A 144,179-nucleotide genomic window follows, 5' to 3' on the forward strand; every position below is an offset into this window, starting at 1 on the left:
ACACTATGCCATGGTGGTCCAGATATTTCTGCCCCCAAGCAATGACTTCTGTACAGTAACTCTTTCACCAGTGGCTTTTCAGATTGGAAGCACACAAGACTTCTCCTATATTTATGTCAAAATTTATCACAGGTTCACTTTAAAGCATCACTGTTGATGGCCTAACTCTTCAGTGCCACTCCATGCTGTAAAACTAGCAGTGGTGGAAAGCACCCTGCTGGAATTTACGTTTGAGGCAATGCTGAACCTGGTGACAGACTCTGTGAGTGTGAGGGACGTTCTTTCTCATCAGGGGATGACTTGAATGTATCCCTGTGTTCTCCAAGGATGTCTGCTTCACACTGCCATTTTGGATAATCTTCACAACCTGCTGACTTAATTTAATTGCTTCAACATGCTTGTAGATGGTTGTATGATAAAAATAGGTGCCTTTTTATGAGATTTTGTTACAAACTCAAGAAAACCAGATACTCACATCACATTTTAATTGGAAGACAGATGATTATCAGTCAGCCTCCTCTGAAAGAGTCCATTCTAAATATGCCTTACTGGTGATAAGATATTAGATTTTTTCCTGTAAGGAGAACAGATTGCCTGCCTCTTTATGGGAAATTACTGTACTATTGTACTCAGAACATCACTTAATGCTGGTATAACCTAGTCAGCTGTGCTATATTATCTAAAGTTTCATTTGGGGGGTAAATCTATTGAGTAATTGAACTGCTGTAGGTTAGAGTTTCTGCCTACTTTGTGTCTACTTACTATATTATAGAGGCTTCCCCTTAATCTTTCAAGTCTGTTTTTCTGGAGCTGGCAGTGTTCTGACAAAGTTGTAGTTAATATTCTAACAGTGCAGTTTGTGCTAGTTGAACGTTACTACCCTGAGCAGCCGACATTTTCAATGAAAAATGTAATTCTGCACATCCAAGCAGATGTTTCCCAGGGCACTCAATGCTGCCAGTAGGGATGTGTAAAGGTGTTTTTCTAAAGGATGGTTTCTGTTCCAAGTACTGGAGTTAAAGGAGAAATGTACAGAAGAAAATCTGCAATGCCTCATGCTGGAGTTGGTTTCTAGATGCTTACAGTACTTTCTCCTTAAAAATAAATTTTGTGAAAATTCCTGTTCAGTGTTCAAATATATATATTTCCTTTCAAAAGTGGTGAAACAGTGTCATAGCTGTGAAGTTTTATTTGCAACTTCCAAAGCAGAAACAAAATCTCTTTTTTTCAAGACAAACCCAAATTTTTTTTTCAAATCAGAATTACATCAAAATGGAAAGAATATTTCAGCCTCAGTGCAGCAGCACTTCCCAACAGAGATGTTTCAGCTGAACTCCCCTGACTGTCCCTGCCCTTATGGGGGTGGTGCTGGTCCCATCCAGGCAGGGCATTGGGAGGCACAGGGATGGGAAGGTGCCTTTGCTCCTCACCATGGTGTTAGCATAGCCTCTGCAACATTAATGAAATGCTCTCTCCCTTATTTCCATGGCCAGCTTTTCTTAACTTGCTGCTCCCACGCTTCTTTAACACGTAATTGCTTTGCGTCCAAGGAACTGAGGCAGGCAGCCCTTTCCAAGGCTGCTTTCCATGATAAACAAAATAACAGCATGTAAAGACTGCTAATAAACTGCACCTCCCTCTGGAGGGAAAACTGTACCTCGGTATCATCCCATTTTCTGTTTATTCCAGGAGTGACAGTCTAAAGGCCAGCCAAGCCGAGGCCCCCTGGAGGTGATGCTGATGCCAGCCTGGCCATACACACCAGGTTGCTGGCCCAGGGGCTGCGCATCGCAGGCTGTGAGTGCCTGTGCTCTTAGGTTGCTATTTTCCTCTTTACTTACCATTCTCCTGCACTGCATCACTTTGATATCAGACTTTTTAAAAGCCCTTTCTTCTCCTCCTACGTGCAAATTCCCAAATAGCAGGGGTCTTTTAGGAGGTGAAGAAGCAAGCTATGTATACATGGGTGTATATGTTATGCACAAAAACTGGGCTGAAAGAAAAATCTCATGAGAGTAAAGCACTCGAGCACTCAAGAATTGAGAAGGGCTATCTGTGCAGTTTTAAATTATGCTCTTTCCATCCTTATATAAAACTGAAGTGACTGAAGTTTTTGTATCTCATAAGACCTGTAGCTTTTCTCCTTTGTCCTGTTTTAAGCTCTGGCTGAACCACATTTCTGCTGACCTGTCAGAGAGCACAGAGAGCAGCAGCCCGTGCTGCAGTGCTCCCCACCAGGACAGGGTTCAGTGATAGGCTGCAACTGTTACACAGGGAAAGAAGTTACTAAAAAAGCCAAAGAACGTGCTTTTTTTTTTTTTTTTTTTTTTTTTAAGAGGAATTTGAAAAACAAATTTTCTAGTGAAATATGGTCTTAGAGGAAATCTGTCATCCAGGCTGCTATGCAAAAATCGAACAAAAGCAAATTCAGGTTGGCAGTTCCATCCAAAACTTCACTTTTAATTTTTAATCTATTATGTGAAGAGAGACCTGTGAATGTATTTGCATTACGAAAAACATCTTCAGAGGCTGCAAACTACCTCTGTTTGCTTGAAGAGAAATGATATATGGGAACGAGAGGAGTTGGGATTATTTTTCCCCCTTATTCCTCCATTCTGCTATTGTTGAAAGAAGTGTAGAATTTTTGCAGCAGTGCAATCAGGCTCCCTTGCAGGGCTGTGCCACTGGAAGTGGCTCTGATGGTGAGGGAAATCAATTTCTAGGGTGTCCACACAACCAAGCTGAGAATTCAGATCAAGCATGTATCATTTCCTGCCTTGATGCAGTCCAGAAAGGCCTCCATCCCAGTTCACAATACAAATTTGAATTCCATAGAAAATGTTGGCAGGAGAAAGGACTTGACCAGTATTCTGCCTTTGTGAGAGAGAGCAAAAATCAAACTAATTGGATTTTAATATCTTAAATGTTATAACTCACCTAGGAGCTGGTGTCTCTAGCAGCTTGCAGTCTCAGGTTGAGACTTCTCTTCTGCACAAGAAAGTAAGGAGGGCACTGTGTGCATCTCTCTTGCACACATTTCCACCAATCCCTAGTGTATCCAGGCTTCATTTTAAATAAATATGTAAAAGGAGATCTATTCTGGGAAAGGCTATTCTCTGTACAAGGGCATTGGGAGTTTTGCCAAGGAGAAGGACCTTTAGGACAATGCTTCCATCTTGCCACAGAAGAGAAACACTGGCATCAAACTTATGTCAGTTATTGGAAAAGTTTCACTCCCAAGGCTGGTGCAAACACTTTGTCTGCTGTGCCAGAGGTAGAATTATAAATTAGAAAATCTCTTGCTGGCCTAGCATCCTTGAATAAGTATTCACATATCTGCAGATTTCAGCTCAATTGCCCTTGTATTCTTCATTCTGCCTCCACTCCAACAGGGTGTAGTCTGGTAACAAGATCAGATCAAGTCACAAAGCTGATTTTTCAGCCAGTAACAAGTTTACTCAGACTATTTAACATCCAAAGCCTGAATAGTGGATTTAGTTTTAATTCTCTGAGCAAATTTGGCATACTGCAGAAGTCTGTGTTTGTGTCAGAAATATTTACCAATCTGTACATAAGGGGAACCTGTACCACCAAGAAGGTTACAACTGCTTTCAAACATCAGAAAGATCCTTCCTTGGTCATCTTAAACACCCACAGTAGAATTTGCCCAATTCTTCTTTTCTGAAAGCTGAACACCGTGGAAAATTCAAGGAAAATGTTAAGACATACACAGAATATCCACTATAGTTCATTATGATTTCCTAAAGCAAAATTTGAGAATTAGATTTGCTAAAGCAGATTAGTTAGAATTCAGGGCTTTATCCTTTCTGCTAATTTTGGATGAGAATCAGCTATTTCTGTAATCATATTTTGTAGTGACACTTCAAATATTATTTAATTATCGCTCACAATAACCTTAAAAGTAAGGGAATAGAGGATAAAATAAAGCAGTAGGTTAAAAAAAAAAAAAAAAAAAAAAAAAAAACAATAACACTTTATCACATAAAGTGACTGTTTGCTCAGATCCTAGTCATCAAAAAATAATAATTAAGAGTACGGTGATGAGACAGCACATTGCATGCTATCCAATAAAGCAGACTGAAAAGCCAATTCTGCAGATACCGATCTCCTCGGGACTCAGACAGGCAGTTAAACACTGTTTTTTGCAAAGGGTACATGGATGGAAGGTCAGCCATGCCACTGGATTACGGTTGGCAATGTGACCTTAGTACAAAATGGAGATATTCCTAAATCCAATGCACAGACCGAGGCTCAGGGGAGATCTTATTGCTCTCTACAACTACCTGAAAGGAAGATGTGGGGAGCTGGGGGTTGGCCTCTTCTCACAGGTAACCAGTGATAGGACTAGCGGGAATGGCCTCAAGTTGTGCCAGGGGAGGTTCAGGTTGGAAATGAGGAGACATTTCTGCTCAGAAAGAGCAGTCAGGCATTGGAAGGGGTTACTTAATCCAGTGAGGATGAGTGACGTGAAAGGCAACAAGAAGGTCTTCTAAAGCTGCAAAGTCAGTAAAAGGAAAACTAAGGGAAACATGGGCCAGCTGCTGAGATCATGGAAAAGGCTGATGTATTCAATGAGTTCTTCACCTCGGACTTACCTGGCAAGATATATCATCAGAAAACCCAGATCACTGTGATTCATGGGAAAGCCTGGAACAAGGAAGGTTTCTACTCACTAGTGAAAAGTCCATTAAGGAACTTTTAAACAAACTGGACAACACAAGTCTATGGATCTGATAGAATGCACCCACAAGGGTTGATGAAGCTGGTCAACACCACTCAAGGACAGTCTTGATTATCTCTGAGGAACTGTGGTGACTGGATGAGATTCATGAGGACTTGGGGAGAGTAAATGTCTCTCTTCTCTTCAAGAAAGGCAAGAAGAGTCTGGGGAACTACAGGCTGGTCAGCCTCATCTTAATCTCTGGGAATGTGATGGAGCAAATCACCCTGAAAACCATATCAAACCCTCCTGAAACACACAAAAAGATGGTGATAGCAAGTAGTCAGCATGGATTTACAAAGAGGAAATCCTGTCTGACCAACTTTAAAGTCTTCTGAAACAAAAAGATGGAGTTAGTGGGCGAAGAGAGAGCAGAGGATTTTGTTTATTTCAAGTTCAGCAAGGCTTTCAGCACTGTCTCCCATAACATCCTCATACACAAATGGCTAAAGTTGGACTAGATAAATGTACAGTGATGTGGATTATGAAAACAGTCTGCACAGCCAGGTTCAAAGGGTTGTGATCAGCATCATAAAGTCTAGACAGACACAATCACTGGTGGTGTGTCCCAGGAGACGATACTGTGGTGAATACTGTTTATTGTCTTTGTTAATGACCTGGCTGACGGGATTCTGCATGCTTATCAAGTTCACAGATGATACAAAGCCAGGAGGAGTGGCAGCTAGACCAGCCACTAACACACCATGGGTTTGCTGCCATTCAGAGGGACCTGGTCAGCCTGAAGAAGTGGGCCAACAAGAACTCCATGTGGTTCATCAAATGAAAATGTCAGTTCCTCTGATAAAGAGAATATTTAAGTGATATATCAACCCATATGTAATTACCTGGTAGAATAATGAGGAGAGGAGAGGAGAGGAGAGGAGAGGAGAGGAGAGGAGAGGAGAGGAGAGGAGAGGAGAGGAGAGGAGAGGAGAGGAGAGGAGAGGAGAGGAGAGGAGAGGAGAGGAGAGGAGAGGAGAGGAGAGGAGAGGAGAGGAGAGGAGAGGAGAGGAGAGGAGAGGAGAGGAGAGGAGAGGAGAGGAGAGGAGAGGAGAGGAGAGGAGAGGAGAGGAGAGGAGAGGAGAGGAGAGGAGAGGAGAGGAGAGGAGAGGAGAGGAGAGGAGAGGAGAGGAGAGGAGAGGAGAGGAGAGGAGAGGAGAGGAGAGGAAAAATGCCACTATTTCTCTCAAATAAACAGAATTCCTCTCTTTTATAGCAATGATAATCTCATTCAGTGTCATTAGTCATTTGAGTTCCACCCAGGTTGGTAAATACCACATCAGCATGCTATTTCAGAGAATGGGCAGATGTGTGGCTGCTGCTATGGGAATTAACTGAGATGTCAGCTTTCATTCACTTTCAGGGCTATAACCTGACCATTTCATGTTTATCTTTAAATGGACTATCTCAGAGTTTATGGGAAATCATGAATGTTTTACTATACATAATGCAATATAGCCATTAAACCAATGAAAAACAAATCCCCGGCATTTCTGTAAAAATAAAATAAAATAAGACATATAAATAAATAAATAAATAAATAACAGCAAAAACTACTAAGATAATTATGTTATTTGCACTCATTTCAACAGCAGAGTCCTGCAGGCCTTCTGAGGTTCAATTTCTTCTGTTTTTCACAGATCCATTCATATCAGAGAAAGAGAAAAGTATATAGTCAAGTACAACTTGCTGCGAGGAGTCAATCAGGAATTCACAGGACTGCTGAAGGATTAGCTTTTGGATTTCTTGAGCAATACAGGTATCCAACCTCCTGTGGAAGCTGAAGGGTTTTTTCCTACCATAATCTGAAAAAGGTTGTGTGCATCTCTGTTGTGCTAACAGCACACAGGTTTGGGACAGCCACAGCACATGTGCAACAGAGATATATGATCTGTCTGGGCTGTGCTTCTACAAAACTGATCCTGCCACGGAGGGCTCAGTTCACTGGTTGTTTTTCCTCTGAGAGCATCCTGATGAGCAGGAGAAGGGGAGGCAGCAAAATGAAATGGAGAAGGACATCGCAGTTATTGATAGTGAAAGTTACAAAGAAGTCCTATCCCCTTTCTCTCCTCTGTGTAACTATATTCTGGGCAGGGAAAGGAGTGAAAATGAATTTGTGTCAGGATTAATGACAGAGAAAGTGAACAGGAGTATAATGAAATGAAAATTTTCATTTTCATTCTCTACTCTTTTCCACTTCCTGTCTCTTGCTTGATACTTGGCTCCTTCAGAGAGGTGGTCTTTTCCTTCTACATGTGTATGGCATTTAATTACTTGATATTAATGAGTACAAGCAACTTTTTCATGAAAAGTTGTAAAAAATTACTACTAAAGTGAGAAAGTCTTGGCTGATGCACATCACATCTTCATTTTCAGGTTGTCACTGAACAAACAGCTGCAAGACTGCTTCCTCTGGCTTGTCTTTTAGGCACCATCTCCCTGCTCACAGACATTCTTCAGATGGCAAAATTCATTGGTGCACAGCTTTTCATCCCAAGGATTTTTTTCTGGATATGCCATTGCATTTTCTTCTACAGTTTTGAAAGGGCACAGAGGGCTCACCCTCAGACTGCCCAACTTAAGATCTGGCAAAAAGTGCTACAGAATTTCCAGGCAGAATTCTGCGGAACAGCCTTTCCTTCATCATGTTGAAAGCTGAAGTAGATGTTTATAACTCAGCAAATTCACTTGGTTTCCATCTCGGATGTTATTTTCCATAAGGTGTCACAACTTATTTTAATCGCTTTTACTTCTCTTGTTATTTCTCATACACTTTGCTTGCTCAGTAGCAGGAAAGCAATTGTTTGTGAGCAACACATAAACCTCTGGATGCCGCGATACTTCTTTTTGACTTCAATTGATGGCACTCTCAAATGTTAATTTATTTTTTCTACAGATTGTTAAAGTGTTCAGTAAAGTTCAAGAAATTGAATACATACAGCACCTTTCACATTTCTGGATGGCTGAGGTTGTAACTAACTCTATCCAAACAATCACCAAGAATCAATTTTATTACAAGCTTTATCGTAACAGTCCATATTAACTTCTGTAATTTGCTCTAAAAATTCAAGAAGCTGAACTAGAGTGGTTATCTAAACAAATCCTCCAGTTTTATCAGAAATAATTAATCACCCTTATCTACATTGTACATTTATAGATGTTTTTCATCCAATAGGTTTAACTCCATAAGGATTGAACTGTGAGAAGCAATGAGCTTCTGAGCTATCTCTGGAGATTGGGCCTGGGAAATTGAAGTAATTACATATGTTGGTTTTAAAGTGAATGGAAAGCAGCTAAATAAAATTTTTATGAAGAAGTATCTCCATGGCAATACATGGTCATTGGGTTTAATAGGTACTTGCAGTACTTTCAGCTATTCAGACAAGCAGTTTTTCAGGCTATGTTAGTAATTATTAGTCTTCCTATTCCCCTGCTCCTGACAAGCGTTAGTCTAAGACAAATCAAATTACTGTTCTGCTTTTCTCCAGTTTTTAGGTAGACTTCTGAAATACTCTTAGGTTACGGAAATAAAGAAGAAATGTGCTGTAATCTTTCTGAGAATACATGGCGCCTGCCCTAGGGATTGACTCAGATCCAACACTCACACCCTGTGCCAGCACCAGTGCACATCCATACTTAGCTGGATGTGGCTGGCATTCCTCCTGAGGTCAGTGCATGCTTTTCCTAAGCATTTGCCCTTGAAATCAATGGAATTACTCACATCAGGAAGTAATTCTCAGTGCTACCTCTCCCAGTTCCCTCATGTGGATACTCTGACTGTGGCATTGTGCAAAGCACAAGGAATATATTGCCTCTTAAAACAGTAATGAGAATATAGCAAGCTTACATACATCATCCAAAATGTTTTTGAGTTTTTTCATAATGTATAATATTGTGTGATAAATTTGAATGTATTACAAGCCACATAAACACTTTGACTTTAAATGAATTTTTAAACAATATTCTTCCCATTTTTATGCTGATGTTGACATGTTCAAAGTGCTGCACAAGCTTTCATTCATCCATTTCTCAAAGGAGGAACCGCTGCCGTGTGAGAGACCCTTCACAGGGCAGAACATCACCACTGCCTCCTTCAAGAGTTCTGACACCTCACACCTCTCTGATATTTGGTCTGGGGTGGGCTGCAGAGCAACAGCTTTCAGAGGTAGCATCTCATTTTACTCCTGTTTATTTTTGGTTCATTTTGAACATAACCTCTTGCTTGCAAAATTTCATTACTAAAAAGCAGATAACAGCTTGAGTGCATGAATCATGGGTATATCAAAGAAGGCAAAAAGAAAGAAATTTGACAAACATTTATTGGTGCAGTTTTATTTACTATTTCATGATCTATCAAAATAGTGGGCCTGTTCAAAGCATCTAATACAGACAACATTTACTGAAAACTTGAGAAGAGTTTTTGAACAAATATTTTTCATGCAAAAGCTCTCATCTGTTTCTCACACTGATCAAAGTTTTATTTTAGAAAGTTGTAAGTATCTTATCAGAAAGTTCACCAAGGCTTTTCCCTGATCAAATTTCTGAAACAAAATGACAAGCAGATGTATGAACAGCAACGTTCTCATTTACATTTAGATAAATATTATGAACACAGCTTAAATAGCAGAGGTTCTTGCTTTGCTTGAATCATTGTTTTCTATGCACTGCTAGATTTGCAATACACATCATGTACTTCTATGCTCAAATCAGCCTTGACAATGTCAGGCAGGGTGTGGATTTTGAATGGGATCATTATTTCAAGAAAGCTGGGCAAGACTATATGCTGGTTTTAGTATGCAAAGTTTCTTTGACTTCAGTAGAATTAAACTGATTCAGGCTTGCTAGCTTTCTGGCTCATGGCTTTAAAAAAAATAAAAATAAAAGGTTTACATTGATCCTCAGATCGGGGGGTACACCCCTAAAGTACGAAGCAGAATTTATGCTCCACAAAGCATTGAACGTTACATGTTATTTGATGGCAAGGAGAGAATGAAAATACAAAGCATTTAAATTGGTGCTCTGACAGGGTTTTAGCTGTTATTTAACTAAAAACATCAGAACCCAGGGCAGATCCCAGTCCTCCCACTAGCAGACCAACCATTGATGCAGAGGGCTGCTCATGTCGCTGTCTTTGCTGGGCTGGGGTAGAGCAGTCCTCATTTACATCCAGCACAATCTGCAGTCTTCCTGGCAATAGCACCACAAATGTGTTCTCTGGCTACAATTTAAATAAGATCTACATCACAGAACTAATTCAAGAGTGAATTTGTATTGGCATTTAGGATCGTTTTAAAGGCTGTCCAGCCCAGTTTAAGCTGTATGAACTGTTCTTCCTACGTCTTTAGCATATCCTGTAATTCATTTCAAAATCAAGAGTAAAAGACATTGCAGTAGTGAAAATTGGTCTGCTCAAACTTAAATGATGACTTTTTAAATTAAGAATCATGAATGGAAAGTAAATTAGAAAGTAAAAAACCTAGCATACAGAATGAAGAAGAGAAATTGGGAATTACTTTTCTCCAGCAAGCATTCTTGAACAGTATATAACCTTCTCGACCATTTTTGAGGTTATAGCTGACATCAGGGAGAGGAAGAGCCCATGTAAGTCTAAAGCAAAATTTAGAGCAAAAGTCTAGGTTCAGTTTTATAACCACGATTCTCCTTTGTTGTTGTTATTGTTTTTGTTTTTGTAGCTGAAAAATCACAAAGAAAGTAGAAAAAGAAGTGGAACAGCAAGCTCTGGTTTCTGAGTCTTTGTTGGAGCTTTTCTGCCCCTGGAATCAAGCAGCAGAAAGCTTGGGCCGCGGCCACATGCTGGTGTCTCCAGCCACCACCAGGACTTATCCAACTCAGCCCAAATCCAGTCACTGCTCGCATCCTCTCCTCAAACAGAGGGAGAAGGTCTGAAGGCAGTGAGGTTGCTGCATATTAAACATATAGCAGAATAAAGGGAGGGAAGAAGAGGGTAAACGGGTTCCCTTCATCTCACCTTCCCCAGCTGGCAGTGCAGTGCTTTCCAGCAGAGCCAGTGCATTCCAATTATTTTGTTTTCATCTTCTTTGTGGCAAAATTCAATTGTGCCTCCATCACTGGAGGGGCCCTGAGCCAGTGCGGGGAGCCAGATCTGTTTCTTGCTGGTTACCACTGCACAACATTGGTCTCTGCATAACGTTGGCCAGCTGTTACCAGAGCCAAGTAAAGGCAGAGTTGATTACATCTTCCTTCCTCAGTCAAGCATAACATTAACAATTACAAAAACTAGCATAAAACAAAATTAAAATAATACAGAGTTTCAAAACCATATCAACATCCCATTAACTAAAACAGTTAATGAGATTCATTGGGTGCCCAGGCTGCCTTGAGATTTTCTGTCTTGCCTGTACTGCTCCTATTTGTCAAGTGGGTGCAGACATATGAGCTCTGGTCATACTGTACTGGAGGGTCTACGCCTGCAGGGCCTTGCCACATGAGATGTCTTTTGGATTGCAGCTGATACGTCCCCCTGTTCTCCATCCTGTAAGGACCAAAAGATACTGCTGCTTCTTTCTTTCACAGTCTGTCTCCGTCTGGGCCCAGAACATCTGATATTGAGAACATTAATTAAAACACACAGCTCTTACCATTTAACATAAAGGTGACTGAGGCACCTGCTTCTGATTGTGGATTCCCTTCACAGGTCCATGCATCCAGCTTTTGGGCATGGCAGCTCTGAGGAAAATAGCACCTGAGATCTTTCTGAAGCTGCCCCAAGAAATGAAGACCCATCAACACTGGTGGTAATAAAATGAATCAAAGGTATTTTTCTAGATTGCTTCATGCCCAATCCCATCAGGATGAAACTTTTCACTCCTTGTGGCCCCCATGAAGATTCTACACACCTAGTGAAAGAAAAGTAGCAAAGTGGCTATGTGTCAAGACACAGAAACACTCAAAAGATTGGTAAGAGTGGGGCTTTTGAAGTTAGAAATAGCCTTTTAAATTCTGCTTTGATGGCAATCTGTTCATTGTCCAATGCAAGTCGGCTGCCAGAATGTCAATATCCAGATTACAAACTCCCCTGCCACAGATGGCATGTCTAACATAATTCTGTCAGACAAATAAGGAAGTAAGAGAAGCAATAGTTCAGTTATATTCATTGGAAAGAAATACTCTCATGGGAAAATTATAGAAAACTTATAGTTTATTCAAAAAAAAAAAAAAAAAGACACTTTCCTCTTTATGCCCAATTAAGTTAGTCACTGTTTTCATTTCTGTGGTGTATAACATAAATCATTGATAAGAAATAATACAAGACAATCTTTCAAAAGCATTAAGATAGCATGAAACTATTAATTTCTCACATTAAACAAACATTTATCCAAGCATTTCAGCTTAGCAGTTGTGGCCTCTAGCCAGCTCCTACATTTTTATACCTCTGAGATATTATTATGTCCTGACAAATCTTAAATTACATTAATAATAAATATCACATTTTATGTACCATTTGCATGAAACGATCTCATCAAAAGCTTCAGTTGCAATTAGACTTTTCACACATACCTTGAAAAACAGCTCTATTTTTTGACTTACCACATTGTTGCAGTACCTAGCTTTTGAAGTCTTTTGGTTAGCATGAAATGATTTGAACTTTTTTTGTTTGAATTGACTCAGTGTAAGACCAGCTTCAGTGATATCCAGTGACAGAAGGTGCAGTCATAAAAATTAATCAAACTCAGAAGCTGCCTTGTTCACTCACAGATTATTTTAAGAACTGGACATGGGCAGACCTGTCTGCATTGGAAGGTCCAGAGAAGGGGAAGAGCAGAAATGCTTCGCAGAGGGCTTACAGACGCAAGCTGACTCCTTGCCTCTACCTGGGCTGCTAGATGTAAAGAACAAGGTAGATTAGCATCTAAACTGCACCCAGAGGATTATGCTGATTTCTTCTTGTCCATTAAAGATAATAAAGCCTCCAAAAACCATTAATGCCTTTCAAAAACAAAACAAACAAACAAAAAACACATGGACCCAATTGGAGCAATATTTTTCCAGTCTTTTTCACCTGTTTAAAAGCTTGAATACAAGCACTTTGAGGCACTAAACAAAACAAACCACCAGGTAGTAGAAATCATAGATGTATCATCACAATTCACAAGTGAGAAAATAAATGCACTGATGACTTGCTGAAGGTCCCATGTAAAGGTTTCAGTTCCACATCAAGGCCAGTGAGACCTGTGTGGCACAACACCAAATGCCTTGTTTGATTATAATGCCTGCTCCTGCCTCATAAGGATATAGTGGAGATCTTTAATGAACCAAACCCTACCGTGACACTGCTGTTCAAGGAGGGGGCACCATCTGTGCAAGGACCTGGAGTTGTGTACTCCTGCCTGCAAACAGTGCCATAGGGTGGCTTGGGCCAGTCTAACCACAGCTGTCTTCCCCACCTCTGCAGCTAGCACAGGGCAGCCTTCTCTGAGATTGATGAGGACGAAGGGACTGATGAGGTAAAATGCAGTCTTGGGAAAAAGAAATGAAAAATAGCCACAGAAAGAGCATATAGCTTGAAGAGAGATTTAAGGGTTGTGTAGGAGAAAGGAAGAGGATGAGGGAGAAACTTGGGAAGTAAAATGTGAATTTATTTTATCAGGAAAATAAGTGGTGTTATATTGGGGAAGAGGAAAGTGCATCAGGAGAAAAACAGAGCTCAGAAGGACAAAAGGGAAATCAGAGAAGCTTTTAAAAAATGTCCATATACTCGCATTGCAGGTATTCACTTATACTTCTGCAAAATGGGAGCCAAGTGCACTGAGCACCTTTGCAGACAAGGGAAGGACAATCTCCATCAAAAGAGCACTCAGACTCAGTCCCCCATAGAGGGAAATTAAACTGCAAGGGGTAAAAGAACATGAACCAGAGGAGAGTGCTGGGAGAGTGCACTGTGATTATCCAGTATTTGTGAACTGGCCTGGGATGTAATCAGCATCATAAAAGAGACCTTGGCTGGCAGAAGATAAAAATATTCTGGCCAAGAAGTTGTAGGCTAAGCAGGAAAGCATGGCAAGCAGAGGCCATATACCCTAAGCACAACCAAATTATCTTTCAGTTCATACATACACTCACATTTAATTAAGTTATGATATTGTCAAGCCTTTGGCATGCTGCCTGCTGCATAAACATTTCTGGCGTGGATGTTCTGTAATTCTATTACAGACTTAGTAATTCAAATGGAGGAGTAGGTAGGCATGAAACTACTTAGAAATTTCATCTGAAAGCCACCTATAGGTTACACAGAACGCCACAACTTGCCAAGGTGGAAGAATCTGAGAGCAATGTCTCCACTCACAGGAGCCACTGAGGCCTGTGCCTATCTCTTCAGTGCATCAGCAGTCCAACAGCAAAGTCTGTCTTGTATCAGCACAGCCACCCGTGAGCATCCCCCATGTACAAGAACAGCATCATCCGAGTTTGTAGAAGCTGCTGTTGGATTATTAGGTTTGTCACTGGTGGGATTCAATTATTTCTGTATTATTTGTGTAAGAGTAATGCAGAGAGGCTCCAGCTGAGACCAGGCCTCTGTTTTACTAAGTACTGGGAGACAGTTTCTTTCTCAAAGGGTGCATGCAGTTTCAGCTGACAAGATGCAGACAGGGGGAAAAAGAGGCATTTTGTTATGGTTGCACAGGCAGACTAATTCTCATTGGCACTTTTGCATTAGCAGGTGTCCAGTTAAAACATAACCATGTGGTATTTCTTGAATAAAATAGAAGCAAAGCCATCTTAGAACTGTACCATATCAAAAATAATACAAAATTACAGTAAAATTTATGTTAGAGGTACAGAAATGTTACATTTTAGAAGCTGGAGGAAAGGAGAAAAATATTTTACCACCAGAGTCTTGAGACTCCCTGATTCCTCCCTCCCAGCTACACCTTTGCCCTGTACTGTTTCTCACAGAAATACACATTTTGCTTTCCACTAAGGAAAAAATTTGGTGGCAGCAGATGGACAGACTGGAGTCTGATTTTAGCTTCTACAGTTCTTGGAACAACGGTTTTCACTGTGAAAGCTAACACCATAAACCACTCTCTGTGCAATCAGGTTTTAGCTGCCCTTATACTCAAGAAGTGAAGTTTCCTCCTCCGAAGACTTGTTTGATGCCAGCTCAGGTGCTGGATGGGCTTGCAGTCTTTGACCTGCCTTACTCCTCTTATCAATTTTCCCTGGCTACTCGGGCTGCCTTCTGAAATCAGAAGGAAGACCCTGCATACTGCCATGGCCCAACGTCTGTGTCCTGCACTAGATGTGAGATTCCTTAGGGTTGAGGAATCTTCCTGAGCAGCCACAGAAAAAGCCTTCCATCCACTGTGCCCTGGAATGGCAGAGTTCAGAAGAATTTAGAGCCAGATTGTGGTTAAAACTTGTGCTTGATCATTCTTTTACAAATAATGTTCTACAAACAGCAAAGGTAAGTTTGGGTATGTCTTATGGGATCTGTACTGCTAAGTGGTGGTGAAGTTGTAGGCAGCATTTCTGATATTGTGTCTTATAATAATAATGGAATTACCTTTTTAAAGCAGGACACAATAGTTATTTGGCTATGATATACTCACCAGATTTTCTAATTAATAGGTGTTTTGCTACCTGCCAACCTAAAAAGTCGTGATTCCTTTTCAGAAGCATTTGGTTTGAGAAACAGTTGCATTTAAATTAATCTTCTCTAGTCCTCTTGGAAACTTAAATATATTTTAAGCATGCACTGTAGTGATACCACAGATTCTCCTCCACCACACTGGATATCAACTAGGAAAGCATTTAAGATCTCTGGGATAAAGTAAAGTAAGTTCAATGCAATCTTGTTTCTTCGGTTTCTGTTGTTAATTTGTCTTGTATGATTCACCAATCATAAAATGACACAGAACTGGGTATTTTACCGTATTTACTTTTTTTTTACCTTTTTTTGAATTCATTTATTTTTGATAAAAGATACCAACAAACACATTTTTATGCCTTAATCTGTCCCTTTTTCTATTTGTTCAAGGTACTGTTTTTAATTTTCCCCAACTGTCAGGCCTTAAATTGTGTTTTTCTTCAGCCAAACATATTTGTACCATTTTTAGTACCTGCTCTTGAAGCCGTTTTCTTACCTGTCCAGGCTACAGAGCTAATAAAGATAGAGTTAATTTCTAGGTCTTTTAAAGATGATCAAATGTGTACTTTATATGTGTATGTATATATATATATGCACATATATGTATATATGTATGTTTCTGTGCATATATATATCACATATCCATAGCAGCTACGATACTTGTCAGTGATGAACTTACTGTAGTCTGAGAACAAAAGAGTTAAAATCCATTGTGTGGCTGAAATGGATATATTTGCATAAACACACTAAAAATTTAATGTAGCTGCATTTTTTATTTTGTTTTTAAAAGCTGTTTGTACAAAGTTAACAGTTCAGTCAACTCTGTTGTCATGCCAAGAAACTAAACCAAACCCCATAACCATTCTATTAATCACATTGTTTCAGAAGTCCCAGAGAATTTACTTTTATAAATAAATTAGATATATTTTAAAATTTCCAGCGTTTACAATGTTTCTTCATTATTGCAGCAGCTTTCACCTGGCATTATTTTGTCCCCTCTCTTCATTGAAGACTTATCTCAGAAGATAAACTTATTCTCCGATTACTTAGATGCATTTACATGACTGAAACTGTATAGCTCTATAGCCAGCGTATCTGACTTAAGCCAAATGAAAGCTATGTGCTTCAACTGCAATGAGCAGTTTGCTCTTGTCTCTTTTTATCCCGAACGGTGACTGAGAAACAGCGATCATTTCTGCAAGTAGGAGTTACCTGACTGCATAATTTAAATGCAAATAAATATCCTACTGTACTTTAGGGAAAACACCTTCAATTAACAAGGCCAGTCATTTAAAGATCCTAACAAGCAATTAGACTGAAACAATGATATCAGAAATATCTGCCTCTTTGTAATACATTATTTTTGCTCGCATGAGAATTTTGATTATGGTATAACCAAGCACATAGCTGAAGTACAACCTTTACCCACACAGAATTTCACCAAACAGAATTAATTCAATACATTTTCCTCGTGTTCTACAGGTAGCTAATGAACTGTAGATGACATAACTGTCAAGAGATTAACAAAATGCTTTTATGTAGGTAGTAAACACTGCATACTGGAAATCCTACTGTATTCAGTATGTGGTGTTGGAGCTGAATACGTGCAGGAAAATTCCATTTTGCCTACAAAGAGGCCGGTGACCCCACTGAACAAGCTGCTCTCTGTGCCTCACAAATGCTCTCAGAGAGGATGAGGTGTACATTGCATGAACCACTGATACATGGGCTGAGAACCCACTCACCTGATGGCAGCCATGATAAATGACACGAAACAATGCTGCTGAAGCTGACAAAATGCATGATATTCACTTAAGCAGAAAATATTTTCAAGTTACTATGTTTCAGATTTTTGCCTGTGTACTGTTTCAAATGCAAACTCAAAGTAATTCTAATAGGTGGTCATTTAAATATATCAATCACTATGATGATAAATAATAATACTTTTCAAACTACATATAGTTACTTATGCCTACCCAAACTGCAGAGAAAAACACGGGCATAACCTTAATTGAGAAATATCCTTACGTGTAAGATACTCTAATATGGTACATATATATGTACATATATATATACATATATGGTATATATATATATATATATACATATATATATATATAAAACTCTACATGTAAATATATGTAATAAATTTATAAAACTCTTACATAACATTATAGATAATGTATTACATAATGTCTTACATACACAGCATCCTTTATGCATAACACAAAGATATATAAAACCTATAACTGTACTTATAAAGATCTTTTATATTTTTTGTCTTTTTATACTTCCTCCTTCCACTACAGTCCCTTCTGCACTGGTTATTAGGGTGCCCACCTACTATGCCTTAAAATCAAACCCAGCAGTTCATTAGCCATAAGCAGAAATTGCAAACACTGATGAAAGCATCCATTAGCATATTCATGGCACAGAAGCAGTGGAAGGACTTAAGAGATTTAATTAGCTATGGATGGTCAACTCAGGATGTCTGGTGACAGCCATAATTTGGTGAAATGCCACTTAAAACACATTTTTTTTCTGCTGTGAATTTCAACATCATAATGCTAACACAAGTTTAACACTCTCCATTAATATTTCTTTGGAGCAAGTCTAAACAGGGAAGATGTTTCCTTTGAATTCTGTAATCTTGAAAACAGTTTAAAATATTTTAGAAACTCATAATGGCTTTGAAAAACTTCAGTACCTCCTGTGAAATTGATCTAAAGCTATAGGAAACTGCCTACCAATTTCTGTTGTAGTCATAGTGATTAAAGTAATTCCAAGGTGCTTCTCCCATGTGAGTTTAAATACATTCCTGTGGCAGTTTTCCAAAACATGCCAATCCCATGAAGTTTATGAAAGAGATCAGTACTCAGATCAATTTTCCATTGCCCAAGATACAGTTTTCTCAATAAGAAAGCCATCATTAATGGTTATGATTCAAATCCCACTCTCAATTTAGTATATCAGGTCTAACCCTTAGCCATTGTAAATCTGTGTAGGTGCAACCCCCCAGAAAATAAATTGGTGCTATGCTAATTTACTCTGAGTGACAGATAGTTAAAAAATGGAAAGAAAACAAATGGAGAAAAAAAAAAAAAAAAAAGTTATTTTCTGTACCTTTCCAAAAGGCGAAGAAAGATGCATTATGATGGTATGAATGCCAGGATACAAGACTATAAGGAGTGATGCACATCTGAGTAGCTTAACAATGAGGCCATGGGCACAGCCGGGCACCCAGGAGGCTCCCTCTGAGCACCAGGCAGCACTGCTGTGCTGGGCGGGTGATGGAGCCCTGGCACAGGCTGCCCAGAGAGGCTGTGGGGTCTCCTCCTTGGGGATCTCCCAAGGCTACCTGGATGTGGCCTGCTCTGGGTGTTCCTGCTTGAGCAGGGGTTGGACCAGATGGCCTTCAGAGGGCCCCTCCCACCTCAGCTGTTGTGTGATTCTGTACGATTCTGTTGCAAAAGCTTCCCCAAACTTGATGCTTCTAGCTAACATCACTAGATGTAGTGAAAAAAAATTAAAATTAATTATTCGTCACGCAACTGGGAGTTTAATATTCAGTGACATTAAGTAAGTTCAATGCAGTTCAAGAAACAATGAGGCAACTTAAAAGCCTTTACAACAGAAACATGCACTCTCCACCTCTGACCGAAACGGGACCAGGTTGAACAACTACATAACAGCTGCAGCAGGCTGCAGGAAGTGCTGCGCTGTCAGAATCATGCTGCTGCTGCTCTATTTGTGTGAGAATATCTGAGAAGCACTGTGTGACCCCAGCCTTTGCCATCCCTTGGCACTGCTGTACCAATGGAAAGAGCATAAGTGTGCCCTACCTGGGCAGCGAACAGAATCCTGACACACAGGATCGGGCAGAGGTATGGGAAAGCGGCCAGCCTGTATGAGAATTTGAGGGCAGTCCAGGTTCCTGCATTCTGTCTGTTATCAGATTCCCTTGGATAAATTGGATGTGAATGGTCACTTGAGTGAAATTCAGACTGTTTCAAGATTAAAGGAAAGCAATTTTTTAGAACACTGAACCAAGGCTGGAAACCTTAAACTACTGTGACAACAGAAATTCACTAGTTTGAGAATCTAAGCAGGAACTTCAGAAGTGTGTAAGATGAATACTACTATTTAACCTTGAGGGGAAGGGAAGAAAAAAAAAAAAAAGGAAACAAATATTTAAATTATTGACTGAAAAAATGATTGAAATAACTTCAGATGCTTTGAGACCTTAGAACAAAGTAGAACTAAAAACTTCTCTTTGTGAGTTAAAAGCTAGCATGAATACACTTTCATCTTGTTTTTCATATTTATTTTCCCTCTTCATTTACAGTCTTAATGTATAATTCATTTAACCATCTTTTCTATTATCTTGCTAGGGGGATATTGCACCAAAGCACGCATAATGATACCACAATATATCAGCTCAGGGTCAACCCGCTGTCAGCAGGAATTTTCAGCGTGCTGAGAGCGGCCGATTGAAAACTGCTGCAGCAAAGGTCCCTTGGCAGATGTTGGAGGGGCTGCGGGACCGAGGGCACAGCGTCAGCCAAGCCAACAGATGAGGAAACAGGATGGAGCTGATACATCAGCTTATTCATGAGCTTTACAAACAAGGGTAAATCTAACCTCAGTGTGGTTGCTGTTGGTAAGACCTCAAAACCCAACTCAATCAAAACCTCAGTGCTGTTATGGTGGCTACTGGGCAGGTTCTCGTAACACCTTGCCATATGGCAGCACTCCTTTGCTGCTTTGAAAAGAATAAATAAAGGTATCTGGGTACCTCTAAATGTTCGAGGATCAAAGATGCATTTCAACTAAAATATGCATTATTTACTGTTTACATCACTTATAAATCCAAAGTGTTTTGTGTGTGTGTGTGAGAGAGAGAGAGAGAGAGAGAACGAGGTTCTGCTACAAGAACCTTTGTGTTCCACAACACAGCTTCAAACAAAATTCTTCAGAAATTTTCTTACAGGTGTGCCACTTTTCTTACATAAGTGCCACTATGCAACATTGTGGCCTGTTTTCTTTGAAAATAAGTATCTTCCTACATGTCTTAAATATCACATTATTTTTGCAATTTAGACCGAATGACTCTCTCTAATGTAGAATACAATAATGTTACGTTATAGTTTATGTCAAGAAACTAGGTTGAACTTCATTAAATTAAAATTGCAGGGGAAAAAAAAACAAAAACAAACAAACAACAAAAAAAATAAAAAACAGGGAGTATCTTTGTCCTAGAAAAGACTTGAACACACCCAGTATTACAAGAATGCCACAGCAGGGACAATTAGTCCAGATGCAAGCAGTTTTGTGTTCCCACAAATTGTTTCAGAAATAACAAGGGTATTAGACAAGTGTTTCAGTAATCCCACATGTCTGGATCTAAAAAACAGCAAGAGAAAAAAAAATAACTCAGAAATGTAGAGCCATAAATAGACAACACAAGATCAGAACACAACCATAAAATGCATTTTTTAATTCCATGAATAAATTAAACTCCATCTTAGCAGAAACAGGAATTATACTGTGTATCTTGCAGTAATAAAATTAAAAAAAATGTAGAGACAGCACAAGAAGATACCACAACACATTACAAAAAATGATTTAACAAAATAATTGTTAGCTCTTTTGAGAATAATTCAGAATAGATTTTCATACCGACATTTTTGATACAGTGTACAACAATCTAAAATATCTGTACATGGAAGGAACATGCCCAGAAGCACACATACAGGACACTACCATGTCCAGTAACAGGTAGATTTAGGCAGCAGTTAAGGAAGAAAAGTCTGAAACACTGTTTTAGGCTTATTTGTACCAATTTTGTCCAAACACTGCTCATCTTCTTTGTCAACTGTAGAGCTATGGTCATGTAATGCTCCGCAGAAGGTAAGTTATACTCTCTTGAGGACCTGCCTATTCCTTCCTATCTTGCTATCTTGCTTTTCTTTGTAGACCATGGTTTTATTGCAATGTTTTGGGTAAAGATGATAGTTTGAATGCAAATTGTTGCCTGTGCATTTTCGGGAACATAAATTACAATCATACATAAATTACAATCATATTTATACTACTACTGCTGATATGTCTACCATTTCTTGTTTGAGTAAGACCAGAGCAGCATTTGATTAGCATCAGTGCAACTGATTCCATAATATAGTAACAAGATATGTTTTGCATAGGTTTACAGGTTTTGCGAACACCTGAGTGAATTATATATAATCTACTATTCAAAGCTGCATATTTTCACATCAAACCAGTCTCTTGTCATGTAACTGCAAAATTGTCTTGAAAACAGTTTTGACACTTCAAGTTCCTAAACCACTTGCAAGACAAGGGAGGCTGGACCCTCAACTCTGCTCGGAGCAGAGTGAGGAATCTCCCCCTTGCTCCTGAATTGACCCTACACAACAGATAGGATGCTCTGGGGCTGAAAAAAGGAGAGGGTGTCAATAACAACAGCAGTAATGGGCAAGACCCTGGAAAGGGCAACTGCAAAAAGGTGGACCAGCAAAGCACTTGTGTAAGAACCAGTGCCACAAAAAAGCAAGGAGGGTGCTGGTAATTGGATATCCCTCTCTGACAGGCACTGAGGTGCCCATTTGCCACCCAGACAATCTCTCGTGAGGTTTGCTGCCTGCCTGGGGCCTGCATTTGTGACATCGCAAGGAAGCTACTGAGCTTGGGCAAGCCAGAGGACTATCAACTGTTCTTGTTCTTTCACCTAAGCAATTGTGCGCCATGGGGAATCGTACAGCCTTAGAAACAAAGAATATCCTGGGAACCTTCTGGCTTATTCTCAAAGAACAGGGAAAAACTGTGCCCTCTGCAGCCTTGCAGCAAATGCTTGTGTGGGCTACCATGAATGACCCCTCTATTACAAATCAGACAGTTTATGATCCTGAAACATGGGACCAAATTGGGGTCAAGCTTTTGGACTCTGCTACTAAAACAACAAGGTTGCAGCTGGATAGCTTGGCCTCTGGCCAGCAGTCTCTGAGGCCTTAAAGAGCCATGTGGGACCACAGTCAGAGAGAAACGTGGTTTGCCAGATAGTGAGGGAGCTGTGGGCTTGTCCACTGATCCACCTGCTACACCATCGGCCCACCCACCGCTACTGCCATTGCAGGCCTTTGCTGTTACACCCCCTGATGACCTGGGTAATCAAGAAAAGGAATGGGAAGTGGTGACTGTTACATGATTTGAGAAAAAAATAATGAAGTCATGGAAGATATGGGAGCAGTTCAATCAGGATTGCCGTCTCCAGCTGTGCTCCCCCAGTCATGGATATTAATAGTAACAGACTTAAAGGACTGTTTGTTAAACATTTGCCAGAATTCAGAAAACTTAGCTATGTTTCAATTGATACCTTTTCTGCCTGTATTTTTGCATCTGTCCATGCAGGAGAAAAGAAAAAAGTCTGATGGTTGTGTGTGCGTGTTGGTAGAGCGTAGGCTCCCCACACACCCAGCACTGTTTACTTGCCTTTTATAAATATTACTAAATTCAGATTGAGTTGTATCTTCATTTTTTTACAAATTGGTGACTCCGACATGATCTTCTTGGATTTTGGATCTGCGACCGGTTAAGGTAGGCGCCCCACCTAGCGGCCCTTGCCGATAGCAGCGCTACAGTCCAATAAGATTTCGAACATAAAAGGCAAGTAAAGTACCAAGAGCTCTTCCTCCATGACCCCTAACTCTGCATGTGAAGACCCAAACGAAGAGGATTTGTGAGTATACCATTTGGTTGGGGCCGGATTTGGTTGTGTGACTGTGTGTAAGGGTGTGACTGAGATGGAACTTAGTTCCGAAGCGAGTGTGGAGGTCTTCTAACTGCGGTTCTCATCTCCCACAAGGGCTGGTGAAGGACTGAAGCGATTGCTCTAGGAATTCATGGGTGGGTTAACCACTTGCAAGACACCTCTAGACACAGGGACAGCCAGGGATTCGGAACCTCTTTAAGGGTTCCAGGGATTCAGAATTTTCCAGGCTGGGTCAGGAGAAAAGTAGACTCTCAGACCCGAGAGGCTCAAAGACCCTGGACATTCCACCAGAAAGCCTATTAGGGATAATGTTAAAATATTGGGATGATTGGGAATCAAGGAAATGAAAAGATAAAGAGAAAATGGCTGAATTTTGTATGATAAAATGGCCAAAGGAACCTTTAAGACCACATGTTTTTTGGCCAGTTTTCAGATCCTTTGAGGGTTGGGTATGTCAGGCATTGAACCTCTATGTTAACTCTAAGGAGCCTTTTAACCAAGAAGAAAGCGATTACGGGGCTCTATGGATAGAAGCCTCAAACGCATTTCCCCCAACCCAAATATTTGCTTTAAATACTAGAACTGACAGGGGAAAGGAAAAAATGGGAGTCTCTGGGTAATATACCCCCTCCCTATTCACAGCAACTGGAACCACCACCTGTTGAAAGTTGATTGCCCCTGTTCCCTCTCCCTCTCCTCCTGCATGGACTAGAAATACATGTAAGATAAGAGCCACAGAAAGGGAGGAAAGTGAAACACGAGGTCGGACTGACAATTTAGGTCTTTACCCTTTGAGGGAGGTACCCCTTGGGGGGAGTCAGAGGGGGATAGGGTTTGTAGTGGTTCCTTTGAACACGTTAGATGTAAGAAATTTTAAGAAGGAAATGGGATCAGGCAAGCAGGAATGAGACTGTGGGAAAGACAAAATCAGGAAGGTCCTCCAAGGGATGTGAAGTGGCCAAATACCAACCCTAATTAGGATCATCAGGCTGCTCAGGGGAGGCAAAACATGAGGGATCTTAGGACCATAATGATACTGAGAGAGGGAGTTAGGAGAATACAGTAATTCACTAACTTTTTAGAAAAGAACTAACTTTTTAGAAAAGGGGGACTGAGAGAGGGAGTTAGGGGAATCTTATCAAGTAGAGATAGAGTGTTGACGGCATGAAACTAGGATGCTACTTAGTGTGTTTGCTAACTGCGGTGCTTGTGCAAATTAATTAAAGCAAGAAGCCTTGGGCCCCTTACCAAGGTCAGTCTCCTGATAAGAATGTGAGCCTATCTTAAGAAACTGGTAGAAACTGGTCCTGCAGATGGACAAGAGCCAAGGAGCAACTGAGGCTATGCAAAGACAAGAGGTCTACTTAGTAGTGACAAGGAAGAGTTATCAATCTTCATCCCCACAACCCCTGTCAACCACCACCAGAATACACTGTGCAAGCACAGGTGGGAGGAATTTATGGAAATGACTCCTTGGAGCTAATTTTAATACAAAGTGGAGACAGGTTATGAATATGTATAAGTGTATTGTGAAACTTCATGCATATGTAACTCTTTACTGCATATAACCAAGGCAAGTTGCCGCGTCAGGTGCACACGACTTTGGTGGGACTACCCCCCATGCTGCCCAGCGCTGAATAAACGTACTGTAGTGGGTTTACGTGGCAAGGTTTTGGTAGCAGGGGGCCATAGGGGTGGTTTCTGTGAGAAGGATCTAGAAGCTGCCCCATGTTTGATAAGGGCCCCATTGTTTTCCAGAGCTGAGCCAATAAGAGATGTTGTTTTGCACCTCTGTGAGAGCGTATTTAAGACAGGAAAAAAATGCCAGAGATGATACAAACAAGTTTTGTTTGTTTTAAGTGATATATTCTTGTGGTATGAATGAGAAGTGCAAGGGGCCTCTTTGTGTGATTGCGTGATTGTGCTGTGAGTGAGATGGCAGCATTGCTGCGAAGCGAATGTGGAGTTCCGATCCGCAGTTCCATATTCTCCATGAGGGGAGTGCCCGGAGACGAACAAAGCACATGACAGACTGAAAAGAAGTTCTGTTTTATCCAAGTGATGATTGGTGGTGCCCAATATATGGGCCCAGCGGTGCATCTTGTAATCCTATTTTTTGTTCTATCAGTTGTTCTCTGGATACCCAGCTCCCTGAGCTGGTGGAAGGGGGTGGGGAGCAGACTGTGGCCCTCACAATCCATGAGGAAATGGTTGGTGACCTGCTACAGCACTTAGATGTATGCAAGTCAATGGGCCTGGATGGGATCCACCCGTGGGTACTAAGAGAACTGTCAGAAGAGCTGGCCAAGCCACTTTCCATTATTTATTGGCAGACCTGGCTATCGGGGGAGGTCCCAGTTGACTGGCGGCTAGCAAATGTGACGCCCATCTACAAGAAGGGATCAAGGGTAGACCTGGGGAACTATAGGCCTGTTAGTTTGACCTCAGTGTCATGGAAGCTCATGGAGCAGATTATCTCCATATCTGTCTGCATATCTGTCTGCATATCTCCATATCTGTCTCCATATCTGTCTCCATTATCTCCATATCTGTCTGCAGGGCAACCAGGCGATCAGACCAAGACAGCATGTGTTTATGAAAGGCAGATCCTGCTTGACAAACCTGATCTCCGTCTATGACAAAGTGACGTGCTGGGTGGAGGAGGGAAAGGCTGTGGATGTGGTCTACCTTGACTACCTTTGACACTGTTCCCCAAAACATTCTCCTCAAGAAACTGGCTGCTCACGGCTTGCACTGGCATACACTTTGTTGGGTTAGAAACTGGCTGAATACTTGGGCCCAAAGAGTCATGGTGAATGGAGTCAAATCCAGTTGGAGGCTTGTCACTAGTGGCGTTCCCCAGGGCTCGGTGCTGGGGCCAGTCCTCATTAATATCTTTATCGATGATCTGGATGAGGGGATCGACTGCACCCTCAGTAAGTTTGCAGATGACACCAAGTTAGGTGCGTGTGTCGATCTGCTCGAGGGTAGGAAGAGATAAGATAGTGTATGTCATACCTGAAACATCTTGAATTACCCTCCTCCTGAAAATTTAAAATAATAGGTGGGAAATATACCTAGAGGATTGATTATCTACTTTGAATCGAGCCCCCACTAACTCGTGGAAAAGTTGAATGCAGGTAGGAGAGCCATAGGGTGTGTAAGCCTGGACCATTTCCTAAGAAGCATCAGGGAGAGGGAAGATCGGAGAAGGGACCAGTACTGGGACTCAAGAAGGTTTACCAAGGGCTGCAACCCCTTAGGGTAAAAGCCGCCAGGTAACATGGCCTTTACTGGACCTCTCCTAATTACATGCATAATTCTATTGGTCCAGGGGCATTCTCAGAATTGTAGTAAATGTATTGTTAACACCCGGAGAGGAAGACTTCAGGAACAAACACTAGTATATCATACTATCTATGCCTGTAAAGAGGAAGAATTAAACCTATGCTATGTAAGCTAGAGTATGCTTGATGTAATGAAAGTAATAAGATAACCTGTTATGATCCCAAAGAGGTCCCCAATCGATGGTGGATAGAGGTAAGAACTAATAATGAAAGAGGAAGGTTAATTGGGAAAAGTCGCATCACCACAAATCTTAGTAAGCCCTTATCAATCAAATTTGATGTCTGTGATGCTGCTAGTGACGATTATTACACACCCTGTGGAACAATGAGTTGGGTGAAATATTATAGTGAACGAGAAAAATATATATATGCCCCAAAAAAATAGAACGAGGTTGATACGGTGTTTTCCAGGTATCAGTAGTGGCAGAGAAGTCAACAAAATTATTTCCGTGGGCATGCGCCCGGGGACTTGGGTCTGTCTGAACTAGAGTCACCTTTTCCCTGCAGCAGCCCACACAGTGCTGTGCTCTGCACTTGTAGCTGGAACAGCACTGGTATCACTCCAGTGTTGTGTCTGTTGCTGCGTAGTGCTGGCACAGCATCAGGACTCCTTCCAAGCCCCCAGGAGCCAGCAGGCTGGGGGTGGGCAAGTGATGGGGAAGGGACATTGCTGGGGCAGCTGACCTAAACCAACCAAAGGGATATTCCATAACACCTGATGTCACACTCAGCAATAAAAAGGGAGGCTCTTGTGGGGGAGGGGGCAATTCCTTCTGAACAACCGCTACACGTTTTGAGGCCCTGCTTCCCAGGACGTGGCCGAACATCGCTCATTGATGGGAAGTAGAGAATAATTTTTTTTTCCTTTTCTCTGTGCTTCCATGCGGACTTACTGTTTCTTTTTTTCTCCCCATTCCCTTTCCCTTTAATTAAACTTTTCTCATCTCAAAGCTCGAGTTCTCTGTGTTGTATTTTCTCCCCCTTCCTCTTTGAGGAGAGGGGGAGTGAGAGAGCGGTTGTGGTGGAGCTCGGCTGCCCACCTGAGTAAAACCACCACAGTCCTTTTTGGCGCCCAACATGGGGCTCGAGGGTTGAGATAACAATAGCATTGGTTGAAGTATTTACAACTAACATACTGGTAGTCATAACGTTCGTTTTTCTGGTAATATTTTTCTGTGTGGCTATGTTGTATGTAGTCCACTCCCTGTTTTCTTTTTTCCTTCACATCCGATCGGAGAAAGTGTTGAAGTCTGTGCTTGGATTTTTTATCATGTTGTGCTGTAACATACCAGCCTTCAGTTTTGTTTGGTATTCAGGCCCTGCATTGTTATCTTCCTGGTCTCATGGAGGTTATCTTTTTGAAAATATTAAGAATTACAGCGCCTTCTTTTTTGCCCCTAGCAGTCAATCAGTGAATAATATCGGGGGTGGTGCCTTCTACTTTTCTCCCTGTGGGCTAATTACAGCAGCCTTTCAGTATCTTGGATACCCTTGGTCAGATATTATCTTCCTATTACTAGGTCTAGTGTTTGTCTTCTTCCCCAAGGTAAAGCAATTTATTAAGAATATTATCCAAGGACCTGTCCCCAGACAAAGTAGTTGTGGGTAGCAAGGTGTGTGTGGGGATTTAGGCAGGTACCTATCACGGTTTTCTCCTCCAATGGTTCTTAATTTCATCCCTGAACAAGTGCAAAATCCAAGAAAATGGGAAGAATGTTTGAAAGATGTATGCCCTGACCCTGGCAATACTAGAGAACTCCACCAGCTTGCTGCACTCCGCTGGGGTCTGGCTTATGCTTATCAAATATCAATTAACACTGCCCAGCACCCTCAAGGGGATAGGGAGGTTCCTGAATTTGATGATGAGACAGCACACACTGTGACCACCCCAGAGGACCAACCATCTATGGTATCAGTTGCCCCTATAGTAAAGACAAAACAGTGGAAACAGAGATCCTTAGTAAGGGAAGAAGCTCCTCCTAAGGGTAAGGGAGAAGAGGAAAAGGCAAGCAGCTCTAAAGCATCATCATCACGGCAACATCAGGGAGAAGAGACTGAAATCATAGATGAATCAGAAACTACTTGGTCTCTATCCTTGAGTGAGCTGTGAGAAATACGAAAAGATTTCAGTCATCATCCAGGTGAGCACATCCTCACCTGGCTGCTTCGATGCTGGGATACTGGGGCCAATACCCAACTGCTAGAAGGCAATGAAGCCAAGCAGCTGGGATCCCTCTCTACAGAAAGGCTCATTGATAGAGTAATTGGGAGAGAGGCACAAGTTCTCAGCCTCTGGAGGTGAATCCTAACAGCTGTGAAAGAAAGGCATCCCCACAAAGAAGATATTGTATACCAAGTAAGCAAATGGACCGCTATGGATAAGGGCCTCCAGCAGCTGCGGGAATTAGCTGTGCTGGAGATGCTTTATAGAGATTTAAACAATGCCCAGACACCTAAAGACTCTGATGAAGTCCAGTGTATAACGTCCATATGGCGCAAGTTTGTACGGGTTGCACCCTCATCACATACCAGCGCACTGGCAGCAATGGATTGGGAGGAGGGGATGGGGCCAACTGTGGACAATGTGTCCAATCAGCTTCATAAATATGACGAAAATCTTTCTGCCCCAGTACGGGCCTGCATTTCAGCTGTGGAGAGACTGTCCCAACAGTTAGATGAACACATAGCTTCCTCCTCACCTAGACAGGAGAATCTTTCGGCCATCAAGCGCCAGCAGTCTCTGGCTCAAACAAGGGAGAATCCGGGACGCACACCGCGGGGTACCTTGTGGTTTTATTTACGTGACCATGGGGAAGGTATGAGGAAGTGGGACGGTGAACCAACCTTGGCTCTAGCTGCTCAGGTACGTGAGCTACGGAAAGATACAGCAGCAACAAAGGGGTCCCCTAGGAGGATTGCTGCCCCAGTTTCTGTTGGGCAGTCCCCCAGAGGCAGTAGAAGGGCTAGTATTACTCCTGACCCTGACGAAGAGACTTCTGCTTCACATTTGGAAGAATTAATTGATAGATACTCCATCCAGGACTAGTGGGGCCCTGCCTCTGGCCAGGTAGAGGAGAGGGATAACCGGATTTACTGGACTGTGTGGATTTGATGGCCTGGCACACCGGAACCGCAGAAATATAAAGCTTTAGTGGACACAGGCACACAGCATACCCTAATGCCGTATAGTATACTATAGTATATAGTATACTTCAGTATACTTCAAGTATACTTGGAATTGACTGCCCCAGGGGTGGAAACACAGCCCTACCATTTGCCATGGACTGATCCAGACAACACTGGAACAGAGGAACGCTCCCGAACACCTGCAGTACATCGATATCATCGTATGGGGTAACACAGCAGAAGAAGTTTTTGAGAAAGGGAAGAAAATAATTCAAATTCTCCTGAAAGCTGGCTTTGCTATTAAACAGAATAAGGTCAAGATCAAAAGGTCTCCTCTTTGAGGAGAGGGGGAGTGAGAGAGCGGTTGTGGTGGAGCTCGGCTGACTACCTGAGTAAAACCACCACAGGACTGTAGCTGTGTATGTTGGGGTACATGGCAGAAGGAACCCACTTTGTGTACTGGATTAAAGGCATATCTTAAAAAGGGAGAAATAAAGAATGTGGAGGAATGGTTAAGTGAGGTAGGACATGTGGATGTTGGGCAGTTGGGAGACAATGGGCTGGTGAAGTACGGTACTCGGTTCACATGAGCCTTGGCACGTACGCAGCTGGCTGAGAGCCAATCAGGCTCAAGGACACGATGCCCTTGGGCGATCGGGAAAGTCCCTAAGGCGGGACAGGTAGCTAAAAGAAGGAGGACCAGACTGAAAAGCCCGGGAAGTGTTAGCCAATCCTGAGCTTAGTTTCTGCAATATGTATGAGTTGATTATGTTCAAACTAGATAAAAGGCGACTGAGCTATCCATTAAAGTTGAAGTTCACTGTTCACTCATATTGAGCATCTGGGTCTTCCTTCCGTCGGCAACAAATTGGCGCCCGAACAGGGACCGGTCTGAACGGGATTTGGACACTGCTGGCAGTGATCCTGGGCCATGGTTGGACGGAATAAGGGAAGCCGGTCCTGCAACGCAGCCCAGGAGGTGGAAGGGACAAGAATCCCCGCACCCGCGCCGGGAAGGTGAAAGGGACGTGGAGTCCCCGCACCCGGGAGAGGATCCCACCGGTCGCGCGTCGCCGAGGTCTGCAGCTCGGAAGGTGGAAGGGAGTCCCCGCACCCGGGATGAGCCTATATAGGGTCCCGCCGGAAAAGCGCCGCCGAGGTCTTTGCAAAGGCTGCAACCGATGTATATAAAGGTATGAAAAGACAAGCGGCGTATTATTTGCTCAAATGCTTTTTAGAAAAGTGGAGCATTTTAGATATAGATTGTATTTGCCAGAAATGCTTTTTAGAAAAGCGGAGCATTTTAGTTATAGATTGTAAACTGTCCTACTGGCCGAGGGTCTTCACCGCGACCGCGTTGTTTTCGCTGTGGGATCACGGGACATAGGAAACGAGAGTGCAAAATGAAATCAGTGTGGTGTCAGAACTGCCAATCCAATACGCATAACACAGCGACCTGTCGGTATGGTGCGTCGGGAAACGGCCGGAGCAGCGGGAAGGACCGCCCCGCGACGACACAAAAAGCGGCATTTACCACAGCGGCCGGAACGACACCGTTTACCTCCGACCGGCCACCGGAGGGAGTCTCAGCTTGGACTTGGCAACAGCAGTAGATGTAACACTATTGGACTCTAAACCCACCAGGGTAAGGACAGGAGTTATGGGACCAGTTATTGTCAATGGTGATCCTGTGGAAGCTTTATTGATCGGAAGACCGTCTGCTACCTTGAATGGATTACAAATATTGCTTGGACTTATAGATAAAGACTATTTTGGGGAAATACAGATTATGGTTTCACAGTATGTTTAAAGGATGAGAAACTGCAAATTGAGGCATTGTTGGACACTGGCGCAGATGTGACAATAATCAGTGCGCAAACTTGGCCACCGCATTGGCCTACATTCGAATCCAGTACCACTGTAGCAGGAGTAGGAGGTATGACTATTGCTCGTCTATCACCAGTACTGCAATGGACAATAGGTAACAAAGTTGTAAAATGCAGTGTATCTGTCTTACCGTTGCCAGATGGAGTACAAGCACTGATAGGGAGAGACATTCTTGCTCTTACGTCAGACCACCATTTATAGGTATGACCATTGCTTGGACTTTCCCAATCCCACTAAAATGGAAAACTGATGAACCTGTGTGGGTTGAGCAGTGGCCGCTAAAACGGGAAAGTCTAATACATGCTCACGGACTAGTCCATGGGAGCACTGCAACCTGGTCTACCTAATCCTGCTATGATACCAGAGGGTTGGCATTTATTGATTGTGGATCTGAAAGACTGTTTTTTCGCCGCAACAGCTACTGAAGCACCACTGTCACCCTTTTGCAGAGCTCGGGAGGCTCATGCTATTTTTCACCAGAACGCTAAGGGACTTGCGCAGGCGATAGTAAAAGCTTGCCCAACGTGTAGTCATTACAATTCGGACGCGGGAAACAGAATCGCGGTGGGACGCGGAAAAAGGAATCGCGGTGGGACGCAGAATTGCGGTGGGATGCGGATGAGAGTACTGTACCGAGATATGAAAACGGGACAATGGCTTGGGCCTGCTGACGTGATTTATATGGGGCGAGGTTATGTGTGTATCTCTTCCCCTACAGGGCCAACCTGGGTGCCTAGTCGGTGCGTTAAACCAGCCATTGAAGAAAAGTCATCAAGTACGAATAACAGCAACCATGGCTGATCTAACGGCACAAGGGATTTTGGTTGCATTATCTTTGACAATGACGGTTGGACGTAATAGTGCCATCCTAAGCAAAATCGATCCTCAAACCAATATGTGGGTCACTTGGGCAAATCAAACCGGACAAAGTTCATTTTGCCTATTCCTCGCTTCTGCATCTGATCCTTTCGTTGAAATGGTTAAGGGATCATACGCAAAAAGTTGTAGTACAAGATAGTTGGTTTGAAGGTTGGTTTAAATCTGTTTTTGGGAACATGGGTGGATGGTTTTTTCTTCGTCAAAGAGGAACTTCATTTTCTACTTACAGTTGTATTGATTATAGTTGCTGCAAAATAAAAACGGGGGAATTGTGGAGGAATGGTTAAGTGAGGTAGGACATGTGGATGTTGGGCAGTTGGGAGACAATGGGCTGGTGAAGTACCGTACTTGGCTCACATGAGCCTGGGCATGTACGCAGCTGCCTGAGAGCCAATCAAGCTCAAGGACACGATGCCCTTCTCGAACTTATTGAGGCGCACCCGGGGGACAAAGCAGTCATTGGTCCCAGCTAGCATGGGTTTGTGAAGGGTAGGTCCTGCCTAACTAACCTGATTTCCTTTTATGATAAGATCACCCGTATGGTGGACCAAGGGAAACCAGCTGATGTGATTTTTTTGGACTTCAGCAAGGCTTTTGACATGGTTTCCCATAGGATCCTACTGGACAAAATGTCCACCATACAGCTAAATAAAAACATCATGCGATGGGTGAGCAATTGGCTAACGGGCAGGGCCCAAAGGGTTATGGTGAATGGGGCTGCGTCAGGCTGGCGGGCGGTCACCAGTGGGGTCCCTCAAGGCTCCATTTTAGGGCCGGTACTTTTCAATATTTTTATAAACGATCTGGATGTAGGAATAGAAGGTATTTTGAGCAAGTTTGCCGATGACACCAAACTTGGAGGAGTTGTGGACTCTGTTGAGGGTGGAAAGGCCTTGCAGAGGGATCTGGATAGGTTGGAGAGATGGGCAATCACCAACCGCATGAAGTTCAATAAGAGCAAGTGCCGGGTCCTGCACCTGGGACGGGGAAACCCCGGCTGCACATACAGACTGAGCGATGAGACACTGGAGAGCAGCCTAGAAGAGAGGGATCTGGGGGTCGTGGTAGACAGCAAGTTGAATATGAGCCAGCAGTGTGCCCTGGCAGCCAGGAGGGCCAACCGTGTCCTGGGGTGCATCAAGCACGGCATCGCTAGTAGGTCGAGGGAGGTGATTGTCCCGCTCTACTCTGCGCTGGTGCGGCCTCACCTCGAGTACTGTGTGCAGTTCTGGGCACCACAGTATAAAAAGGACATGAAACTGTTGGAGAGTGTCCAGAGGAGGGCTACGAAGATGGTGAAAGGCCTGGAGGGGAAGACGTACGAGGAACGGCTGACGGCACTGGGCCTGTTCAGCCTGGAGAAGAGGAGGCTGAGGGGAGATCTCATCGCAGTCTACAACTTCCTCGTAAGGGGGTGTCGAGAGGCAGGAGACCTTTTCTCCATTAACACCAGTGACAGGACCCGCGGGAACGGGGTTAAGCTGAGGCAGGGGAAATTTAGGCTTGACATCAGGAGGAAGTTCTTCACAGAGAGGGTGGTTGCACACTGGAATAGGCTGCCCAGGGAAGTGGTCACTGCACCAAGCCTGTCTGAATTTAAGAAGAGATTGGACTGTGCACTTAGTCACATGGTCTGAACTTTTGGGTAGACCTGTGCGGTGTCAAGAGTTGGATTTGATGATCCTTAAGGGTCCCTTCCAACTCAGGATATTCTATGATTCGGAAAGTCCCTAAGGCGGGACAGGTAGCTAAAAGAAGGAGGACCAGACTGAAAAGCCCGGGAAGTGTTAGCCAATCCTGAGCTTAGTTTCTGCAATATGTATGAGTTGATTATGTTCAAACTAGATAAAAGGCGACTGAGCTATCCATTAAAGTTGAAGTTCACTGTTCACTCATATTGTGCGTCTGGGTCTTCCTTCCGTCAGCAACAAAAGAAAGAATATAGTTCAAGGGACTGTAATCCAGTGAACCATACTATTCATAATCCGAGTGAGTTAAAGCAGAGGAAAGCAACCCAATATGGAATTGCAATTGGAAGAAAGGGGGATCCTGGGGCTATCATACCTATAAGGGTTATCAAAAGAGCTAGGGAATCTGCCACAAAGTGATTATGATTCCATTAAATTGAAATGGGAGCTAAATATCAGATTCCAACCACTGCTAAAAACTTGCTTATAAATCTTAAAGAGAATATTGCAAAGGCATTAAATGTAACAAACTGTTTTGTCTGTGGAGGAACAAATCAAAGGGAACGCTGGCCTTGGGAGTCAATGGAAGCAAACACTTCAGACCCAGAAATTTGGAAACCGGCAAAGGGTAATAGAATGACACAATGGGTATTACAAACAAGCATAATTGGGTGAACCTGCTGGCAAAACCAGAATGGGAAACAATTGGTAGGGGATTTAGTCTTTGAAGGAGGATATGAATGGAGTAAGACAATATTAAATTGAACCTCCTGGGGAAGTTCTCAAGACATGCCGGGAAACCTGAAAAATTGGACAGACAGTAACCAAATACCAAATGGGTGGCCAGCACCTGATGGGTATGTTATATATGGAGTGGTAATTCATGTTGAGAAAATGGTTGATATTAATAAAGAAGGGGGAGATTTGGGAGGGTGGCCATCAGGTGGGCGAGCCCCGTGGTTGATGATTACATCAGACTCTTAATGATGAGGCCATCAGGAATGTAAAAGAGTTTAGAGGGAACAAAGAAGGGTGATTCAGGAGACTCCATGCAGTCTCCGGTTTCTTGTTCTCCAGCCATTAAGGCATGGAAGTGTCTGGGTGCTTGCTGTTATATTCAAAGCTGTTTGACAATGAAAAGTTGTTTTGAAAAGAACTGCTGTGGAAAGAAGGGTATAAGAGGGGAGCCTACCCTCAAGCTAAAAAAAGGCAACACAATGAAGTTACGATGAAGTTACATCATCAATAAAGAAGCAGGAAAAAGGACTGAAGAGGAACAGGCTAGCAGAATGGAGACCAGGAATCTGGCTGGCGCACGCAGGCGGGAGGCAGAGGAGAACGAGAAAGAGAGGAGTTGTGGGGGCAACTGGGAAGGAGGTAGAAGCGTGAGCAAGGGGCGGAGAGCCAGTCAGAACGTCCATCTGAAAAAATGCCTTTGTAGGGCAAAAACCTTGCCGAGCAGAAGGCGGGGCGAGCCACGAGGGAGAGAACGGCCCGCCTGCAAGGGTGGTGGGCAGGGCCAGAACTGGACAAAAAGGTACCGGAACCCGAAGTAACTAGTCAGTTGAGTTCCGACTCCGGATCAGATACTGATTCAAATTCGGAGGAGGAGGAGGAAATGGGGACAGACAGAATCAAAAGCAAAAATATCCCCATCTGAAATAAAGCAGAACCATGAGGGGGAGAAATTCCTCTCACGGATTGGAGGAAAATTAAGATTGCGTGCGCCGACTGGGCCCCATCAGCCATGTTAGCGTTCCCGGTCCAGGTGATGGACGGGGGACGGAGGGTCCACTCGCCAATAAACCCTAAGAATGTACAAGCAATTGTTAAAGCCACTGCAGATGAAGGGCTTAATTCTGCAATGGTCTCCACCCTCATAGATGGTGTTTTTGGGGGAGACAACATGCTCCCGTTTGATATAAAACAAACTTGGAGACTGATCTTTGACGGGGCAGGGATGATCGTTTTTAAACAAGAATGGGGGGACAACTGTACAAGACAACTGGCCCAAGTAGCTGGGGCGGATCACCCCCTACATGGCTGTAGCCTGCAGCGGCTAATGGGTACGGACCCAACAATGATCACACCCCAGGCGCGAGCCCAGGGCCTGCGGGCCCATGAAGTTATGGCAACTACTCGTGCGGCCAGAGAAGCTATTTGTACAGCCTCTAGAGTCATTGCCAAACCATCGCCATGGTCAACAATAAAACAAAGTGAAAGTGAGAGCTTTACGCAATTTGTAGATCGTCTCCAGGCAGCGGTCGACTCTTCGCCACTGCCTGTGGAGGCAAAAGGCCCAGTTGTAGCAGAATGCCTACGCCAGCAGTGTAATTCGGCAACCAAAGAAATGTTGCAATCACTGCCGGCAGGGTCTAGCATCGCGGACATGATTAAACATGTTGCTAAAGAAGAGCACCTAACCCTGATCCAGGTAGCTGTTCGCACCACAATAGCTAACGTGATGGCATATTTTAGATGTGGCCAGGCAGGCCATGTCACGGCAAATTGCCCTCAGTTGGGGGATCTGCCAACAGTGCTCCCTCCAGACCAAAACTGACCTAGAGGACTGTGTTGGGCCTGTGGAAAGAAAGGGCACTTCATCAAGGAATGCAGATCTAAAACCCAGAGAAATGGGAGGGAGAGAGGGCAATTGGGCCGCGCACAGCCCTCTCCCACTTGGGACATGAGGTGGCCCAACTATGCCAACCCCGGATGGGGCACGGTGCTCCTGAACCCATTACAGGAAAGCAGGTTTTTTTTTTTTTTTTTTTTTTTTTTTTTACAGAACCCAGTGCCCCCGAATCCACTGCCCCCTCAAGAGGCGACCAATTTTATGGTTCAACCGACGGTCCAGCCGAACCTGTCCTTATCTCAGGGACAGCAAGGACCACCCTCTGGGGGCAAGACCCCAGGGTGGCCCTGGCAGTAAAGTGTGATAACCCGCCAGTGGTGTGGAGGATCTGTTCCCTTTATGATACCTTAAATGACACCACCGTTAGTGTCCCCTTTTTGATTGATACTGGAGCAGACATTACAGTTATCCCTGAGACGAACTGGCCTCTGAGTTGGAAATTGGAAGACGCCCCTATGGTGGGTGGAGCTGGGGGATTAACCCAAGCTCGGAAGAGCGCCCAATTGGTTGCAATCACACTCCATACTGAAAAGGAACCAGAGAAAACCATTACTCTCTTCCTATATGTCATGTCAGGAGTCCCTCCCCTGTTGGGAAGGGACACTTTAGCCCTATTAAAAAAAGCCAGGGTGAGAAATCTACCGTAAGGGCCACTACTGCATACCCACTTCCACCGATTAGACTGACATGGAAATCGTCCGACCCAGTGTGGGTCGAGCAGTGGCCCCTGTCGAAGCCTCGAATGGATGCTCTTCTAGAGCTAGTCGACCGCAAACTACAACGAGGTCATATTGAGCCTTCTGCTAGCCCATGGAACACCCCAGTTTTTGTAATACCTAAGCGAACCAGTGAAGGGTTTCGCCTCCTCCATGACCTGTGTGAAGTAAACAAGATAATTCAACCAATGGGTCCTGTCCAAACGTTGTTGCCTATGAACTCTATGATACCGGAAGGGCAACCTTGTGCCGTCCTTGATATTAAGGACTGTTTTTTCTCGATACCTCTACATGAAGAAAACAAGGAGCGGTTTGCTTTCTCTGTTGTGTTTCCAAACAGCCAATGCCCCAACTTATGCTTCCAGTGGAAAGTGCTGCCTCAAGGAATGATCAACTCACCTACTATCTGCCAGATCATGGTAGATCGGGCGCTGGCGCCAGTTCGGCGCAGTGACCCGACTGCGACTATCATCCAATACATGGACGATACCCTGATCGCTGCGCCATCAGGAAGTCAAGTGGACCAGCTAGTGTCAACAGTCTCAGAAACTCTAAAAACAAACAGGTTTGAAATTGCGAGCGCGAAAATTAAAAAAGGGCCATGTGTAAGTTTTTTGGGAGTGGGGATCACAAGTTCTTACATAACCCCCCCCACCCCAGATAAAAATCCGTCGGGACATCAAAATGCTCCATGATATGCAACTGTTGCAGGAAGTACAGCTGAAAGCATGACAGACACCAGTAGAGTTTTTTTTGCAATTGGCAATTGCCAATGCCGCTCTAGCTGCAACACCAAACAATTCAACATTATCATTGCAATCCGGTACAAGCAATGCCCATTTACGTCCGGCGATCTCACGGAACTGTGACAAGCTAGGAGCAAATATAATGAGTTTATCTAAGTAACATGGACATCCGATAGCATTTGCAGGGATGCCTTGCCAGGCCCTATCCCCACAAATCAGAAAAACATCAGGAGGTAAGGCCAAAGCTGTACAATTGTTCCAAACACTATAGTTGTTACCTCTTGTCTCCATGCCATAAACCCCTAAACCCTGCTTAGCAGTGTCATTGTAATCACAGGTGTTATTTGTATTTCTGTACCCGTATGGCCCTTTCCAGGTTCCTGTAGCAGGATCCATCTGATAGCCACGGCTACATTTACATTTGTAGCCACCTTTCAGGTTGATACAGATTTGACTAGACACCAGGGTTTTGGCATTCATCAATATCTCCACAGGTTCTCTTCTCTACAAGCTCAAACCCAGCTGGACAGTCACATTCATAGCCAATAATGAAATCTCTGCAGATGCGGGAGCATCCACCGTTGTTCACCAAACATTCATTTATGTTGCATTCCTTCAGGGGCTCATCACTCCAGTCCTTGCAGTCTCTCTGCTGGTTACACACTTTATTGATATCTATGCATTCTCCACTTCTGCACTTGAATTTGCCAGGTCCAGAGCACTGAATAACATTGTTACAGTTTGCTTCATCAGTGCCATCCAGACAGTCTCTCACACCATTGCACTGCCTACTCCCTTGGACACAGTTCCCATCTTCACATCTGAACTGGTCTGGCCTGCAGGTCTGAGAAGGGCAGTTAATTTCATCACTTCCATCCTTGCAATAAGGATCTCTGTCACATCACCACTTCTTGTAGATACATTCACCTGAGCCACACTGCACCTCACTCACAGAACACTTCACCGGAGGTACAGGCTGGCAGCCACACTGCTCCAAAGATTCATCCGAGTGGTCGGAGCAGTCACCTTGACCATTGCAGACAAAGCTTTTGGAAATACATTGCCCACTATTGCATGTGAATTCTGCTGCACTACAAGTCACAATGCCACAATTCTCTTCATCTTCTCCACTGTCACAGTCTTTTTCACCATCACATTTCCAGGACACTGGGTTACACTGGGTTGACTGAAGACCACAGCTGATTTCATTTACCTGGCATGTTCTCATGACACAGCTCAGCACTCTCGTCAGACCCATTTTCACAGTCCGGATCCCCATCACACTGCCATCTGTTTGGCACACACTGACCACTGTTGCACACAAAGTCAGATTCAGCACACGTCTTCTTCACACAAGTACTCTCATCACTGCCATCTGAGCAGTCTTCATCACTATTACATTTCCAGAGTAAACGAATACAGCGTCCATTACTACACGGGAACTGGGATTCTTCACATTTTGCTCTAGCACCGTCGGCAGCAGTGCACAGGCAGGCGAGGGCGAGCAGCAGGCAGAGCGCCCTGCAGCGCGTCAATTATGTCAATTTCCTGCGTCCCTCTGCGGCTCCCGCATTTTCCGCGGCTCCCGCATTTCCCGCGGTTTCCTTTCCCTGTGTCCCCCTACAGTTTCTTTTCCCCGTGTCTCACCGTGGGTCCTTTGTCCGGGTCGGTGCTTGGAGTTTCTCAATGTCTCTCAGGTGTTCCGGCTTCTGCCAGGTCTCTCCATGTCTCTCAGAGTCGTCCGTGGCTCTGCAGCATCTCTCAGGGCTCTCTCCATGCGGTGGTAGTCCCTCCGTGTGCCTCGGGTCTCCTGGTGCCACTCCGGTCTCTCGGCACCGCTCCGGGCTCCTGGCCTGTTCGGGTCTCAGTGAGTCTGGGTCTCTGCCTGTTCATGCACCGTATATTGCAGGAAGCACAGCCGAAAGCACGACAGACACCAGTAGAGTCAGATCATGCTCTGTTTTATTGCCCAAATAGCCTAACTTTTATAGTGAACTTAACAGGGGCGGATAGTGTTTCACACAAGATTATTGGTCAAAAGCACTCAGACAAACAACTACAAGAAAACAACCCCACCTGCAAGAAAACAACCCCCTTGTGATTAGCAGTCATGTAGACCTTGTCCTTGAAGCCAGCTACTGGTAACGATATTTTTCTGAATTCCTCAATTGGGCGATGTGGGAACACCATCATGGGAACTTCTCATAGTTGCCCTGGTAGCTTGGTTTGCTCAGCTACAGCAAGCCATAGGATTTTTGCTGTTTCAAAAAATCCCTCAACATGCAACAATTAGTGGGATCCTTACAATGGCTCCACAATATTGTCCTGATTCCTCCTGAAACCATGGCTCCCCTGTACAATCTTTTAAAAGGAAAAAAAAAACATGGGAGGAAAAGACTCTGATGACAGAAGCAATGAACTCTCTCGATTTTATTGAGTGACAAGTATCATCAAGCACGCTCGCCAGGTGGAACCCGAATGAACCACTTGATCTGTATGTATACTTCATGGAAAGGGGGGGATTAGGGGCACTAGCCCAGGCCCCCCCTCAAAAAGTTCAACCAATACAGTCGATAGTCCTAGGAAAACCATCACACGCATCTCTCCAGGAGTCGAGTGCCTTGGTAACCTCATCATGAAAAGCCGAAAACTCGCCCTAAGACACCTAGGTATCGAACCCGCCATGATATATCTACCCTTTCGTGAACAGCTGCTACTGCAATCAGTAGCGATGTCAGAATCTCTAGCCATAGCCCTTGCCGGATTTTGCAGAGAAGTCCAATATGCTATTAAGCTCCCTTGGGCTCAAATGCTGAAAATTGTCTACATCGACCTCCCATGGAAGATCATGGACCGGCCCCAACGGGGACCAACGGTCTTCACAGATGCATCCTCAGCAACCTCAACCGCGGCGGCAGTATGGCAATCCGGAGGAGAATGGCACTGCATTAAAATGACCGATCGTGCGCTTTCAGTCCAGCAATTAGAAGCAATGGCCGTAGTACTAGCCTGTGGACTGTTCCCAATGGAACACCTCAACATAGTGACCAATTCAATGTTCGTAGCCAAACTTTGCTTGGCCATGTCGGGGCCCAGCGTGTCAACATCCATGGTCGCTCTAATGCTAGAAGAAGCACTTTTCTCCCGAGAAGGCACCATATCGGTCATCCACGTCAACAGCCACAACCCAATCAAAGGGTTTTACCAAATCAGTAACGACAAAGCAGATGCCACTGCAAAAGGATTATGGACACTAAGAGATGCCCGCCAGCTACATGAGTCCCTCCACATTGGAGTTAAGGCGCTAGTTAAGAGATGTGGGATTTTGACCACCGACGTGAAACACATAGTAGCTACGTGTCCCCACTGTCAAAAAGCACCATTATGGTCCAGTGGAGTCAACCCCAGAGGTCTCAAAGCCTCTGAGGTGTGGCAGACGGATTTTACGCTCTGTCAGTTGCTGAGACCTCAAGCGTGGCTAGCGGTAACCGTAGACACATACAGTGGGGTGGTCGTAGCCACACAACACCTTAAGGCTGACTCCAAAGCAACCATCCAACATTGGCTGACAGCCATGGCGTGGCTGTCAGATCAAAACGGACAATGGTTCGAATTTTGTGTCCAAATCAGCCCAGGCATTCGCTCAGAAATGGGGTATTACTCTAATATACAGCATCCCGTATAATAGTACAGGACAAGCCATAGTCAAACGAGCGAATCAAACTCTGAAATCTAAGTTAGAGGTATTAGCAAAAACAGAAGGTTTTACCACCACTGTTCCCTCAGGAGACCAAGCACGCTTGCTAGCGACTGCTTTGTTAGCATTAAATCAATTCCCCAGGGGAGAGGAGGTGAATAGCCCCGTCCAAAAACATTGGGCCACTTGAGCGCTAGAAGAAGGCCCGTCAGTTATAGTTAGAAACGAGCTGGGAGAATGGGAACAAGGGTGGAAATTAGTTCTGACAGGGCGAGGGTATGCTGCAGTCAAAAAAGATGGCAGAGTCAAATGGTGTCCACTTAAGTCCATCAAACTGGACCTTCAGAATAAAACTAATGAAAATTGTGAGTTTCTGTTCACAGGACCGGATCATCGGACGCCCCCGTAATCCGTATACCCCGGTGACAAGAGAAGCCAACAAGTCGGCAAGTGTCCTGTCTAAGCCTGAGAGTTCCGCACTGGCAGAATCCAGACAACAGCGAAGCGGCCTCCGTGGGGGGGGGGGCTGCGATGCCTTTGTGTGATCTTGATTCTGGGGCTTGTTACTACAGGTAAGACAGAATCAGATTACAATCACCATCAGCCATTCAAGCGGCTCCTGCGGGACACTGCAAGCGATCGAGTGATAAAGGAAAACATAACAGCGGGTGCTCTGACTTTTACAATTACAATTGGTGATTTATTCCCCATAGTTGGAGGATCTAAATCTAAATCATTATGGGGAACATATTGGTGCCCTAGTTCAAACCCAGGAAAGGGTTATTGTAACTATCCAGGATATTGGTTTTGTGGATATTGGGGGTGTGAGACCATTGTAACAAGTGATAGATGGAAACCAGGAAAAGAAGACGAATTCTTGCGAGAATGTGGGATTGGTTGTCACCTGGTGAGCAGTCTCTGAGGCCTTAAAGAGCCATGTGGGACCACAGTCAGAAACGTGGTTTGCAAGACAGTGAGGGAGCTGTGGGCTCCTTTACTGATCTGACTGCTACGGCATCTGCCCTTCTGCTGCTACAGCCATTGAAGGCTTTTGCTGTTATGCCCCCTGCTGACCTGGACATGCCTTTTGACCCAGGCCCTATTGGACTTGAAGAGGAGATGGATGTTTTTCTTCAATTCAGGAAGAACAGGATACATAAGGCCCAAAGGCTGAGTTGCTTGACAACTTAAAGCAAGACATATTGTTCAAAAGGAATGGAAAATGGAGACTTGTTTGTAATCAAGAAAAGGAAAGGAAAATGGAGACTATTAAGTCATGGAACTTAAAGGATTGTTTGTTACTTTTTCTGATTGTACATATGTATAGGCATACTCGGGTTTAGTATGTAAAAGTAATGTTCTGTATATTTAGAATGTTTGATGTTTGTGTGCGTGTTGGTAGAGCATAGACTCCCCGCACACCCAGGGCTATTTACTTGCCTTTTATAAGTATTCTTTTATAAAGATTACTAAATTCAGATTGAATTGAGACTTCATTCATAACAACAGGGAATCATACAGCCTTAGAAACAAAGAATATCCTGGGAACTTTCCAGCTTATTCTCAAATAAAACAGGGAAAAACTGTGCCCTCTGCAGCCTTGCAGCACATGCTTGTATGGGCTGCTATGAATGACCCCTCTATTACAAATCAGACAGTTTATTATCCTGAAACATAGGACCAAATTGGGGCCAAGCTTTGGGACTCTATTAAAAACAACAAGGTTGCGGCTGGATTGCTTAGTCCCTGGCCAGCACCTGTCTGATCACCTGTTCCTGTTCCTTCACGTGGGGACAACTGAGGCTGCGACAAGGATACACCAAAACATCAGAAGAGACTTTATGTTCCTTGGAAAGATGCTGAAGGGATCAGCACAAGTGGTGCTCTCCTTAGTCCTCCCCATTGGAGACTGGGACCCAAGGAGGAGGCAGCATACAGACCAGGTGAATGACTGGCTGCGTAGCCAGTGCCATGTTCAGGATTTTGGGTTCTGTGATCTCAGGTGTGATTTTGAAAGACTGGACACAGTGACATACGATGGGGTGCACCTGACCAAGTGGTTGGTGATAACATAGTACTCCTGACAATGAAGCCATGAGGAATGTAAACAAGTTAGAAGGAAGCAGTGATTCTCCAATAGCTCTGGTGAGGCCACACCTCGAGTACTGTATTCATTTTTGGGTCCCAACACAACTGGTGGATAAGGAATTGGCTCAATGACCACACACAGGGAGTAGTGGTGAATGGCTCAATGTCCTCCTGGTGGAGGCCAGTGATGAGTGGTGTCCCTCAGGGGTCTGTCTTGGGCCCAGTGCTGTTTAATATCTTTATTAGCAACATAGACAATGGGATTGAGTGCATCCTCAGCAAGTTTGCAGATGACAGCAAGCTGAGTGGTGTAATTGATACTAAAGAATGCCATTCAAAGGGATCTGGACCAGTTTGCAGAAGTGGGCCCATAAGAACCTAAGGAGGTTCAACAAGTCCAATTGCAAGGTGCTGCACCTGACATGAGGCAATCCCAGACATGAGTACAGAGTGGGCAAAGAACTCATTGAGAATAGTCCTGGAGAGAAAGACCTGGGGGTTCTCGAGGTTGAAAGGCTCAACGTTACCTAGCAGTGGGTGCTTGCAGCCTAGAAGGCCAACTGCATCCTGGGCTGCCTCAACAAAGGAGAGGCCAGCAGGTGGTATGCAGTGATTGTCCCCCTGCACTCTACCCTTCTGAGGTCCCACTTGGAGTGCTGCAGCCCAGCCTAGAGGCTCCAGCACAAGAAGGATGTGGATCTGTTAGAACTGGTAAAGAGGAAGACTACAAAGATGATCAGAGGGCTGAAACACCTCTCCTATGAAGAAAGGCTGAGAGAAGTACGGATGTTGAGCCTGGAGAAGAGGAGGCTCCAGGAAAACTTTGCTGCAGTATTTCAATAGGTTGGATCTTAGGAAGAACTTCTTTACCGAAAGGGTTGTTAGACACTGGAACAGGCTGCCCAGGGAAGTGGTGGAGTCACCATCCCTGGAGGTCTTTAAAAGACGTTCAGATGTAGAGCTTAGGGATATGGTTTAGTGGGGACTGTTAGTGTTAGGTCAGAGGTTGGACTCGATGATCTTGAGGTCTTTTCCAACCTAGAAATTGTGTGATTCTGTATGTAATATATAAAGGGGTCTTACAAAAAAGGATGAAGAGAGACTCTTTACTCTGGTAGATAATGATGGAACAAGGGAGAATGTTCTTAAACTAGAAGATGATAGATTTAGATTAGATAATTAGATATGAAGAAGAAATTCTTTCCTGTAAGGTTAGCGAGGCCCTGGAACAGGTTGCCCAGAGCAGCTGTGGATGCCTCATCTCTCAAAGTGTTCAGGGCCAGGTTAGATGGGGCTTTGAAACTTGCCTAGTGGCAGGTATTCCTGCCCATGGCAGAGGGTTGGAACTACATGGTCTTTAAGGTTCTTACATTTAGGAGGACTACACTGTGTTTCTGGCACTTGCGGGACCCATGTTACCAAATAGTATTTGTTTTGAAAAACAGTATAAAATATTCTGAAGCTGCACTCAAAATCTATAGATCTTTTCTAAAAATTGTAATTCACTGTAACACAGTAAAATGTTCTGTCTTCAGATGCTGAAAAATCATTTGAAAAAAGAACAAACAAATGTGCTGTTTTGTTTTCTTCCCGTGACTTAGTGTCTTGGACTGTAAAGCTGTAAATGCAAGCCTAGAAAATCTAACTGCTGTTTGACACATCTATCACCCAGAGAAAAAAAATAGAAAAAAGTTAAAAATCAAATAATAAGTTACATATAGAAAGGTTTAATTAGCCAAAGTTGTAAGTGAAATTAATATGAAATTTAAGGTAATTCCCTGCCTCAAACTAGTTTTACACAGATTTTGTTCCCAGGGTAGTACAATTCAGACTTCTGCTTGCTATTATACAAATCTCACATCTTGTACAACACTTGTGTCATATAATAGCAGCAAAAGGATTTGTACCAATTCCTCTGGTTTTATTCACCCATTGGAGAATAAAACTTTTTTTTTTTTTTAAACAAGGCATAACATTTTTTAACATATCATAATGTAAGTTTTGTCATAAAGTAAAGAAATACATTTTATTTATTAAATTTGTTGACTGATCAACAGTACTTTGTAGCTCTGCTCCTTGTTCCTAGCAAGGTTAATTTAAGTGTGAGAACCAAAGGCAAAGAAACGTGATCAGCTTAGACTTCACTCAGAATTCCTTCAGCAAGGAAACACGAATCTTTTTAAAATATTGATAAAGAATGTCATTTTTGAAAAGGTGAATATCAGACTGTTAAATAATGAAATATTTTAAATGAAGAAAAACACTTTTCATTTATACGTGTATACATATTTCTACAACCTTAAGAACATCATGAGAGCTTTGACAATTCCTTCCCTCCCCCTTACCGCTGCTTGTAAGCATTCTTATCTTGAATGTGAACTCTGTTTCACTGGAGTCTCTTGCTTAGAACAAAAGTTGTCCCAACATGCAGAATCCTCAGGTGCCATTGGAATACCACAAGCGACTAAATCTTCAAAAGTCAATAATGTAAACTGTGGTTGATTAGGTTCCGTGGAACACACCTACAGAAAACACAATTTTACATGAATTAGTATATCTCAATTTTTCTTCCTGCAACCTTTCCCATACAGTTTAAACAGCATATTGTTACTGAATAAGAAAATATTACAGTTAATACCAACGTCACTGTCTCTAATTTAGGCTATACATTAACTCACAGAAACATGTAATAGGGCACACAGAAAAAGCAAGTTTTTATTTAAGACTCAGGTCAGAAACCTGAGAGAACAAGGCACAGGGAGTCCTGCAAACACCACAGAATGAATGTTTAAGTCCAGAAAAAGGAAAAACAAACTCCTCTGTTCTACAGCAGACATGATTATCTGAGATGATAGCATCAGGATTTATTCTAATAGAGGAATGCCTACCTGTATGCCTTTTAAAACCAGCAATCACTGGGGTTGTGCATGCATTCAGTCTCCTCCCAGAAACTCATGCTACTTAAGGACAAAAGCTGTAACAATCAACTCACAATTCCCAGTGCTAAATCCAGATTAAGCTCCGATATTGGAGATGAGTGAGTCATGGTCTCTCCATTAGTTTCAGCACTTCAAGGAAATTTGTATTTCAAAGAAAAACAGGCTTGTTTTTCTGAGCTTGTGTTACTGTGCAGTCTGCTGTATGCTACCTGCATGTGTAATTCCAGCAAGGCAAAAAGTACAGTTGCATGAATCTGACAGAGGCTATAAGTGCCTCTTCTAAATCAAGTCTACACACTATTTTTTTAAACAAAGTCCTTCCCAGCCCTTTTCTGAAATAGGCACAATAGGACTAAAGGTAACAGTCCAATGAATAACCTGGTTAACACTGTGGTTAAGGTAAGATTTATTTTCCTTGGCCCTACATCTGAGACTATAGACTTTTAAATATGGCATCAGGTTAAGTTTACGTTCAAGTGATTAGTTACGAAGACCTGCAAACATTTCTTAACTTCTTACATCAGAATGCTGCTGTCCATATCCCTCCTGCTTCCCAAGAGCCACTGCAACATGATGATAGTCATCTAACCGGGTTTCCTAGTAAAGACAAAAAACAGCAATGTAGAAACACTTCCTTTACTCTTGTTTCCATCAAAGACTATATTTACAGTCAGAATATGGTTCAGAACAACACCAAAGCATTATTTAAAATAATTTAAACTAATGACATTCAGAAAGCAATAGTTCTTCACAGGTTTGTTCAAGAGCTCAAGGATGCAAATACAGTTAAGCCAGGCTGAACTGGTTACTATAGGTTAGCATCATCTCTCTCCTTTGTAGACTTTTACATGCAGGTTTGTGACTTCAGTCTTCCTTTATCAGTCATCCCTTCTAAGTCACAAGACATACAACCTATTTTAACCACATGTTTTTTGATGAGATGAACTGTGAACATTCTCTGGAGGGTATTCTGAAGAGCAACAAAAGTATAAGCTTAAACCAGTGTCTCTCTCACTCTTGGATCATGTAAGGCCACAACTGTCAATTTCTGACATGACAGTCTGAGCACTGCTCTGTGTTAATGTAACTCACTTTTCCACACACACACACACAAAATTTATAAATATGTAATAGCTATATTTTAATAGTATATATAATTTAATAATTTTGTTTAAAAGTCCTCTTCCTCCTCAGAAAGACTAACAGTTAATCCAAAACAATTTATTTCGAATGAATCTGCTTTTATATATTATTATTTCTGAATAATGTTTACTCTATGGTCAAGTCATAATTGTTGATTTATTTTTTTTTTAATGAAGGGAAAAATGTTTCCTTTGGTTCTGTATCCAAAACTTTTCACACCATTTCTGCACAACCTTTTTAAAATGAAAATAAAGAATTGAAGAATTCTTGAAGGCAAGAATTTTACCTAGAAAAATGAACCATTTAGATGTCACCATTAATCTCAATGTCGGCTACTAGTCTGGTTGCTTTCTGGAGGTGTATGACTGAACTCATTTCCACTTCCTCGGGAAATACTCCAACGCACAATGTTATATGAAGAAAGCATCACGATGTCCTCCCATTCTTCTGGTAGGTGGTTGTTTGCCTTTTTTATTTTATCCAAGCAAAATGTCTTCTAAAATAATGCTGTCAGTCTGCCTCAGGCTTCCTACAGCTCATCTGCTATATAGCATTTTCAAAGATTTCAACTGCAAGAATACCATTTTTGTGATTCCCCAGTAGCCTTGTATATAAAACAGGCGCCAAGATGCTCAGCTCAGATCTACGCAGCCCAGCTCAGCCAAGACAGCAGCTGCTCTACTCATGTGTAGTAGCACAACTACAAGGCTGGGGGACTTTACTGGCAAAGATATTGGTGTCTTGGCAGATACGTGCTGGTGTGGGAGTATAAGTGTGTTTCTACTTCAGTCACTTCAGCACCTGAGTTGTGCGTATTTGATTGATTTAGCAGCAAACTTTGTCACTCACTTAAAACCAAAAACATCAAGCTCATGTTGCTTAGTCTTCCTGCAAGTGCTACTAAGAAAATGATTGATTACTTCAACTTTGTATCAGTAGAAATATTTGATGCCCAGAGAAAATGCCAACAAACCTGCAGTGTGAACTGTATTTCTTGTAATTGCAACAGCTATAGTTGTAGTTGCTATGAAGTATTTTATTAAGTTTTCTACTCCTTTAATACGTCACAAGACTGAAAATAAGCCAAGGATAAAAATGCTACCTCATCATCCGTACATGTAACATACTTCTGTAACTTATTCAAAAAGCAACAAAAAATTGCCTATCAGATGTTTTATCAAGTGTTGGCAAACAATTTATAAAGCTTCAGGATGGCAATGTGCTGTGCTTGTCTACATGGAAAAATCACCATATCCAGTTTTTATCACCTTAATCACCGCCCAACTTTTTTCTCAATTTTTGCCTGTCCAAGAGGTTGAAGACTGATGAGACTGTGCACACAGCACAGCACACAGTGGCCTACATCTGCAGGTCAAAGTCTGAAAACAGCTGCTACAGCTTTAAGCTAAATGTACGGAAATCTGCGTTTGTAGAGTGAACATTTATAGTTGCACAAACAAGAAATAATATAAGTATATATAACGTAAAGTCTCCTACACATTGTCAACAAAATCATTTTCTGTCTGCTCAAAGCATCGTTTAAACAGCAGGTGACTCTTTAGGTAAGGGGGACCATTCTCCTGCAGAGATCCCACCCAACGCATAGTTCAGTAGGCTCCTTGTCATTTAGTTCACATGTCCTCAGTACATTAGAGAACACAAAACAGCTCCCAGCATCTTATAATAAAACATAACAAACTAGGCCCTTCATCTTGTAAGCCCAGAAAAAATACAGAAGGGAACGAGATCTTTTCCGGACTCCTGCTAACAGCAGCAAAACCCTTATGTTATGGAGATAATGCAGCAGAGACCAAAAAAAAACAAAAACAACCATCTTCCATATTCATACCCATACACCATCTTATAAATCAAATTCAACTTCTTACACAGAAATAGAAGATTAACCGAAAGAGCAGTACAGGAAACAAAAAGGACAGTACAGGAACTCCCCTGAGGCACAGGATTTGTTTTGTTAAGATACATTTGTTTTGTCTGTGAAACAGAAAACAATTTGTTTTTCTCTGAAGCAAACTTACTGGAACTGTTCCAACTAAAGACACAATGAGAATTATAATTGCCTCACTTCAAAGGCTTAACAGAATGATGTGTCTGGGATTCAAATCAGTCTGGGTTCACTCAACAGAACAGCTTATGAGAAAACTGCACCTCCAGTCAGAATTGATTGCTGTGTAAATCTGGTTGGATTAGCTAGTCTTGGGAACAAAAATTTTCATTCCTATTTATTCCTGACAATACAACAGAACGAACTTCTCTTACTGAGGGTGAAAGACTCTATTACTGCTGCATGCCAACAACAATTACCAAATCTGCTTCTAATTGACCCAGGTAATTCCAGTTTGAAATCCATGTTCTGGAAATAAGGTGTTTGCATACAGACAAGCCAAACAAATATTTGCTGTGAAAAAATGTGAACAATGATTCGTGCAGCAGCAGTGATGGCAGGTGATTCTCAAATGCTGACTGAAGTTTAGGACAAATGGAAGCTTCCTGTATGAACTGCCTATATGAAAACTGGGATGGGAAACTGGTTTGCTCCCTGTTTAAAATTCTTTAATAAAGGCTCCAGTAAGTGCTATCCAAACATCATTCCTGAGTAACAAAATTGTGACTAAAAAGTCACAAATGCACTTAAATTTTTGCATATCAGTAGCAAGATTTTTTTGCTATAGAACAAGTCTGCTACAGATACATATTGTAGACATGTATTTATCTCTTTAAACTATGAAATTTGCCAGAATTTTTATTGACCCACTTCCTTCACTTTTATTAAAATTAAGTAGTACTTCATCCTGAAAGATTTTCTTCTTCAAAAAGTACTATTTAATGATATTAAAAATAAATAAAAAGAGTAATGACTCCATGCTAAATTAACAACCTCACACAAATACTAAATCGCTCTTCACTTGACTACAATATTTTTAATTGTTACTAAACAAATTATTCTTTTTTAAAATGAGCAAAGCATACACTACTTATATGAACAAATCATACTTAACACACAGATAGCAGACGTATCTTAAAACTTAATGTTTCTGAATGATGTTCTACTGTACTCTTTGTCCTATTACCTCACGAAGAGTTGAAGGTAATCCCATCCCCTTGAATGACTCCCCCATATTTCTCAAAATTAGTGTTTTCTAGTAACAAGTTACTTCAATAGTTTGGTTCAAGGCCAAATAATCAAATAAAAATATGAATACTGGTAGTAACAAAATGGACACACAATTTTTTCCTCTCCCAAGTGGTTTTTAAATGTAAAGTGATGCCTAATTTTAGGCTGGGATAGGTAACTGAAAAAGTGATTTTTTTTTTCCAATTTCATTTTAATTAATGCTGATATTTGAAAGAAATTATACCCAACAGAGCTAATATTTTAAATTAAACTTGATAATAAATTCTTTCTTTGAGATACTACAACCTGCCTAGTTATAAGGCTGTGCTCTTGGGAAGTAGGAGGTGAACATGGGAGATGAGACATTCCTCAGACAAAAATTAAATTAAGCTTCTAGAAGTAATTATCGACTAATAGAGAAGAAAAAAATAAAGCATTTAAGTAATACAGGGAGTTATTTGCATTATCTACTTCAAGCCATTTCAGTCACTCAACAACCGGCATGCCACTGAAGACCAAAATTCGTAGATTCAGACATCAGTCAAAAGAGATAGATGCTTCTTTGACAATGAGTTAGCATTAATACAGACAACAGTCTTATTATAAGGAATGTCACAATCTTTTCTCTATATATTTTTTGTCAGTCTGTAATTCCCACTGGTGGATTTCATGACATGCTCAGTTCCTAGAGAGCATGGCAATATTAGAATGAGAACTGATTTAGCATGGGCAGACTTTTAAAGTAATAGAAATCCAAAGGTAACTAGAAATGCTGAAAGGAATGAAGTGTGAGGAAGTCATATCCGTAACATTTAACTTGTGGCATATTTATTCCTTCTTTTTTTTTTCCCCTATAATTTATGTACTTTGTATACTACATAAAACCTGTACACACTAGAAAACTTATTTTGACAAACTCTATTGGGACAGTTGTGTCCAACAACATACATATTTTCAAAATGTAAATGTTTCAAAGCATACCGGAAGCTGAGTACTCAGATGAAAAGTGTGCTCAACTATTTTGTGAAATAGAATTGCAAAGTCAGTAGACAGCAAGCAATATGCCTACTGCACAAACTTAGAGCAGACAGAGATTGGGACAGCCTGGAGCAAGATGCCCCTTTTATAAAAATCTTTCAAGTCACGTCTTTTGCATTTCTTCTGTTCAGTGGTAGACGAAGAGTGCTCTCCAGGGTGCTCTTGGGATTAATTTTTTTTTTTTAAGCTTAATTTCTTAGGGCATTTAAATAATATAAGATCACAATACCTATCAGTTCTTTCTCCTCCCACCCCTCAAACCAAATGACCATTGGTCATTTTCGTGGATGTTTTACTAGCAAGTCTCAGTAACTTTCAAGAAAGAAAAAGCAAGCAAGGAAAACCACAATCAAACCCAAAAAGACTGAACCCAAATTGATGTTTCAAATAAAGACAATTTTTTTGCATATATCCATTCCCACACACAACAGGCAGCCAGCACACCTTAACTCCAAACCCACAAAGCCCCATTGCTTACTGTCCATACAAGCACGTAGAGAAAAATAAATACACCAAAGAACTGAAGACACATTCTCCATTTCAAGCATTTAATGTAAATGCTAACTAATGGAGTTAATCACTAGTCTCATTCTCAACCAAAGAACTTCAAAATTTTAGTCACTATTCAGGTCAGGCCTGAATACATTTTAATGCACTTCCTGCATGCTCTAAGATGTCCCTTAGAGTGCCAGAAAGGTATCTGAGGAACAGAAAAAATAAAGAGGCATCATAATGTACTCTCTGGGGTGTTTTTGTGATCAGAAATATTTTTACATGCTGCTGATTTATATCCTTTGCTTTAATTTGTATCTTTGCAATGTGGTTATACAAAACAAAGGTGTGAAGCTGCAATTAAGGCATCAAATGTGTAATTTGATTAAGGCATTGAGACTGGTTGTTATTATTAAAAAAAATAACTTCAATATTTCTTACCTCAAAAGTCCACTCTTCTTCTTTATCTCCGTCCAGCAACATTTGTGTCTCCTTATACACCTTCCCTATTTCCAGTTGCAATGGAGACACATTAAATTCAATTCTTTGCAAGTTAAAGCCAATTCCAACTCCAATAGCCTTTAAGAAGCTTTCTTTTAGGGCCTATAACATAAAATGTTGTTTTCAGAATACGGACTGTTCATATTGGCTGTTGTCAACCAAACTTCTCTGTAAACACTACTTTGGAGCAGACAACGTAGGCCACATAAATTTAAGGCTTACACCACTGTAAATGTCAGGATAAACTGATCCAGTTAACAAGAAAAAAAAAGGTATCAGCCTTGTTATTCCTAAGTTATTGTGTAATAACGAACAGGCAACTAGAATTACTAATGGTACATACAGATAAGAACCCTTTACCTTGTTCTCTGTGTGTGTTTAAAATTAGTCATAAATCCTAGAAATGTCATCTGTGGTAGTGTTCTTAAATTTACTTTGACACTATAAAAGATAACCTCCACATGATCATGTAACTCTAGAAGTATACAATTTTATCATAATGAAAATAATAACAAAATAGGAATTTGCAGGTTATTGCAGTTGTTAAATAGAGAAGAAATACATTACCCAGTGCCGATGAAACATATCCAGCTGCATCCATTCATTATTCATAGATTTGATTACACCCCACTCTGTCTCAGTAAACTGTCGCTTCATGATGTGAAAGAAATTTGGAATTGAGCTGCTACCTAGAAGTTAGAAAAAATATTTACAGAAATGTTAATAGAACAATAGTAAGTAAATAAATCACCTCATGTTACTGCTATAAAAAAAGGTCATTCATAACAAAACAAGAACCAATTCTGCTCTACAATCTGAATTTACTCTACATAGCCTCAAAGCAGTGAGCAGATATTGATGATATTTCAGGACATAGTATTAGAAGGAACACTCCGGTAGCAGAATTTGTACATAAAAATGTGATATGAGTCAAACGTATTTTGTATTTTCAGCAATCTCTGAAAAAGACAGTATTTGACCAGCTCTGAATTCATACAAATATATATATATATATATATATATATTCAACATTCTACAAAACAAGCATATACAATCTTCAATATTTGACAGCTTGATCTAGTAACACTTTATACAACAGCATGCTGTTTGTCAAAATTCACCAAGCTATTCTGCCTCCTGTCCTTTGACAGTGGGAGTACGAAAGAAACACTTCTTAAAGCACATGTAGAAATACAGTCTCCCAAATTTATCACAGGGGAAAAAAAAAAAAGGAAAAAAAGCCTTAAATACTTAGATTAAATTTAAGTATCCCACAAAATAAGCACAGCTGTGTACTGTTGCCACAGCTTTTCAGGGACTACACCACTTTTCCCTACTAGTTGGGATTTACTTCACAGTAGACACTACAGATTGTATGGTTATATTGATCAACAACATCTCTACAATGCACTGGAAGGTATGGACCTCATTACACACTTGACTAATGACCCAAAACCTGTATCATTAATCAGTATTCCATATAATCTGTCCAACATGGCTTACAGCTGGTTAAACAGACAATGGCACCAAGCAATCTATTTTCTTTATCTGGGATAATCAAAATCTGGATAGAGACAATTACACATATTGAGACAAATTTTTTGTAGGTAATACGATATTCATGTTAAAGAGAAAAAAAAAAGTTGTATTTAATGCAAAACAATCTCACCTCCCTGACTGAAAGGCCACTCTTAATCCTTGATAGGTCATGGTGACAGGAAGAAGTGTCTGAAGACTGGAAGAAAAAAAAGTCACTCCTACCAAGAAGAAAGACTCAGGGAACTACAGGCTAGTCAGCTTCACCTCAATCCCAGCAAAAAGTGGTGGAACAACTAATCCTGGAAACCATTTCCAGGCACATGGAAGAGAAGAAAATCATCAGAAATCAGCATGAATTCAAAGGGCAGCCATGGCTGACCAACTTGCTAAGTTTCTACAATGAAGTCATCAGCCTGATGCGTGAGGGGGAAGCAGGGGATACTGTCTTCCTAGACTTCAGTAAGGACTCTGTCCCCCATAAGATTCTCTCAGAGAAGCTGTCAAAGCTTCCAGGTGAGCAGTGAGGTGGATCAAATACTGGCTGGATGGCCAAATCCAAAGGTGCAAAGTCTAGTTGGAGCCCAGTAACAAAAGGAGTACCCCATGGGTCAGCACTGGGTCCAGCCCTGTTTAACATGTTCATTAGCAATCTGGATGATGGGGGTAGAGCACACCCTCAGTAAATCCACAGGTGACACGAAACCAGGAGGAATGGTTGATGCATCAGAGGGCCATGCTGCCATCCAGAGGTACCCTCACAGGGTAGAGAGGTGGGCTGGCAAGATCTCATGAAGTTTAACGTGGAGAAGCGCAGAGTCCTGCCCCTGGGGAGGAACAACCTCAGGCCCCAGGACATGCTGGGGGCCACCCAGCTGGAAAGCAGCTCTGCAGAGAAGGATCTGGGGGTCCTTGTGGACACCAAGCTAAACATGAGCCAGCAATATGCCCTTGCCACAAGAAAGGCTACTGGTATCCTATTCATCCTATAGATGAAGTGTTGTCAGCAGATCAAGGGAGGCAATCCCTCCCATCTACTCAGCACTGGTGAGGCCATACATGGAGTGCTGGGTCCAGTTATGGCCCCCCCAGTACAAGGGACACATGGAACAACTGGAGAGAGTCAAACAAAAAGCCACAAAGATGACTGAAGGGACTGGAGCACCTTTCCTATGAGGAAAGGCAGTGAGAGCTGAGACTTCTCCCCCTGGAGAAGAAAAGGCTTGGAGATGGCGGTGGAGATCTTACCAAAGTCTACAAGTAACTGAAGGGAGGGTGCACAGAGGACAGAGCCTGGCTCTTTCCAGTGGTGCCCAGTGCTAGAGCAAGAGGCTATGGGCACAAACTGGGACAAAGGAGGCTTGGTCTAAATATTAGGGACCACTGTTGTTTTTTTTCCCCCATGTGTGTGTCTGTGTGTGTCAGTGATGGAGCCCTGGCACAGGCTACCCAGAGAGGCTGTGGGGTTTCGCCCTTGGGGATCTCCAAAAGCCACGTGGGTGAGGTCCTGGACAGCCTGCTCTGGGTGTCCCTGCTTGGGCAGGGGTTGGAACAGGCCGCCAGAGGTCCCTTCCTACCTCAGCAAGTCTATGATTCTCCCAAACAATACACTACTTCTGAAAATTCATCACTAAATTATCACTTAATGAAGACGCAGATGCTAACCCTAATTCTGTCAATGATTCTGTGAATGACCAGGGGCAAGTAACTTCCCTTCTTTCTATCAGTGTTCCCCAACTTAAACCAGGGATAAAGATATTAAACCTCCTCTATAAAGTAGTCATCTTCTACAAGCATCTAAGCACTATATATAAAAGATACTGGCTGCAGTAATACTTGATCTGGCAGAATTAGTGTGATACTAAAGCAGAGATGCAGGTTTTCTGACAATTTCCTTTCCATGTCATATTTCAAAATGAAACCTGACATACTGTATATATCATACAATACATGACAGTGACATTTTAGAGATGCCCTTAATTTCCTTTATAGACTACAGTGGAAAATAACATCTTAACTCAGAAATTACGTTGACAGTTGCAGTAGCCAGCTAATGGAATGATCCAGAACAATCTCAGGACAGAACTAACGGTTACTTTCAGGAGAAAAAGATGATACTAAAAAAGAAAAGCAACCACAACGCCAAGCATGTCTTGATGGATGACCAAGGCACAGGAAACATCTATCTGCTTTGACACTCCAACTTCCTTGAAACAATGAAAAATAACAACAAAAATATCTTCAACTTGGAGAAAGGTCTTTCATCTTGCTGAGTTTAAATGGCCTGTTTTTTGTGATCAAATGACTGTACTAAAACATGCTCTAAACTCTTTTTTTCTTCCTTTTCTTCTTTCAGGTATTTAAGGGGAGTGTAGTGGTGCACCTGCTTCTTCAGATAAATTATGAAACATTCAAAACATGAATGCACTTCATACTTAAACTGTTTAGCATACCAAGTGTATAGCACACTCATGCAGTACTGCCTTTTCTCTCCTTAATCCTTTTTTTTTTTTGTCCTAGATTTCTTCACCTGTTCAACTCCTGGATCCTCATGTTCAGATTTACACAGTGAGCTGCTGCTCCCCAGCTCTGAAAAGCTCAGGCTCTGCTTTCCTCTGAACTGCCCTCCCCTCCAGTTTCCTTCTTTATAAAGTATAGTCATTTTGCTCTGAGGAATGGATCAGATTACAGGAGCCAGGGCTCTTATTCTCAAGAAATTGCTAGCAGTACTACAGCCTGCCTTGTCTGTTTTTCCATATCGGTTTGAGTATCAGAGGCAGATTTACAGAATCACAGAAAAATTTAAGTTGGAAAGGACCTCTGGAGACAGTCTGGTCCGATCTTCTTTTGAAAACAGGGCCTTATACTATCCAGAGCCCTGTCAAGCAGGGCAAACATTTCCTGGCAGCCCACGGAGGGGACCAAGGTGGAGCAGGTTGCTCTCCTGCTGTCCATGCAAGACCGCATCACAGCGGATACACACAGTGCTGCCTGTGGAGGGGACTTCTGTCTTTCTCACCTCCCTACTGTATTTCTAATCAGTAATAAATAAATCTTCCCCACATCAAGTCTGTTTTGTTCATGCTAGTAACTGATGAGTGATCTCCCTGCCCTGACCTCAACCCATGAGCATTTTCCATCTTATTTTTCCCCCATCTCATTGAGGAGGGTAGGTGGGAGAGCAAACCCACCACATCTCTCACAACCTGGGAGTTGAGGAAGGAACAAAGCTAGAAGCAAACTTCAATATTTATCCAAGAGCAAACTCTAAGAGAACTTTATTTTAAAGAAAGATCTATAAACTGTAAGATCATGAAACATATGAACTGACAATAAATTAGAAAACCAGATTCTCTGAAGGAACAGATAGCTTTGCTGTAGAGCACACATACAATAGAAATACCTCCAGGGCTATTTTTTTTTTTTTTTTTTGTCTTTATGGATTAAATGAAAAGCAGTAAGGCTAGACTCTCATTGGGAATTAAGTAACCATATCCCTATTTCTTATTTAGCTCTCGGTAGTAAATAAAAAGGGTTCCTGTAGGACATGCCTATATAGTTTGTAGAAAATTGCACATCTGATCTGCCTGTGCTTCTTAACATCCACACATTAACAAGCTCCCGAGCAGAAGCCACACAGCTGGGTTCTGAGTCCTTTGTAACATAACCCAGCACTGCTTTCCCAGTGATCAGGGTTATCAAAACAAAACCACAACAAAACACACTTGTTGAGAAGAAACATTAGCTGGGAATTCAACTAGGTGGAAAAACTTCACTAACAGCACTTTAAATGCTCCTTCTTTTAATTCATAGTTAGAGCTACTGAAGAATCAGAATCCAACACAGTTAAATTATTCTTGTCCACCTCAGTGGCAAGTCTGATTTTTTTCTTCCCCTGTAACGTAAATCACTTATTTAAATTGGTTGGCATCAGGAAACTGTATAATACTTATCTGATTGGTTGGGGCATCTAACTAGGTGGGGGATCATCACAGAACAAACTAATTTTTGTGATTTCAGGAATAGGTAAGACAGATAAGACATTGGCATACAAGATTTGAAAAATAAGAAAAATAAGTGTAGTTGGAAGCAGGGAAAACTGGTAAGCGAGTTCAATGGTTGGTTTTGATTAATGGGAAAAGATCCTTGTACCCATCAACTATTAAAACTCTGAAAGAACAGACCTTTTGCTGGTTTTCTCTAAGAGAAGAAAAGTAATTGTGGCAGGAACAGATCCGTGAAAATGCTGGAGAAAAGGTTTCAAGAAATGAAAAGAAATCAGAAGAATCTGATTTAGATTCTAAGGGGAAATGAGAGAATACATTTCAGGAGACAAAAAGCTGAGCCAGTGACACAGAAGGTAATAACACGACAAGGAGATAGGGATGACATTTCTGAATTAAACATCAAATCAAACTTGCCTGGGTCAAGAGAAATGACAAAAATAAGCTTAAATGTAAGAGTTTTCTTGCTTTGAAATGATCAAAATATTGATTACTGTGAGTGTTCTGTCAAAAATCTATTTCTTTCCATAATTACCATTTATTAATACCTTAAAGATTTTTTAGTATAGAACCCCAACTATAAAAATGTTGTCTTTTTCTTTCCCAAAATGAATGCATCTGTTCAGACAACTTCATTATAAAACTTATGAAAATCTAACTTAACAGCAGACTTTGAATGTGATAATTCTTAGCAATGTAAATTTTCCAAATACATCCAATAGATACTTCATAGATACTTCTAAATCACCTATGCCACTTCATTTACTAGCTTGTATTTAACACTTTCCACCACTTACATTGCTTCTTTTTATAACAAATTGGGAAATATTTTAATTTGCTTTTCAATAGTAGAGCAGATTGATGTTTCCCTGCTCTTATTTGAAAATATATTTTCATTTGTAGATGTTTTTGTAATTGACTCCTTTTCCTCCCTTTACACAAACTGTTGCAAATTCATTCTTTTTTGAAGTTGTTCATTAACAAAAATCTCAAAAACATTTCTCTAGTCTACGGCAAACTCCACATGTAAATATTGAAGAGTATTTGTTTTTATATTAGATCTTACTGAAAAGCAAATAAATTCAACAAGAAATCTCTAATAACATTAACCAAAACATCCTGTAGCTTCTTTTTATAATATACAATTAACTGACAACAATTTGTTCCAAGTATCTGTTTAACAAATACAAATATGTATGCTTATTAGCATTAGAACAAAACTGACTGGATGGCCTAGCTGCTCAATATCCCAACTTTAAAAGTATTTTCTTCCCAGAATATGTAGAGTTCTGTCTCCTTCCCAAAACAGTCATTAACTTTCTCCTTAAGGATGAGTAGCCAATATAGGAAAGGCTCTTCATCCACCAGATCTCTGACCAGTGACTCCAGCTGGTGTCTAAATTCATTTGATATTCACAAGAGAATCTAGAACTTTTATCCTTGAGACCAAGATGTATTTCATTTCTGCAGACACTTAAGCCTCATGCTCCTATATACAACACAAATTCAAAGACAGAGTTCACAGAATAAACTAAACGCAAAATTTAGTGAAGCTGTGAAGGCAATTGATTTTTTACCTATATATATATATATATATATATATATACATACATACACACACACACAGCTTTATCTCCTTCCAATAAACTTTAAAGCACATTAGATCCTTATAAATACAGTCTCAGTAATCTTTCAAAAATTGTCTTCTATATATTAAAAAAAGACTAAATCAAAAGTTAAGTTCCTTTATTACATTAAAATATAAGATACCCTGGCAATTTCAGGAAGAGCGAGGAGAAGAAAGGAGTGAGTTACACTGGAAGAATCCAATATCGAATCTGGAAAACAAACATCTTTCATGCAGGCAAGCGTGCACAAGCATGAGTGTGTGCTCCCCCCCAGCAAGCCACTTACATTTAATAACATCTACTCCACTTAAATGACAACCAAGTTTGTTTGTTTGTTTTCTCTGAAGAATAAGCCAAAAAACTGCCTTGCATTTAATTCCTTAAAAACAAACAAGCAAAAAGCCCCACAATCGTAACTGCCTTGAACTTCATTAAAGGAACAGATCACTGATCAAGAACTATTATCTGATCAATACATACAAGTTCGTTTTCAGATGGCAAATGGGCCTAGCCTAGCTAGCAAAATGAGCAACTGACGTATCGACAAATCAATCTGCTTAGTACAGTGAAATACAGGCTGGCTATAAATCCTGCAAGCTAATGAACTGTATAGGATGAGCACATTCTGAGGTTCTTGGGCTGACAATCCTTTCCGTGCAGGGCACCACATATTTGATTGTATTTTACCATCTCTAGAGAAAAACAAAGTACAGAGAAAACATTTCTTCTGCAACAGATGACCAAGCCTTAATTGTTTATTAATGTAAACTAATGCTTATACAGATGTTTAGCAACTGACAACATAGGACAAATAATTACTTAAATAAATGACTTAGAAGAACCAGATAGGAAATTAACAGAGCATGTTTTTTAAATCTATTAGCTCACACAGCTTTAGTGTGAATTAGAAATTGGATTTGCATTCTGTGGCCTCTCTACTTCCTGCCATTATCCTGAAATTCTCCCAGTGGTACATATGTTGAACATCTATTCTTGTTTCAGTCACTGATGATGTTGTATCTTGGCATGACTCAGAAAAGCAGCATTCATTTTGAAAGTCAGAAAACTTGAGGTTGCTTCCTTTGAATCACTGACCCTTTTCCAGACTGTAAAAATGGAAAAGCCATTAAAAAATCTGGCATAATTAGTGTATATTATTTTTCTCTGCAGTTATGCTCTTTAAGTCCTTGTAATATTAGCAAAACTGCTAAAGTTTCAGTTGCAGTAGTCCTTGGGCCCAGCAGTGATCAATCTTTAAGCAAGCTGACCTGACAAACAAAAGAAAATAAGGACACCTAACTGATTAGATAGCTCTACCTCTAGAAGTGAACTGGAGAAACAGCAATTTTGACACAAGTGTGGCCCTGACAAAAAAATTGAAAAAAAATAATCAGAAATTATTACCTAGATACAACTTCACATCTGATTCCTCATCAATTCACAGACAGTTTATGGTCTGCACAAGGCATATGCCGTCTGGCTTTAGCTCCTTTTTAAGTAGAGAAAATAAAAATATTTAAAATACACTGGGTATTATCAAATAGCATGATTCAGAAACTGTGAATTCTTTTAATAAAATTTATTTTTAGCTACAATCTAAAAACAATTAAGATAATGGACAATAATGAAATAAGAAACCCTTTCTTAACTTGTCTGCATTATTTCTTGTACCTTTTTCTTGTTTAAACTCTTTCCAAGATCTTGCATCTCAAGGTAGCCTCAGTATTCAGCACAAAGGTAAATTACCCCCAAGAAAATGACATTTTAATCAGTTTTCCATTATAGAAGGTATCAAACAGTTAAAGCAATTATCTCATTTTGTTCAACAGCAGGAACTCTGCTTCTTTTCAACACTCATGAAGTTATGATGCATCATGCTAAAATTAAACACAAAAACACAAAATCTAAATAAACTCCCAAATGGACTTTCTTTTATAAAGGCATTATGGTTGTGAGTTGTAAGAACACAACTAAATATGCAAATCATCCAACCAAAGAGTCAAACACAGCCAGACCTCTTTAAGGGTGACAGACATTTAGGAACATAACGTGTCAACAGAGCCAGGCTTTCTGTCACCCTGCAAAACAACAAAAACCTCAATATGTTGCTAGCACAATGGCAGCCACGTATAAAAACCTATTTTCCTAACGATATATAGCCTTGCTCTGCAGCAGTACTACCAAGCCTTGTGATTGCGGAGGTCAGGACACTGCACAGAAAACTGTCCCAGAATACAAATGTTTATTCCATCTGAATTTAAGATTTCATTATGTCCAGAGTAAACAGCATGTAAATATTTTTCACAGAATATCCCCACTTCTGTGTATATATTCTTCCTTCTTCCTCTCCTCCTTTCAAAATGAGTACATATTATGGCTTTAAATTTGGGAATCAACCTCTCCTATACATCCATGAGAGTAACCATGTACATGTAAGAATATGCATTGAAAACAAAACAGCAACAACAAAATTTAAAGCCAACTGTTAGGCTTTCCAAGAGCCAAACGACTGTCTGGCCTACTCAACAGCTAAAAACCAGCATGTTTTGTTTGGTCTTCCCACAAAGAAGAAACAGCAGTCAGCTGTCCTTCACCATCCTTCCCCCTGTCAACACACAAATCAACACACGCATAGGTCCAAAGCAGACAGTGCTGGCACTGGCTCTTATCGAGCCAGTAGGCTATGCAAAAAAAAGATGCAAGAGGAAGACAATTGCAATACAGCAATAGCAGAGCATGTTCCACAATTTAAAACAAAAAAAGGACTTCAATGACCCATACACCTCTGCCAGCGTGCTCTTAATGGCTGAGATAGAGTTAATTTTCTTTATAGCAGCTGGCAGGGTGCTATGTTTTGGATTTGTGATGAAAGCAGTGCTGATAACACAGCAGTGTTTTAGTTGATGCTGAGCAGGGCTTACACAGAGCCAGTGTCTTTGTTTCTCATCCTGTCCCACCAGCAACTAGGCTGGAGGTGCACAAGAAGCTGGGAGAGGACACAGCCACAACAGATGATCCAAACTAACCAAAGGAATATTGGCTCAATAAAAGCTGAAGAAAAGCAGAAGGAGGGCAGAGATGTTTGGAGCTATGATGTTTGTTTTCCTACACAACCACTGTGTGTGATGGAATCCTGCTTTCCTGGAAATGGCTGAACATTTACCTGCCAGTGGGAAGTAGTGAATGAATTCCTTCTTTTGCTTTGCTTCTATGCACAGCTTTGTTTACCTGTCTTTATCTCAAACCCACAAGTTCTCTCACTTTTGCCCTTCTGGTTCTGTTCTCTGGGGAGGGAGGATGCTCAGGTGGCAGTGTGGGGAGCGTTCACCTGCCTACCAGGATACATTCACAACAATCAGCTCGGCACCCTGCCTAGAGAGATTTCACATTTCAGAACAGCATGGTCAGCTCAGCAGGGTAATACTCTTACAGATACGATCTCCAAGTGTTTGCTCATGTTTTTATTAAATTGGTTTTTGCCGGGAAAAAGATCAACACGCTTAATACAACAACCAGCAATTCTAATGAAAAGACTTGAAATCTAAACAGAGCAAGTGACAATTTCATTTATGCGTGACAAGATTGGATTTTCTATGAAAATGCAACACAGCATGAAACAGGGATGAATGCCTAGAACTTATATTACCAACCTGATACATGGCAAGAAAGAGCAGACAAATATTATACCAGTAACAAAGTCTCCAGGTCCTAAACTTTCTATAAAACCTGACATGACAGCAGCAATCTTATAGTGAAGATTTGCATTGTTAAAAATAATAAAAGTTTCTCCTAGAAAAGGAGGTGTCTCAGTGGAATCCATATGAAGCTTTTTTTTTATTGTTTCATAAGGGAGATGTTAAAATATTTACAATATTTTCTACTATTTCATAACTCAAACTAAAAATCTGCAAACCTCTGTAGAACACTGTCTTCCAACATTTAAACTAATAAATGATAGCTCCAAACTGTAACCCTTGCATAGAGAACATCCAAATAAACTTTGGACAGCACATAATAAAGACAGCTTCTTTTTTGCAACTTTTGCAACAAATACACACCTATAGACCTGTTGGAAACTATCAGTGTCACCAAGAAACTCCTTTAAAAGCAAGTCTTAACATATGTAAGACTTGTATATGTATACATATTGTATACGTATTCAAACATATGTGTTTGAATTCCTTAATCTGGAAAGCCAAAGCTAACCTTCATTAGTGTAGGCTGAGAAGTAATTCCTTCAGTTAGTTACAATATATATATATATATATTCAAATCTCTTTAGTCTCTCATTTTGAACGTGTAACTTAATTTCCCCAAATACCAATTAAGGGATAAATTGCTATTACTATAAATTAAGTCTGCAAAAAGATACTTCTGCAACAACCCAGCAAACATTCTTGTAGTTTCTCTTTGTTCTCTTATTTTTATGAAAAGCTCCTGTTTTAAGTTTTTTTTCCTTTCTTAATTATTAACCTCTCCCTCATTTTAAACATACGTATTCTCCACAAGTTCATTGTCACCGTTCTACGTTTTGCTACCATTTTCTACTTTAATCCAAATGGTTTTATGTTGTCCTACAAAAAAAAAAAAAAAACATCCTGAAGGACTGATAAGCTTATTAGACAGAAAAAATTTACCCTCAAAGAGAAGATTCAGTCACAAAAAACAAATTTTCCTTTCACAGTTTATTAAAGCATCAGTGCTTAATCCATTTTCAGAATGTGATAGTGTTTTTTGCAAACACGAGGAAATTCCCACTTACAACAGTGTTAGAAATTTTATTATTCTGCTTTATTTAAATTGTTATATAATGTGCTCTTTACAAGCATCTTTAAGATGGCTGTTTCTTTCCATCTTCAAACAGCATAAGAACAAAGAAATTCCTCCATTTACTCAGTGAAAGACTTCGGATCACTATGATGCTTTAGGTCAATAAGGCTAATAGTTAGCTATTTTACAGTAGTGTTACTGTAAATCTGAAATTGAACTATTTTCATATTTATAAACTCTAATCTCCTACATCAATTAAAAATAGAATTTAACCTAAAATCCCGATTAATTTCTCCAAACAGTGCGCCTACATATTTACAGTTGTACCATTACCTAATAATTCGGCAGTTGTCTATTCTAGCAAAAGATCAGCTGCTGATTCCTGCTATGAGATACAACAGTAAAACCAAAAACAATTAAAACTTTGGTCAAGGTAAAGAAAGGTAAGGTATTGTAAGAAGGACAAAAGCACTCCAATCTGTTCTGGCACTTTCTAAGTCAAACAAAATCCTGAAGAGCAGAAATTAAAAAAGCATTGCATCTTCAGAAGCTTAAAGATGGTTTCTAAATAAAAGACTCATGCCAAACATCCTAATTATGATGCAGGTGTGACTAGCTCTGAATGTAGTTTGTGATTGCCAGAAGAAATGGCACAGAACTGTCTGGAAAGTTTTCCTCCACCGACTGAATTATGGTATTCTCCATCGTGATGTAGGATTTAAATACTCCGATTCATGTGTGACCTCTCTCTGACTTGAAAGTCTCTATCCTGTATCGTGCTATCTCACCTTAGTGATAAAATAATGAGAATAAAAACAGAATGAGTTCTGATTGTTTTTCTCTGAGACAAAGAAATACCGTCTCAAATAGTCTAGTATTTGCACATCACATTCTATATATTTCAAAATATACATACTCATGTAAATATACATACGCACATATATACAAAATATACATACGCACACACTCACATAAAACATCTTTTTTTTTTTTTTTTTTTTTTACTTAAAATGATGAGCACTGAAGTTTCTCTCTTTCATTACCAAAAGACAGAAAAGATGTGCTCCATACAATACACATTCACATGCACGTTCACAAATACTTAAAAAATATTTCAGGAAGTATTTTTAGATCAAATTAATTTCCTGTAAAATTTACATGCAGAAAAAAAATAACGTTTTGTGCCGTAATAAGCTAGTCTAGAATAAAAAAAGATTCATGAAAAAAGCTAACTTTATTGCATATCAGGTATTTAATTTTGAAATTATATTAAGATTAAAGATGTCAGGATCAAACTAACTTTAAAGGAATATATATGAAAGATGGCAGGCTGCTGATGAAAGATCAGGAATGAACTGTTCATTTATTTATCTTTGTAATTCCATCTAATCTAAGAAACTGTATTACTGACTAGAAATTCATTTGCACAGTAGAAATATTTAGACTTTTTTTCCACATGCTTGCAGTAATCTATTATTATACAATTATTGTCTCTAAAAACATCCTACTTTACAGGGTTTAAGTGATCAGTAAATCAACAAGCCACATACCACTTAAACCAAGTTTACACTTGTTGCAGGATTTCTTGTCTGCGAGTTAAAAAATTAAATACACTAATACAAGCCGACTTTTTGTTTTGTTTTGTTTTGCAGGAGTTGCTACTAGTACTGTTAGAATCCTTTTCATTTCTCTTATGAAAGGGTTAAAATAGTTTCACATGCATTACCTCTCTAGACAAATGATGTCCACAGCTAATTCCACTAACAAATCTGCAAACCAGTATGCACTTTCCCAAATGACTTGTTAAAAATCACCTCAAAATAATCTTAAGGAAAAAAAGTTTGTTCTCAGTCATTCTTCCCAAACAAATAAATTAAAGCCCTGTTTTAAATCTACTACAATAATCTGCTGGGTAACCAAAAAAAATACCACCACCCTAAGAAACAATAACATACCATACCTAAAGAGGAGATTTTCCTTTTCTACTGTCACTACACTATTTATTTCAGTATCTTAATGGAAAAAAAAAAAAAAAAAAAAAAAGATGAACTGTTGCATACCTGCAGAGAGAGTTCTACAAAAGTTCTATTTGCACTACTAAAATTAGCTTTTTGTGTGGCCTGATTTCGCCTCCTAAGACTGTTAATTCTTGCAGAGGTTTCAGTTTTCAGATTTTAATAATAAAGCAAAACTAATATTGAAAGAGACTTCTTCAGTAATGAACATAAACAAAACAAAAATAGATAGAACAGATTAAGATGAGATATAAAATGTTTATGTGCACCAGGGTCTGCTTGTGTATATGTCAGTACACAATTAATGAACATATTTCTCAAAACTTACACAACAGAGTATCGTGCAACTGCATTTATTCTACATATTTTGTTCACTGGTTGAACAATAAAGGAGCGTTAAGAATTGGAATATTTGAGACTTCAAGATTTTGTTGAATAACATCACAAGATGGAGCATTCTGTCCTTAAACAAGCATATTAAAAAAAATACTGTAATGTACTCTGTACATACGGAACTCTCTGTCCTTGTAGCTATTCCAGAGAAAGAGATTATAGCAGATTTATGCAAGCCTTTATGATCTGAAACATAATGTACTTTGCAACTGCAGAGCAACAGCACCACTCAGTGGAACTATCAGATAAAACAATGTTGGTAAAGTCAAAGGTAGCTTATATACACAGAAAAAAAAAATCCTGCTAATTCTGTCAAAAAGCTTTCTCAGGAAAAAAAAAAAAAGTGAAAAAACCTCCTTGCATTAGTTCGAAGTACAGAAACTATAATTACAAATTCTATCCTTAGTATTGCTTATTCACTAACTCACTTTCCCTCCACATACCATTACTAACTTTTCATTACTATTTTATTTCTTTTCCAAAACTAAAATTTATCATTCCAAAAATGAAACTGCATGATCATAAACAAAACCTCTAAAATTTGGGAGATAGTGTTTTTAAACTTATTTTACAAATGTTTGTGCAAAGTTAAGTAACATGGAAAATGCAAGATCAGGCACACACTCACATAAGACCTTTTTTTTTTTTTTTTTTACTTAAAATGATGAGCACTGAAGTTTCTCTCTTTCATTAGCAAAAGATAGAAAAGATGTGTTCCATACAAGCTGCTGACAGCTAAATCACTTCAAAACAGAGAATGCTAGCTAGGGAACTTCAGAAATTGGAAACAAACCCAGAAATTTTGGAATGTTTTGTATTCTTGTGTGTATGCTTGTGTGGCTTGCCACCATGAATTCAGACCGTGGATACAATGACTTCCCCAATACCACCACTTTTTGCTAATATACTACACCTCTGTGAAAATCAAAGAAGCAGATGTGGGTAAAGTAGCATTAAAAAGGACATATGGTCATGAATTCTACTACCTTGTATCTGTCACTAGCTTGTTTCAGGGTGCTAATTTCAATATACACCTTTGCAGTATCACTGTATTACAAAAACACTAATTTCACTCCATCGTTTAAGCCTTTGGAATCATTAGCATCTCCAGAATAACCATCACTTTTGTTTTTCTGGGGAAAAATCACTGAAGTCTGTTTGTGTAAGATCTCAGAGCACTGTTTTGTCTCATCAGCTCATGTTCCCAAATTAAATCCACACAGCTGCTCTGCACAGCTGTCCAGGGTGATGTGGCATGATTTGCTCTACAGTGGGAGTTCATGATCACTGCCATCAACAATGCTAGGAAATACTGTCAGGAGCCTCTCTTGATACTGAAGAAGTTAAGAATTTAATGTTGTACCCAAACTCTGTTCTTATAAACTAAAATAATAATAATAATAATAAATGGATTGTTTCATCTCTTTTCCTACATTTACACTGATATGAAAATTTTTTCCTGATACCAAATCCTTCCGTGACCTTCAGCTTCGCATATTTGGAAATCCTAGAACAAGCAACTACAAAACTATGTGACAGAAGCCAAACAACAAATTTAACTTACCATTAGAATTAATACTACATAATTTTCCCTACTTGCTGAAGTTGATATAACTAAGAGTAAGTAACAATGTGTGCTGAGCTGCAGAACCAAAGACGGGTTGTCTTGTGACAGCGGGGATTAAAAATGCTGAAAGAAGATTACACTCAAATACAAGGTAAACAAACCTTGATTTTTTCCTGAAACTGCTTGCAGAATGAGCAATAGATCAATGCACCTTAACTTATTCACTATTTCAGTGATTTAATGTGAGGGAAATGAGAAAGAAAGAAATAGTGAAATACAAGAAAAAGACAGCTAAGAAAGCTGTACAAACAAAATTATTAATATTACTATTTAAATACAGCCAGCTAATATTTAGGTTAAAGGATTTTTATATTAACTAGAAATAGAGTAAGAATATATCCCCTTACAACATGGAATGCATTGTGTTCCAAAATGGGGAAATAAAACAATTCCAAGTTTCTAAATCTAAATGTGAAATTAAAGCTATACTCTTCACAATTGCTTACTATTCTCAAAAAAAAAAAAAAAAAGTTTAACACTTTTTCTATGATTTGTTAGATGGCTATTAGCAACATATCTTTAAATTTCCAGCCAGATAAAAAAAAACAGTAAAGAATGCAAAATAATACATTTCCATGTATTTTATTCATAATCATGTATGAATGACTTTAGATTATTTTTTTTTTTTAGCTCCCCAAAAAAACTTATCTGCTTCTCACCCTGTCCCAACAAGCAAATCCGCTGGGGATGGTAAGAGATCGGGAAGGGATACAGGCTGGACAGCTGACCTGAACTGGCCAAAGAGATATTCCACATCACAAAATATCATGCTCAGCAGTAACGTGGGGAGTGAGAAGGGCTTCAAAAGTAGCCACTGACTGGGCACTGGCCTGCTAGTGGTGATTGCCTTTGCATCACTTTTTCTCCTTGCTCCCATTTTTCTTCACTTACTAATTTATCTCAACCCATAAGGTTTTCCTCACTTGCCCTTCTGCTGAAATTCCCTGGGGGATGGAGGTGAGCAAGTGACTAGGTCAGGGCAGAACTGTTAGCCATGGTCAACCCACCACAGTCTTTTTTGTTGCACAGCTTGGGGCTCGAGGAGTTCAAGTTAACAACAAAATTGATTGGAGTGTGCTAGGTGGAATTTATAGTTGTTATACCTGTTCAGCTGTTACTTCTCATTTCTGGTCACAACAATTTATTTGCTTTCAATACTGCTTCATTTGTTCACTTATTTGCTCCATGGCATGCTCGTGTTGTACATCAAATTTCAGGGCTTGTTAATGGCTACTTTCAGCATGTGCAGTTCACTGTGCTGTTTATCACTTTGCTTTGTTTTGCCCGAAAAAGCCACGATAAAAGCACTGTCCTTGAGCGTAATCTGGTATTTGGGCCCTGCATTGCTCTAGTATCATCTGGGGTCTATCTGCTCCTGTGTGACTTGATTCACAGGCCAGTTTCTGTAAGAAAATACCCAACTGCTCTGGTGTCGGGTCCTACAGTTGCTATAGCGTGGACATCTGCTCCAGCACAGTTATGAAGCATTTTTACTACAGTGACAGCACCACATGCTGACCACCGTTTTTTTGGGTTATCCTCTACAAGCAGAAGGAACTAAGTCAGAGAACTTCACTTTGAACTTCAGTAAAGTTTCTGTGCATCTTATCTAAATATGCCAATCCAAAAATTTGATGTTTACAATAAACAACAACAAAGTGTTAACACTCTCAGAGAGAAAGATGCTGAGTTAAGGTTTGAGTTTTTAATCTTACAACATTAAAGTATTTTGAGTATAAAGTGCTGGACAAACTGAAGATTTCAAATAATTTTTTTTTTGAGAATGCAGCTGTTACTACTTAGTCTCTGTTTGATTGTTTAATGAGGATTCTAAGTCTGAAAAATTCCAGCAAATTGTAAATCCCAGTATGTTTCTTCTTTAACCTAGTCATGCATCAGCCTGGAGAAGAGAAGGCTCCAGGGAGACCTTATAGGGGTCTTCCAATACCTAAAGGGGGCCTACAGGAAAGCTGGGGAGGGACTCCTTGTCAGGGGGTGTAGCGATAGGACAAGGGGGAACAGCTTTAAACTAAGAAAGGGGAGATTTAGATTACATATAAGGAAGAAATTCTTCACTCAGAAGGTGGTTATGCCCTGGGACAGGTTGCCCAGAGAAGCTGTGGGTGCCCCATCTTGGCAGGGGGGGGTGGAACTGGATAAACTTTAAGGTCCCTTCCAACCTATTCTATGAACCTATGAAAATGACCTTTAAAAAAGTGCATTTAAAAATACACTTTACTACAATTCTAATTTACACTTTTGGTCTTTTAGTTCACTAATAGAATCATGTTAGCTTTAAATTTCATACAAGTAAATAAACCAATTTATTTATTTTGTAAATAAGCCACAGACCTCAATGCTTGTGAAGTTTAGCCCTTTATGAGGGAAGGGCACCTCTAGCACTCCCTAATGATCCCCTCTCACAGATGATTACTGTACACACATAACAATCATGGCAGTTTGCTACATTACTGGTGCTAATGCATATAATGTCCACATTTATGGGAATAGGAAATAACATTTAAGGTCTCATGGGAATGGATCCCATTGTCCCTAGCTGGAAAATTGCGCCTGATTCCACCTGCCTACCAGGAAGCAAACAGCAACTAAAATATCTGCAGATACCAATCCTGCCAGTATCACAACTTTTTGATTTATGACTATTTTTGCACGGTTCTAGTTTTCTAAACTGGACACGTAACCATATCTGGAATCAAGTGAGCAGTATGTATAACAATAAAGAAGCATACATACTACACATGCATGCACATTCCTTGAATAACACTTAATTCCTAGGACACAGATTGGTTCTTGGGGAACTTTAAATGTGTTCAGCATTTAAATATTACAAAACGAGCTTTCGTCACAGTAATGCATTACCTGGTAAACTAGTCTTCATGACATCAACACCAACTTGGAGCTCAGGCTCAGCTGCAAGAACTGCATAATCCCCTTGATGAGAGACATTGAAGTTGTAATTCGAACAGGCACTGAGTATGGCATTTGCCAGGAATGGTTTTCCTTTTGATGTCCTTTCCAGGTGTATTTCATTCCAAGGTATGCACAGCTTTTCTGCAATTAATTTCCGCATCAGCAGGCGACCAGCCTATGAAATAAAACAGAAGTGATTCACACAGAACTATTATGTTATGTATGAGGTATTTGTGGTTCCTAGAAAATCACTTGCCTAAAAAGAAGTATGCTTTTACTATTGCACAGAGAAAATGAATATGTTTATGCTAAATCATTTAGGCTTTTCCCTTTAATGAAAGCCCTTGCCATATAAACTTAACCAAATCGAAAAACATTTCACCAGACCTGATTACACAACATGTTTGCTACCACTGTTAGCACAGAGATAAATAAGGCCCAATATAATGTACTTTCAGCCTAGACAAGTGACATAAAATTGTTCTTTTTTACTTAAGATACTTTACTGCGCACGTGAATACCTTTTATCCCACACTGAACAGTTAAACTCTCTCAGCTTTCTTTTCAGCACATTCAGTTACTTTGGTGCACAGACAAAAGTGATGAGTAACTGTTTATAGGGTAAATAGCAAAAGACTGCATTACTGCCCCACTCTTACGTAAGATTTTAAATCTGAATTGATTATGCAAAAAACTCTGGATGAAACAGCTTTTTTCTTTTACAGATCACACTACGACCGTCTTCGTGCAGAATTTCCTAGAACTTGCTCATATTTTCTTGACTCAGAGGGTGGTGAGGCCCTGGCACAGGCTGCCCAGAGAAGCTGTGGATGCCCCATCCCTGGAGGTGCTCAAGGCCAGGCTGGATGGGGCTTTGGGCAACCTGGGCTGGTGGGAGGTGTCCCTGCCCATGGCAGGGGGGTGAAACTGGGTGTTCTTTTAGGGTTTCTCCCAACGCAAACCCTTCTGTGACATGGTGACCTTACCTCCCGAGGGCCATAAAACTTGTGAACCTTTCAGAGTAACTACTCGTAGCAGAATGCTACCACCCTCTTAACCCAACCTGCACCGAGAGCTGCCAATTAACGACTTCTAACCCCTTGCCCGCCCTGACGTGACCCCGCGGGTCCCATTTCTTCACAACCAGCCCTGCCCACGGCCCCCCCGGACGAGGCAGCCCCCGGCGCCCCCCGCCCCGTTCCCTGTGGTACCAAGGCGGCTTTGGCATCGCGGGCGAACACCAAGCGCCCGATGCGCTCCTTCTCCTCGGGCTGCACCAGCCGCGCCGCCAGCAGCCACTCCTCGCGGCGGGGGCGCCAGGAGGCGCAGGGGAAGGCCCAGCGCACGCCGCCCATCACCCCTCGGCCGGGACCGCCTCAGCGCGACCCCCCCCTCACCCGGGGCCCCCTCAGGAGGCCCCGCCGCGCTCCTCACGCCCCCCCTTCCCTACCCGAGCGGTCGGTGGGAGGGCCCAGCTGGGGAGCTGCCAGGACCAATCCGATGCTAGAAAAGCCTTGAGTGACAGGGGAACGGGCCAACCACAGGCTGATCAGAGAGAAGGAGGCTGGGCGGTGATGCCAGAGCTCTAGCGGAGGGTGGGCGGGGTTTTATTCTGATTGACAGCCCGCCGAGCCACTCCGAGGGAGCGACCGCGGAGAATGACACCGGAAGGAGCCAATCCGCTGACGGGGCTGCCGCCGGGGGGTGGGCCAGAGCGGGGCGGCGAGCTGCTGGTGGCGGCTGCAGGTGGGTGCGCGCTGTTCGGCGGGGAGCGCGGAGGTGGGGAGGGGGGCAGCTCCTCGCCGCTTCCACAGGGGCAGCGGCGGCACCGGGAACCGCCACGTCCCGGAGCCCGCAGTCGGGCTGCAGGAGGAAAAAACGGGCCGGCAGGATGAGTCCTCCCTTAGAATGAAGGGAGGCGGCGCACGGCGCATGCGCGGGCGGGTGGGTGGGCATGCGCAGTAGCGGCGCTGAAGCCGCTGCCCGCCCCTGACGGGCGGGGCGCTGTGAGGGCAGGGGCAAAGAAGGGGCCGGGGCCGGGGCCGGGGCCTCCTGGGGCCGTTGCTTTGGGTCTCTGGGGGGCGGGAAGGGCTGAGGTGGCGCCGCCAGCGGTGGGGCCGTTTTGTTCCCCTGGGCTGCGGATTGGGGGCCTCAGGGCAGCGGGGAGCCCTTCTGGGCACTGTGCCTGTGGCTGCGCCCATCTGTGCTGGCCGTCAGGTGATAAATAAAAGTAGCAAAGGGGTGTTAGGTCAGGCGTTTCGTAGAATCTGCCGTTATTCAGCACCCCAGCTCACTCTAATGTGAAAAGGAAAAAATGTTTTTTTGCCCCAGGCCGGGTGATGTGTTGTCTTCCTGCCCAAAATAACCCCAAGCATAACTGCACGCAGGTTGGGCTCTGCAAAGTGTTTTAAATGCTGTAGTAACAGCTGGGGAAAAAAGTGTCTGAGCGAGGCATCAGCGGTGTCATTTGTTCCTTCTCAAATGTGATTCCCATTCTTCCCCTTGACTTAAGCAAGGGATGTCATACCCACTCCCTTGCGTGTTACTCACAGTGACACAGAGTGAAATGACAGCAGAGGAGGATTTAGTACAGTCAGAAAACGCAGGAAAATGCTGCTTACGAATACTAATTTGTATCCGACTCTTAACATTTCGACTATTGCATTCGGCACACTTTAAGGAGGAAATAGTGGCCTTATCAATATTCACTTAATGACTTGTTATATCTAATGGAATAGGGATCTTACCTAGTTCAAAAAAAAAACAACTCTCAGGTCTGATTAATAAGTGTGACTTGTCTATGCTTTCTAGGTATACAGATTAAAACATATACTTTTTAAAAAAAGTAGCTTATTTAATGAAAATTTTTAAAAACAAGCATTACACATAAGCGCAGACTGAAGTTTGAGATGCACATCATGGTGTGTAAGATAATGATGAGTAATTCGATATAAAGCCACATTTTGATTAGAGGTAAAATAGGCTAGAATCATAAATATGCTAAAATATCCTATAAATGTGTTCAATATTGCATGTACTCGTTGAAAATAAAAACTTTTTTTTTAATCATATACAGAAATTAAGAGACTAGAAAACCCAGTAACAGTAAAAGCAGCGATTTTTTTCTCTTCCAGAATTTGCAGTTATTACTTTTGCCAGAATTAGAAGTACAACGTTGCATTTTCATTCCTTTTTTTTTTTTCTGAAAATGAAAATTATGATTCTTGACCTTTCTTATCTGAAAATAATTTACAAAGGAACCTGATGATTTTAATAAATCTAGCTACAATAAAATCCAAGCAGTTTGAGTTCTCCTGATTATTTTTTTTTTTGTCTTAATGGATTTATGTGTTTGTGAAAGGATATGCAATTACAGACTGCTGCTTGCAGAGAGGGAATCTTCCACATTGGGAATGTCTGCAGGAACCAGTGCAATTTCACTGCTTCCTGCTGGTACCATGCTCTTTCTTCTTCTTTTTTTTTTTTTTTCTTTTCATGCTGTTTTTTTTTCAGTCACTTCTAAAGAATTCAAAACTCTGTGTCACCTTTTCTTCTTACAGTACTGTTTCAGTATGTTTTATTGATAAATGCCACTTTTTTGTGGAGTAAATGTCTCATAATGTCACATGCATCTTTTTTGATTGTCTGAAAATGATTGACTAAGTATTAATTTTCTGCGATGTTCACTTATTTATGAAAAAGCTGTGAGACTGAGTTGCACTGAATTTCCAAGACAGGAACCTGGAATTCTGTTACTGTTTGAGACCTTAGATAATTGATACAGTGGAGACAAATAATAATAAAATACAGAAATACAGAACTTTCTACTTAGTATTTATACTTCAATTTTCTTTTAATCCATTCTTGCCTGTACAGTCAACAATTAGAAGAGTTACCAAAGGTACCCTTTAGACACCTGTTCCATTCATTCTCATCTTGTTGAATCAGGAGCTGTTAAATTAGATGTGTAGTGGGAAGCCGTGTGTTTAAAATTTGACAATAAATTATTAATTTCTCCCCCTTTGAATAGATCAGGAGTGAAAACAGCAAATTGTCTTAATAACTATGTAGAGTACTTGAAATATTAAAAATAAATTTTAAAATATTAATTTAAAATATTGAACTTGACATACTGAAGCTCCTGAGATTTTATAGCATTCTTACTACACTAAAGAAGTTGGAAGTTAAGAGCGAGTATTTTTTCAAAACTTACACTTTCTGTACAGTTAAATTTTGTATTAGCAAACTAAAGCCTCCTCGCAAAAATGAATAGAGTTTCTTTATCTTCATTGTCTCTCTTCCTAGGTACATAAAGTATTCTGTAAAATACCAGCATTTACAATCTCTCTTTTTTAAAACCCTTTTGTCTAGTAAGACATACCAACCAAGTTGGGAGCAGGTGAGGTGACAAAGGCTGCTCGTTTCTCATGAGATAGTTCTTATAGGTTAAGAACTATTAAGAAATAGTATCTTTTTTCTTCTTTAATTTACAGAGTGTTGTATAGAGAGTGCTGCAGCACAGTGATATTGTGCTTTGAGATAAAACAGCTGAAGGGTGCTTTACAGTTTTTTGTTAACCTTTATTTGGTACTTCAGTGGTGAGTTTAGACTGTTTCGGATGTGTGCATTATTGGAGGAGAGAACATCTACACGGAGAATGTTATTTGTGCTGTGTGAATGCATTGGTCAAGTAAAATTGGTGTCCAATGTGCTGGAACAGTCTCGAGCTTCTGTTCAATTGCAGAGGTTCAGTCATGTTTATTGTCAGGCAGGCATGGCCCTGGCATGTTTTTTTCTCACAAAATGCTAGCTTAGGCACAATATTTATATATGTTCTAAACTTTCACAAAACATCCATTTGGCTATTACAAAGTTGGATATATTTCTATATAGATTTTTATTTTACTATTATAAATCATCATAAGAGTTTGGTGTTAGTCTCCTCCAGCGTTACTTTGTACCATGTCCTCCTCATCTGGGTGTTCGTGCTTGATTCTTACTATGCGTGCCTTCATCCTTTCCTTGTTTAATAATGTTACCTCTGTTACCCACATAGAACAGCACATCTCATACCATTCTCATCTTCGTTAGCACAAAATGTAACTAACCACTTTATCTGTTAGTCACAGCATCTAAGGCTATCTGGGCTGTCGGTTCAGTAAGTAAATGCAGGTACTTTCTATGGCTATGTTCTGATTGTTATAACTGAAGTCTCAACTCAGTCTGAATTTAGTAATATTCATAAAAGGAATATTCATAAAAAGTATAAAAGGCAAGTAAACAGCGCTGGGTGTGCGGGGAGTCTACGCTCCACCAACACGCACACACGAACATCAGACTTTCTAAATATACAGAACATTGCTTTACATACTAAACCCGAGTATGTACAATCAGGAAAGGTAACAAACAATCCTTTAAGTTCCATGACTTAACAGTCTCCATTTTCCATTCCATTTGAACAATATGTCTTGCTTTAAATTGTCAAGCAACTTGGTCTTCAGGCCTTATGTATCCCGTTCCTCCCGAATCGAAGAAAAACATCCATCTCCTTTTCAAGGCCAATGAGGCCTGGGTCAAAAGGCACATCCAGGTCATCAGGGGGCATAACAGCAAAAGCCTTTTGATGGCTGTAAGCAGAGGGGCCAATGGTGTAGGGTGCCACCTCAAATGACACCCTAACGACTGCCATTACCTTACCATCCCCACCTCCTGTTGTTCAGGTGCCTGCTGCTTTGCCTTGCTTTGTGGCCAGATATAAAATGGCCATTTCTTGCCATTCAGCTGTCAGGTGGGCAGAATGTCTCACATCTCAAGTGGAAGTCTGAACAGGCAGCCTTGGAAGGTACATATATCTTCCTGATTATGTGTTTAGGTGGGGTCGATCTTAAATAAAAATCTTTGTCAAATGTAATTGTAGTGGACAATGGGTCACTTTGTGATGTGACTTTCAAGTGGGCAAACTTTAAGGGGGTTTGGTTTCATTTTTTAGAAAGCTGGGCTGATACTTACGGGTACACAGAACTCTGAGATTGGAAAAAACAATGATTAAATTCCCTTTGACAAGGCAGAGTGACAGCAAAGGGGATAACCATACAGTAAGAGCAGCAAATGATCAGCCATGACCAGATGGAGCCCACAAGCACAAAGATAGACAACAACCCAAGGCTCCCTTCTGTCAGGGCGTCTTCATCGAGCAGGCCATGTGGCAGGTAGCTGAAGCGTTCCTGAGCCTGTCATCTGTCCCTCCCGACCTCTTCAGGATGCATGCCATGAGTCTTGCCGTTATGGCCAGTGGTGTGTCTACCCAGTGACCAAAATGTGGCATTCATGAGTACAAGATGTGAAAACATTAAGTACGTGAGCAGAGAAGCTTTGCTGAGTGGTGGGGTACCCTCAGTCTGGTCACATCAGAGACCACATTTGGTCTCAGAGCAGGCAATACCCAGCCCCATATGCCAGTACCCAGAATCTGATGTGTCACATTGCAGGAGGTGCCAGAAGGCAGTTGTGTGACGAGTATCTGTGGGGTTGTGTGATGGAAGAGGGCCTGAGAAGGTATAGCTTTTGTGTGCCTTGGGAAGAGGACGTATGGCACACAGCCATACGTTAAGAAATAAAAATAGGAGATCCCAAGTCTAATGAACCATCTACTGAAATTCTGTTCATGGTAATAATTCATGTAAAGACAGGCTCTGTAACTGGAATCCTGTGTTTCTACAAGGAACAAAAATAAGGAGTCTCATTGCCCAGCTTTTCTGAACTCCAGACCTACGCAACATATGCCTGCACCCCCCATGTTTGAACTCTGCTGTCAGGAACTTGATCAAATATTTATAAATGTAATTGCAACTATTGATTAATTCATATGACTTTGTAGAAGATGCATGAAATAATTATAAATACTACTTGGCTCTGTTTTTAACATACAAAGTTTTAGCTGAATTGTTCAAGGTATTTTGTAGGGATATAAAATCATGAACAGATCAGTCAAACTGGTAATATATACCAAAAATACCATATAATGCAGGAATTAGCTACAGGAGAAATGAGAATTGATGTATTTTTTTTTCTTCTGAAGCAGAGGGAGGAGTGAATTAGGCTAAACCATGGCACAGTATTATGTATATCTTCCTTAATGGTGGACAAAACCAGTTGCAGTACATCACTGAAAATTGCTTTTAATATAAAATAAGGAGACACTGCTATCACAGATTAGGATTAAGATGCACCGGATGAATAGTGAGACGCTGCTGAGAATTTAACCATCATGCTGTACAATAAATCTGGTAACAATGAAACAAAGATGAACTCAAACTGGACTGAGTGAAGAAAAAGCTGCAAGAAATAATAAGCAAAACAAAAATTCAGTCTCATAAATGGTGTTAGAAATTTTGGCAGTTGTTTAATTCATCCGAACAAACGTGGATGAAAAAGAGGATATCATCACTTGATGGTTGTGAGTGACTAAATATCACAAAGGAAAATTAAGTCAAATGACAGTTTTGCCAGAAGAACAAATATGCATAAGCATTAATAAATTGAATGTGTACTTAAAAGAATGCTTGCAGTCTTGTCATCAATAGTAGTTGAAAAGCCTTTCAGTGGAAATAGTGGTGGTAAAAGAAAAATTGGAAAATATATGCTTTTATGAAAGTGATTATATGATGTCTTTGCCTGCAGAGATGGACCTGATGACATTAGATGTTTCTGTGTTCCTTACACAATGATGAATGTTTCCGAAACTGGTAATTTTACCCACAGAAAACAAGTAGTAAGTCAGAGCTTGATACAGAAATTACATATAAAAGGAGGAACATGTCTACTATCTATTATCAATTCCAGAATTTTTTAAAAAGGTTTACATGTCTGACTGAATTTAAGAAGAGATTGGACTGTGCACTTAGTCACATGGTCTGAACTTGGGTAGACCTGTGCGGTGTCAAGAGTTGGACTTGATGATCCTTAAGGGTCCCTTCCAACTTAGGATATTCTATGATTCTATGATTCTATGTCCTTTAGAAAAATTTTACTTTACATAATGCTAATTAAACCTTGAAATTGACTTATTTTAAGTTTCATTCAGTTGTGGGAAACTGATTTTACTGAAGTGACTGCTTTTGCAGGTTCAGTCTCTTGAGGAGTAGAATTGAAGGTCATAAGAAAGTTCTAGAGAATTCTGACATACAAAAAAAGGCTTTATGATTTATGGAAGTTGAGGTTTATGAGGCCATATATTATCAGAATAAATGGTGGTCTTGTTCTTCTGTATTTTCCTAGTTCCTCAGGCTTAGAATGGAAAGAGTGAATACATGAGATTGTCTGGCCATGGCAAGGAGAAGATGCCTGTTCCAAGGGTGCCAGTGCTGGGAGCAAGATCAATGGATCTCTTCTATTCCAAGAGACATGGAGGTCTATTTGTGGTTGGAGCTACCTGACTAGATAAAAGCGTAGATCAGTCTGCTGTGAAAGTACCTCCTATGAAGAAGACTGCCTGTTGGCGTAGTTTGTTCTGAATGTATCACCTGATTAGTTAAGCCTTTTCATGAAATTTAAAAAAAAGAATCGGTATTTTTATGGTCTCCGTGTTTGGCTTGGATTTTTTTATCCCCTTCTTTGTCAATTCAGGTGGGCCATTATCTATTGCTAATTGGAATTGGAATTGTGGAAGCAGAATCCTCTAATAGAAAAACTGTGCCGTGTTTCCTTAAGCTTTGAAATAGGCAAGCTTGACACAAGTTTCCAGCAAGGCCAGCTTATGCATCTGTAGCAGTATAAATACATCTCAAGACAGGTGTAAATAAAATATGTTTAAAGTTTCTTTATGCCATAAAAATGGAATAAAATATTTTTAATGTACAAAAAAAAAAAAAAAAAGCAAAGCCCAACTTACTGTACAAACCATGCACTTTATTCAGTATAGGGCTTTTCACAAGAAAACCTTGTCTACTGAAAGGAAGATTGCATTGTCTTAAGTTTAAATCAGTTCTGAACCCAGTTAATGTTTACGTCTCAGTAAGTGGAGCTCCCAGCATGCAGAATAAGCTGTAAGCAAACAGCTGGCTTCAGGGGCAAGCGTAGAGGTTGCAAGGTAAAGTCAGTGTCAATTACCTAAACACTCAAAGCTGTACTGTCACCAAACTGTCTCTAAATGACCCCACCTGGTAACCCCTAGCAATCCTGTGACTAGGCCAGGGTGTGTTTGTGCTGTTATTTTCATCTGGAGTGCCTAATGGGAATCCAGGAGCCTGTATCTCCTGTGCTCTGTAAGCCTTAGAAAGGCCATTGGACTCCTTTGCGTTTGGGGGTTTGTAGTATGCAGATGAACCTTCTTAAAATCTAAAAATATGTAATGAAATGCTCCTTTTCCATCTTCATTTTTCATCAAATTATAAGAGTGTGCATTATTTTTTTTTTTTGAGGATAAGCCTAGGAATACTCTCTTTCATGATCATTAAAATCTGTATCACACTCCTTGGTATGTTCCCTGTGGACTCTATTGAAAAAAATCCTGCAGGTAGGTACTATTTGTAGATATGCTTTTTGCTACGCATCAGATATTTTACTTTTCAAAGTATGTCTTCTTTATGTCTTTTGCAAAGTAGAAGTATTATTATCAAATTCAGTGTAAATGTCACTTAAATTTAGAACCCTACATAGGACTTGCAAACCAACTTCAGGATTTATGTTTTATGGCATATTGATTAAAAAAATAATGAGACTGTAAAATCCATTACTTATTTTTCCGTTTCAGGAGTAGATTGAAGAAAACATGGCCAATCAACGGGATTACATTAGCAGACCTATTTGCAATGGAATTTCTGTTCCTGAAAATAAAATCAATTCCTTAGTGGCTGAAGGTCATGGACAACAAATTCTAAAAGTACTACAAAAGTTCAGAGAACAAAATATATTTTTTGACTTTAAAATTATTGTGAAAGATGAAACAATTCCTTGTCATCGTTGTGTACTGGCAGCATGCAGTGATTTTTTCAGGTAAACATAATTTTGGCATGAGTTTGCAGGAAATGGCTTGTAAGTACTCTGGGAGGGAGGGAAGGAATACCAAAAATTAAAAGATAAATCACCACAATTTTCGTATGTCTGCAGGGTTTTGATCAACGTGGTCAAACATCATATTAAGGATTCTTAAAATAAAAAAAAAATAATAAAAAAAAAAAAAGAAATTGCAGTGTTGTATTTCCAAAATGATACGAGGACCCTATGGATTTTAGATACAAATAGCAGTCTGTACTGTGAAATAAAGATGTCAAACCATAACTGCTGTTTGGTAGAATTGAAACAAGTTGCCTGTACCTATACTTGAAGGACTGCAAGGGTATTGTTTGACTGTTTGGGACAGGCTATGTACTTTGACACATTTACATTGTGAAACGTAACAGGCTGATTCCATATACATCTTGTATCAAACAATTGTGGATAAATTGTTTGTGGGGCTGGATTTTGTTATAATAAGATGAGTGATCAGCATAGTACAGTTTGTCTTCATAGTTATTTATCAGATATCTAATATTTTTTTCAAAACTACAGAGTTCAGCCTTTCAGCATGAAACAAACCTGTGATTTTCCTTCTGGTACTTAAAGCTATACATTCTTAAGGGACAGATTTTTCATGTACAGATTATAAATTTATGAAGAACTTTGCTGAGCTTTTCATTAGGAAGACTCAGTCATGCAATTCCCTGCTGAAAATCTGTTTCCAAGTACACTTTTTACTGAAACATGAAGACACTGGTAGAAAGAGCTTCCAGTGGTAATTTTTAGAACTGAAGTAAGCACATGGTAACGTGGCCTTTTTACTACCTATAGTCATTTCAGGTTAAAATTTTCCAGGAGGGTTTGCATGTAACAGCTGCTAACAGCAGCCATCAAAATCATACGTTATCCTGGAATGCAAGGCCCGTTTACTGTCTTTATGGAATAGAAAGTATCCACATCCACTACATGAAAGATTTTTCATCTGAAAAATTATATTTCTCACCTTCGGACTTCTCTTAGTTTTCGTTTCACTTTGTAAACCCAATATTCATCGATATTTTACTCCCTACTGGTTAACTTTTAAATTCAAAGCCTTTTCCTAGACTGCTTTCCTCCTACTGCTATCATTCAGTTGCTGTTGTGGATAAGTGAAGCTGTAGTGCATTTCCTAGGCATCCAGCATCCTTTCTATTTTACTCTACAACTTAGAGATTTATATCATAGCTCTTGGGTCAATGAGGAAAGGATTCAAAAGATTGGGTTGTTTAGTATGTAAAAAGTTCTTTGGGATGTAAGTTTCTTACTGTAATTTTACCTTCTTGTTCAGGTGAGTTCCTGATTTACCTGATTTTCACTTTCCAAAGAGTATGCTATACAGAGTGATTTATCTTTTTTTTCTTTTTGGCTTCATAGAAGTATGGGATTTTAAAAATCACATGCTATACAGATATTAATTGTGTAACAGAGCTCCTTTTGTTAATAGCAACTACATTTGATATATTAATAATCCAGATGATACACTGAGTATTTTGAATCCTTTGTCTAATTTTTCTCTAATATCATTTGTCAAATTCAGGAGCTGTTGCTATCGTGTACAGTAGTTAAAAGTTAAAAAGTAGTTATTGCATATTTAGTAATAAAATACACAGTCGCAGTAAAATTTGGACAGACCTACTGATCAATAATGTTTGTTTCATAATTTCAACCATTCTTTGTATTCAGTCACAATCCACTTTCTGCACAAGATTCATTTTATCATCCAATACTATGTCAAAACCTCATTTTTCTGACATCTGCCTGTACCCATAAATCTATCTGTCAACTCTATAGCAAAAATGAAGGTTCTTCATACTTTTCTCCTCTTTCACCACTTGTCCACTTTTATTACTGAGGAGTGCACCCATCATCCATCCTGCCATTTGTTCCAGCCTGCAGTTTTGAAGGCCTTTTTTTTTCTCTTAATTTTCTGTATTCATCCACAGTGCATGACCTAAATCATGTTAGCTTTTTTGCTATATATTTTTTAAATCTGCCTTTCTTTCTCAGTGTTGAAACTGATGCTGCCCCTAACATTTTCACATCTTTGTTCCCATTGAGAGCTGTAGACTTCATCTCACTCTGAAAATCCATAGAAAACACAGCTGCTGCTATCATTTTTATGAGCTATCGCTTTGAATATGTTCTTATCACCACTCCTTTATGTCTGCTACCATATCAAGTGTTGTTATTTTTGATAACCTTCACATTTCAGATCTATACAGCCATCCCACCTTATTATCTCCTCCTTCTCACATCAGCTTTCTCTTCTGTTTGCTAGATCCTTAATTTCTGTGTATATCTTCTGTATTTTATTCACAGAGCCATGTTTGAAGTTAATATGAAAGAACGAGATGATGGCAATGTTACTATTAGTAATCTATCACCCAAGGCAGTGAAAGCTTTTCTTGATTATGCTTACACAGGAAAAACAGAGATAACAAACGATAATGTGGAAATGCTCTTCCAGCTGTCATCATTTCTTCAAGTTTCACTCCTTTCCAAAGCTTGCAGTGACTTTCTAATAAAAAGTATTGATCTTGTGAATTGCTTGCAGTTGCTTTCGCTATCGGAAAGTTACGGCTCCGACCGCTTATTTGATCATGCACTAGATTTTGTACAGCACCACTTTTCCTTGCTGCTCAGATCAAGTGACTTCTTGGAGATTAATTTTGAGATATTGCAAAAATGTCTTGAGGCTGATGAACTAGATGTCCCTGAGGAAGAATCAGTGTTGAAAGCTGTCCTTCAATGGACCAAACACAACTTAGAAACACGACAGAAATATCTGCCTAATTTGATCCAAAAAGTGAGACTACACCAGTTACCTGAAAAGACTTTGCAAGACTTCCTGCACTCTGAAGAATATTTACTGAAAAGTGCTAATTGTTCAGTAATAATCAATGATGCAGTTAAAAGCGTGCAAAACTTTAGTGGACTGTTTCCAGATGCACGCCCTTCAACAACAGAAAAATACATATTTGTTCATAAAACTGATGAAGATGGAGAAAACAGGCATACATTTTGCTATAACATCAAAACAGATAAATGGAAAGAACTACCAAATACACACATGATTGATCTTCCAGGGTCAAGTTTATCTAGCTACGGAGAAAAAATATTTATAACTGGAGGATGCAAAGGGAATTGCTACAGGACCGTCAGGCTTCATATTGCTGAACCGTTTCATGATGCCACAGACCAAACCTGGTGCTACTGCCCAGTCAGTAACGAATTCTCCATCGTGTCAGCTATGACAAAGCCAAGGACAATGCACACGTCTGTTGTAACCTTAAATCAGTTGTTTGTCATCGGTGGAAAGACCAGAGGAGCTCAAGAAACCCGAAGTCTTTTGGATGTAGAATGTTACAATCCCCTTTCCAAAGACTGGAAATCTGTAAGCCAACTACCAAGGGGTATCTACTATCCAGAAGCAAGTGCATGTCAGAATATAATTTATGTCCTTGGCTCAGAAGTAGAGATTACTGATGCCTTTAATCCATCTCTTGACTGTTTCTTTAAGTATAATGCTATGACTGATCAGTGGTCAGAGCTTGTAGCAGAATTTGGGCAGTTTTTCCATGCAACTCTAATCAAAGCTGTTCCAGTGAACTGCACGCTGTATATATGTGATCTCTCCACCTACAAGGTCTACAGCTTTTGCCCAGAAACCTGTGTATGGAAAGGGGAAGGATCTTTCGAATGCGCTGGCTTTAATGCAGGCGCAGTTGGGACAGAAGACAAAATTTATATTTTAGGGGGTGATTATGCTCCAGAAGAAATCACAGATGAAGTTCAAGTCTACCACAGCAGTAGGTCTGAGTGGGAAGAAGTTTCCCCAATGCCAAGAGCCTTAACTGAGTTTTACTGTCAGGTCATTCAGTTTAATAAATATAGGGACCCCTGGTCATCTGTAATGACAATTTGCTCCGGAGAATTTTGAAACTCTTGAGTCAGATGAATCTATTTAAATGCACAAGATTTAGAATAGATTTTTAGGTATTAATTTGCAGAAAAATATGTACTGTTTTTGTTTTAAGTTATTCAGTTTAAATTGTCAGCTATAGACTTGTTTTTGAAAGGGTCCATAAAACTGTCACTCATTATATATAAAGTATTTTTAGTTTTATATACAAGTCTTCTCTGTAGTTATCTGAATTTTCAAAGCACTACATTTCAAGAAAGAAGTTATGAAGAATTCATCTTGTAATGTGCCATTATTTCTGTAATAATCATAGTCGACCTAGGAGACAAATTGCTGAGTGAAAAAAGTACTTGTGATACCGTTTTCCCTATGTAACTGAAGTTTAAAAGAAATCTACATTCATGTGTTGTTGTTTTTTTGTCAGCTTTATCTTATTAGAATGACCTTAGCAAAGGCAAAAGCCAAAGTGACCTTCACAGCATTAAAACCAGGTATCTAACATGAAGAGACTGATAATTTCTGTCATCTTACATCAGCTCTTCCATTTGACCAGTTTTTCTCCATCCTTGTGCCTTAGTAGTGGCTGTACTTTCCGTTGTCATCCCATAGCTGTGGCAAGAAAAACCTCGGTGCCATTTTGCAGGACGAGAAAGATTTCTACAGGGTGGATGATTCCTGTGGGAACTTGATGGTCACCTCAGTCGCTGAAAGGAAAAACGCTTCGAACAGAAGTCTTCCATCGCTGAAGTCTGCAGTGCTATCTGATAAGCAAGCTGCACAGTAAGCTTTAGTTGTTGCTTCAGTTAATTATGGGAAAAGTTTGTATCTTGCCATACATAAAATACAGTGTTACATAAATAACTCCCCATACCTAAAGTAAATAGTATTCTAAAGCGAAATAACACCTTATTTTTTTTTTTTTACTTCTACAGTAGTTTAAATGTATGACACTTTCGTCTTGTACTTCATAGTAATTTTAAGTGGTAAAATATTACACGGTAAACACTACATAATATATTGCTTCAGAAACTTCCTACAGTAATCTATCATCATGTTAAAATTGTAATGGACTTTCAGTATTACTATTAGTGTAGGCATACATAACGAAGTAAATTTGATCTCATGCATACAAATTGGGAGCTGTGTCTAACAGAAGGACACTGGTGTTAGCTAGGTTTCATAAACTCATTTGTAATCTTCCCCAGCCTGATAATTTTCTTTCTTTCCAGATATTTAAATAAGGTTTTGGGAGCCCTTATGTACTGTTTAAGCCATAAAGTTGTGCTATGCCAGGCAGAATGGTTCTAAACATCTAAGCATGTCTTTTCCAAGTAGCTGAAAAATAAACAAAATTTAGTGAGGTAGCTAAAAAATCTTTCACATGGCTTGAGGCAACTATGTGCAACTTTCGTTATCACATCTCTACTGCATGTACTGTTTGCAAAAGTCAAGCTCAACATTTGCGCTTAAAGCTTGGTATCACCTTGCAATGTATTTTTCTTTCAGATACCAAACAATGGCAAGCTCCAATTCTGTGATTTTTATAATTTGTTATCAGATAACTTTAAAAAAGTACATAATATTTATCATAAATATTTTCATAAGGATGTAATGAAAATTATGCACATTCGGATAACCTATTACTAGTGGAATCTTCCACCTCGATAATTTCTATTAAGGTATGTGTCAGTTCTGTAGAAGTCAATAGTTTGTTTTAGCAGTATTTCAGATAACTTCCACATTTATTTTGCTCTTTTCATTATGAGTCTCTAACTCATAACTACATTTAGACAGGTACCTTATAGAATCACCATATGAAAATGCAAGTATTTTTATACTGGAACACAACTACTTTTCATTAGTGCAAACCAAATGTATTGAATAGTTTAGGAGAGATGGAGAAAACTATTTCTGCTTATTGAAACATCTAGAGACAAATAAATAGATGTACAGGAGAACGGTAGTTTTAGCTTTAATAAGGCTACTCAAGGTAGCAAAGAGACTTCATTAACCATTAATTATTGCAACTTGTCACTTTCCATCAGAAATACTAATTCTTTGCTTGTGCTTTCATGCTGTTTTTATACCCAAGTAATAAGTATGCAATTTATGCAATGACAAAAGTAACATTATGCCCATAGCACGTGGGTATAAACCGCTATGCAAGTTGGAAGAACTAGAGAAGTGCGAGTTATTTCAATTGCCACCGTCCTGACCAAATTGTTGGGCCGCATAAACAGCACTGAGTCAGTCACAAATTAAAGTGATGCTCTTTCCTCCAAGTTTTTCCTTCCAGCACATTTTATCTGGTGGTCCTCCATCCAGCTACTTGCTATGTGCACACACCTCTATCACATGACATCAGACAGAGCAATGGCGTATGTGGTAAATTATACAATATATATATATATATAGTGAAAACGGTGCAGCTTTATTTGGAAAAACACATGCTTCTTTAATATTCTACGCGACATTTGCACAGGAACTAACGTCAGTTCCCAGTCTGACAAATCGTTCATGGATTTCAAATGGAGTTTAGCTGTCTTAATTGGTGATCAAGAAATGAAGTGGTAGTGTCAGTTATTTTACACTATTGCTTGTAAAAAGTTACTGTGAAATAGAATGAAATTTCTTCCATTATGCAGGTAAGCCAGTGGAGGAATAAAAAGGCTATTTGCTGTAGTTTCACATACAAGGGTTAAATCTGATAGCGAAATTGAGCGCAGAAGCAGCTGTGTTAGAAAGTCATGGTTAGAAACAAGGCTTTATGATATGACTAATGGCCTATATTCCACATGCTGTGATTAATACCCAATGATAGATGAAATCTCAGTGAAGTCAACTACACTGCTCAAAAGAATATGGATTATTTGCTCGAGTTACTTCTGTAAGTCTGGATCAAATATATATTTTTAGTTGACTTTACACAGCAGCTATGGAATTTAAAAAGATCCCCAAATTCATGCATTTTTTTCTGTATTTTTTTCTGATTTTAAAAGCTCACAGAACTTTATGAAAATGTACATTCCTCTAAAAACAGTCCATGACTAGATTAATGATTACCTATGTTCTCACTGAAATATAGTAAAATGTTTAAAACATTCAAATTGCATGTAAAAGTATATGCTACTATTTGCACTTAAATGATGTAACCAAAACATTTCTAATAGTTGTCTATTATATGTCACAGAACACATTATAAGCATGGCCAGTATAATATACATTAAGATAATATATTGTATGTAGGACTTCAATACCCAGTAATGATTATATTGGAATAATCTTAATTTTTAATGCTATCAAAACATTATGGCACTTTGGTGATGTTATCATATTGGTTGAGTTATAATAAATATAAATTATTCAGGTGTTTATATTGATTATGTTTGCACAGACCTGATGATCATTATTTATGTATTAATGAATTTATTTTCTATATTCTAAATACATTAATAGTAAGTCAGTTTACTGCTGTTAGAAAATCATTATATTTTAAAAATGGAGTAGATTTACTGGGTCAGATTTATTCCTGGTATTACTCCATTAAGAAAGCTGTATACCTCTTCTGATTATTAGTAACTGTTAGGTAAGGTCTAGGATATAGGATGTGCTGTTTGCATTTTGAAACGTGGAGTCTACTTTTAGATGTTTTTGTTTGTAGTTGACCGACAGGAGGCAGCACAAGATCTACTTTAATTAAAACAGAATTAAACCAGGGATATATTTGACAATATTTGTATCTGAACGTTATGCTCAGTTTATTTCTTTTTTTCCCTTTCAACATCCAATACAGCATAGAGATCAGTAACATTTTGCTAATGCCTGGGCTCTGCTGATATGTGGAAAGTGTGATACTGTATGTTTGCTGAAATGTTCATTCTTCTGTGAAATAAAGCACTGAGCAACTGAATCCTTCTTAGGTCTGTTTCTGTTGTTGTTGTGTTTTTTTCTTTTTTTTTTTTCTTTTTTTTTTTTGTTGTTTTCCACTGAGTTTCAAAATACAGAGAATCAACAATGTTTCTAATGAGGTTGACAATTAAAGTATGTTTTTGAATATTAGGTTGACACATAGTAGAATATTTTGAATATTAGGCTGTGACCAATAGCGCAGTTAGCAGGCATAAAAACTGCAGTGAGAGGGTTTTGTTGTTGTTGTTTGTTTGTTTGTTTTTTAATTATCCTTGCACTTCATATATCATTATATCGTTTGTTTATCAGTTTGCACCTACCAAGCCAAACTGATTGTCTGCTGGAAAGCTTTAAGATTTATTGACTGCAAAGTACTTATTTAGCTTGGTATATTTTCATTGGACGCAAATAGATCACATTGGTATGTAGCATTTTTAACAGTTTAAGTATTGCAAATGATTAGGTATTTATTTTGACTGAAATGGGCTTCCATACTACTTTATTTTGCTTAAAATTGCTTTAAATAAAAGGGTATAAGCAACTTTAAAATTCAGGTGCAACACGTGCAGCAATAGCATTAATACAAAATGGGGGAACCCTGGGTTGTCTTATATTCTTCCAGAACTTAAAATTTAGCAACCTTCAAACCACTGTGTAGAGAAATTAGTTACAGCAATAAAAATTGATACTCCAATCTCCCAAGGCCTTTGCCCCACAACTAGCAAAAGGCATGTACAAGGCACTCTTGACAGTGTTCACAATGCTAAAAGCTTATATTGAACAATGAATTTGCAGACCAAATTTGAGAGATGTAGTTATGTAACCCTGTGCACGATCAGAAGAAAACTGTACGTATGTTTGACAGATACAGAAACTTTTAACTCACCTTGGACTTGTACAGTTTGTATGTGAAACAGACTGTACGATACGGCTTTTCTTACTGTGATCAAAAGCAGGGAACCAGAGTCTGTACATAATGAAGTTTATAAAAATGAACTACATGTGGAGTTGGTGACTACAAAGCCAGAAAGAAAGCAGACACCGGGCAGAGCTGCAGCCCACAACAAGCCAGTCTGGCACAAACCCAGGCTGGCTTCAGGTGCTGAATGATTCTGGGGCAGACTGGTTCTGTGCTACAGTTCATAACCAAAAGTTTCTGCTTATTTGGAAGATTAATTTTCTGCATATTACAGAACTGCAACAGACTTGTAGATGTTTGTCAAATTATGACAATCGCAATCTATGAGATGATTTGTCGCAATTGCCAGCAACATACAAAACAACATAGAGATTCTGTGATTATAATTGTATTTTTCTTAGGCTTCAGTGAACTACATGTAAATTCAAGAGAGTTCATGTGAATGAAGGAGCTCTAAGAACTTTTTGGTTGAGGAAGATGGTATATACCAATATTTTTTTCACCTTTGATTAATAGTTCTGTAATAGTGGAATAACAATGGGGAAAAAGGAGATCCATTTAAAATTATGAGCACAGCTACCATATGAAAAAGTATGCTTCTTAGCTCAAATTATTTTACTGGGCAGTAATCATGTTTAGTGTTTTTGTGCTTCACAATGAAAGAGGGGTACTTAATGAGTTATAATTAGCTGTAATTATTGTTGCAGATTGGCAGAGGTTCAGACTGGTAATGAATTCCACTCTCTTTCCACCTATTACACCTGAATTTATGTTGAACAAGTTTACAAGATCTTTAGTGCTTGCTTGCATCTTACTTCTGAGCATTGTCAAAATGAAACAGCATAAATTAAAGCCTAGGTGATGCTTGGGATTTGTAATAATACCGTAATATGCAGTGTAATATATTGCCAATAACATGGCATGGTTTCATTACCCTACTTCACTATTTTCCTTCTTAAAATTTTATGGTATTCTGTACACAATGGGCAAGCATAGCAGCAAAACTATCATTTTCTGGAGGCTGACAGAACTTTGTAGTGTTTCTGTGCTTGGTTTGTATGAATATTTCAGGAACACCACTGCCAGAATTGTGGGCTGAAAGTGTAAAATGGCAACACAAAGTGAGGGTTTCACCACCAGAGCAACGATCCCCAGAAGCCGTATGAACCAGGTGATACATAATGAAGCTGTATGAACCAAGTGATAAATAATAAGTTTATTTCTCAGCCCCCTGCCGCGCAGCCTAGCACAGGCCGCGTTACCATGGTGATGGAGCGCAGCGAGAGCCAGGCCCCGCCCCCTGCTCCCGGCCCCGCCCTCCGCCTCATTGACCCGGCCAGAAACGCGCCGCCGGAAGCTCATTGAAGAAGAGGCGGGCCTTACCAGATCATAGCCAATCGCCACAAAGCATCCTCAAGACAAGCAGCGGTTGCAACCAATGGCCACTCGCGGGCTGCGCGCTGCGCCGGCTCCGCGGGGAGAGCTGTACAGCGCCCAGCGCGTACCCGGGGCGCCTCGGCGCGGCTGGAGGGAAGGGGGGCGGGGCAAAAACGAAGCGATGTTCCTAGCCCGCCAATAGGCGCGCGGGACGGGCTGACAGGCACGCGGCTCGCCCAATGGACGGGCGGCGGGCGTTAAAGGACCGGCGGCGCGGCGGGGCGAGGTGGGTGCAGGTGAGCGGCGCGCGGGGCTCCCCGGGGAGCGGGGCGGGCGCCTCTGAGGGGCCGCCGTGAGGGGCACGGGCCCGGGCCGCTTTTGTTGCAGCCTCCGGGAGGGGCTGCCGGCGGGGGAGGCCTTCCCGGCGCGGCTCCGCGCCCCCTGCCCCGTGGGGAGGGGGCTGCGGGCCCGGCGGCCTCCCTCAGGGCCGGCCTCCGGCGCTCCGCCAGGCGCTCGCCACACGAACGCGGCTCCTCACGGCCCCAGGGAGGGGGCAGGGATCGCGCCTCGGGGCTTCCAGAAAGCCCCGGGCTTCATCATCGCGTGTAGAGCCTCCGAGGAGCTCGAAATTTTAAAATTTAAAAAAAAAAAAAAAAAAAAAAAAAAAAAGAAATTGGTTCCAGGGTTCCTTCATTTAAAACTTTTTTCTTCAGCCTTCACCTCTGAAAGTTGCAAAAGAAAAAAGCCGAACTATCTAGGTATAATAATAATAATTAAAATGAATGTCAGGTGTATTCTAGAGGGTAATTAAAGCTTAATGCTAGCACTAGGCCTTCAGCCATGGTGACTGTATGGGGTTTGGGAGTTGTTTGGCCAATTCTGGCTGTGGGCTTTTTGTTGTGGCTTTAAACGCCCCATTTCAGCATGTGAGCGAAGGAAACAAAAAGGCAGAATGTGGGTGCCTCTGTCGTTCTGCACTCTGCAGTTATTACTGGTCTGTGTATTTATGTTCTGTTCGCTTTTGTAATACCTGTTTCATTTCAACACTGACGAGTAGTTTCATTTTCTTTGGTCCCGATATGAGGACCGTCTTAACCTTTTCTTGCTTCTGCCTGACAGGACTGCATCAAACTCACAGCATCATGCTGCTGTCTTACCTGGGAGCCCTTTGACAGCTTTCTGTTCTCTCACGATCAACAGCGTTTCTGTTTCTCTGGCCAGTATGTTGCGTTTCTACCCAAAAGGTGCAAATATACAGACAGAATTTTTCATTTGTAGCGAGCCTCGTGCCATGTGATGGGGTGCATGACTAGTCACATAAGAGACTGTTTGTATCCTGTTACTTCCCAGAGATTTCTCTGTCACATAACTGGACTTTTTTCACGTCTGCTCTTATCTCCACATCCTTTTTCTTTGGAAAAAACTGTAATATTTTTCCATGTAGAATTATTGCTGAATGTATGCATTTCCATGTTTCAGACTTGTTATGTGTTCTTGCCCCTTAAATACTTTGAGCATGTAACCGTTAATTTTCCAGAATTATAAACTAAGACCCTGGGCACCATCTAGCAATATCAGAAAGCAGAATATTACAGACCCCAGCCTCAGCTAAGTTAATATTTCTTTTTATTCAATATGTCAGAAAGGTAAATAGTCCCCAGTAGAGTTGATCCAAATCTGGACGTTAATATAATGTTAAGACAATACACTAACACCACTTGAATTAATAGGAAAATAAACATCTTTAATAAGGCAATATGCTTTCAGAAAGGAAAGAGAAAAGGTAAGATGTGCTTATCGATTAGTCATGAGTTTTAAAACAGGTAGGCTTTGTAGTTGCTTTCAGTAGCTTCTCCCTTTCTATAGCAAAAAAAAAAAAAAAAGTCTTAAGGAAAACTACATAGTAAGGGATTATTATATCAGAAGTTCTCAAGAATGGAAGGGGAGACTGGGCAGGTGATGCAGAGCACCTGGGTGAGCAGCAGTGAAACTGACCTGCAGAGTAGCCTGACCTTTGTTTTTTAACTCAACCTGACCTGGAGCTAAGAGGAAAACTGAGTTTGTATCTTCCTTATTCATGTAGAATTATATTTAGAAGATAACAAGGATGGCAAAATTGATTTGAAACACCCCAAGTGATTGTGCCTACTTTCCCCTGCCATGCTAGCACTGAGAAATTTAGGAAGGTCCAGGGTTAAAAAGAACATAAGTTTTTGAAATCCTGTGATTCCCAATTACTGGAATGACCAGAACCTTGTTGATCCCAGCTGGGACTAAGTAAAGGACTTAGCTGGTGCTTGCTTTGAGAGGGAAAACAACTTTGATTTGGCAAGAGTCTAATATTTACGTTTTAAAAAAAAAAAAAAAAGACAGTTGAGTAGTACTGTAAGAGTTTGATTTACCCAGTACTTTGGAAAGTCTGACCCATTGTCCAATAGCTAATGAAGTACTTGGATGTTTGCTTAGAATCAAGCATCTGAAATTCTGCTAAGTTCAGTAAACCTAAGTAGGGTTTGACCTTAAACAAAGGTTCAGTGTCTTGGTAGTGAAAACTCAGAGAAACTGTCTGCTATAAGACCTCTGTGTAATACTCCTTACCTGGGAAAACAGGCAGACAGGCACACACACACACACATGCGCACATGCACAGTTTCTGAAGTAAACATGAAGTACCTGGCAACAAGAGTTTGGCTCAATCTATTTATTTGTCAATCCAGAATACTTGTTGTATAAACAGTGAAACCTCTAAAAGTATTCTTAATTCTTTCTGTGTATTGGCAACTTTTCTGAAGAACTTACCTGCTGAATGGCTTTTTAAACTTTTTTTTTGTTTAATCAACTGAACAAAAAATAGCACTTTACACAAAATAAACTTAAGAATTTGATAGATAGGTCAAGAAATTCAATTGCCGTAATAACAGAAAAGTACTAACATTGCAATTTGAGTTTGAAAAGCACAGTAAGTACCAAATAAATTGACTTACTGCTAGACACAAGTAAATGTGATACTGCTTCCTTGAAATGTCCAAGTATCTTTTCATGGCAACCTTATAATAATGAAGGTTAAGGGAATAGCTTAAAGATCAGGTAAAAGGTGTTAGAAATAAAATATGTAATTCTAGCAGTTAAGAGTGCTGTGTTGTGGTATAAATCTGACTTTAAACTGCAGAAAGTTGTTTGCTTCTTATATTACAAGTTGTGGCAAGCTGGGTGTATACATTACCAACCTAAGAGCTAGTACATTCTCCAATAATTGTCTTTTTTCAAAATGAATCAATTTTATTTTCAGAAAGGCAGGAAGTTGCACTGTATCTTAAACAACAATAGGCAGTTTCCAACTTGCTTTTGAGGAGTCAAAAGTGCCAGGTAGCTGCATGGGAGCACCATACAGTGGTCCATGCTGATGCAGGTTTATGTTCTATGAAATTGATTTGTTCTTGGGACTCAGGTCTTGCATACTGGCTAGCTATTAACCACCAGAAATAAATGATTTCACAGTAGGGATGTGATATATGGAGTCATAATTCGTGTCAAGAAGATGGTTGATATTAATAAAGAAGGGGGAGATGTGGGAGTGTGGCCATGGGGGTCGGCAAGCCCCGTGGTTGATGAGAACATCAGACTCTTAATGATGAGGCCATCAGGAATGTAAAGAGTTTAGAGGGAACAAAGAAGGGTGATTCAGGAGATGCCATGCAGTCTTGGTTGCTCGTTTTCCAGCTATTATGGCATGGAAGTTGCAGGGTGTTTGCTGTTGCTTGCCGGGCAAAGTTGTTTGACCAGTGAAAAGTTGTTTTGAAAAGAACTGCTGTGGAGATGAGGGTGTAAGAGGGGAGCCTGTCCTCGGGATAAAAAGGCAACACAATATAATGAAGTTATGTCATCAATAAAGAAGCAGAAAGAAGGAATGAAAAGGAACAGGCTAGCAGAACAGGGACCAGGACAGGAACAGGCACGTTGATCGCCTCATGAAGATAGGGGTCGGGCAGACTCAGCAAACTGCTCAGAGAAGCTTGTACAGAAAGTCACTGGAAATGGCACACTGGAGCTGGAGAGAAGCTCAAGTTGAGAGTAGCGGACCCGCGCACACAGCTGCCCCTTGCTGGTAAGCAGTTGCGCATTATGGGCAATCATACGTCCTTAGGAACAAAGACTGTCCCGGTAACCTTAGAGCTTATTCTCCTTATTAACAATCGGACAGTTTATGAGCCTGAAATATGGGACCAAACTGAGGTCAAGGTGTGGAACTCTGCAACTAAAAATGACAAGGTCGCAGTGGGGTTGCTCGGCACCTGGCGAGCAATCTCTGGGGCCTTAAAGAGCCCTGTGGGACCACAGTCAGAAATGTGTGGTTTGCCAGACAGTGAGGGAACTGCGGGCTCATTTACTGATCCGACTACTATGCCATCGGCCCATCTGCTGCTACAGCCATCAAAGGCTTTTGCTGTTATGCCCCCTGGTGACTTAGACGTGCCTTTTTACTCAGGCCCTATTGGCCTTGAATAGGAGATGGATATGCTGTTCTTCGATCCAGGAAGAATGGGATACATGCGTCCCAAAGACCAGTTGCTTGATAACTTAAAGTGAGACATATTGTTCCCACGACTAGCCCTGGAATTCTCCGGTGTTTGTAATCAAGAAAAGGAATGGAAAATGGAGACTGATAAGTCATGGAATATATGGGAGTACTTCAACCAGGCCGACTATGCTCCCCCAGTTATGGACATTAATAGTAATAGACTTACTTAAAGGATTGTTTGTTCTGATTGCACATATGTATAGGTGTACGTAAAAGCAATGTTCTGTATATTTAGAATGTTCAGTGTTTGTGTGTGTTGGTAGAGCATGGACTCCCCGTGCACCCAGTGCTGTTTACTTGTCTTTTATAAATATTACTAAATTCAGATTGAATTGAGACTTCATTTGTAACAGGGACAATATTTCAACCAGGAAATTTAGTAAAACAGTTTCCTAAATGCAATATTGGAAGAAAAATGATGCCAGTATGCTTACATCTTGGGTATGAAAGAATGTTGTTTGATACAGAAAACTTTATATGTAAACCACTTATTTATAGTAGATAGTGCATAGAAGATGGAGACTGATCTCTGAATGATGATGTGCCTTACCTCCCAAATGGAGAGCTTTTGTGTGATGTGCTGATGTGTAAGTTTTAACCAACTTCAGGAGAATATCAGGAGAAGAATACTTAGTAATACAAGAATCCTGCATAAAATCCTATGTAAGACTACTACATACTTAGTAATACAAGAATCCTATAAAAACCTAGGGGTGGAAGTTATTTGAGGATAAAATCCACTAGTCATTAGTCAGTAGCAATCAAATATATAATCTGAGCTGTGTGCTTCTGGAGGATGGAAGGCAAACTAGATTAATAATAAGCATAACCTGAAACTGTAAGTATAGTGAATTATTGCCCTGGTGGGTTTGAAGCCTTTTTCTAACAGTGGTAGGTTAATGTGATTGAAAAGAAAGTTCATGATCTTAAGATGAACTTAAGATGAATTTACCAAGCAGTCTGAACAGGAATTGTTGTTGATTCTCAGTCTTTTGGTTTGGTTTTGTTTTTTGATAATGTGGTCTGTGCTATATTCATCACTGCAGTAACAGTCCCATGTTTCTCCCAGACTTTCTGCTTCCTTTTAGAGCTGTGCATGATGTCAGGTGTGTTACGAGGTTTTAGCCTGCTCCTCAGCATGAGGCATGGGATTAGCTGGAGCTAGGGTAGAGGCACTGAGCTTTGAACCTGTGGTCACACCTGACATGAATTGAGGTGTTCTACAGTGTGAGTACTATGGAGGAGGGCTTTAACATGGGTGTGTAATGACTTATTCCTAAAACTAGTTCCTATTAAAACTGTGTGGCTTTTGTTTGAACAGTTAGTTCAAATAGTTATTTTCTGTTATTCAGCAGGGTTGCTTCAGTTCTTTTTATGATTAAGATAAGTCAGAAGAACCTCTAAAACTTCAGCTTCTAACAGATCTGCTTTTTTTTTTTTTTTTTTTTCTTCACAGAAGTAGTTTAAAAATGTCTCAAATTTCATTTGCCTAAACATTTTGGTTTTGAAGTAATGATGTAACAATTTCAGCTTCTTTTGGAAATGACGTTCAAACTGAGATGTATATGTCAAATTTCAGCCTTAAGAGTATCCCAACTGGCAAAACTGTAAGAGCTGAAGGAAAATAGCTGTATTTCTGTAATGGAAATACCAACTCAACCTTAACGGTTTGTGACATGGATATATTAATGGATTTATAATTCATACGAGTTTAGAGAAGCTTATCTGTAGCTACTTTATATTCAGAGTTTAACAAAATTGTTTTTTTCTATCAGATGAGCAGTTGGTTCAGAATATGCATTCCTTAACTGGTGATTTCAGAGCCAAGTTCATTAAAGGAAAATACACAGTCTGTATCTTTGAGATTTATGTTGTTTGTTCTTTTTTCTCTTAGGAAGCCTGACAAATAGGAAAAATACTACAAAGTGAAGAGAAAAATCATTTCACAAGAACTGAGCTCTGCTTTCATTGCTAAATTTTATTTGTATTACTAGCTGATTAGCGTCAAATAATCCCTGTAGTCTGCTGTGGTAAAATTATTAGGTTAAAGCTGGAAAAAATGAAACAATTAAAAAGAAAAAGAAAAAGTAATTTTAGTGTTCAGGAAACTCAAACTCTCCTTAAGGAAATCAGAAAAAGGAGAGAAGTACTCTTTTCAAAACAACTTAATACAACAATTAATGAGATGAAACGGAAGGCTTGGGAGGAAATAGCAGAGTGTGTAAACGCTGTAGGTGAAGGAGAGCAGAGAACGGGGACAGAAGTGAAAAGGAGGTATCTTGACTGGAGAGCACTCATGAAGAGAAAGCGCCTGAATGCAAACATCAAGATGGTAGGTGCTGGGTTTCATCTTCCTTCATCTGATCTAGATGACTCTCTCAATGAAGATATGGATGACAAAATGGGATTTGCAAACGAATCTAGTTTTGAATGGCAGAATATCACCGACTTCAGAGAAGCAGGTGGATCTTTAACAGAAATCAAAGTAGAAGAAGAAGAGGAAGACCCACAAAATTTTGAGGTAAGTGACTGGCGTGCATTACCTATATGCAATATGACCCCCTTTTCACTTCAGCGTGGGACATTTTGCTGTGTTTTTTTCATAGCATCTCTTTCTGTCTTGTCTGAATGTGTGAATTAAAGAAATTGTAGAAGCAGGTATGTTTCAGAAAGATGATATTTACATCTAGCAACTTGCAGCGCTATGTAAGGTTGATATTCCTTGATACAAGTATGTATTTGTACGTTTTCCATTTCTGTGTGTCATAGATAGGAATTATTCCAGTCAGTAGAAAGCAAATACACTCTTGAAGGAAACTGGTTATTTTAATAAATTAAGTTATTGGAATGGATGAAGGGAGAAGAGAAACGCACCTCTTTAACAAATGAAGTATACATTGCCTGGAGGCACGATTGCATAGTGTTTGCATTTCTTAAAGTGGACCCATGGGAGTTGAACATGTTACTTGAATAAATCAATCGGCCATTCCTCTGTCAGAACTGTAGCATGAATTACATCAAGCAGCTGTGAGTCCTGTGGCCTGGTTTCTGCTCTTAGTAGCACCATGGCTGTCCTGTCTGGGATAGGCAGCCAGCGAGACTGAAATTAAATATTTGTCTGCCTGTACAAAGCAGTAGTTTGTTCTGCTTGTACAAGTGTGTAGTGATAATTTAAAAAAAGGGATACTTCTTTAGATTGGGAACATCTGAGTCTAAACTCCAATGGGATATGTGCTGCCAAAAATCACAAGAAACTGCTAAATGGTAGGGGAACTGCTGCCTGGCAGCTGTTGAAAGGTGTCTGTCTTCTCTAATACTTAAAGAGTGGCAGTGGCTCTCATTGTCTTGTTTTCTGAACCCATAACTTGTTCAGTTTGCCTTCCATTTGCAGTATACAAATGGGTCACAGTGATCCCTTGTGTACTATGCATGTGTAGCACATAACTCCTGCAGAATTACAGCCTTTATGCTCCACGAAGAACAGCGGTGCTAACCCCCTCATCATCCGCATCATAAGTGTTTTTCCAGCAAACACGACAACATAAACTTGGTTGAACAAGCCCTGTTTATTGACCTGCTTAATGCAGTTTGATGGGTTAGGAGCATGTGAAAAATGTCAGATGGTTTTAAATACTGTACAGTGTTAAATGTTTTTAGAAATTAAATCCTTGTGTTAATGAGGGCTGTGTTAGCTTATATACCACGTAGTTCGTGGATCCAGCTGCTCTGATAGATAATTAGTCACAACAAATTCCCAGTGGCTTAAGTAAATGTCACTGAGCTATATGAAAAGTAAGAAAAACATAGGCTTTCTAGATCCAGTTTTCTTTTCTGTCAGTGGTTCTGAATACTCTAATATCTCTCATGCAGTGTTTCCTATGCTGCTCTTGCATGTCCACAGACAAATTGATTTTCCATTTTTCATGGCTAAGTATTAATTTATAGATCAAGTGTGTTTCTCTACCTGTGTAAATGGGGAAAAAAAAATATATATATTTTTTGATCTAACGTGGTTATTTTGTAGAATCTAAGTTAAATATTTCTGGAGTATTTTTAAGGTGGAGAGAGAGACAGAGATCAGGGTGACAAAGCACTGGCTCAGGTTGTCCAGAGAGATTGTGGAGTCTCCTTCTCTAGAGATACTCAGAACCCTTCTGGATGTCATCCTGTGCAGCGTGCTCTAGGTGATCCTGCTTTGCAGGTCAATTGGACCAGATGATATCCAGAGGTCCCTTCCAACCTCAACCATTCTGAGATTCTGTGAAAAATACAGTATCTGTTATTTTCAATGAAGTTGTATGCCACGTTATTCTAGCATAGAAACTGAAATGTAATTCTTGCGTATTGCATTCCTCTCCACAGTTTCCTATTGAGGAAGAAGAAGAAATTTTGTCATCAGTTTTGCCTGATTCGAAAAAAGAAAATGACCTACCAGATTTCAGCCACATTGAAGAGTTTGGAAATCTGAGCTCTGCTCAAGCTAGGTTAGCCTATGAAGATTCTCACTTGCTTATAAATCTGGAGAAGCAGAAGGTGGAGCTGGAGAAGCAGCGACTAGACATAGAAGCTGAAAGATTGCAAGTGGAGAAGGAGCGCCTGCAAATTGAAAAAGAACGTTTGCGGCATGTTGACTTGGAGCATGAGAGACTTCAGCTTGAGAAGGAGCGACTTCAGATCGAGCGGGAGAAACTGAGGTTAGAGACTCTGCATGCTGAAAAACCTGCCCTGGAAAATGACCTGACCCAAACAGAAAAGCCTGTTGTGCAGCCTCTGGATCTAGAAACTGAAAAGTTAAAACTTGAGAAAGAACGTTTGCAGTTAGAGAAAGAGAGGCTGCAGTTCTTAAAATTTGAGTCAGAGAAGCTGCAGATTGAGAAGGAACGCTTGCAAGTGGAAAAAGAACGTCTGCGAATTCAGAGAGAGGGTCACCTGCAATGAACTTCTCAACTGAGGAGTCAGTACTAGCAATTTGATGTTTGTAAAATAAAGGTAGTTCTTTTCCTAATATTGAAACTGTCCTAGAGGTTTAATGTTATAATGTTATTCAGTTCAGAGTTGAATGTTGATGTTAAACTTAAAAAAGAAAAAAAAAAAAAAAAGATGGGGGGGGAAAAAAAGAATGGTGCTCAATCAGTCAGTGTGCCTACATAAATAAGCTTATGTGTGAAGTTGCATTTCCGTGTATGAAAACTAAATGTTATGTTCTCTTGTCTTCAGTATTGTGTTGTATTAGTTTGGTGTCCTTGTTTCGCAGACACAATTGAGAAGATTAACTGTTGTACTTTTTTTTTCTTTTAATGCAGTAACAGTAAGGGAGCATCAGAATAAATCAGCATATGTTCTGAAGGCATGGTGCTGAAGATAGCCCACACAGTAAATAGGTATAAGTAGGCAGAACGTAACACAGAGTCATGTGACTGATTCATTAAATTTGATTTCCTCTTTTTGTTTTTCTCTATTCCCACAGCTGAAAGAGGAGTTCAGCAATTGTCTAAAAGTTAAAGAAGTATAGGCTAAATCCACTACAGTGGTGTTCACTGTTGTTTCATGACCTGAACTGAATGGGAGTGTGGAAAATAGTATTATTCCTTTTTACATAAAGTATTCATATCAGATACAGTTACACATAACCATAGTTACTGTAAGCTGGACTGTGGGCCTGTCAAGTTGTTAATAATGCTGCATGGAGCATCCTACACCTGGATTAGCAGCACAGGGGCTTAGTAGCAGGATGTAACTGTTGTCTGGTCAGTCCCCTAAAGTAAAGCAACTAGACCTGGCTTGTTCCTTCAAAGAGATTAACTGACATTGGGAAGCCTGTGAGTGGAGGCTGAACACAGGTTAAGGACTGCTGAGCTTGAACACTAAAACTTTTGATACCTCAGTGCTGCCCAGGCAGAACTGGTCATGTCTGTGAAACAGCTTGAAGAGCCTTCTATGGCTGATGCCATTTAGCATGTTTTAGTTAGGCAAACAGAAATGGTCAGTACTGATGGCTGTCACTATTTTTCCATGTACAAGGTATTAATTTAAAAGAAAAAAACAGGATTTCTGTTATTTCATATATGTATTTGTAAATCACAGCTGAGCCAGACTTCAGATCACTCATCTTTCTGTGAGCAACTATCTTTTTTGACTCCATTTGACACTTAGGAGTATGGGAATACTAAATCTGAATATACATGGAGTGACTTACGTGGATTCATGTGCAAGTAAATATATTTATACCACTACAGGATTACTTTTATTCTGCAAAGAAAATGTTATTTTTTTATTACTGAAACAAGTGTGCTTCTACAGTGAAAATAAATTTGACTACTACAACCCAAAATCACTCTTGAGAGTTTCTTTACAGCAGTATATGAAGAGAAAGATGGATACTAATATTGCAATACCCCAAAGTTGCTGGTGCCTGTAAGTGGAAGAGACGGGGCATCTCTGAGTAGGACTCAAACCAAGCAGCACTTAATTGAGAAAGGAAAAAGGAAGGAGACACAAACCAGCTCGATAGGAATGCCTCAGGGAGAGAAGTATCTGAAATTGTTCTTTGTGAAATGAAGTGAGGACTTCTCATCTCCCTGATGTGTCAAAAAAAATTATATTAAATTGTTTTCTGTGGTCATCTGTCAAAGTTTTTCTCTCAATATGAAGAAATGACTTATCTTCTTTCAAAGCACAGGAGAGGCAGAATTAAGAAAATCTGGGGGGTTGCTTAGTGCGTAGAATGTTTACCCAGGTAGTGGGATAACTTGGATTTCATGATGGCTGTGTCCTAAGGTGACCAACTTCCTTTCTCTGCCAAACTGAGGAATGAGGGGCAAGGCAGCCACCAGTGCATGAGGTGGGGGCCCGATGGATTAAGCTGGGACAGAGAATGCTTCTGTGGGCTGGTCTATGAGAGGCACTCAGCCAGAGAGGAGCAGATGTGGAATCTGGCTCATGTTGGGAGGGAGTTATTACCGTTGCTCAGTACCAGCGCTGCCGTCTTCACATTTTACTCCAGTTGAACGACTTAACCATTAAAATAATGGTTTGTATTTTACATCGGACATCTTGTAAATCATGCCTTAAGAGCATTTTTCCTTTTTTTTTTTTTTTTTTTTTGGGGGGGGGGAGGAAGTTGAGATAAATCTAAATGATTATTTTTTCATTTCATAAATTCAAACGCTTCTCCAAATGTGAATAGAGCAGTATGTAAGCGATTATGTCCTCCCAACAACTGTCTATTCAGCCTCCTAGGGAAATGATGGATCCTTTGGTTATACAGAACCTTTTGGAAAATACTGAATGGTGAAATTAAGTATCGTCATAAATCATTGAAAATACTGTTTCAACAAAAAATGCAGAGCAAATTACAGAGTTTAATGCAACGATTTTCTAGCCTGCTTTTTTTTTTTCATACCAAAATTGCAGTCATTTTGTAATTTTAATTTAAATGTCTTATTTTCAAATACTAATCTGCAATCTCTTAAAACTTAATTGCCTCATTTACCAACTTGGGCTCTTGACAGCAAAACCCAAGGACAAGGTTTAGACCACATAAATGTCACCGAGGTCAAGACATACACATGAACTCAGTTCCTATGCTAGATAAATTTGGACTCCCGCTTACAAGAAGAGCCTGTGATTATAAGTAATCTGAGTGACATTCCCAGACTGGGAACGACTTTAAGATGAGGGAAACAACCTGCATACTGAGGAAAAGGCAAGTATTGGGGTGGGGAGGGAAGGAGAGGGGTTTTCACAATACACTTTGGAGACAAACTGACTAATGCTTAACAGTATTATAAAATAAAACGGAGAAGCTCACACACAGGGCAAAGTCGTAAATGTGATCCCCAAGAAAAGCCCAGCAGCCAGTCTCCGAGTGGGGATCCCTGTGAGAGCATGGTAGGATTCAAAGTCAGCTTCATGTCCTTTAGTAGGCTGCCCCACATTGTCTCCAGGACATTTTGAGCAATTTCACTGGGCATGAAAGATGGTGCAAGCAATACTTGCACAAAGTATAAAATATTTATTAAGACAAAAGATGATTCAAATTTAATAAACAGTCAGACTAAGCATTATCATCCTTGTTACCCCAAGGAGACTTTGCTAGCTCAGAGAGGAAAGGTCGTCCTCCAGGGCTCCCTGGAGATCTCTGATAGTGCTGAGTTGCTGCTTTCCAACTTGTTTGTTTGGCCATTTATTTTATTTTGGGCTTTCTTAATCATTCCATGGTGGTAGGTTTTTTGTCCCTTAAATCTTCAAATTGCTGCTGATGCTATCTTAACAATCCTACCTCTGTGTATTTTTTTCCCTTATCTTGTTTGACTCTTCTCTACAAACTTCCTGAGATTTCTCTCAACTTTGCAGTTTTCTCGTCAGTGTGAGCTGAGGGTAGGCAGCTGTGCTGAGCCATGGATTAAAGACCTGACACGAGGCTGCATGTCTACCAGAAAGTTGATCTGATAACAGCCAGAGGAGGTCCAATCTCCCTGATAACTGTCCTTGAGGTCTTGCAGAGCTGAGCTCCTGTCAGACCAACCTGTGGTGCACAGAGCAGTTCTCCAGCACCGACTAGTGGAGTTAGGAGCAATGTGACTGCTTAATGGTGTCACTGTCACTGCTGCTGCAGTGCCATTTCAAAGTGTAGCTGAATTACATTCATACTATGTCCCCCCCAGAAAACAAACAAACAGACAAACAAAACGTAAATCTTTCAGACAAAATCCTCCTCTCCAAGTCTGGAAAGGGGCTGATAAATCACATTGGTCACTGGAGCAGGTATCAGGCCCCAGGCAGAGCTGAGATAGGGTCCTGGCCATGGACAGGGAGGGGGGAGGCCCAGTAAGGCCTGGTGGTGCCCTCAGGACCCTGACAGCACCTCACAGCACGCTCTAGCAATTGTAGTAGCATGCTGGATGCCCTTCTTGTAACACTGGTTGACTCCCATTGGAAATGATAGTCAGTCCCAGGATCAGTTGTCAATAACACACCACACTGTAAATTTTTGCCTATGGTGTTCAAATAGCATCTCATACTGCAAGTTCTGGTCCGGCACTTGACTTTTCGCTCATGTTTTCCATCACTTGCGCTAGTGCACTGTCTAAATGTTGGGATCTTCAGGACAATGTTCCTTCCGAGAGGCTAAAACTCCTGGACAAGCAGCCCCTCTGGTGGCAAGTGCATGTCAGGGGAGTTTAACCTCCCTCACCTATCCATCCCACAGCATCAGCTAGTAGACTGAGAGCAGCAGCAGCAGCTACAAGCTCCTACAAAGCTGTGTGTCACTGGAAGTCTAAATCCCTGCATCACTCAGGCACTGCTGAAGTTTGACACTGACATTAAGATAAAATGTAAATGGACCAGGTTCTTGCACATGTTGGCTGGTTTATTTTGCACCAGTGACTCAGAATGTTTGTAGCTGGTTTCATGACTACTAAAAGATTTTAATACAGGCTTAAAATTTTTATTGCATTTTAAAATAAATATCCAACCTATTTTTTCCAGATAATCAACTCATTTGAAGAAACAGGTTCAAGGCAATAAGAGGGGGATGGCAGGGGAAGAACACTTTCAGTACTGACATGGGGCAACTTCATCATTTCCTCTTTTTTTTTTTTTTTTTTTTTTTTTTTTGTGGGGAGGCTAATTTATAGCAAAATGATGATTTTTCAAACCACTAGTTATGCCACCGGAGCTTTTGCCTCAGTGTCACTCTGTGATCTGGCCATTTGTCACTCACACAGCATGAAATTGGAGTTTGGGGAGGGAACACTGGGTGCTCACTCCTGGTCTCATCATTTTTTCTTCCTGGTCTCTTAAAGCAGGATGTCCTGGTTCTGGGTCATGGTTATCATGCCAATGAATACACCAGTTCTCAGACATCAGAAAGTGTCAAAACAAATCAAAAAAACAAAGGTTCACTGACACAAGACAAGAAGAAGCCCTTTTCATGCACTACACATAATCCTTTTAAACCTGACCTACTTTAAAGGACACTTTATCCCCTCCTTTTACAGTTTATTAAGAATACCATTGTTATTTTCTGTTACAGTTTTACTGTTTTTAATTTCCCTACTTCACACTATCAGTAGTTTTATACTACACATTAGCAGACCGTGGAATACCTTGCCTTGTTACTTCCATATTTTCTAATTGCAACACTCCATCATTAGTCAACTGGTTCATAATGTGGAAGGCAAAGTTGCTATTTCATTTCATGCTATATAATGCAATGCTTCTGGTTCAGTAATTACATTGTGCCAGGCCTGTGATCAATCCTGAGATAGCTCACTCTTGATGGATAGCCCCATCACGGAGTGTATAAGAGTTAAAGGAAGAAGCAAATTTTTAATTTTGCTCCTCTGTCAATTTACCTACTTGAACACTGCTTTTCAGACTGATATTTATCTCACTGAGATAGGAAGAGATTAGAGAAATGAGAACTTAAAGGAGAGAAGTGAAGTTTGAAAAGCATTTTCTAAAGTTTTGGTTTGCAAAACAGGAAAGATATAAATTAGACATTTTTCCACAGAAACCTATTGTGCATTACTCTGTTAATGGAGTGCAGATCTTTTAGTCACCCATTCAATGTGCTGGAGAAAACCATTACCTGCTTTTCATAACTATTCCAAGGATTATGTGAAATGAGCTGATGGTCTTACTACTACTACTGTTCCATACCAGGCCTGTGAAATATATATATTTCCAAATGTTTTCTGCTTTGTCACAGGAGTGTTCATGAATCAAGGACTTTTCTGAAGTGGCAACAAGCTTTCAAAGAGTCGTAAGATATGTGAAGTGCCTCTCCCTAACAAGGGAAGAATTGCAAGTACAGGCTGCAAGAAGTGTAATGGGGTTGGAAGAACAGCCAGAAACACCTTGCTAAAAGAATAACAGTGGGAAGGGCTGTAACCCTCATGATCAAATGACACCCTAGTGCCCTGAGGTAAAGTTTTATCCTAATAGGGTGGATTTACACTTTTCCTGAAGTATCTTCTAGGAACAGATTTCAGGGACAAAATTTCTGGCCAGACACGCTGTTGCTTTGCTTCAGTGAAGTGACATTCATGTTCTTATGTATCTTGATAGAACTGTATGATTTGATGACAAAAACTATGGATGAGATGTTCTTATTTCTGTAATAAAATTATGTTATTCTCGTTGCTGTTTGACTTTTGCACAGGTCTGCACCTCAGGCTTTTCAGTCTCGCCTCCTACCTGCCATACTTTCAGTATCTCATCCTTCTGCCAAGAACTAGCAATGAGAGCCCCCAACTCAGAAATGACAGAGTTAAAAATGCTGCAGAAACTGCAAGATCAGGTACCCTGAAGAAGGTTTGTTCATCTGACTGTGCCTAAATGGCAACGCAACCTGAGGAGGAGGTGTCTGCAGAATGACTTATTACTGTCAAGGTTATCTTGTACCCAATACATTGGAAAGCCTTGAGGCTCAGCGTTCAGTCACAGAGCTGGGTGGAAGTTCAAGGGAAAGGGGGCAACAGGAGGACTCGATTACTAAGGCAGGTAGTATACACCTTACTGTGACAATGGGTATTAAAAAGCTGAAATCACTAACTGTGGCGTGATCCACCATAAAGGTAACCCCCATAAAGTTACTGACAAAAATGTGTACGCATTTAGCCGGGGGCCCCCAAGTTGGTAGGACAAAGACCATGATAGCAAATTGACCTTCCAGGAAAGCAGAAGTCAGCAACACCTATTCCAGTCCTACCCCACTTTTGCAGCTACAGGTATAAAGATTAACTCACTATCTACCCCAAACTCTGCAAGAGCCTCTCTGCACAAGAACTTCCCTGCAAGAATGCCCAGGACAGACTGGATTCCTCACTGGGGATTCCTGGCTGACTCCAGGCTCTGTGTCGTGGATCATCTCTGAGGCAGGACTTTTTTCATCATCAATTAACCTCACTTCTAGGAGCATTTTGGTGAGAGTCCTGCTGCTAATGCCTCACATAATATATACAGGCACACATACGGGTTGTTTTATTGAAGCAAAGCAGTGGTACAACTCGCCAGAAATTCTGTCCCTGAAACTGGCTTCCAGCAGGTGTTTCTGACCTGAAGTATTCACTTTCTTCACTTGTCTAAATTCTCTACTAACTTGCAATATATGTGTTTGCATTACTCTTGTAATGCGTACTTGCTTTCCTAGTGGTAATTTGTTAATAACTTGTGGTACATATGTACTTTTACAAGTAGTAGTTTGTAATAAAAGAATACACAGAAACAGGCCTCTGTGTCCTTGTGTATTACAGGCTCCATCAAGATCATGATCTTTGTGCGCCCACAGGTGGGGTGACCCTCATTGTTTGTGATTGTGACCGTGACCACTACATTATGATACTTACTCAGGAAGGGGGAGAGGGACATGGCAAAACTGGACAGCAGATGAAATGGTCCCAGGACACAGGTGAGCTGCCCGGCCCCACGGCCTCCTCCTCCTGTTCAGGGTGATACTACACAGCATCACTTTGTTTTTTTCCACTGAATCAGCTGTTCCAAGCATCCCCCATGTGATGGGGGCCAGTATGGCCACTGTAAAAATAAAGGAACAACACCATAAAAGCAACAGATCAGGAATCGGAGAGCAGAGCTGGAGCCTGGAGGTGAATATCAAAGACACAGGTGAAGGGCAAGAAGGTCAGTGAGTAGGATTGATAGCATCTTCTCCTCTTGGCTTTCCAGGACTAATATGCTTTTCTATCCATTCATGTATTCAATTGACTTTTAAATGAACATGTCACTACTACTTTATACCCACTTTATTAATGCATAGGTCTTTTATTTGGCAGACTGCAGGTTGTTTACAAGCACAGAAAACTGCTCCACTGTAGAGGGTTCAGGAGAAATGCTGTGAAGCTATACCAGGTGATCAGTCCCTCCATCACTGGTATGCATCCTTCTGTACTACTGCAGAAAAACAGCAGTCGAGAAAGCAAAAAGAGCAGAAAAGGTGGGAAAATGAACACACAAAGGTGAAGAGAAGAACTGTGAATTTTCTTCAGCCTGGGTTCTGACGTGCTCAACAAGCACATTTTAGCCACTAGCACCTGGAGCACTTGCAGTACTGAGGGCTACTGGGCTATTCCTCCCTGGGGAGTCTTGCTGTTTGGTTGTATGGGAGTTTCTGCTGCTTTTACAGACTTGCCCAGACAGGAGCATGGCTGCTTTTAGATGTGTGCAGATCTCCCTGGCACACCACCCACCCTAGGGCTGTCTAGTTGTGCACTAATGGCTTTCTAAATGACTAACACCAGACTATGCCTAAAAGAACTAGCACTGTTGCAGTTACAACTCAGGGCTGGAAAGATCTTTGGTCCAGAAATATAGTGGAGAAACTGTGGGCCAATCCAGAATTGTGTCTGGGAAAGATCCTACTCTATTAAAAAAAACTAAGGATTATCACCTACCTTAATTTTATAGACAAACTAAAGGTTGTCACCTACCTCTGAGCAGCCTCAGACTGAAAAAACAGCATTTCTGTCTAGTGAAATGTGCATTGACACATCCTATTCTAAGAACTGATTTGTATTTAACCTTCAATTCATATTCGTATTTTTAAAAATTTTTGGCCATAGAGCATCTTGATAAAAAAAACCACTTTCTAGAAGCAGTTCTTTCAGAGGCAGAAGTGACAATAAAGACTTGCCCTACTTCATTTTTTTTCACAAAAGGATCTTTTCTGTGCATCAAAGTGCACACTCCTGCTCCTCCTCCTTCCTGGGTCCTGCCAGCTTCCCTTCCTTCAAATTGTTTTCCCATCTGCAGTATTTATAATAACTGCAATGTTTCTGCAAGAAGACAAGCCTGTTTATTTTGGAGGCTGTACTCAGAAACTTGTCAATTTAGCTGGACTGTTCTCTAGAAAAGAAAATTCAGCCTATTAGAAGATGCCAGCTTTTATTCAGGATGAGCAAACTCATTCAGATAATGAGTCCCTTGTGCCCTCTTCACACTGTCCCTTTTGATATATGACCATTGTTAAGTCTGAGTGGTTCATATGTTTATTCACTTTGTAGAAAAGAGTTATTTCCTGTAGAACAAAAATCTTTCTGGGAAAGACAGAAATCGAGCTCTCAGAACCTCAGTTCATAGGTTTTCTTCCAAGAGTTCAGAAAGAGTTTAGGGGAAGCACAAAAGCAGTGAAAGTGGAGTAGATTTTGAAAGGCCTCCTACCAAACCTCCTCTGCCATTGCCAAACAGAGGGGAATGACTGGACTCTATCTGTCACGGTCCCTTGGGGTCAGCAGGACCCTCTATATGGCACAGATTGTGGCAGAAGCATGGGTCTGACTGACCCATGGTGGGTCCCACTCCTAACCAGCTTTGCACTAATGTCCAAGTGTGTGTATGGGGGTGTATGTATGTGTGCATATAAGCCAAAACAGGTTTAGAAGAATATAGGTTCTGATGGAGATGGACACCATGGACCTGAGATAGGAGCCTGAGGGTGATGCAGATGAACACTTCTCCAATGCATGGTCTTGCCCCTACCCAGGTACATACTACAGATCTGAAGCACATGGAATTTTTGGCTGGGAGGGAAGGAGGTTGTTGTTTTCATTTATTAGCCTTGCCCAGTGTGGCACAAGAGGTTTGGTCATGTGGCAGAGGGTCTTCCATTTACTGCACAGCCTCCCCAGCATCACCCCTGCAGTGTTGGGAACTGGATCTAGAGAAGAGAAAAGGGTTGGAGGGCAAGGACAATTGGAGAATTTGGAGCTGCTCCCAAGAAGAAAGAAAATTTACAATACCAATAATTCCTAAGAAAATTTAAAGTGCTTATGGCTATCCAGTGACCAAGAGGACACCATGGGCAGTGATTCAAAGTTTTCTGAGCCAAAAATAATAAGGATTTTTAAAAACTTCTTTGAGACTGAAATAAGTCTGTTGCTAAGTGTTCATACTGACTATCCAATCTCATTGGATGAGACTGAAATAAATAGATTTCGGGCTGAAAGCATTCCTCAGAAGTAATGATGGGCTTGCCTGGTAACAGTGGCAGAAAATTAGGGGTGCACCAAGGAAAAGGAAAACATTCAACCAGATGGGGAGGTGCCGCTAGCTGCTCAGGCTAGCTGCATAGCATGCTTCCCTGACAGACAATTTATTGTCTAAGGCCTGGAATATGGGGCTGCCCTGGGGTGGGTGTCTGAGACAGGTGAGCAGATGCAGTTTATGTGGCACAACTGCTAACTTCACTGCTTGGAGTTAGTTTTAATTGGATATCTCAAAGTGGATAACAGAAAGCAGATTTCAGTACAACAGATACAAATGTGGAGCTTTGAATCTTCCCCCCCCCCCCCCAGGGGAACTGATGTCTTCTGATTAAGTTTGTTTTCTGTCAGTGTGTTTGTTTCTTCAGAATGTAAATTCCACTCCAATCTTTTAAATCTTGCATTTCTATACGAAAAATTTATTCTAGCCATATCTCCTCTATTTTCCATTGTTATAAGAAAAATCAATTTCAAACTGATGTTCAAAATATATATATATATATATATATATATATATATACATTTTAGTTAGTGTAGTGAAAGGAAAAGTAGAACAGAAGTATCCTGTTCAGATTTCCCAAACCTCGTGCACAGTGATTGCCTGGAATTTCTGCCAAATACACGGATTTTGCATGATGGAGGACAAAGGGGAAAAGCAGAGACTGAGCAAAAAGAGAAAGAGGGTATGAACACTTTTAAACAAGTATTAAAGGAAGGGATAACAAGGGATTTGTGAGAACTAAAATCAAACACACACACATGCACACCGAAGTCTGGATATTTTAATCTAGGATTTTGGCTTGTTTCTTACGAAAATCCAACCTTTGGTGGTACCACTGTGAATTTCTGCAGTCGTTTGATTTGTTGTTATATTGGTAGGAATCTGCAGGGACAAACAAGTTTACTAGAGCTGAGCATATTTGCGTCAGAAACAGAAAAAATGGCTCAAATCAATTCTCAGTGTACTTCCCTCCACTAGCTTCCTATACATCTGCACCAAAGCTTGACATGCTGCCAGGATGACTCAGCAGGGTTAGAAATGGACAGACAACCTCACCACAAAAATACCAGGTGGTTCATCTCTTCAGAGGCACAGTAGAGGATGCAAGGGCCGTGAGAGAGAGAAAACTGAGATAAGGTCTTCAGCTTAAATAAAGGCTGATGCCACAACTTACTGGTGTGATCTGGGGGTTGCCAGCCCTGCTATTGCCTATGCAATGTTTTTTCCCAGGGTTACACAGGAAAATTCAGTTTCAAAGGGACTTTGACAGATAACCTTTAGCAGTCCTCACACATTCTGGAAACAAACAAACAAACACCACCACCACCACCTCCAAAATAACACCCTGTATATTTTTTGGGGGGCTGTATTGATGATAAATAAAGAATACAGCAGAAAAAACAAAACAAAACAAAACAAAAAAAACTTTTTGTCATTTTGTGTGTGTGTGGGGGGGGGGAGGGGTATGTAGGAGATAATCCAAAAGAAGTCAAATCAAGAAATGCATCACTAATTATCAAATATACTTTTTTTTTTTTTTTTTTTTTTTTTTTTTTCTGCCTGAAATGCCAATTCAGAGGGCATACTCACCTACTCATCACATTTCCCAATAAAATTAACAGAATGAGGTCATAGGCCTGCTGGGAGTAGGCAGGGAAAAAGCCACCACATGCTCTGTGTAGCATGTGATGATAACTCACTGCCGCGCAGTCGGGCTCGCGTCCCACCTCCTCCTCCTCCTGCAGGCTGCGGCTGCCCAGGGCTTGGGTGGCTGCAATGCTCCACAGCCAGATTCGGGGACAAATCCTGCACCAGGGGTCCCAGCAGGGGACTTGGCTTCGTCCTTTCCTTCCCTGAGTGTCCAGCAATGACAGCTGGCTGTGGAGATGCTCATGCTCTCTGCGAGGAAGGCGATGGGAGATGGGAGTATCTCAGCACTTGGGCTACAGCTGGGGCAGCAAGTGTGCCATGTCTCAGAAGGGGCAAACAGGCAGCTGCACTGCTGGAAAAGGGCAGGGTGGAGGATTTTTCTGTCTCCACCTGTACACACCAGTATGAACCTCTCAGGGCTGCCGTGAAGTTTCCTTCCTTCTTGCCAAGGTGTTCTTTGCTTAAGAATGCTTTCAGGTATATGACTGGCTACAGCTTTGTGCTAACAAAGCCCACGGACACATGTCTCAAGGGTGACTTTATGTTGGGAAACCTTGCAGTAGAATGAGATATTTAAAAAAATAAATCAATTTAAGGAATTTTAATTAAGATTTAGAAATATCTGAATGGAAGATTTGTGATGTTAGAGTGTTATAGCAGACAAAAACAAAACAAATAAATTACAATCCTGGATGCAGAAAATAAATGCATTCAACCTTGACGAAAAAGACCATTTTTAAACTGGAGGGCTTACAACAAAAACATCCAGGGATCTAGATTTTCTTTCACTCATTGCCTTTAAGTCAATCCTCAGTGGCATTTGAAACACCAGCACCAGCATGGGAAGTCCTGCAGCACATGGCATATGTGCAGTCTGACGAGATACTTGTAATTTCCCTTCTGGACTGTAGACCTGTGAGTACCTGAAAAGCACAAGGGGTTGTCCAGGCTGTCTGTGCTAGTCAGCGATCGCAGTCTCAGCTCTCCTTCTAGGTACATACCCCAGGTGACATGTGGGTATTGTGAAATGGGAATCGACACGCACCACACAAAGATTAGCCTGTAAAACCACCACACAAAGATTAGCTCATGAAGCCAAATGACCAGCCCACATCTCTGCGTGGGCATACCCATCAGTGTTTTCTCGATCATCTTAATGCTATATAAATGATATCATATGCTGATAGATGCTCTTTGTCTCCTTGCAATCCTGCTGTTTTATGTCTTTTCCCAAAATAAATACCAGAAACAAGCAACCCCCTCAGCTTCATTTGCAACATTTTGCTTTTACTCTGCTACAATTGCTTGTTCCCAACAGCAGAGATAACCCCCCTAAACTACCCCTATCCACGGCTCCTTTTCTCTGCTGGGACTTTGCTATAGCTGCTCTAACCATTCCTTTGGCTCTATCTTTGCCCTAAAATCTTACTTAGAGCTGAAAACACCCCTCTTTCCTGTATCTAGAGAACTGTGTGCCTATAAGCATAAGAAGGCCAACCAACTGCATATGGATCTTGCAAAATGAGTAGCAGGGATTTGGGAAAGGGGTTGTGTCTGGTGGAGCAGATTGGGGGAAGGCTATGGGGAAGCAGGGGATTGTGGGGTGAAAAAGTTTAATACATGAAGTCCTCTTTAATGCTAGTAATTTACCAGGCATGAATAATCCATGAATAATGTTATCAGAATAGCACATAACTTGCAAGAAGCTCAAGGCCATTGCAAGTTTCCTAGACAGTGCCCATTAAACTCCTTTTAGTTAGAAGAGTTTCAGGTGGCAAAGTCAATCTTGCAGCTGATCCTCTGGCAACTACTGACCTCCATCAAGTGTAACAGATGGCATCTGGGTTGCTTATTAGAGCGTGGATATTTTAGGAGGTGATTGATTTATTTAATGCTTGCCTTTGACTGTAGGAAAGTGGCTTTGTAGAAAGTGTAATCCCCAGGAAAGTAGCTGGGCAATTTTTAGGGTTCCGTATTGTCATGGTTTTGGCTGAGATAATTTCCTTCATGGAGGCTTGTATGGTGCTGTATTTTGGATTTTTGATTAAAGCAGCATTAATAACACAGGGATGTTTCAATTGCTGCAGAGCAGTGCTCACACAGACCAAGGACTGTTCAGCTCGTGGTGCTGCCCTGAGATACCTGGGGGTGCACAGGAAGCTGGGAGGGGACACAGCCAGGAGCTGACCCAGACTGGTCAAAGGGATGTCCCATGCCACATGGCATCATGCTCAGCAATAACAACTGGGGCAAAGGAGGAGGAAAGAGGGGATGTTTGGAGTGAAGGCATTTGTTTTCCCTAGGAACTGTTACATGTGATGAGCCCTGCTTTCCTGGAGGTGGCTGAACACCTACCTGCTGATGGGAAGCAGTGAATTAATTCCTTGGTTTGCTGTGCTTAAATGTATGGTTTTTGTTAATCTAGTGAACTGTCTGCATCTCAGCCCATGAGTTCTTTCACCTTTCTCTTTCCAGTTCTCTCCCCCATCCCACCTGGGGAGAGTGAGAAAGTGGCTACGTGGTGCTGAGCTGCCTACCAGGGCTAAACCACAGCATACATTTAGGACAAACAGTGAAAAGAAGTTTCATGAAGGCTACATCTACTGACTAATTTAGCATTTTATAGCTGTCTTTATGCAGACTGCATACACTACTGTCCTGGTTTCAGTTAGGACAGAGTTAATTTTCCTCCTAGTCATTGGTAGGGTGCTATGTTTTGCATTAGGATAAGAAGAATGCTGATAACACGCTGATGTTTTAACTGCTGCAGAGCAGTGCTTACACCAAGCCAAGGAAGTTTCAGCTTCTCACTCTGTCCTGCCAGCGGGCAGGCTGGGGGTGCAGCAAGAGCTGGGAGGGGACAGACCCAGAGCAGGTGACCCAAACTAGCCGAAGGGGTATTCCATAGCATCTGACATCATGGTGAACAATATTTAGGGGTGGCTAGCTGGGGTGGGGGCACCACCTGCTCAGGGATAAGCTGGGCATCAGTCAGCAGGTGGTGAGCAATTGCATTGTGCATCACGTGTTTCTTACACATTATTATTAGTAGTACTATTATTATTTTTGTTATTATTATTATTATTATTATTATTATTATTATTATTATTATTATTATTATTATTATTATTATTTTCCTGTCTTAATAAACGGCCTTTATCTCAACTCACAGGCTTCACTTTCCCATTTCTCTCCCCCATCCCAGAGAGGGAGGGGGGAGGGGAAGTGAACAGCTGTGTAGTGTTTAGCTGCCGGCTGGGTTAAACCACAACAACTACTCACCCATTGTTACAGGCATCTTACCATCACCAGCAGTTCCAATGAATGCTGAATGTTTAATGATTGCAATAGTGGAAGTTCAAATAGCAGTACTCCCATTTTTCATCCCTTCATTTCATAAATCCAAGGTTTGTAGGCAATCAATGGGATTAAGACTGCAGTTCAAGGATGCTGATGGAATAGCTGGGTTCCTGGGATGATGGAGACCATTGAACACACATAGTCTGATCAATGATGGTGGCTAATGACATCATCAATCACTAAATTGGCTCACAATGATTTGTAGCTTCCTCTTCAAATCATGGTGTCAGTTATGCGTATGATGAATCAGAGGTACACAAAATGTTGCTTCTTTCATAACCCATCCCATCATTACATTTTCACCATTCATTAGGACTTCTGCATGAGAAATGCAACAGTAAAGCCAAATGAATCTTTTGGAAACATCTGGGAATGAGCTCAGTAGGCTATAATGCAAACCAACTGGAAAAGCAGTTGGAAGTGCTAAAACTTGACATGCTGGAGGGAAGGGATGCCATCCAGAGGTACCTGGACAGGCTTGAGAAGTGGGCCTGTGTGAACCTTGTGACGTTCAACAAGGCCAAGTGCAAGGTCCTGCACCTGGGTCAGAGCAATGCGACGCACAAATACAGGCTGTGTGGACAATGGATTGAGAGCTGCCCTGAGGAGAAGGCCCTGTTGGTGCTGGTTGATGAGAAGCTCAGCATGAGCTGGCAACCCAGCGAGCCAACCTTATCCTGGGCTGCATCAAAAGAAGCGAGGTCAGCAGGGTGAGGAAGGGGATTGTCTCCCTCTGCTCTGCTCTTCTGAGACCCGACCTGGAGCCCTGCATTCAGTCCTGGGGCCCCCAACACAAGATGGACATGTAAGTACTAGAACAATCCAGAGGAGGGCCACAAAGGGCTGGAGCAGCTCTCCTGTGAAGGCAGGCTGAGGGAGTTGGGGGTTGTTCAGCCTGGGGAAGAGAAGGCTCCAGGGAGATCTTACAGCAGCCTTCCACTGCCTAAAGGGGGCCCACAGGAAAGCTGGGGAGGGACTCTTTTGTCAGGGGGTCTAGGGATAGAACATGGGGAATGGCTTCAAACTAAATGAAGAGAGATCTAGATTAGACATAAGGAAGAAATTCTTCACTCATAGGGTGATGAGGCCCTGGCACAGGTTGCCCAGAGAAGCTGTGGATGCCCCATCCCTGGAGGTGTTCAAGGCCAGGCTGGCTGGGGCTTTGGGCAACCTGGTCAGGTGGGAGGTGTCCCTGTCCATGGCAGGGAGGTTGGAATGAGATGGTCTTTACGGTCTCTTCCACCCCAAACCATTCTGTGATTCTATTAAACTGTTAGTACTGGTAATCTATGCTTGGCCACATGCAATCAGTATGTCTAATCTCCTATAAAAGGGCTCAGACATTAGACATCTTCACAGCTGGTAAATTCAATAGAGGATTTGCTGCTATTTCATATATCAGAAGGAGCTATTCACATTTGGTGCCTCTAATTACATTTTTCTTTCCTGATCACCAGGAGTACCACTGGGCAGCAGCAGAGCTATGTGATTTCTTAAGGGACACTAATTTGAGTGAAGCCCTGAGAAGTTCAGTTCTGAGACACAGCAAGTGCATGAAAGTTAAAAGAAAAGAAAAACAATTAAATGAATAAATAAATGAAAATGTGAATACTTACAATCCATATAGATATATATATTTTTATTATTATCTTAATGAATTTACTGAACCAGAGAGGGAGATCAGCATTTCCACATATATATGAAGACATCAAATAGAAGAAGGTATAACATAAAAAGAATTTTGCTGTGCAGACTAGTAAAAAAGTCTCTGGATGTTTTTAGTTCTGAGCACATAAGGCAAATGAAAATATTATTGCTTTGGATGAGTTTTCAGGAATGTTTAGGCAATATTATAATCTCCATGAAAACATTGTTTTTGCATGTTCTCATGCTTATCTTGGGAGATGAGCAGATGGGCAATTATAAAACAGAGGGGAAATAAAAAGAAGGAAAAAATGGCAAGACTGGAAATCTTGAAAAAAGCATATTCAAAGACAAAATGTATTTTGTATCCCAGGTGAAGGTTTAGGGTGAGAAGCTACTGAGCCTGTCTGACTTTGTCTCACAAAGATGTCTCTTTTGACAACAACCTTTACATAGCCTTCCAAGACACACAGGCCCACCAATGGATGCTGTCTGGTACTCATGCTGTCACAGGCCCACAGTATGCTCTTATCCCCTCAATGTTGGCATAACAGTGGTCTAAAAGATAGGTCACAGAATTCGGGAAAGGAAACACTAGCTTTAATATAGTTCTGCTACGTTCATGTAGGAATGTAGGAAAGTTGCTTGTCAGAGAAGCATAGAATAATTTAGGCAGAAAGGCAGCACTGGATGTTTTTTTCTGTACCATCCCCCTCTCAAAGCTGAAACATCCAAGTTCAGAGTTATATCAGCTTCTTCAGGACTGAGTCCAGCAAGTTTTAAATATCTCCAAAAAAGGAGCCCCTACAACCCCTCTCAGCATCCTATCTCCATTTTTGACCAACGTCTCTGTGAAAATTTTGTTTATAAATGTCTAAATGGAATTTCCGCTGTTGCAAATTCAGTACATCCTTTCACTGTTTCTTTGTCCCTTTCATCTCTTTGTATGTAAGTCTTGACTCAGTGTTTCCAGAGATGCTCTGTGTTCCCTTGGAATGGTTTTCCTTTGAATTTGTGCTAGCAAGATGTTTGGATTTCTGTTTGACCACTAGTAACACCTTGGCATAAATGATTTGGCCATTCTACATCTCATTCCAAAGGCTTTCTCCAAGTACAGTTCACTTTGGTGAATACGGCTGTAGTACTTTCTTTGTTGCTGTTTCATCTGTGCATCCTTCTGTTTGACAGTAATGGTAGCTGCAACTGTGGAATTTGGCATATTTTCATTATTTTTATTGTGGGCTGACACCAGTCTTCACTTTGACTGAAATGTTGCTCAGCGGCACTTAGTCATGCACTGATGCCCTGTGTAAATTTTCAATACCACAGTTGGAAAATGTACAAAACTTTTTCTTTCCTCTTATTTCTTCTAACAAAGAACATAAAAAAGGATGGGGTTATCTTCTGTATTAGCATCATTTTAATCAAAAAATACTTTGGATATTTAGCATTTATCCAATAGGACTGCTTTGAAAACAGAATAGAAATCTGATTGAGGACTTCATACATAAAGAGAAAAGAAAAATATGTTATCATGCCTAGAAATTCTTCCACTTTCCATCAACTAGGAAACACTTCAGATATATCACCTTTACAGAAATATGGTGTTTATCCCATATCATAACTTAATGTATGGGTATAAATCTTATTTTCCTAATGGATATTGCAGTAAATGGGCAAGTACTATTGAAATATTTTAACTTCTTTCATCTGTAGCTTTAGTCAGAGGAAAGTTAGGATATTTGGCACTTTATACACAGAGAACATTTATATTTACAAATCTTCATCTGTCTGTTTTCTTTGTAGTCAATCTCATAAACGAAGCAACTGTTCCCAAACTGTCAAGGTAATGTCACTCGCTTCCATGAAGTCATCACATTGCTTCTGTTGCTATAACAACCTACCATTGTCTGTTGCTAATGTCACAAAAACACTGAATTGCCATCATTTGAAAATAACTCTGAACTGATGACTTTATATGCAGCCTTTCTGCAACACTTTTTGCAATAAAACTTTTAAAAATGAATCAGCTGTACTAAATATTAATTGCACTGCAGCTGGCAATTAGTCATAAGGAATCAATATTTCTCACAATTCAAGCATGTTTTTTTTTTTTTTCTTCCATTTCCCCTTATTCTTTTCCATGTGATATCAACTGTTGAAAAAGTTTTCTATAAAGCTAATGAGTTGCATAAATTGTACAGAAAAAAATGAATGCAATTTAAGATGGACAAATGTAAAAATATATATTTAAGTAAGAATAATCTAGTACAGGAATGCAGAATGAAGGATGAGTGGCTTTGCAGCTATACTGCAGAAAATATCAGGAATAACACGTAGCAAGAAAGAGATTAATTAGTATCCTCACACTTCTGCAGATAAAATACATCTCAAATTTAGAAATAGTGCCTGCAGTACACATGAAGGAATTGGTGTGCTTTACTTGTGCCCTCTCTTTAGGTCTGAGTTTGAACTGCTTTTGGTATGGGAACTCAAGACAAACGTGGTTCAGTTGGAGAGTCTTGGAACAGCAGTGTCAACAGTCACAGAATCACAGAATGTTTTGAGATGGAAGGGACCTTAAAGATCACCTAATTCCAACCACCCTGCCATGGGCAGTGTGAGGTGTAGAAGTTTGTGTGAGGTTAGCAGTGATGGAGGACTGGAGATATTGTATTTATATTCAAAACAGTAGGCTGGGCTGGAACAAGATCACAACCTTCAATCAATGGGGATAAATCAAGACTTCTTGGCACAGAGAAGCAGCAACAGTGGATGAAACCACAGTGGGTAGGAGAAAACTTTGGGGTTCAATGTAAGTGAGCAAAGGTGAAGAACTAGGAAGGGAAAATGAGGTGTTTTTTTAGAACCCAGAGCAGGGAAGGATATTCATGACATAGGCAAGCCAGGCTTTCAGAGAAGGAGGTCTGACAGGAATATGCCAAAGACAAGAGTCATTAAGGATCAAATTAAGGAAGGAGAGATGGAAGAGTGTGGAGGACAACAGAAACAGTATGGCAGAAAAGATAGCCGTTGAAGAACCAGCAGAGCACTATGAAGATATTTTCAATCTCCTCCTCCTTTCTGCCTCCCTTTCTGGACTACCTCTCTCATTTTCTTCATTATTCTGGGATATAGGACCTCTCCCTGGCATAAACTCTTAATTTATCCCTCAATTCAGAATTGCCCCTTCAATTTTTTGTTTCCTTTTGAACAATTTCCTTCTTACTAGCTATGGCCCATTAATGCCTCACAGGGCAGGTCTCTACTCTAAAATCTCACTGATTTAGAGCAGGAAGAAGAGAGCAGAAAGGATGGGGCCAGAAGCAGGAGCTGAAGCAAAGCCACAGAGAAAAAGTCTCTCTGCTCCCATGGTTTGCTGATCTGCAAGTGACCAGATGAATGGCAGACAAAGTAACTTATGTGTGTACTGTGTGACCTCTGTTGACACTTGTACGATGAGGTGATAGGACTGGTTGGGGTGGACCTCACTTTCTCTATGCTGACTGAAAGACGAAAGCCTCTCCTGCCTTGTGTGAATGCTAAATCTCGAGATCTTTTTCCATGTTGACCACAACTTGCTGATGCTGTAGTACCACACAATCCCAAAGGGTTTCAGTGGCCTTCAGAAAGAGTCAGTGATGGCCGTGCTGAGTGGAAATGTCAGCCTGTTTCCTCTTTGAGCCAGGACCCCTACTATTTATTTGTGGAAACATGACACAGAATTTGCCAAAAGTAGAAGTAGAGGTTAATGCTAATCAATTATTTTTCTGAGGCTAATTTAATATCACAGTAACTCCTGGTTATCAATCTTAATACAGGATGTGTAAATCAGGTGGTCATGTCTGAACGGAGTGGAAGGTAGGTGAGCGTGATCAACCAAATCCTCTCAGCTCTACATTTTAATGGCTCAGATATTCCACAGTCTTCTTTCAGACTTTGCATATCCCTTGTGGCCAAATAAAATGTGAGGAGAAGGAAGCAACAGCACCGAAACACCAGCTCCTGTCTTCTGAGTGTTGAAAAACCTGTCCAAACATAGTACCCTTAAACACACCCTCACTCCTGATCCCAGTCTTCCTTGATACACAGTAAGAGGAGAAAGGCTAGAAGTTGTGTCCACATGCTTGGGAAAGAAACCTCCCCTTCTGTTCAGGAAAGAAACCTCCCCTTCTGTTCAGAAACTCTGGAAGAATTTCAGACTCAATTGCATTGTGTTTGCCTCTTCAAAGCCTTCAGTGACAGATCGCACACTTGGAAAGTATTGAACCTAATTTAGCCCGACACAGTTAGCGGTGTAATTCAACCTGCCTGACAGCCTCCTTTCTGACGGCTGCTGCAGCTCCAAGGCAGCTAAACATAGTCAGAAATGTCTCCAGAGAATGAACAGGCATTCTTTCTTAACGTTAATCGTAGTAAAGATTGCTTGTTTTTAAATAATTGTTTGGGTTTTACATTTTCTTTGGGAATGATGCAATTTAATATTTCATAAAGTGTTTTCTTCTTATTGTTACTGTGTATTGGAGTTGGTTTTAAATATTCTCTATATAATTAAGAAATGAAATGAACTACTATACCTTGCCTCTATATAAATTATTTAATTTTCAGGTATTTTCAATTTATTTGCTACCTTCTAGGGCTTAACCCAAGGAAGTGTTCCAGTGATCAGTATTGAAACTGGCTTGCTTGCAAGTGCTTGGGATCATCTCCCAGAAGCTCATGATGTTACTTTGCTTAGTGTCACATTGACTCTGCTCCTAATTGGTCTGCTGTTTTTGTGTGATCTCCAATCCTGAATTAGATGTCAGTTTTCCATGAAATATACAGGGACATTAAGACCCTTAAAAAGTCTCTTAGAAAGAGAAATTACCAAGGCTAGCCTGAAGAGAAATATGGAGAAATACAGTAAAAAATGGACCTTGTTTTCTTCAGAAGCTTAGCAGTAAACCAAGATTTAGAGGCTGTGATGAAAGAGAAACTACAGAACAGGCAATGTGTTGGGCCTCTATGAGCCAGGGGAAACATGTTCACGTGGAGCAGCACTGTGAGCCCGTATCCCCATACCCTACTAAAACTGTGGGACACTGGCTGTTCTGGCTGGGGTTTCTTCTGTGACACATGGTGTGAAGGAGTAAGTATTAGCAGAGTAACATGAAAGCAGAAGTGTCTGTATTGCCAATAGTTAATTAACACTTTTCAGCTGCAGGAGACACAGATCCAAGTTCCTTCTGTAAACAAAATGTACCTGGTTACATGCACAGATAGAGCTGCCTGATACCTCCACACATCCTCAAGATGCCTGTACTATTCTGCCTTCAGCACTCTTGATCCAAAGTGTCATGCCTACGCTGTGGTGGAGATGCATTTAGCATCAGGCCCCAGCAGGGAGATGCGTTCCCATCTTCTCTCACCTCTGAGAATTCCCTTTTCAGGGCATCCTTCTACTGACATGAGGGCTCCTGCCAGCTCATCAGTGGCATCAGCAATTTTAATTAAATGTGTGATAACCAACATAATTTTTTGGAGTCGAGGGCAAACAGTTATCTCTATGTGCTGGTGGTGTCTAAATGGCTGCTATGAGAAAAGCAGAGTCCTAAGTAACTTGTTTACACAGAGAGTGGAAAACAAGCCACCTCCAGGCTTCAGATGCTGTGAAACCAAATGTCATAAACATACCCTTTAGAGGTGATGGTTGTACCTGTGTCCTTGTCTCCTTATCTGATTGATGTTACAATCAGAACTAGTCTCACTCTTTTTCACACTTTGGTGGTTGGACTTAGGTCTCCATGAGTAGGAGTTTCTTGGTCAAGTGTAAACATCTGCAGTGTAAACGTTGACATTTGAATTAGTCATCGTTGGTTGCCTTCACCAACAAAAAGCAGGAAAGATTGGTAAGGCATGATTATCTCCCCCACAGTCATCTAAAATCAGTCAGATAATGCTGCATTATACTAGTTCCTAGATAGTTACATTGAAAATGAAGTTAATGTCATCCCAAATATCAACAGATGTCCTCAGAATGCCATTGAATTTTCTGTAGGCTTTCAAGTAGTTATTTCATAATCTTTGTGTTGAAGCTACTTAAGGTTTTGTTTGTTTTTATCCCCAATATTGATTCTCCTCTTTAGCCAAAGAAAGCACCTTTTTATTATTATTATTATTATTATTATTATTATTATTATTATTATTGTATCAAAGTTAGGGAAATTCTACCAGTTGACAGGTAATCAGAATATTAAAATGTTCCTTTTACAATACAGGCAAAAAAAAATAAATAATTGTAGTTTTGTGGTGTGGTCTGCTCAACAAAACATGAAAATTCTCTCACATAACCTGGTATGGTAGAAGACACCTCCTCTTTTACATTGTTATGAACTTGATGCCTACTGTTATGTGTAAGATGACACTTCAACAGTTACTGGATTTAAACTTCTACAGTTTTGTACCTTCCATATTCCCTGAAACTTTTATAAAATAAGACCAAAATAGGTGTAGAAATCTCACCAGATAAGAGCTCCCTATCCACACCACTGCTGGCATTTCATACTAGTTTTTTTATACATTTGAACAATTACTCTCAGGTATAAGGCTGGGTAGAATCCATACTTGTATCCTTACAGGAACAGCTAAAATATATAACATATATATATATATATATACATATATATGTATATATATATATATATATATATTACATATAATATATACATTATATTATATTATATTATATTATATTATATTACATTATATTATATTACATATAATATATAAAATATATAACAACTGAAAAAGTAATACGATTTTTTCTACAGTTTTAGAAAAATATATTATTCATCTGCAAGCACTTTTAAGTCCACTTCAACACTTTAATCATATCAAAGATCTTTAAAGTTATTAGAGATATATCACTTTAAAAAGACATTCAGGCCATGCCCTTTATAACTTTTTAATGTTTGATGCTAATGTAAGATGATGGATTGGTGAGCTGGGAGAGTGAATCCTCTTTTTAGCCATAAGGAAAGGCTGACAGCAGTGCAAGCTCCTCTGAAGTATAATGACAGGGTGCCTTTTCTCTATCCTAACAGATTGGTCCAGATTCTGAGCTCAGTTACACAAATAATAATATCTATTTGCTTCTAGGAAAGCAACCTGGAATATGTGTTGCTACATTTTTGAATCCACTGTCAGTGCACAGCTACAAAAATTATTAGGAAGATTTTGAACTTAGGAAAATATTTTTTTATATTATATACTTTATATTTATATTACATGTATATTGAGGGTGGCCAGAAATTGGAAGAGGTTGCCCGGAGAGGTTAGGGTTTCTCAGCATTTGGTATACTCAAAGTTTGACAGGACTAACCCTGAGCAACCTCTGTAATTTTGAAGTTGGATCTAACTTCAAAGCTGGACCTCCTTTAAATGGAGGTTTGAATCAGATGACCTTCAGATGTTCCTCCCAGTCTAAATTATTCTATGATTCTTATTTACTAGTTTCAGCTTGCCTGGTCTTACATTTAATACAATTGTTCAATAAGTTGATCAATAAGTTATTTGGAATCTGAAACATTCATTTCATTTAGAAAAGGAAGTGATTCTACATTTTTATTTATAATTCTGCTCATGACTTCTTGCCCTTAGACATTCCAGCTGAAGTTTAACTGCCTCTTGCATGCCAATTACACATTTTGTTGTAACGGTGTTAATTAATCCATGTTTACAACAACTGACTGCAGCTTGTTTCAGGCTGTCATTCTTTTCCTGCTTTTAGAATTAGTGTAGCAGGTATATCCTGCCAGTTGAGAGCTTCAGAAACTCCTTTCTGCTGTAATTGTCTAATTATGTGTGAAGGTCTGCCTGCACATTGAGGTGGCAGAAGAACACTGGAGCTTCTACACAAAATTAAAGATTATTTGCTCTTCATTCTGACATCCTTCCAGGGCAAACGCCAAAATAGAACCCCTAAGGGACAGCAGGGGACAGGTAACACTCCTTCACCATACACAAGGATTACAGCTAGTAATATATTCTCCTCTTCCCAGGCTCTGTTCTTAAGTGAACTGAGTCAAATTCAACTCAGGGAATGCACATTCAGCTCCCAGGATACTCTCTTGGTGAAATTCAGTGGTTGTGTAAGACTAGCTTTGTCTGTAAGGTCCTCAGACAACCCAGAAAGTCTGTACTGATTTTGAATTTAGTAGGTGTCTAATACAACACATTACCAGTGTGGGAGGGTTGAAGGTGTAGAATGAAAAGCAAAAAATATAATGACAAATGTCAAATCAGGCTTGTCCTACTGTGATTGACACCAGCTCGGAGGACACTTATTTTGAAGAAAATTGTAATATTGCTGTAAGTATTAATGTTATCAGTTGCACTTTGTTACAGCAAGGCTGAAACTATTTTAGAGAGAGATAAATGCATATAGCATTCTGTTCAAGATTAAGATAGTTAATTGTAGACATCTGTAGAAAAACTATAGTCTTTTCACATTCTGTGGAGATCTAGTTGATGGAGGTGCAAAAATAACTCAGCTGAACAGACTATTGGGCACGACTTAGTTACTCTCCCACTGATACTTGTTATCATTTGGGATGCCTTAGGCCATTTAAGACATCTCCACAGGGCTCTTAGATCTGATGATCCAGGCTCTACAGAAGACTCATACTTTTCTGGACTTCCAGTAGGAGACCAGGTGGGATACTCAAAGGCATCTCAGGTGAGCCTAAATGCCTAGGTTTATGTAGCAGAAATGTGGCTTTTGTTGATAAGAATCACTATTTTGATAAGACTTGATTAATTTGGCCACATATGATTATCCTGTACTTTTTTTTTCTGATTCTGTATAGTGTTTGAGATACCTTTGGGACTGGCAGGTATGAATTGGGGTTGATGGGATACTTACCAGTCCTGTAGCTGGAGGCCTGGAAGCATGGCCTGGGGCACCCCAGGTGGCACCAGATGCCTATGTGAAGGAAAATGGGTCAAGTACTGTTGCCCATGTTCTTTCTGAGGACAAACCTTGGAGAGAAATGTGAATGATATTTGAGTCAATACCTCAATATTAATAGTCTCCTTTACTCAGTAGACTCCCTTGTTTATTTTTCTCCCTTCAAGACAGTGATTGTCAGAAAGCTGCTTGATGGAGGTGGCTGAAGAAAAAGCAAGGCAGAAGGATGGAAAAGAGCTTAGACCATTGTGCCAGGAGAATAGGATGCAGCCCAGCAGCCACCAGGAACTGCATTGCTACTTCTTGCGCCTTGAAGCAGTCTTGATCTAATGACAGAGCCTTAGATCCTCATGCTCATTGGACAGGAGACCATAATATTCCTGAACCTGACCTGAGGGTGCTTCCTCCTCCTTTGGGTCATATTTCCTGCCTGCAGAAGGCAGGAGGTTACTTTCTGGCACTGATCCTCAAATGTCCTGTTGAGGAGAAACATAGAGTAGTGAGCAATGTGTGTTTCAGGAGAATGGCAAGAAAAAAAAGTCTGAGAGATACCTGAGACAGATATGTGAAGATGACTGTAGCAGTCAGGCAAAGGTTACCTATTTCAATAAGACAACAGAGTAAGCCACTGTAGCAGACTGATACTCAGGGATTGGTTTCTCAGTTCTCTCATGTTCCCATCTAGTTTATTTTTATTTATTTATTTATTTATTTTAAATTCATATTCATGGCACTTTATTACACACATCACAGTCTCCTCTTCACCTCATCTAACCGAGCTTTCTCTGAACAAAGCATTCCCTGGCCAAGGACAAGGCTTGGAAGTGGTGAGAGGATGCAGCGATTCTCCCCTGTGGCTGCTGGCCCTGCGCCCTTTGGTGATTCACGGCACTCCACAGCCAGGCTGCTTGGTGGCCACATTGCTCAAGCTGCTTGATTGTGAATCCTCTCAGTGGGGATCCTTGGTAGTTACTGACACTGGGTATGACATCTCAAAGGACTGTGAGGTCTTGTTGCTAAGTGGAAACCCAACTTAGGCACCTAAGAATGCACTCCATGGGGTGACATTCCAAACCTTAGTGATGTGCTGTCTGCTGAAGTTGTAAATAGATGTAATACATCAGAGAGACAGGGCAGGATATAAGAGGTGTAACACTGGAAGACAGTAATGTATCCCTGGACAGCACTGGCATTGCTCACAGTCCTGAACGAGGAAAGGCTGAAGACTAACTCCTGGAAAAATAGACAGGCACAGCAGAACAGAATAGACAGTATCCTTCACATTCAGTCGTCCAGTCTGTCCATCCTCTAATATGTTACTTTAGGAAAAATCAAGACAAACCAATTTTTTTTTTTTAAACAAAAACAACAAACAAACAAACAAACAAAAAGCCCTGCAACTTTGTTTTCTTTTAATTCAAATGTAAAAAGAAGTCTGAGAGGGAGCTCACAGCTTTGCTCAAACAGGAAAATCAGAGAAATCACCATTCTGGCCACCAAAACACAAACAGTTCACAGTAATTCATGAATGAGCTAAACATGCTGATAAAACATGGATATACAATAGGTTGAGTCACAGCAATTCATCAAACACCGTGTCATTTTCCTCTAAGACCCCTGCACACTCAGTAGTATTTATGCCTTAGGGGTAAGCATCACCTCATCTTCACCTTTGCCTGCACTACAGAGATCTGTGTAAGAACTGGTCACCCTCAGACTAGACTACAGTCAGCAGAAAGATACATGATTTTTACACTGTGATTCAGTTGTTTGATATTTTAATGTCTGCTTTAAGATGAGGTTATTCAGTCTCATTGATTATCTATCTCTAGTAACTATAAAGGGTATATAGAGTATTTGAAGTAAAGAAATTAATACCTATATTGATACCCCAACTGAAGCTAACACTTGCTTTACTACCTCTTACTTGTCCATATTAGATAGGATGAATCTCATGTCCATAGAGCTTTTTTATTTGTTTATTCTTTACTGTAACTTTTGGGTGTTGGCCATCACTTGGCACCATTAGGCCCCACTCCTGAAGCCCCGGAACCTGAGAGAAGCATTAGCAATAGAGGATGGTGAAATGTAAGCTATCTGAACATGACAATTTGTGGGCCTGAAAAAATCACAGGGGCATTAGAAGCTATGATTAATCTGAGTATGAATCTGATTTACAGTCTGGGCCTCAAAATGGAGCTGTTACATTGGTGGTAATGGCTTGGATGGCTCCAGTGTCTAGAATGGCCAAGGGGAATAGCCATCACGAGTAAAGAATTGTTGCAACTTTGCACCCACAGACATGCCTACTCATGTAGACATTCAGATTTTATTCAAATGATGCCTGGTAGCATTTCCCTCACCTGTCACTGAAAGGCTGGATGATGAAAGTTGAGGTCGCTGAGTACCATGAACACCATATGTATCAAGACATTTTGAAAAACCATCATCTTTACTTTCCTGCTCCCTAGTACCACATCCCTTGAAGCCCCCAGAGGACAGGCACTATTACTAAATGCTTCCCTAACCTATCAGAAAGAACTTTAATGACTAGTACCAAAACACCTACAGAATAATCATGACGGTACTTTGGCAGTTCAGAGTCCTGCCTCTCTAAGGACTTCAAAGCACTTCATAAATGTGCAGGGACCCAGACTGTATAAGATAAGGTCCTGCATCCTGGAGTAATCCTGTTCAGTTCTCCAGATGACATAACTAATGGCCCCTAGTGATCAGAAAACAACTCAAGCTCTGTCGATATTATAAGAACGTTTGTTGTTTTATTCTTTTTGGTGGGTACAAAAACCACAGTTTCTTACACAGAACAAGATTATAAATAATATCTGTAACATGAGTGACCCGTAGTCTCTTTTGATTCTACACTGCAGACTGATGATGTACTCTAAACATTTTTTTAAATTTTCTTTCTTGTATTAGACAGATGCAAATCTGTGGAACACGGAATGATGGAACAGAATGAAGGTAACAGCAAACAAGAGGATGACCAACAACTTTTATAAAAAAAAAGTCTCTGAATTTTATTACAGTGATGGCATTTTATATCAATTATTGCAATGAATTGTTCCCTAAGATGGTTAGAAAAAAGAATTGTGTTGTCCTCTACCGAATTTACATCAGTTAAAAAGCAAGCATGTTTCAATATTCCTCTTTTTTTTTTTTTTCAAAGAAAATGTAAATAATTTCTTTATTTTTTTTTCACAGGATTTACATATTTATTATTTTCTTATCACAGTTTAGTGATTCATTTCTACAGCTGAACAGCTGAATATTCTTCCATTGTATATATTGATGTTCTGGAGACACAGGTTAGCATGTTCATTGACTTCTATAGCTATTTTTCTTTCTTTGTAAAGACAAAGACCAAAATGTTGTCCTTTCTGAGCATGTTCTTCACAGTTTAATGCGCTAAGTTGGCAAGTCTTATTAGTTTTAAGTCCACTCAAGTGAAATTTGTTGCTGTTAATACACCCTTCCCAGCCCCCTCCCCCCAACAAAACTAAATTATGAATTTTCCTGATATAAAATCTGAGTTTGGGTTTCCGAGCTGAGCTCATGCACACATTGTTGCTGATGATGTCTGGCGCATTTGGACGTACTTCCCTTTCTCAGCCAAATTATTAGTTCATCAATGACACTCCCATGTCGTTACAGTCTGTGCTGTGTTCCCATCAGTCACCAACACAGTTTGATTAAGGCACTCAATTATTTTTTTGGTTTTTATGGTAGGTCCGATGCAATTACAGCCAATCCTGAACTTTGTCTAATTGCAGTTCCAGAATGCACGGCCTTCGGGCAGTCGGGAGTCAATACACGGCCGTTTTCACCCACACTTCCCGTGATGGATAATCTGGCTTTGTTTCTTATGGCTTCAGAAAAGGTAAGCTGTCACCCCAAAAAAAGAAAAAAAAAAAAAAAAAGGAGAAAAGAAAAAAAGTGTTAGAAAATTTCTACCCTTCAAGAAACCAGGACACAACAAACACCAAAATATTAAATTTTAGACATCTGCATTTTTTCATATTAACATTAATAATAATAATCATATATGTAAAATACATAGCATTTATGCATACTAGGGGAAAAAGGCTAGAAACTCTGAGGGTAAATTTTATTACAAGTCAATACCAATTTAAATATAAATTCCAGATTTGAATAAGAAATTAACAGAATAGGGAATACCTTCAACTAAACTACTTCAAACTACATTAAATAAGACCTTTAATGAACCTGAAAGCATTAGCACCTTTGAGTAAAGTCATTCACAGGCATTTGTAGTCTTAAACCTTCAACTAGGTATTTCAAGAGTAAATAAAACTACTGAAAATGGCTTACAAATTGCTATAGCTGTCTTTGTGATATGGACCAAATCTAAATAAATTATTACTTCTACTCATAATGCATCCATTTTCAAATCTCTTTTCATATATATATTTTCCTATAATTAGGGAAGGTGGGAACTTTCAAAGGTAATGTAGTTTATAGAGAGAAAATAATTTTTCTATAGTTCTTAACATTAGGTCTAAACTTTCCACATGATGTTTTAAAGAAATGCTACCTCAAAATCTTTATCTTCAGGTAAATCAAAATGAACTATCTTATTTAGAGACTGATTGCCTTAAACAGAAAAAAAAATATTTACAGCTATTTCATCTAACTTCAGCTGTCCAAAAATCAGCAATCTAATATAAAAGACCTTTCCCATTAAAATATAGATAGCTTAGACTGAATGATTTCTAGATGGTTGAAGTCAGGGGAGGTGTTTAGGGTCAAGCAATGCAGAAAGGATACCAGGAATATCAGGCACCCAAACTACACTGTGGTGAAACAGATTTCAAAGATACTGTGATAAGATACTAATTAGTGGAGGAATTCTGATTTCTAGCCAGCTGTAACTATAGTCTATTAAACTAATGCTTGTAAGTGGTGTGCAGGGATGCAATCTGAAATAGTGACTGGAAAAAGTGAGAGGCAGGAGGGTTCATTCACATAGGAGCAAAGGGATGAGAAACATTATGAAATCATTTTATTTGCCTTATTACTGATCTCTGCATTTAGGTCTTTGTCCCTCTGAGCCCGGTTTCTCCTTCCAAGGAATCAGTATGTCCTAAACTGGGATGAGGGATATTCCTTAAAACTCCCAAATGTTTCCACAGTTTCTGGGTGCACTTCTATGAAATGCACCAGTCTAATATTGTATTGCTGTTATTGGCTCCTTCAACAACAAATTCTCCAAAGTACAGCTGTCTTTATTGCACAGCAGGATATGGATATACGAGCAACTTCCCCAATCAATTACTGTAAAAATTTCAGAATAAGACCCCAGCTTAAAGAGTGCATTATGGCATTCCCCTTCAGCTGAAAAAAAAGATGTTAATTGTCAATTACAGTGTCCATAGTAATCCCTTAAAAAGTCTCCCTGCTGCCAGAGTAATCTGTGGCAGCATATCTTGAACTAGCTCAACAGCTAGATATCAAAAGGGAGAAATAGATAATGAGTGAGTGGGGACCTGGGCCCATACAGAGTTCTGCTGAATAACAAAAACTTCAACTACACCCAGCAGCAAATAAAAAACTGCATTTGCAAAGCACAGACACAATGCAATGTGGTGAAACTCCACATGGTGCACGTCCACAGTCCTATTGCAAATGTCAAGGTTCTGCTGCCTGCAGAAATGCACAGAACATGGTTTGGTCAATGGCAAGAAAAGGTCTGTAGCCATGAGTTTTGGGGAGGGATGAGAGACCAGATCAGATCACAATGCAGACTGGGCTGGAAATGGGACAGCTGATTTAGTTAAATTTCCCAGCAAGTCATCATTGTGTACCAGCATCTTTCCATCACTTTTATCAGCTATCTGTTTGCTAATGGGAAATCCAAGAAAGAACTTAAATTTACATGAGATGAGTGAGTTATGCAAAGCTTGATGGTTTTCTAGCTCAGTCTATAAAGCTTTCTGGCCATTGACAACACACTTAGGACAGAAAGACAGTAAAAAGGGATCTACCAAAAAAAAAAAAAAAAGGTAAAAAAAAAAAAAGAGAGAATAATGAACAATTTCTCAGCAGCCTTCCATGGGCTAACAGAAAAATTTGCAATAAGGCAATTCCTCTCTTCTCACGGCACGGATTAACAACAACTCAGCAACGCACCACAGGAAACAACCCAGACAGTTGACAAAGTCAGCAGGAGCAGGTCAAACTTGTACTCAGGAAGGTGCCATAAAGCAAAGTAACCAGATATGTCTCTGTGTTTTATTTTAAACTAAGCTATGGGTAATGAGCCAGGCTAATACTGTGTTTAATTGCTATTACAATTTCAGATTTATGGCCTGGCTACAGACATGGTTTCAGGAGAGGCTGGGATGAGAGGGAAAAGTCTTGATATCTACTGTGAATATTACTCAGGTTGTGGAAGTCTCTGTGCATTAAGTGTAAACAGTTAACTGTGTTAGTTTCCAAACTAAGCAATAGTGTTAATTTTCAGATTAATATCGTTAGTCTTGATTAAACTAGTTGTTGACTTAAACACTTGAAAACATTAACTGTCCTGTTCCTGCTGGGAAATGGGAATTTAGGAGGCTGACCTCCTCAGTCTACACAATATAAGTATCCCAGTTGTGTGGGTCCCTTTGTTGTTCAGACTACTTGAGTACCTGGGTCACCTGGGGATGTCTTTGGCACAGATATTGAAGATGAACTTTCATTTTTTTTTTCTATGTTGAATTGGAAGTATATAAGTCAAAATAAATAGATTACATGTTTACTGAGTCATCCTCTAGAATTTGGTCTTGTTAGCAGTTCACTTTGTATTTTTTTTTTTTTTCTGGTAAATTTTGAAGTTAATTTGGTCAGTTATGAACAGCATGGGGTGGGAGAGCAAGAGAAGGCAGTGGGACTGGAAGCTGGCTGGTGCACCTCATGGCCCATGGAGAGGTCACGTGGTGGTGGCTGGGGAGGTGTCCCTGGGAAAATCCCCTCAACACCCGTGGGTTTGATGGGAGGAACTCAGCAGGGCTTTTCTCTGGGGCAGCTGCAGAGAGGGGAGCTGGGCTCTGCACTGTTCCTAGGCTATCAGGCTGACTGGCGTGCTAAGGGCTTAGTGCTGATAGATGAAAATGGAGAAGAGGAAGGGATTGCTCCCTCTTCACAACACCTTTCCTTCCTGGCCAAGGGCAGATGCAGTAGCCCTCCATCCCTTCTGAACATCTTTATCACACGCATGCATACTAGTCCTACCTTTTCATTTTCTGCTGCCTCACAGTGGGTTAATTTCCCTGAGGCAACTTACTTTCTACTGGATTAAATTAGAAGAAGAAAACATGTTAATGAATATTAATTTTCAAGTGTGTTATTTAAGTTTTTTTGTATCAGTTTAAGACATAAACTGTTAACACTTTTTGGTGTCAGCTTAAAAATCAGCATGTTGGTTACTCGTGCAGGTTAGGACTGCCAAGCATCTTTCTGTATTAGCAAGTTTTAGTCATAATATGATCCCTTTACTCCTTGGATAAATAAACCTATCAGAGGTTTTGAAGTGCTAAATGCAGACATATTTCTGCAGAAATATGTGTAAAGAGTGCTGTGAGCTCTGTCCTGCTGTCAGATGGCAGAGGTTTATGACCCATGTGGGTATGAGCCCCACAGGTGGCCTTGCTCTGCCCGAGAGTGTGAGGTAACCTTGGCAGTCTGCCACCTACAAGCATAAGCTAGCTCTTCTATGTGAGATTCAAAAATTTCTCAGGTAACTATTACAGCAAACAAGGTAAGGAAAATTAAGAATTTCTAAATTCTATAAATATCTGCTTAAAATTCCTAAGTATATATTTTTTAAGTTTTTAAATGCTTGCACCCTGAAATGTTTTTAAAATGTTATCAGAAGTTACCACTGGCCCAAACATGAATTTTCAATAAAAAAAAATGTTGCCCTTTAAAATATATTTTCTCCTGTAAGAATTCAACTTTCTGTTTTAAAAAAATCACACAAAAACTCAAACTTTATAGAAAGGTACTTAGGTTCTTTTCTTAGAAGACAAAACTGAATTAGCCCTAATTTTTATCTGCAGAAGACAGCAAGGGTAAAATAAATTCTGCAAGTATAATATGTGTAATAGCATTTATTGTACTGTAATCATAGCACTGGGTGGGAACTCAAGTCATGCCAGGGTTTGTTTGGAAAGCCAGTTTGGGCCACGTCAGTATTTGAATTAAAGCTTTTTTTCTTTTTTTTTTTTTTTTCTTTTCTGTTTTCTTTAGGACTATATTTAGGATGCGTTTGATTTGTAAACTTGTAAACTTGACACAAAATATGCTTTCAGGGACTTCTGCTGCTGAACAGTGCATTGCTAATGATAAGAGAGAACAGTAACAAATTATATTTTGCTATTGTCAATATACCTTGGGTTTGCTTATAAAAATGGATTGCTGTCACGTATCATCACTGGAGCTCCTTGCTTTGATATGCACACATTGTTTTTCATACTAGGCTGGGGATGCTCTCAGTGTTGTTCACTAAAGAACTACAGGGAAAAGAGCTCTTCATTTCCATTTTGCACAATTACTTGCACAGGACCGATTCTTTTTAAGACCTTTGTCTGAGAGGAGGCAGTGAAACTGGGAGGTTGTTACAATAGTAAACACTGGCCTGTACCTGTGGAGCCACCCTGACACCTACTTTGCTGGGTGGTCCACCAGAAATCTTTAGCTATGCACGGGTAGTTTGGCCTTTTTCTTGCTTATTTCCATGCCTTGCATTTTGAATAGTGAACCAAGTGCACAGCTAAGATATTTTTTATATGGGGAAATCAGGCTCTATTACAGTTGACTTATACCTAGGGTCATGATTTCCTGTGCAACAGGGAACCAAAGAAAACCACACCGCGACAGCATGTCTGGGAAGCTCCCCAGACAGCGCACGCCAAGCCCCCTCCCTTGCCCCCCGAGGACCCACCTATTCCTTGCAGCGCTCCAGCTACCATGCTCAAACACCATGCTCTGCTCACTCTGTGTCTGCTCTGTACTGTATGGTTCGGTATTGTACCGGCTGTGCCTTTAGCCTGTAAGCTCCTCGGGACAGGGACCTGTTATGTGTTTGGCACACTTCACCTATTGTACAGCGCCGTGTACTCCAGCGCTATATAAATAATAAATAGAAAATAGTAATTGCATCTCCATTTTTTTCCTCTGAAAAATTTTCTAGCTGGCAACATAACATTACTATTCATCTCCTTTCACTTAATTTTTATTTCTTACTTCCACTACAGGGATGGCCCTGTGATTTTAGGAGAAGGTAGTTTTCTGTTAGAAGAGGAGAGGTGCGGCTTGCTGTTGGCAAGGGGAGGGAGCTTGAGGTAGTACTGAGAGGGTAGGGGACTGGCGCACCTCTGTTACAAAGCAGCCAGTTTAGCTTAGAAGCCATGGAAAATTACATTTAGGAGCTCAGTGTGCTGCTACATGCCATTTCCAAAGGTCAAGTAGTTGATTTGACTAATGATTAGTTGGTAAGCTACTCACTGTATGGATGAGACCAAATGCATTGATAAGCCATCCCTACATACCTAATAAGGGGAACTACACAGTATGTAGCTCAGCAATATCAGCATTCTGGTCTGAAATTACTGCATGAATGTCTAAAAACTATGAGTCCTGAGCCAAGCAAGCACGTTACTGAAAGCTGAGGACAATAATTGAAGTATGTTCACTGGTTAGTGACTTTTGGTTGTTATTATGGTGGGCAAAGCTTGACCTGAAGCAGAATATTGTGTGTGGGAAAAGAAAAAAAAGCCACACAATTAGCATAAAACATGTATCGAAGGGAGGGTGAGGAGCAGGATGGGGAGGAGAAGGAGAAGGTAAAACAACATTTAGACTTCTTGTAACAGTGCCTTGTCTTCCATTAGGTTAACTATGGTTCAGTGACATTGCCTATCCTAAATTCTCAATGTAAGGAAGTCCCAGTTAGGGCCAACAGAGAATAATAAAGGCTTACAGCAATTTGTCATCAGAATAGTGCAAATGTTTAAGCGAACAGACTGGCCAATTAAGTAATTGAACACTGGCCCTCTGGATATTTCAAATAACTATTATTTCCCAACTGATTGAACAACATTTAGTTGTTACAAACATATTTTTAATGCTAAAATTTTCTCGCAATGCAGATGTCTATTAGCAACATAGAATAGTATGCTGTACATCTGCAGCCAAAAAAACTGAACCACTTTTGCACTGAAGTTTTCCAAAATATAAAGCTCTGTTTAGAAGCAAGCACCACTAGACAGACATGTCACAACACTGCGGTACAAGATGCATCACCCACTCACTGTAGTAGGCCCTAAGTCCTACCCCTAAATTTTAATACTTTCGGTTCCATATACGTTGTAACCTTCTCTATAAGTTGCTAAATTCTGGGTATTCTGCGAGGAAGTTGGGTTAAAAGTCTGTGCACTCTTTGCCACCTTCATTCGCTTCGCCTCTGCCCTGGACTTGTAACAGAACTCTATCAAAGCCACCAGCATTGCCAAGCCCAAGCCTCCAACCAGAATGTAGAAGACTCCAGCAACGTTGCTGAGACTCAAGGCACTCGTCTTGTCCTGGGGAAACAGAAGTGACACAGTTAACCCTGACATCCAGAACCCTGCAGCACAAGCTATACATTAAAACATCAGAAATAAATGTAAATAACAACATTTAGCTGAAATTAAAGTACCGTCATTTACATGCCTCTCACAAAATTTGACCTATCTGGATCTATAAAATATAATTTAAGCACCTAGTTTTCCTGGTCAACATCGAAGTATTATAAGTACGTTGCCAGTATATCGAGATGTCATTGTTTACTTACTGCAAAGCATTACTTCCACTAGCTGGAGAATTGAACAATGACACGTCCAGTCCTCTTTAAGGGACATTTTAACACTGACATGAAACCGCATTCACACAAAGCTCTTTAAAAGCTTTGGAATCTAGAAATCCATTTACATCAGACAAAATTTTGCTTGATGTTCACTAAAAGACAAATTTCACTTGTAGTAGGCATTGTTGTTAATTCAAAAGATCCAGACTGACTTTCTGCTACTTAAGTGACAGGTGAAAATAACATGGGAGGCTCAAGTTATTGGAACAAACACTTCCTTGAAAGTGCACATTGTACCATACACATCACCATATATTTGCCTCTTACCGATTACTTTTTTTTTTTTTTCTATTTTATTTTAGATACAGTTCTAGAACATGCCCATGGACTAAGGCTCTGCAGTAGTACAATTTTAAACAGTAATTTATTAAATCTTATACAGTATTTAAAATTTATAAAACGATAACTTTCTTTAGCAAATTACTAAATATACAACATCTGATAAACAATCACCTTTTTGGACTTACTGTTGTAAATAATTATTCTACATTTCTCTATACTTCAAATGACTGTTCTACATTTCTCTATACTTCACTGCTTAGCTATGAATCACGTATGCTAGGATTTTAAATCCATGTGCAATTTTAGCACAGTTCTCAAGGAACTCTCTCAGGATTGACTCCCATTGTGCCTTAAGATACTTATAAAGCTTTATTCTTATGCAGACTATATAATCTTTACCTAAAATAAGAAGAGTACTTAACTTCCAATTGTAATTTGTATGAAATGTTAACTTATGCTCAATATTAGGATTTAATTTAAAGAGGCACTATTTATTGTGCAATCAGTAGATCAGCACAGTAGCAATTCCCATGGGTGTACAGGGGTTTCTGGGGCTTATAAACAGTCTTCTGCTTTGGCTGTCACCTTGAAGGTGACTCAGTTCCTCTAGTGGCATGGAGCTTGGGAACAAGGAGCAGTCAGGACTGGGAAGGACCTGATCTAACGGACACAGTGGGTTGAGGCTTTCTCAGCTGTGCTTTAGGAGTGTTCTGCCATCCCCTTGATGACTGTCACTCCTTTCTCCGAACCACTTGCAAGAAAAAGCAAAATATGTAGGGCAGGGACAGCTAGCAGTCACTGCGCTCATGTTGTCCCACTCAGATCTGGGCACCACAAGCTGGCACCAAGACAGGCACCACAGGGACATTTCAGACTCCTAGAACACAAGACTGGCACTAACTCTGGTGCACCAGAAAAATATTTGCTTCTGGGCTTGTCCTCAGGAGCTCCCTGAAGCTGTGAGGATTAATTTGGGAATGGACTAGGGTAAATATGGAAAGCTGTAGAAAGCTATGAATTATTGAAACCTTTCACTCCAAAGCTTAAGTCAGGACTTCCTTGGCTCCTCAAGGAGCAAGAGACCTCCCTAATGGGAGCAAGAAGTGGAAATCCTTCCCCTTAATACTTCTACCTGTCCAAAGACACCCTAAGGTTAGTCAGCCCTGAAAGGAGAAGACATGAGTAGAGCCAAGCCCAAGCAGCAGACAGGGAAGGTACATCCCGTGTAAGCAGGAGGGAAACAACCAACCCAACCCCAGACAAAAACCCTGCCTTGTAACTCTTCGACAGCTTCCTTCAATGGGTAGGAGGACGTTGGGTGATTTATGGTGATTTATACCACTGAAGACTTCAGAAAGCAATAGTGCTTCTTTAAATTAAAGTGTGGCCCCCATCAAGACGGGGCCAAGCCAATTTACTCTGTGAGTGTCTACAGCTGCTTATTTTACTTCTAAGGCATTTTGTTCATTACTCCCTTTACTGCTTTGTGAACACGATAGTAGGTCCCGAACTGCAGCGACTGACCTTACTTCCAGAGTCCTTGGGTCCACATTCACCTTTATCGTACCACCATTTGTTTTTCAGCTTGTCTAAGACGCCTGCCTCACTGAGTTTCAAAACGGCAAGGTTTACAGGAGTTCTTCACGTGGAAAATAACATAAATAACATTATATATGTTATTTTATGTTATTCAAGTAAAACTACATAGAATCGCATTGCAAAGTGACAGAGCAGAGGCCACAGTGGGTGCTATGTCATGTACTGTTGGCCCAGGTTTAGAGACAGACATATGACCGGGACCTGCTCCATCGCTTTAGGTAACAGGCACATACTGCTGGGGAAGATTTTTAAATAAATGGTATGCAATTACTGTGAACCCAAAACTATTGGCTTAGACACATTAACAACATAGATTTCAGAGATATATACAATACAACCGCATATATGACTTAAGAAACATAGTTTTCCTTGTTTTCCATCCATTTTTGGTTTGTAAGCATACAAGCTAGAAACATGACTTGGCCATAGCTATTTCATTTACTGCCCTCAAAATGAAGCCGGCAAGAAAAGGAGCTGCTTCTGCAGGCTGTCACCACAGCCGTTTGAATAGACCTGCTCTCACCCTGGGTGCCGATTGCCACTGCCCTGCACCTCGGCTGGGAACACCACAGCCAGTATTTCATTTCTATATCCCGTTTCCACATTATTTCCAAATTCAAGGCTTTTCTTTCCACCTCACTTACTCAACTAAGCCTTTCAGGGTCCCAGGTCCCAGGCTGGTGATTAATTACTTCTCAGAGTATCTTCCTTGGGGCGTTTGTAATGGGTGATGCAATGGAGTTAAACATTGAGATGAAATGTATTCTAATGCCTCAAAGCATGAACCACTGTGAGTTTACACTGAAGTAGCTTAAACTCAGTGAATAATATAAAGTGTTATGAGAACGCCCCATCTCATGCAGTTGCAGCAGTTTGTTTTTTAAAAGCCTATCAAATGTTTAAGACTTATTTTCTATACTTTCCACTTTGAACCATTGACTGTCCAATTCTTAACATGATAGGCATATATGTATCTATTTATGTGCAGGTGTGCATGAAAATACAATATATATCAGAGAAGGAGGCAGATAAACAGAAACAGCACATAATAGATGGGCTGCTGGAGACACTGGATGACGTAGAGACTGATCTTGTGCACCAGTGAATTCCTGTGGTACCATTAATCTCTCATAATGCACCATAATCCATTAGATGTTAAAACGTCTACTCATGAATTCAAGGCTTAAAATAAAAATAAAGAATGTAGTGCAAATGGCAATTAGTACAGGGCAACTGAGATGGTCAAAATGGATACTGTGAAAGAGAAAAGGAGCCTGTGATTACACTCTGTAACTGATATAACAGGAAATCCCCAGATGCTTATGTATAGATATATTTGTGTATAGATTTGTATATATGTATATTTCATATTTAAAAAAGGATGAAGCACACTGTCAAGATTTGCTATTGAGGAAGCCTCAGTGTCACAGCAAAGTCAATTTTTGACAGTTACAGCTGAGTGAGAGGATTCTCAGGTACTCCCAAGTGATCTCTTTAAATAAAGGAAATGCTTCATCCACTTTTCAAGTCCCCCACACTTCATTCACACGGAATATGCTGCTGCTAGCATGAATTTCTCAATCTTTTTCAGTACTGAAACTTAAATTTTGCCTTCAGGCTCTATGGCAGCAGGTTGTGCAGGTTGAAAGTGGAATGTGAGAGTCCCACAGGTGAGAAAGGAGTGGGCAGCAGTTTGGGATGCTGGCACATTGCCTGTCAATATGATCCTCTGTTTGCTTCTAGTACACATGTGAAATAATATTATTTGGATAGTCCTCATCTGCAGCATGCTATGGACTGGCACTAAGCCGAATTTCACTTTTCCCAAATCCCAACAGTGTAACGGGGCTGATTATGGCAAGGACCGGGGATGTCCAGGTACAGTTCTTACATGGACTGTCAGAGGCCTATGGAGCTGTTGCAGATTAAACTGATTAAAATTATGTGGTAAGTAGGTCTCTGTATGAACTATTAAGACCAGCAGCAAGCTGGGACAAGCCAGAAAGCCTGCCTCACAGTCTTTTGTGCTTTTTATTTTTTCTTCCCAGAACAAACAGTTCAGTTATAGAAAGCCTGATACAGGCATGTATTTTTTTTTCTCCTTTGCAACTGTAATCCTTTTAATACCATCCCTTCTGCACTGTCTCTCTCTTTTTTTTTGGGGGGGGGGGGAGCAATCAATTTCATACTTAAAATTGCCATGAATGCAATAGCAATGGCAATGGCAAACACAGATGAGGCAATTCAATACCTACTCTTCCCTGAAATATAGCCAGTCATGTACCAGAGGCCAGTTGCTTTTTCCTCCCCTCCACTGTTTTTGCTGAAAATCTTCCTGAATCTCAGTTTAAATCAGCCAGGTGTGATAGGAAAAGTACACACTCAAAACAAGTAAAAGAAGCCCAGCTGGAGGACTGCAAATTTGAAAAGGAACATTTTAGCTCACACTTTTAAGAATGCTGGCATATATGTCTGATTGCAGTCACAGGAAGTGACTGCAGGTATGGTGACTTTTAATTTATTTTAGGCTGTTTTGTTTGTTTTTATATTTTAGTAGATTTTCAGCAGCTTTTAAGGGAAATGAATGCCCACATCACCTTGGCTTTCAGGGCAAGTTGCCTTTCTAGATATCTTTCCTTTCTTTGAAAATCTCCTCTCCAAATAAAAATCATTTTGACCATGCCAGTCACACACAGAGAGTACAATGTGTTACTACAGTGCTTACCCAACTGGTTGCTGAATAGTCCCAGTGACATTAAAGGGGGCAAGAACTAAGAATCAATATGGTCTACTGTACATGAGCAAGAACAATGTATTTAAAACATATACAGAGGATATAGCCAGCATTTAAAATTAAATTTCCCATCTAGTGCAGTCTTGTATATTACAATAGAAAATGACAATATAGATTTTTTTTAAGTTGTTTGGTGATTTTTGAATTAGTAATTATTAATAACGAGAGGAAGTTGGCAGAGCTGCTGAGAATCACACTTATTATATACATACAGGATCCAAACTTATGTAAGGGTGATGTATGAAAAATGATAACTACAATTACCCTTTATAAATGGAGAAGGATTTGTCCCATGTAGCCACATTGCAAGAATTCCATGTGGCAGAGCAGAGGAGACCCTGTTCTTTTATGTGCTGAAATCAGCAGAGGCACAGCCTGAGTGGGTGCAGGGACAGTGGTTTTCCACCTTCTCACCATGCCCTCAGCCCCTCTGTCCCTAGGCTCCATACTTGTTTCCTCCCATCCTATCCTCTATCACTTGCTGTAGGAAGGGCTGTTTTTCAAGAGCCCAAGGCTGGATTTGGTGCCAGCAACTTCAGCAAAATAACAGGGCCTTAAAACGGCATTAATGAAGTTCTGAGCTCCTTGTGTACAGGACGATGAATGGGCAGTTACAGCATTTAAATTACAATGTTGAGCAATTCTGAAACCAATGAGGAATTTTAAGAGACAGGGATTTAAAAAAAAGCAATCACAAGTACGCTCTAGGAGCACTTTCATTACCCACTCAGGGCTGAGCCATTAATTAAGTGTAAGGTCAGCCTCACCCGCTGAATGAAAAACAAGGGATGCTGTGCTCTCCTGGGGGCTGCTGGCAGAGACAGGAGCAGTGCTTTGCCAGCACAGCTTCCTTCAGCCCACAGGTTTATCACAAAAATGGTATATAATGGCAGAAACTGGGTTTAAATACCTCTCTGTGCATCACAAGAATTATCTCATGAGCTGTATGGTGGCATACAGCTGAGATCTGAGGCACTATTTTCAGAAGTACTCAAATGACTGAGGGACCTCAGACTTCTCTTCAAGCATCACTTAATTGCTAAGGTCACTAGGCCACGGGGGAAGGCAGCATCAGCTACCCAGGGCTGACAACACAGTCTTATGAGGGAA

General features: G+C 40.5%; 4 protein-coding genes, 1 long non-coding RNA gene and 1 pseudogene across 22 annotated transcripts in view; 3 read left to right on the plus strand and 3 right to left on the minus strand.

The window, feature by feature from the left end:
• Nucleotides 1-20,629: 20,629 nt before the first annotated feature.
• Nucleotides 20,630-73,704, minus strand: AASDHPPT (aminoadipate-semialdehyde dehydrogenase-phosphopantetheinyl transferase). 3 transcript variants are annotated; one of them, XM_038175797.2, is made up of 7 exons: nt 73,328-73,559; nt 72,066-72,291; nt 53,780-53,901; nt 53,153-53,314; nt 47,425-47,502; nt 46,312-46,488; nt 20,630-20,774 (listed from the first exon to the last, which is right to left on the minus strand). In XM_038175797.2, the coding sequence occupies exons 1-6, from the start codon at nt 73,469-73,471 to the stop codon at nt 46,330-46,332; spliced, it is 891 nt and encodes a 296-aa protein (XP_038031725.2). In that variant the 5' UTR covers nt 73,472-73,559; the 3' UTR covers nt 20,630-20,774; nt 46,312-46,329. The 3 variants fall into 3 exon arrangements, with proteins under 3 accessions (XP_038031725.2, XP_038031726.2, XP_027324105.2); XM_038175798.2 differs by lacking the exons at nt 20,630-20,774; nt 73,328-73,559 and adding an exon at nt 73,567-73,704 and having other exon boundaries at nt 20,840-46,488; XM_027468304.3 differs by lacking the exon at nt 20,630-20,774 and having other exon boundaries at nt 20,840-46,488.
• LOC113844712 (very low-density lipoprotein receptor pseudogene) lies at nt 20,840-39,716 on the minus strand (annotated as a pseudogene).
• Nucleotides 73,705-73,731: 27 nt separating the features above from the next.
• Nucleotides 73,732-89,983, plus strand: KBTBD3 (kelch repeat and BTB domain containing 3). Of its 2 annotated transcripts, XM_027468275.3 has the most exons (4): nt 73,824-73,862; nt 80,394-80,741; nt 81,868-82,109; nt 84,471-89,983. In XM_027468275.3, the coding sequence occupies exons 3-4, from the start codon at nt 81,886-81,888 to the stop codon at nt 86,089-86,091; spliced, it is 1,845 nt and encodes a 614-aa protein (XP_027324076.1). In that variant the 5' UTR covers nt 73,824-73,862; nt 80,394-80,741; nt 81,868-81,885; the 3' UTR covers nt 86,092-89,983. The 2 variants fall into 2 exon arrangements, with proteins under 2 accessions (XP_071888833.1, XP_027324076.1); XM_072032732.1 differs by lacking the exon at nt 80,394-80,741 and having other exon boundaries at nt 73,732-73,862.
• Nucleotides 89,984-92,359: 2,376 nt separating this feature from the next.
• On the plus strand, nt 92,360-103,188 carry MSANTD4 (Myb/SANT DNA binding domain containing 4 with coiled-coils). 7 transcript variants are annotated; one of them, XM_072032734.1, is made up of 4 exons: nt 92,360-92,564; nt 93,398-93,522; nt 98,752-99,378; nt 101,220-103,188. In XM_072032734.1, the coding sequence occupies exons 3-4, from the start codon at nt 98,917-98,919 to the stop codon at nt 101,793-101,795; spliced, it is 1,038 nt and encodes a 345-aa protein (XP_071888835.1). In that variant the 5' UTR covers nt 92,360-92,564; nt 93,398-93,522; nt 98,752-98,916; the 3' UTR covers nt 101,796-103,188. The 7 variants fall into 7 exon arrangements, with proteins under 7 accessions (XP_071888835.1, XP_027324054.1, XP_027324047.1 ...); XM_013096494.5 differs by lacking the exon at nt 92,360-92,564 and adding an exon at nt 92,590-93,036; XM_038175814.2 differs by lacking the exon at nt 92,360-92,564 and adding an exon at nt 92,590-93,036 and having other exon boundaries at nt 93,398-93,498.
• A 5,936-nt stretch (nt 103,189-109,124) lies between these two features.
• Nucleotides 109,125-112,058, plus strand: LOC140001503 (uncharacterized). Its single transcript, XR_011806749.1, has 3 exons — nt 109,125-109,275; nt 109,359-109,505; nt 109,658-112,058. It is a non-coding gene; the product is annotated as an uncharacterized lncRNA (long non-coding RNA).
• A 16,801-nt stretch (nt 112,059-128,859) lies between these two features.
• Nucleotides 128,860-144,179, minus strand: part of GRIA4 (glutamate ionotropic receptor AMPA type subunit 4) — a 225,924-nt gene continuing 210,604 nt past the window's right edge. For 2 of the 9 annotated variants that reach the window (XM_005016337.6, XM_072032739.1), the window contains 3 exons: nt 140,201-140,315; nt 137,937-138,071; nt 128,860-131,370 (listed from right to left, as the gene is read on the minus strand). In XM_005016337.6, coding sequence (XP_005016394.1) covers nt 131,206-131,370; nt 137,937-138,071; nt 140,201-140,315 — 415 coding nt within the window. In that variant the 3' untranslated portion in view covers nt 128,860-131,205. Of the gene's footprint in view, nt 131,371-136,432; nt 136,616-137,823; nt 138,072-140,200; nt 140,316-144,179 lie in introns of those variants that run through there. The other 7 variants (XM_021270099.4, XM_072032737.1, XM_021270100.4 and 4 more) reach the window with 7 other exon arrangements.

This window comes from Anas platyrhynchos, chromosome 1 (assembly GCF_047663525.1).
Source record: "Anas platyrhynchos isolate ZD024472 breed Pekin duck chromosome 1, IASCAAS_PekinDuck_T2T, whole genome shotgun sequence".
In the NCBI taxonomy this organism is placed as follows: Eukaryota; Metazoa; Chordata; class Aves; order Anseriformes; family Anatidae; genus Anas; species Anas platyrhynchos.

Coding starts and splice junctions, on each gene's coding strand:
- KBTBD3 (XM_072032732.1), top strand. CDS start 81,886: ATGGCCAATCAACGGGATTACATTAGCAGACCTATTTGCAATGGAATT. Junction 82,110..84,470: donor GCATGCAGTGATTTTTTCAG/GTAAACATAATT, acceptor TTTTATTCACAG/AGCCATGTTTGAAGTTAATA.
- AASDHPPT (XM_038175797.2), bottom strand. CDS start 73,471: ATGGGCGGCGTGCGCTGGGCCTTCCCCTGCGCCTCCTGGCGCCCCCGC. Junction 53,902..72,065: donor CATGAAGACTAGTTTACCAG/GTAATGCATTAC, acceptor TCTAACTTCTAG/GTAGCAGCTCAATTCCAAAT. Junction 46,489..47,424: donor ATGGACAGCAGCATTCTGAT/GTAAGAAGTTAA, acceptor TGTTTTCTGTAG/GTGTGTTCCACGGAACCTAA.
- MSANTD4 (XM_027468253.3), top strand. CDS start 98,917: ATGAAACAATTAAAAAGAAAAAGAAAAAGTAATTTTAGTGTTCAGGAA. Junction 99,379..101,219: donor AAGACCCACAAAATTTTGAG/GTAAGTGACTGG, acceptor TCCTCTCCACAG/TTTCCTATTGAGGAAGAAGA.